The sequence below is a fragment of the Camelus dromedarius genome, chromosome 9 (genome assembly GCF_036321535.1).
Source record: "Camelus dromedarius isolate mCamDro1 chromosome 9, mCamDro1.pat, whole genome shotgun sequence".
Lineage (NCBI taxonomy): Eukaryota > Metazoa > Chordata > Mammalia > Artiodactyla > Camelidae > Camelus > Camelus dromedarius.
This window is the reverse complement of record NC_087444.1, coordinates 1,313,534-1,457,712: the sequence shown is the minus strand read 5'-3', so window position 1 is coordinate 1,457,712 and position 144,179 is coordinate 1,313,534. Positions and strand designations below refer to the sequence as shown.

Sequence of the window (144,179 nt, the reverse complement as noted above, 5' to 3'; positions counted from 1 at the left end):
GAGTGAGGAGAGAGGGCAGGAGGCAGACGGGGAGGAGGAGAACTTAACAACAATGAATTCCATGTTTGTTACTGTTCTGTATGGGGAGTAGGACTTAAACTTAAGTTCTGTGTTGTGTTCCTGATGTTTGCAACAAACACTGAGGCAGAATAATGTGGTGGTTAATCGCTTGGATTCTGGAGCCAGAAGGACTGGGCTCCAGTGAACCCTGGCTCTGTGCGTGTTAGCTGTGCGACTTCGGTCAAGTTGCTAACCCCCCCGAACCGCAGCTTCCCCGTTGTCACCGTGCTGCTGTCGCTCTTAAAACAACCACACGCTGTAAAGCCTTTTCTACCACTTTGTTTGCCATCACATAACTAAGTTTTAGAAAGCAAACGAACGACCAAGGACGATGCATTAGCTGCCATCACAGAGGTGGCAACAAAGCGCTGCGGGAGAACTGGAGGGGAGCACCTCCCCGTGAGACAGCTTCGAAGTCTGAGGCACAGCCCCCAAGACGGGCCTCGTCGGCTCCAAGCGCCCAAGTCACCCTCAGGTCCTACAGTTCATTAGAATGCCTCGGCGCTCACACAGCTGCTATTCTCATGGTTAGCGTTTAATCACAGGGAAAGGCTATGGATAAAATCCACCAGGAGAAGAGACACACAGGGCAGAGCCAGCGGGGGTTTCAGAGGTGAAGCCTCCATTGCCCACTCCCCATGGAATGAGGGTGCGTTACTCACCCAGCATCAGGGTGACAACACACATGGACTGCTGCCACCCAGGGGAGCTCACCTGAGCTTCAGGGCCCAGAGCTTTCACTGGAGCTTCACTACACAGGCACGATTGATTGGCTGATTGATTGATTGCCATGTGGGTGAACTCCGTCTCCAGCTCCAATGACACTGCGTGATCCAAAACCCTGACCCCAGGTCACGAGGTTGTGCCCCTAAGTCTCATGTTTCTTGTGTGGCCTGTCCCTCCCTAAGACTGTTAGATGTGGCCAGCCGCACCCTGAAGCCTGCTGTGGCCAGCCCTTGCCCTGAACAAACACAGCCCTGTGACAGAGACTGAGGGCAAAGGCCAGACTTTCTCTTTGTATAAAACCAAATTCCTTAGTACACAGGGTCTAACCCAGATTTGGGGATCACCTAGGGTGTATGTTAGACCTGAGATAAATTGAAGCCTTATTGAAGTCTATGCAAGAATCTGGCAAAATCCACATTGGATTGATTTGTTACTATTATTATTTATATATATAAAATCATATTCTTACATATTTAAATATTAATGGCAATAATTTTTACTCCTAGGCTTTTGTGTTATCCTGGCAACCTCTTCTTTTTTCCTGTTACCTCCTTATGAATATTTCATGTTTTCCTAAGCTTGGAAGGTTTTTAAGGGTTGTAAGAAAAATTGAAGGTTAAAAACACATACATTTTACTTGGAAGAAAGTAAAAGAATGGCCAAAATCAGGTTCAAAAGTGTCCCTTTTTTGAGTAACCTATGCCTTAGTCTATATTGCTGTAGATAGTTGAGTTGTCCAAGTTTGGCTTTGGTATATGCTTAATTTTACCTGATTTTTACAAGATAGTCACTTAGCAAAAGAAGTTTCCAGATAATTCTTCCTTTCAGCAGTCATTGGCGAGAAAAGACGATCAAATCCTTGAACTGTTTACTTAGATGAACAGAAATACCCTTTTCTGAAACAATGGATATGCACGATTTAGCCATTAAGGGTGAGGGCAGAGTGAAACCCTCTCGGTAGCAGCTGAAATCCGAGGAAATCTTCCGAGGAAATTAAACACTTGATCAAGAAGAGGAGCGGGTTATTGGTGAGAGCGGAGGTTAAGCAGCAGGGCTGTCTGAGAAGAGGCCTCAATACAAGAAGCAGTTATTACTATCCTCTCAGGGATCTGCTTGTCCTCAGGACGTAGCTCTGGGGGAGATGCCATAGTTCCATTTTCTTTTTGTTAAGATAGAAAAAATGTGAAGAAACCTTCACCTTTGAAAAATGTGAAGAAAACTTCAACATTTTGAAAAAAGTCAGAACCCAGAGGGAAGAACGTGGAAGTGTGCTTCCGGGATGATCTAAGGAAAGCCGCACCCAAACCAGGGTCTAAGGCGTTAAAAGTACACTTCCATCAGAGCTAGTTCTGTAAACTGAAGGACAGAAACAAACCAAAAGCAAGATAGTAGTGGTTCACGCATCTCGCACGAAGCTAACCAAGCACTTTTATCTTGAGCGCTTTGGCTCATAAGAAGACACAACTCCCTAAAATGAGTCAGTTACTCAGATCCTCTTTTGGTAGCAACCCACCACATGGCCCTGAAGACAAGGAACCGCCTTCCCAGGCCGCACTGGTTCTCTGCTGGAAAGAACGAGAACGCAGTCAAAACGGCACCATCAGCATCACCAATGACCACCGCCACCAGCACGACCACCAAGACTGAGTGCCGGCGAGGTGCGGGCAGTGCACCGTGCACTTTCCATGGTTATCACTTTAATTCTCATAAAAGCACTGAAGGGCAAAGTATTATTACCCCCACTTTATAGAAAAACCAGGCAGGTCAGAGAATTCACAGAATTGGTAAGCCACAGAGTTAGATTAAAATCCAGGTCTGTGGGCCTCTAAAAAAAAAAATCAAGAGAGACAGACAGAGACAGGGAAAGAGAGGGCAAGAGAGAGCAAGACTGCTTACACAAGGGGGAAGCGTCTCAAGCTCCAGTGCAGCCTTGCTGTCACAATCATGACATCGTGAAAGCGGCTCTTTTGCTCCTTTCCTGTTCGCCCATTTCTGTCCCCCTCTCACCTTAAAAGAATCTGACTACAGGAATGAGATCACCAAGGAGCTGAGGCTAACTTTTGCTCTCCTAAATGCACACCAGGCCTTGCCTAACCTGTTGATTCTTTTCCTAGATACAAAGAAGTAAGAATGAAGAATTAAGCAGCCAACGAACGATTAGCTCTCTACCCTCAACAGCCCCTTTGCGATCCTGCAGGCAGATCACGGGACAAGATGCCGTCTGAAGAGTCCGCCGGTCTGCAAGCAGGGGAGACCTCCTGCCATGATGATTCACTGAGATTCTTCCCCTCATTTTTCCCTTTAAAAACTGTATGACTGAGCAGAATCTTTGGAGTTGGTCGGTGGACAGGAGTCTGCCACCTCCCCAGGTTGCCTGCTTTTCCAATTAAAGCACCTTTCCTTTGTATTCACACTTGCCTCTCAAATTATTGGCTCTAGAGTGGCCAGCAGCTGCACCTCAGTTTGGTGAGAACTGGTGTATTACCTCTCCCTAAACCATTTGTTTTGTCTTGTGTTTTAAGTATGCCTGTGAGTGTAGTTCCTTATGGCTTGAGTAAAATTATGGATAAAGAAAAAATAAATAACTAAAATGAAATGAGTTTGCAGCTCTAATTTGAGTCACAATAAAGACTGAAAAACACTGAGCTTGATTAAAGGAAAGAGCAAAATAAATGTCTGCAAGCTGATGTTTGGGCATTCAAGTGAGCTTACTTTTAGGACATTAATCACACCCTTCCCAGGCATGGGAGAAGCAGAGGAAATTCTAAATTTTTTTTAAATAGGAGGCTTCTGTTACCTTAGGGCATGCCAATAAAGTCATTTGTTGTGACAAAAGAGGTACGTGAACGTGCACGGCAGACGATCTGGGCATAGCCGCTTACTCAGTAAGCATCTGCTGGATTTAAATCCAAATCAGCCTTGAAAGTAAAGAAGTTTTTTTGTTCGTGTTAGCATTTCATGTTGTGGCCCCTCCGAACAGCAACCGCTTCCTGCTGATTTGGGCTTGGTCTCTTGAAGATCAGTGGAAACACATGTTATAGAAGTTTCTTCCGTGGGTTTTGCGCCAGGAGAGGCAGCTCAAGTGGTAAGAAATGTGCTGGGATGGCTTGAGGAGCCTGAGTTCTCCGCTGGAATTAGCCACGAAACCTTAGGCAGATCCCTGCAGTTCTCTGGGCCTCAGTTTCCTGGCAAACTTGTGACGCCAGTACCTCCCTGTCAACAGAGCTGGCCAAGGGGGGAATATTAGACAGCATACAGCTAACAGGCTCGCTCATATTAAGCGCTGAAATGATGGAATTTCTTTTCTTTCTGGGGAGGGATTACATCATGCCAGACCTCGGGTCACCAGTACCCAAAGGGAGTCTGGAATGCACAGCGACACATCCAGCATGGAGTGGTTAAAGCAGCAAGTTCTGACTCAAAGGCAGAAAGGTGGCGTGTAGGTTTCATTGTCCTTTACTCAGGCGGGCAGAGCCATCTTCTCCCTGTTTCTGCCAAGCTGCCAAATTTCTGTTTTCAAATATATTGAACTGTGCATAGTGGGGGGAAATCATTTATTTACTTATTTAAATTGAAGTGTGGCTGACTTACAGTGTTGTGTTCGTCCCTGGTGCACAGCATAGTGTGCTTCAGTCATACGTGCACGTGTTCTCTTTCATATTCTTTTTCACTATAGGTTATTATAAGATATTGAATGTAGTTCCCTGTCTATACATTAAGGCTTTATTTATTTTATATATAGTAGTTTGTATCTGCTATTCACAAACTCCCAATTTATCCCTCTCCCCAGCTTCCCCCTTTGGTAACCTTAAGTTTGTTTGTTGTCTGTAAATCTCCTGTTTGTAAATAAGATCATTTATATCTTTTATTTTTAGATTCCACATATAAGTGATATCATATGATTTTATCTTTCTCTGTCTGACTTATTTCACTTAATATGATAATCTCTAGGTCCGTCCATGTTGCTGCAAATGGCATTATTTCATTTTTATGGCTGAGTAGTATTCCATTATATATATATATATATATATATATATATATATAGTTTATACACCAAATTTCTTTATCCAATCATCTGTCAGTAGACATTTAGATTGCTTCCAGGTCTTGGCTATTGTATTTTTCCTTTTTGGGGGGGGAGTGGTGGGGAGTAATTAGGTTTATTTATTTTTTAATGGAGGAACAAGGATTGAACTCAGGACTTCGTGCGTATTAGGCACGTACTCTAACACTGAGCTACACCCTCTCCCTGGCTATTGTAAATAGTGCTTCTGTGAACACTGGGGTGCATATATCCTTTTGAATTAGAGTTTTCTCCAGATATGTGCCCAGGAATGCGATAACTGGATCATATGGTAAGCCTATTTTTAATTTTTAAAGAAATCTCCATATTGTTTAAAATAGTGGATGCACCAAATTACAATCCCACCAACAGTGTAGGAGGGCTCCCTTTTCTCCACACCCTCTCCAGCATTTATTGTTTGTGGACTTTGTAATGATGGCCATTCTGACTGGTGTGAGGTGATACCTCATTGTAGTTTTGATTTACAAAAAAATCATTTTTTGATTTGGATTTATGTGTGCATGTGATATGATGTTGGTGAAGAGGTGAAGACAGCTACTGAAAGCATGTGCTTTTAAAAAGCATTCTGGACCCATTGCTGACTATTTACATATATTCTTGTGTTCATTCATTCACACTTTACCATTTGCTCTAAAAATAATTTTTTTTAATGTTTTACTGCTGGCAGTTGAATTTCTTCTTTTCCCAGCACTGGTATTAGCTTCTTTAACCTTTTCTAACTGATTGCTCCAAATTAGTTAACTATTACCCATTACAGAGTACCTTGTGTATATTTGTTTAATGCACATTATGATTGTACCCTTTTGGTCCATTAGTACCCGTCCGGCCCATAGAAACCCAGATTTGGCACAAATACTCGTAACACATGGCCCCTGGAAAATACCTGGCCTGGAGCGCTAAGCCAACATGGGATTAATCTGATGTAATTCAATCTCTTGGAAACATTGTTTAATATAATTGCCTTAACATTATATTACTGATTGGTTAATTTGGACAGAAATGATTTTTTTGGACAAGTGTAAACTAGAATCTGGTGTTGATTTTGCAAAAGAGATTAGGTTATTCATTTCATTTTAATGGCCTTCTAAAACTCCAGTTCAATTGTTGGTGAAACACAGGACTTCCCAGTAAGTTGACACGCAGGCCTAATGAGTGTTTCGGGGGAATTATTATTAATGGCATAGACCTGAGAAACAACCCTCATTTTAAAAAGCATGTATCATGTGATATTTATTTTCTTGGACCATGCATTTCCTGTCGTTGTACTTCCCCTCTAGGGTGCATGTCCTCTAGAATAAATGGAACATTCATGACTGATAAATATGTTAAGACACCTACACACTAGAGCAAGGTCCAGCCTGGGTCTCCAAACTCTACCTGGAAGGCGGCTTAGCACACACCCGTGAAACCAGTCATCCCAGTCAGTCATAGACCCAGTGGTCTGCATGCACCAGGATGCAGGGCAAGAGCAGGAAGACATGTTCATACCTTTAGCAAACAGGAGACATGAGCTTTGACAAGGCTGACACCCGGCCATTCAGCATACCAGATCCCACCACCTTTATGCCTTGTGCATGTTTCTAATCAGAGCAGGAGCAAGTGACTCATAGTTCATGTGTTTGCCAGAGTGAGAGCGAGAGAGCAGAGCAGTCCAGGAGAAGAGACCAGCACTCGTGTGTGTGTGTGTGTGTGTGTGTGCGTGTGTGTGTGTGTGTGTGTGTGTGTGTATGTGTCTAAACAGGGCAAGGTTACCAAACATAAAGTCAAGTTCAAGACATTAAAAAGAAACTATTACCGGCTTCTGTCAGTATCATTTTAAAAAGAAAGACATGGGAGAAGAAAGAATGCTAAGCACTCATTCTGAGTCCTATTGTATGTTTATAGTTCATCTCATCAAATTATCATGACTGCTTAGGAAGTACCTATCATTATCTTACTTTTGGAGAGAAGAAAACTGAGGTTCAGAGAGGTCCAATGACTTGCCCAAGACCCGCCAGCTGTGAGTAGCAGGGCTGGGATTTTAACCTAGGCCTGGCCTGGTTGTTTTTTTTTTTTAATTGAGATGTTATTGACATACAATTTTGTGAGTTCAAGGTGTACAACATGTTGATTTGACACATTGCTATAATACAATATGAGTACCATTGTAGTGTAGTGTTAGCCAAGACCGCTATCATGTCACAAAACTGTCATTTCTCTTATTTTGGTGAAAGAAATTTAAGATTAGTCTCTTAGCAGTTTTGAAGTGCGTAACACAGCACTGTTGACTGTAGTCAGTGTGCTGCACATTAGCTCTCCAGGCTTACTCAGCTACAGGCTGCAAGTCCATACCCTCGAGCGGCATCTCCTCATTTTCCCTGCCCACCGCTCTGGCCCCTAGGAATCAGCATCGTCGCTCTGATTCGGAGTTTGGCTTTGTTAGATTCCATGTGAAGTGAGATCATGTAGACCTGTCTTTCTCAGTCTGATTTATCCACTTAGTATGATGGCCTTAAGGTCTGTCCACATTGGTGTAAGTGGCAGAATTTCCTTCTTTCCTGTGGCTGAATAATATCCCATTGTGTGTGTGTGTGTGTATGTGTGTGTGTGTGTGTGTATATATATATATATATATATATATCTTCCTTACACATTCATCCATTGATGGACACTTGGATTGTTTCCATATCTTGGCAATTGTGAGGAATGCTGCAATAAGTGTGAGAATACAGATGTCTTTTCAACATCCCATTTTCATTTCCTTTGGATATGTTCCCCAAAGTGGGATTGCTAGATAACATGGCAGGCAGGATTTTTGCAAACAGGGAGATGTTGACAATACAGCTACTCTCTGAAATACTTTCTCTGAAAAGAGTGAAAATGCTGCCTGCTGAGGTATCTCACACCAAACATGATTCTGAATTACACTCAGTCATGATTATAGAAGCCAAGCTGACGCCATTAATGTCTTAGCTCTTTTTTGAAAAGTGACTTTCCAATACCAGAAAAGTGTACTGAACAGAATTGAAGTGAAATTATTCCTGTACCCTATGCAAAGAAAGATTTTTGTTTAAGTTTATTTAGTAAACTATTTGATAGAAGAAACTTAGGTACAGCATTTGTTCCTATGGTATAATTTTGGAACTAAAAAGAGCGTCCATCCTCACAAGTAGCTCCCTGCCAACATATAACAGGACACAGCGCAGGGAAAACGGAGCAGCCAGACCCCTAGCTGGGTTTGCCTCTGTAGAGGTGACTTTCTTCTGACGCCAAGCCGGAGGCCCGGGGTTCCCGCCCCGGGCCCACCTCACTCCCCTGCTCTCCCCCTGCAGGGCCCTGCCCCCACCCCGTGGCACCCTGCTCCGTCAGACACGTGTGAGCTGTTCACAGCGCAGTGAGAGCAAGCCCAGGGCCCCCGAAACAGACACAGACTGGGTAACCACTGCAGCCCCGAATCATTCGCCCTTTGAGTCCTGTCCCACCTGGCACCCCTTCGCCTTCCCCGAGCCTCAGGCTTTTTCCAACCATTTCCAGCCTTCTTTCCAGGAGAACTCAGGTTCCTCCTGCCAGGCCCAGGGCAGTCTCTGGCCCCAGGGAAAGCAACCTTGTCGTTTATACCTCAGCTCCCTCCCGTAGGCCATTTCTACCTGCTTTCCTACAGCCAGAGGTACCCTGCAGCTGGTTCATGCTGTCTTAAGAGAAGTGACTGTAAACTTCAGGAAATTTGCAAGCCAGGTACGGTTTTTATTAAAATTAAATTGTGTATGCTTACAATTAATAAAATTATATAAAAACAGAGGTAATAAATAATCAAAGCTCATCACTTCCTAATTAATTTCGCTACATGCTACTATTTTCCATGTAGTTAAGGTCATTTCCGTCTACGCATCTGTGTGGTGGGAACGCCATGTCCCAGCCTGCCACCGGGCGTCCTTTTCAGGCCTGAGCTCGGTGACGTCGCCTTGCACGGTGGGAGTATTCACACCACTGCTACAGATCAGGCTTCCTCCTATTGTACCCCCTAAAAGCAGCTGTGAAGTGTTTACCAGCACGCTGCTGTGCAGCACAACGGGAAGACCCAGCTCTTTGCCCTGCAGGGTCTGCGCTTCACTATCAGGGTGAACGCTGAGGCGTTAGTTTCAGCAGGGCCCTCAGCACGGCTCTACCACCTCATCACGGTTCTCTGGCCAGTTTCCTCCTCCATGCTCCAACCTTTTCTTTCTCTTACTTTCTTCACTTCCCTCCAACATCTGACCCTCCCCCTCCTTCCTCCTTCCTCTCAGAAGACGACTTAAACTCCTACTTCACAGAGAAAACACAAGCCATGCAAGACGCGCTTCCTGAACTTCCTGGCTCCAAGGCTGCGAGTGAACCTGCGTCTGCCCCTGCCTTTCCTGTTGCAGTAAAACAGGTGTCCCTCCTCCTAAGCCTCACCCTTCCACCGGAGCCAGACTCCTGCCTCTTCAGGGGCTTGCCTTTCTCCGTCAGCCTGTCTTCTGTGTCTCATTCTGTCCATTCTCTGTTGTCTCCACTCCATCCAGTATTTCAGCTCCTCCGGTCGAGTCCCATCTAAACAAACACTCTCAATTTCATGTCCTTTTATAGCTACTGCCTCACCTTCGCAGCCAGGCGTGACTCGTCTAGTCTGCTTCCTTTTCTCCCTCCTCAACTTCTCGCAAAGTGGTTTCCCTCCCAGTTCCATGGAAACGCTTTTGCTAAGGCCACCACTGCCCTTCACGTTATTAAGTCAAATGGGACCTTCTCAGCCTTTATTTCGCTGGATTCCTCTGTAACATTTGCACAGATTTGACCCTCTGCAGCATTTTGATCCCTCCCTGAAATTCCTTCTCCCCTTGGCCACTGGGATGTCGCCGTTCGCTGCTTTCCCTTGCACTTCTGTAACCACTGCTTCTCGATCTTTGCATTTTGCTTCCCTCTTTCTTTGGGGGTAAGGGGAAAAGTCTAGAAAGCTGAATTTTCTTGACAAAAGCTGGCACTGACTTTTCTATTTGCATCCTTACTGTGATTACCACCGGCAGCAAAGCAACCACCAGCCCTTGCAGACACAACTTGACAGGAGGAGGAGGGGGAAAAATTATAAAGTGTGTCTGTATTATTAGAAAGTAGTGGAAGCGAGGATGGAAACCAACATTTATTGACATTTATTGTTAAATGTCAGGCATTAAGTTAGACATATTCACATATGTTATTCTACTTAATCTTCATGGTTACCCTGTAAGATTGTTATTATCAACCCCATTTTACAGATGATGAAACTGTTTAAACAACCCACAACCACTGGGCTAGTAAGTAGCAGAGGTGGAATTTAAACCTGCTTCTTCTGATTCCCAAGACAGTGCCCTTTCCAGAGATAGCATACCTGATCTGATCTGCAATTAGTTTATACTGATTCTATGAAAAACAGTTGCACGTTTTTTAAGTGTGCTAACTTTGAGGAGAAATGTCCTGTAAGTTGTTTGGAAGCAATGTGTAGGTGGCATGACTTGAAGGCTTCCAGGCAAGACTTCCTAGCATGGCAAAAACTCACAGAGGACTTCACAGACAGGTCATGGTTCTCAGCCCTACTGGCTGAGAAACTCTCTTCTTGCCAGGGCACCCAGAGACCAAAAGTGTCTAGGGGACGGACTCAGGTCACTCAAAAGACTGATATATAAAGCAGAATGCAAATTTATATAAATATCAAAATTCTGGTATTCACACACTAATATATTCCAGGCTTATGGAATTATCTCTATGAAAACCAATTTTTAATCGGCAGACAGTTGAGCAAGAAATTGAGCAAGAACTCAGAGCTGGGTAAGTTATATTGATTATCCTTCTTGCTGGAGCAATTGAACAACTATCTTGCTAACAGACGGGAGGGTGAGAAAACAAATGTCAGGTACCCTTTACCCTGGTTTAGGCTGGAGACCACCTGGCAAGTTCCCACTCTATGAGCCTCCAGGTTGACCATCCACCCCCCTTATACCTACAGGGTGTAATAGTTTCGTACCACTCAGGTGATATAAATTTGGGCTGAAAAACAGCGCAAATGCTGGCTTGTGGCTACAAGTCCTCTTAGAAGAGTCCTCTTCTCCCCAGCCGCTCAGAACTGGGGTGATTTTCCCTTATTTTCTCTAGTGGCGAGGGTTGGGGGAGTTGCTTCTGGGTTGTCCTACTGTGGAGTGTAACCCCTTTGAGTCCCAGATTTAATGGGGGAAGGTTTCCCATTAGACCCCCTAGCTTGAGTGTCCCATAGGTCAAAACGATAAACACTGCCCCTCAGTATGTCCCCTTTGACCAAATACCCCCAGAGTAAATGTAGCTTTGGTTCTCGGCAACAGTCAGGATTCCTACCTTCCCTTACATTTTTGCCTGCTGATTTCTTACCTAATGGTTAGATGCTTTTAAGAAGATATTTTAAAACATATTTTATTTAGCATTTTCAGTTGTTTTTAGCAGGAGGATTAGCTCAAATAACCTGCCCTCATATTACTAATACCAACATATAACAAGTATTCAGTTAAAGGTCACTATTACCTTGTCCAGATGGGCTAGGAAGATCTACCAAGATTTGCTCAGTCAAACCTCAGTGCCGCAGCCTGGAACTCGCTCAGCAGTGCTTCTGAAAGTGTTCTCTTGCATTATCTGCATCTTTTCCCAGAAAAACAGATTCTGGACCCCATCCTAGGCTTACTGATTAGAATATGGAAGATCAAATCAGATCTGCATTTTTATAAGCTCTGTAGGTAATTCTTATGTGCACCGAAGTTTAGAACAATTAAACTAAGGCATGGTTCCAAATTAGATCTCATACATTCTCAGAAATGTCTCTTTCCCTAAAGCCTTCTCACCTGGAATATGCATTAGCAAAAAAAAGCACTCATTTGTAAGAGAGGGAGATTATTTCTCAGCACATCTTTTCATTTTCTTTATATTTATGATACATATTCATAACAGATTCTCAGTAGCATACTTAAATTACCATAGGGAGTGTATAAAACTTTAAAAATCCTAAGGAGGCTGGATAGCATAGCCTTCATAAAAATCTGGAAGCTGGAAATCCAATTATCAGCTGAATGGGAGAATTTAGTGCACCAGCTATAATGTAAATCACAACTCTAGTATTCCTAATCGGCATAGACCCTTTGTGGCTGCAACAAAATAAACTAAAAACAAAAATAACACAAAACAAAAGGCACTTTCTTGATACATGAAATCATTGTATAGTCTATGGATTATATTTTTCTATAATACGGTTTTCCTTTGTTTATCTAATGCCACAAATACAACCTTAATTTCTATATTTGAAGTCTTATCACAAAATTTATATTCATATAACCTCTGATTCCAGTGGAATTCCAACTTTGGAAAGAATTTTAAAAAATTGTAATTTATTATAATCTAAAATTATCCTTATTAGCACATACTTTTTTTCCTTTTAATATTTGGAAATTCATATGGATAGATATGTGATAAAATAGCATAGAAATACTACTGGTTTAAGTTTTGGGAAGCAGTATATGGGTGTTCACTGTAATATTCTTTCAACTTTGTTTTATGTTTGGAAGTTTCCATGACCAAATTTTTTTAAAGTTCATAAAATATTTATTTGTGTTCTTTTTTCAAATTGTAGTCAGTTTACCATGTTGTGTCAATTTCTGGTGTACAGCATAATGTTTCAGTCATACATATACAAACATATATTCCTTTTCATATTCTTTTTCATTATAGGTGACTACGAAATATTGAATATAGTTCCCTGTGCTGTACAGGAGAAACTTGCTGTTTGTCTAGTTTATATATAGTAGTTAGCACCTGCAAATCTCGAACTCACAATTTATCCCTCTCCACCCCTTTTCTCCCCAGTAACCATAAGCTTGTTTTCTATGTCTGTGAGTCTGTTTCTGTTTTGTAAATAAGTTCATTTGTGTCTTTTTTTTTTAGATTCCACGCATGAGTGATTTCATATGGTATTTTTCTTTCTCTTTCTGACTTACTTCACTTAGAATGACAATCTCCAGGTCCATCCATGTTGCTGCAAATGGCATTATTTTATTACTTTTCATGGCTGAGTATTGTATAAATATACCACAACTTCTGGATCCAGTCATCTGTTGATAAACATTTGGGTTGTTTCCATGTCTTGGCTATTGTAAATAGTGCTGCTTTGAACATTGATACATATGTATCTTTTAGAATTTGAGTTCCTTTTGGATATATGCCCAGGAGTGGGATTGCTGGATCATACGGTAACTCTATTTTAATCTCTCAAGAAATCTTCATACCGTTTTCCATAATGTGTGAACCAAACTACATTTCCACCAACAGTGTGGGAGAGTTCCCTGTTCTCCACACCATCTCCAGCATTTATCACTTGTGGACTTTTTAACAGTGTCCCCTCTGACTGGTGTGAGGCGATACCTCATTGTAGTTTTGATTTGCATTTCTCTGATAATTAGTGATATGGAGCACTGTTTCATGTGCCTGTTGGTCATTTGTATGTCTCCACTGGAGAACTGCTTGTTTAGGCACGACCAAATTTTTATGATCAAAGGCTCACAGCCACATATGGCCAGTTGCTGCGTACTGCTCAGCAGCAGCTCTACCTGTGCCCTGCAGATCCATGCTGCTCCCTTGCCCTAGGCATCATTCCCCTCTCTTGTTCACCTGACCCAAATCTACACTTTCTTAAAGACTCAACTCAAAGATGAGGACTTTCCTGACATCCCCACCCGACCAAGGTCTGGCCTGGCCGCGTTCTGCTCTGCACCGTGTACGTCCCACAGCTGTCGCTCTTCTTACTTCGGGTTGAGGTGGTGAGTTTACATGGCTGAGGTCCCCACATAACTGTAAGCTTCCAAGGGCAGGGGCTGTGTCATTTCACTCCTGTGTTCCCGAGGCTCAGGCTAGGTCTCAGCTCAACTCCGATCTCCTCTGAGAGGCTCTCCCTTCCTGTCCCAGACGAGGTGAGTGGCCCACTATACATCCTCATGACTTTCTGTACTTCTCTCTTATTTTTTTCTTCTTTTTTCCCTTGCTCTAGCTATTTTGAGTGTATATCTATTATTTGCAATGGAAATATTCTTTATCAACACAAAGTAGAATCTTTAGTGATGCACCCTATTCTGATATTGGAACAGGGACAATGGTTGTGGATTTGTGCTTCAAAAGGTAGAAATCTCTTGTAGATAGGATCTTAGCTTTAATGAAAAACGAATCCATATTTGAAGGGTTTTTTTTTTTTTTTTTGAGGGTAAAACTATTTTATAAAGAATTTCTAGGTAAAATTGCAGGGGATAAAGTAAGGATCTCAATTTATAGGAAATTTTTATTTGCTATTTTTTTTAATCTTCTGATGCCATATTTTTCAGTCTGAACAAATTATCTATAGGTTATGCTATTAAAACAATCCATTAGTCTATGGCTAAGTGGGCTTTTGTTTTCCTTTGCTCTTAAAAAAATGAGTTTAGATTTGAAACCATCTGAATTTTGTTGCTCTTTGTCTAGAGATTGCTTCAAAGTTTAGCTGTCAGTGGGAAAGCTTTCTCTAATTCTTATCTCTTCATTTTGAATTTCATGAAAGATAATTTTTTGAAAATTTTTTTCCTTTCTGCTTTGAACACTAATTAGGCACAAAGGACAAATGAATTACTCCCTCAGGTATTAACCTTTACACTTGTAATTTATTATGAAAAAAAAAAGTAAGTTTCCCTGTCTGGAAAACAAAGTGGGATTTCAGGTTTGTCCCATGAAGTTTTATGGGACATAAAAAAAGTGACAGCACATGAAACTTGAGGTTTTAAATTTTCTTTATTTTTGCTATTTTTTCAAAGGCTTGTATAATGTAGCAATCCTTCTATATATTTGAAAGAACAATCTAAATCTACTGATTGTTTACTATTTTTGACTTATAAAAATGGCAATGTTGTCCAACCTGTTTCCTTATTTAATCACATATAATTTTGGTCTGTTGAGAAGTATTTCCATCGTTCTGTTTGTTTTATCTGTTCTTGGACACTTTCTATCTGGTGAAATGTTCGTGGCTAACAAATGTAGTTTTTGCTCACAGAGGCAAAGTGAACAGATATTTCTGTTTCTCTTTCACATTATAAAATGATTTTTTTTTAATGTAAGCCATATGTGCCTGTGTAGATTAAATTTTAAGAGATTACTTCTGCTTTAAAACCTTTCTTTCTTAAACAGTTCTCCTATTTTTGCTTCCCTTTCTATGCTTGAATGAGGGACATCTGGTTCTGTTTTCAGTGTTCTTTTGTTACACGATGAAGCGGAATATCAAAGTTCTCCTCCTTCAATAAGGAGAGAACACTCTAGTTTTGTTTTTTATTTCCTTTTATTTATTTTCATTGGTTTAAGAATTACAAATATTCTACATAAAGGTTGAACTTCTCCCTGAAAAAATTCAAACAATAGGAGGTGCCAAATGAAAGCCCCTCTTTCAACTACCTTTTTCCTACTGCCTGGAGGGGTAACCACTGAAAGTAGTTGGTGTGAATCCTTCCAGACTTTTCTCTATGCAGGTACATACATGTTCAAATGTGAACATAAGTATGCGTATATCATTAGAAATGGGATCATACTGAAGAGATTATCAACTTGATTTTTAGCCCATTAATAAATAATGAATACGTTGCCAGGTTAGTACCGCCTTTGTTGACTACGATTGTATGAATGTGGCATAATTTATTCAACCACTCCCCACTGATGGAGATTTTAGATAACTTCCAATATTTTGCTACGACAGCAAATGCTGCAATGAACATTGAGACACATCTCTCTATTCTTTCTGTAGCATTGATTCCAAGAGACGGATTTAACTGAGTCAACAGACTGTACATTTAAACCTACCAAAGGTGCTGCCAAATTGCTCTCCAAGGAGGAAATTATACCTGCTTACACTGCTTCCAACAATGTATGAAAATACTCTTTTCCCTCTGCTCTTGCTTTTATTAGAAATTATCAAACTTTAACATTTTACTAACCTGACTGGTACAAATTAATACCTCGTAATTTTTCTGTGTTATTTTCTTAATCACTAGTGCGATTAAGCATTTTTAAAGTATATTTGTTGATCAGTTGTATTTTTTCCTCTATAAATTGCCTGTTCATACCCTGTAATAGTCATCTATCGCTGCATAACAAATGATCACAAATTTAATGGCTGAAACAATACACATTTATCATCTCACAGTTTCTGTGGGTCAGGGTCTGGCACAGCTTAGCTGAGCCCTCTGCTTCAGGTCTCTCATGGGACTGTGGTTTCATCTGAAGGTTTAACTCAGGAAGGATCCAATTCCAAGCTCCTGTGGTTGTTGGCAGAATTCAGTTCCTTGGGGGCTGTTGGACTGAGGGCCTCGGTTCCTTGCTGACTGTTGGCCAGAAGCCACTCTCAGTGCCTTGCCATGTGGGCCTCTCCAACAGGCAGCCCGATTCATCAGTGTGCAACCTGAGAGGCAATAGACAGCTAGCAAGACAGAAGTCACAATCTTACATAACCTAATCACAGAAGTGACATCCCATCACCACTGCTGCATTTTACTGGTTAGAAGAAAGTCACGATCCTGGCTTCAGGTAAGAGATTACACAAGGGTTGTGAATATCAGGAGACAGGAATCACTGCAGACCATTTTAGAGTTTCCCCACCACATATCCTTTGCCCATTTCTCAGTTGGGCTGTTTGTCTTTTAGTTATTGATTTGCCAAAGCTCTTTATATACTATAGATATAACTGTGAGGCATTGGTGGTGGTGAGGTGGTTGTGGGGTGTGTGTGTTTGCACAGAGAGAGAGAGAATAGCTCCTCCCATGCCAAGCTACTTAATTTTTATTTAGTTAACTCTTGTCAATCTTTACCTTTATAGGTTCTGAATTTGCTTCTTCTTTAAAAAGGTCATTCCATCCCCATACTTTTTAAAAATTGTATTTTCTTATAATACTTTTTAGTTTTATAAAATCTGTTTAGATATGTAAGTCAAATGGAACTGATTTTTGTACGATACGTAAATGAAAATCTACCTTTGCCAAAAGAATGATCAATTTATCTAGCACCAATCACCAAACAGTTCATTTATTTGATTTTTAAGAATTAAGTGCTTTTTAAAGGTTTGTATTATATATGCCTAATTTATTCATGTAATAGGAAGATATACTAACAGTTTCTGAATTAAAGCTATCCTCTAGGATTAGTACTAAGTACTTTCAACCATTTAACTTTTTTTTTCAACCGTTTAATATTTTGGAAAGATAAAGGATTATCCTGTCTCTGATGTTACAACTATGAACCCAGGGTAGGTTACTCCCCTTTTCTTCTACTTCCGCACAGCTCCTCATATGCCTCAAAAATGTTTTGTTTGTTAAAGGTATTCATGCATCCATTAATGAATGAGTGAATGTCATTTCACTTCCTTGGACCACCAGTCTGTCATCTATAAAATGAAGAAATCAGGGCAGATTAATTCATCCATCTATTCAAAAACATTTTTATGTGCCCACTAAATGATCTGTAGTTCTCTTCAGAGAGACAAAACACAATGGAAAAAAATACCTAGTGCAAGTATTATATTTGTTTATCTCTCTCTCTTTCTATCCATTTATCTATCTCCTTTCTGTGTATAAAATTTCTTTTGTGCCTATAAATGTTAGTTACCAGTGGGCTATTAATAAATACCCTTCAGGGGGGAGGGTATAGCTCAGTGGTCGAGTGCATGCTTAGCATGCACGAGGTCCTGGGTTCAATCCCCAGTACCGCCATTTTTTCAAAAATCCCCTTCAATTTGAATAAATTGAATTGGTTGAATAATTAAATATACAGAAATATTTTAATCCTAATAAGTTCAGTATTAGTAGCATTATGATAGTTGATTTTTTAAAATATGTCCATTTATATTCGAGGAAGTTTTACAGATTTATGAATGCAGTTGGGTTAGCTTTTTATCTCTTTCCTTTTTTTTACGGCAAACTCTTTTCATGGTTTCTTTGTAATCGAAGCTGATAATGTGAATGTAAGAGATACAAAGTGTTTATATTTGTTGTGTCTCATTTCTTTCTTTCTCATTCTGCATTCTGTAACTGGAGCTCCAGAGTGTTACATTTTGTTTTCTGCAGGCTACTGCTTGCTCTTTTTCTTCAGTTTACTCCACCTTAGTGCGAATGTATTTTGCTTCCTCAAATAGAAAAATATTAAGGAAAAAATGTTGTTCACTCCATATAAGGAAGGTTTCCTGCTGTTGCTGTTTCACATATTAAAGCTGCTTTATTCAACCAGCATTTTTCAATATATTAACAGACAACAGTAATTCTTAAAATCTTCCAGTATTTTTACTGTATTTACAACTTACTCATGTTGGAATAGATATTTGAGTGACATGCTTTAATTTATATAAACTGGTTTGGATAAGTACACGCATTTCAAGATAATTTATCAATAAAATGCAGCAAGAAAAGTCTTAAGATAAACAATGATCTCTAAAAAAAATCAATATTTTCAGCTGTTACTCTTCGTGTATTGAAAATGCTATCATAAACAATTCTTCCAGAATTTTCTAATGACTTTTCAATACTAAAACTATTCAGTATTTGAGTACTTATTTTGATAAGATTGTATATTTAGTATTGATGACGACGGATGACCTAAATGACCCTCTTTTTACAAGTATCTTAAACAAGTGGAAAAGGAACACAGCTGAGAATGGTTCTGACCCGTTGACCTCCACAGCCCAGTCACCACACTCGCTGCGTCTCTTTGTTCGTAGTAAACCACCAGCGTCAGCGCCATTGCGAGCAGCTCGGAGTGCTTCCCTGAGAGCAGCCCGCGCCGCCAATGACACACTCACCTTCACCTGTAACTAGTAGCCACAGGAGAAATATATTCTCCTGTAAGAGTATATGGTCCTGACCCCCGCCCCCCCCCAAAAAAAACTATTTGAGGAAAGAGGGAAAGTGTTGTTGACATTTTTCTGTTAATAAAAATAGCGCCCATAGGTACCTACATAGATGGGGAGCTACAACATGTTCAAAAACCGAGAGACTAAGTATTGCTGGGACAGCAGCTCTCCCCAGACTGATCTGTAGATGCAATGCAACCTTTAACAAAATCTCAGGAGGCTCTTTTTTTCAGTAGACATTGAGGCTGGTCCTAAAATTTACGTGAAAATGCAAAGAAACTAGAATAGACAAAACAATTTTGAAAAAAGGAACCATGTTGGAGGAATTTTGCACCTTATTTCAGATGATACTGTAAGGCTCTAGTCATCAAAACAGTATGATTTTGGCAAAAGGATGGACATGCAAATCAATACAATAAAATAGAAAATCCAGAATTAGATAAAAAGTTACTTGATTTTTTTGACAAAGGTACTGAGCTAATCAGCAGGAAAGAAAATTTTTTAAAATAATGGTGCTAGTATAATTGGACATCTTTATGCAAACAAAACAAAACCTTGGTTATTATCTCACTCATACACAAAAATTAACTCAAAATATCTCAGTCTATAATATATAATAGACTTAAACATAAGAACTAAAGTTACGGAACTTTTAGAAGAAAACATGGGAAACCATTTTTGTAACCTTGGGTAAGCAAAGATAGATTTCTTAGAAATGACATAAAAAGCACAAACAATAAAAATTTTAAACTGATAAAGTTAATTTTATCAAAATTAAAAAAAATTGTTCTTTTAAGGACATTACTTAAATAATAAAAAGACAAGCCATAGCCTGCGAGAAATTATTTGTAAGACATATTTCATAAAAGAGTTGTATCCAGGATACATAAAGAACTCTTACAACTCAACAACAAAGACAACTCAATAAAAGACATGGGCAAAAGATTTCAATAATCACTCCACTTAAGAAGATATACAGATTATATAAGTACATGAAAAGTTCCCCGGCATTATTAGTCATTAGGTAAGTGAAAATTAAAATCACAGTGATATACTACTACACATTCACTAGAATGGCTAAAATCTAAGATGACAATACCAAGCGTTGACAGGGATTTGAAAAAACTGGACCCTTCACACATTGTTATAGCTGCTTTAGAACAATTCAGCAGTTTCTTTAAAGTTACCAGATAAACCAGAAAATTCACTCCTATGTATTTATCCCAAAGAAATGAGGATATATGTCCTCACAAAAGTCTTTTCATAATAGCCTTATTCATAATAGTCAAAACTGAGAATTACCTATTGGTCCATCAACTTGTAATGTAATATACACATTATAACATCAAATGTAATATATAAACAAACTGCTATATCCATACAATAGATAAACTGAAAACTCAACAACAAAGAGGAACAAATTATATATGTAACTACATAGACGAATCTCACAAATATATAATAAATGAAAGAAGCCGTACACAAAAGACTGTTTATTGTACGATACCATGTATATGAAAATTCAGAAAGGGCAAAACTGTGTAGAAAGTAGATTAATCATTTTCTGGGGCTGAGAGTGGGAAAGGAAGTTGATACAAATGGGTGCAATGGAACTTTTTGTAGTGAGGAAAGTGTTCTAAAACCTGGCTTCAGTGATGTTTGTGAAATTATATAAATTTAGTAAAACCCATCTACTTGTACACTTAACATGGGTAAACTTTATGCAAATTTTACCTCCATAAGGCTGTTAAAAAATAAAGCGCAGTTAAAAGTAACAAACTGTGAGAAAATATTTACACATTGAATATTTATTCAATTAACAGAAGATTAATACTACAAAATATAAAAACTCCTTTAAAATAATAGCAAAAAATAACTAGAATATTTGAAAATTAGATCTAAAGGGTAAAAAAAAAATCACTCTCATACTACTATGAACATGTTACCACATTTCCTTCCAGACTTTTTAAGTGAATACTTTAACATAGTTGAAATTATAATTTTGTGATCCAGATATATTTTTGGGAAGTCTGAAGATTCTTTTGAATTATTTGATGAGGATGAGTAGTTTCATAGAATCAGTAATTATGATGCTGAAAGAGAGGAGTTCTGGCTAATAATAATGTGTAAGAAAACACATTTCATCAGTGTGGAATGAAGTGAGTAACAGATACATTTCTTCTCACCACCACTCCTCTCTCTTTGTGACTGTACTCAGTGCTTAACCTAAGAAATATTACCAGGCCTCTCTTCCTCTGGTCCATTTATCAGTTATTAGAGAAGAAGGAAGTCAAAGGATATTGAATCACTATTTTTTTCCAGAAATTGTGCTGATGGATATAGCTGAGGATTCAGCAATGATGGAGAAATGATAGCCTTTCAAAGTCTAACTGGTTGGAAGCAACCTAAGTGTCTATCATAGATGAATGAATTAAGAAAATGTGGGGTGTGTGTGTGTGTGTATACACACACACATATTTATATGTGTATGTATATCAGAATACTAGTGAGTCATAAAAAATAAAATTTTACCATGTGCAACAACATGGATGGACTTGGACGGTATTATGCTATGTGAAATAAGAGAGAGAAAGACAAATACTGTATAATATCACTTCTATGTAAAATGTAAAAAATACAACAAACTAATGAACATAACAGAAAAGAAACAGACTCACAGATACAGAGAACAAACTAGTGGTTACCAGTGGGGAGAGGGAAGGAGGGAGGGCCAATACAGGGGTGGAGGAGGTACAAACTATTAGATATAAAATAAGCTACAAGGTTATACTGTACAGCACAGGGAATATAGCCAATATTTTATAATAACCATAAATGGAATATAACTGTCAAAAATTCTTTTTAAAAAAGAATATGAAAACGAATATATGTATGTTCCTATATGACTGAAGCATTGTGCTGTACACCAGAAATTGACACAACATTGTAATAAAAGTATATTAAAAGTATATTAGTATATACTTCAATAAAAGTATATTAAAATAAATAAGTAAATAAATTTTCTAGAATAGCACACAAAAAGTGTCATCACTATATTGCACACCTGTAACTTATATAATATTGCATACCAATTATACTTCAATTAAAAAAAGTGTCTGGAGGGGAAGCCAGACATTATACAAATAATTATAAATAATTATTACAAGAGGTGAGGCTAAATCAGAATCCTGTGTTTATTAGTCAGGGCCCAAAGTGCAAACCCTCCCTTGGCCTTATGTCTTCTCTGCACCATTTTCCTCACAATGCTGTGTATTTTCTTGTCCCTCACTCAGCCCTTCCCTCATTGACCATCTTCTGAACCCTTCTTCGCTGACCTCTGGATCTACTCTAGTATCAACAAACTGGTCTACATTCTCACTCGTCCTCCTCAAACTGGCTGTTTAGTATCGTAGTTCATTAAAGCTCAGGTCTAGTTCCCTTCCCTTCTCGGCCTCCCTCCCCAGGGGAGTTTGTCCGTGCCCATGATGGTGACCTATACGCTGACAGCTCCCAAACTTCTGTCTCAAGCCCAGGCTTGTACCCTTGAGCCCCAGGTCTGTACTTACACCTGCCAACTTGGTATTTCCACATCCCGTCTTAAAGTTATCTCAAACTCAGTATGTCCCAGTTCTGACTTTGTGAGTTCTGACAGTTCCATCTGAAAGAAAGGAAAACAAAAGGAGGGAAGGAAAAGAAAGGCACCATAACCCAATGCTTGTTGCTGTTGTATGAGCTGGAAATCATTGTCTCCTCCCTCCTCAACCTCCATCTGAGCTCTGAATAAATTAAGAAGTAAATTACGAGTGAGGAAGCTAGAGGTCATTGTGTCAGCCCTTCTACTGATGAAGCAGCTTCGCGAGGACTTACCTAGCCTGCCCCTCGTAGCACCAGCCCACGAGAGTCCTCTCCTTACAAGGACAGGCTCTTCAGCAGAGACTTCCTGCAGACCAAGAGCACATGTTCCCTGCGGGCAGGCCAGTCTTAAAGAGAAGGCAGGAGAGGCTGAAACTTGCAAGCCCAGTTTCTTTCCCAAACTCATCTGTCATGTGAGAGAAGTATGAGATGAAGCAAGAAGCCAGGAAGTTTTAACGAAGATACCTCGTCATAGAAACCAGAAGAGCAGGGAAGCAGCACCGTACAGCACGGTCCCACAGCCTGTTGAGTTCACGTCCAAGACGTCTCTGACAGCATGCCTTCTCTCCATGCCTGCTCCCACCTCTCTGGTTCAAGCCAACAGCGTCTCTCGCCTGCACCTCTGCAGTAGCCTTCCTACCACTTTAACTACTGGAAACATCCATTCTCACTTATTTCCTACCTGCCCTCCACACACCACTCCCAATGATTTTCACAGTGCAAATCTGATCATATTTTTCTTCCCACCTGGTCTACCTTCCCCCTTATCCAAGGCTCTTGGACCTAGAGGGAGGGCTTGTGAAGGTTCCAGTGAGGAAGTGGTCTTTAAGTGAGACCTTAGGAACGACCAAGTACAGTTAGTGAACAGGAGAGCAAAGCATTCCAGGCAGAGGGACAGCACGTGGGACAACGCAGGAGGTAAGCACAGCCTGGACAGAGGGTCCTGGGAAAGGGAGTTGTGGAATGACTGGAGCTCAGAGTGTGGAAGGCAGACAGCTTGGTAAAGAGTTTAGAGTCTTTCCTAAGGGCAATGGGAAGGCTTTGAAGGGTTTTAAACAAGGTAGTGCCCTGGGTAGATTTGCATCTTCTGGCTGCCGTGTGGAGACCGGATTAAGTGGAAAAGCAGTAAACTAAGTGTGGGGGACAATATGAAAGTCAAGGTGGACGATGGTGGTGGCAGTGAGGATGGTGAAACAAGCAGGCATGAGACAGCCACCTCTAAGGGGCAGAAGGGACAGACTTGATGACGTGAGGGTTGAGGGAGAGGGTGCAGTGAGGAGTGACAGCACTTGAGAGGCTGGCGGTGCACCTACCAGGAGAGGGAACACGGGAAGGGGGACAAGCTAGTCTCGGACATTCTAATTTTGAAGCATTCTTGAGATAACCAAGTGAAGACAGTCAGTAAATAATTGGAAATATGAGTCAGTTGGCAATAGGAGGAGTTTGCTAAGGAAGATCTGACATGGATATAAATATTTGGGAGCCATCACTTAGTAATTTAAACCCCTAGGAAATTATTGGTACTGGATGAGATGCTTATGGAGAGCAAACGGAGTGAGAAAAGCATCTCAGACAATCTTGAGGAACTCTAGCATGCAGTGCTTAAGGGAAAAGACCCCACAAAGGAGACTGAAGTGGACCTACCGGACAGGCTATGGAAAAATCAGGACAGTGCGGTGCCACAAAAGTCAAGAGAATACAGTGTTTTTAGAGTGAAGTGACCTCTTATATGAACTATGATTTCTACCACCTGCGTCTCAGTTTCTAGGAAGAAACGGATCCAAAACATTTTCATGCACTGAGCCTTCTTTTCCCATCTTCTAGGAGTGTTCTCCTCCTTTTTCTGTTTTGGGAAGAAGGAAAAAAGGGATTTGTTTCTTTTTACCTTTTCTCTGTCACTGTCTCTGAGGGACCTGTCACAATTTACTAGTCAGTTGCTTCCATGACTGTTTTCCCCGCTGCAGCACGACCAGAACCACACCTGGCACACGGTGGGAGTTCGGGAAATGTTAGCTGAGTGAATGAGTGAGTGAGTCCGTCAGTGAATGTAGCATCAGGAACGTCTGTCGCCTGTTGAGTGTTTCCTGTTTCTGGGCACCTGTGCTGGTGCTTGCTTTGTAACAACTCCACTAAGACATAAAAATTCTGTGAAGGTGTGTGATGACCCCATCTTGTGCAAGAGGAAACTGAGGCTAAGAGAGAAAAGTAGCTTCTCCGGAGTCACACAGCAGGGCTGCAATTCACAAACAGGTTGCCTGATTCCAAAGTCCATGCTTTTAACTGCCATCTTTCCCGAGAGAAGTAAACATTCTACAGACATCTGTGGGAGAGACATTTTGGAACTGGCAGCTTTCCCAGCTCATCTCAAATTGCAGCACAGAAGCAGCAGCCTGCTCTCACCCCAAGAGTGTTTTGCTCCCGCTGAGTTGCCCTCTCCACCTGCAAAGCAGTAAGCTTTTCCTTCACTCCCGCACCTACGTCTGCGTGCTCGAGGAAATTCTGGCTTCCTGAGCAGGAGTCCTCTCCTGGGATCAATGCCCTAATTCTATTTTTCCCTTCCTTTCAATTCTTAGCCCACTCGATCCGTAGGAGTACCTAAGAATCCTCGGCTTCAAGTGCCCAGACTGGTTTCCTACGTACCAACTCACAGCGCCGAGCTATAGTCAACATACTGGAGGGTGAGCCTCATGAGGGCAGGGACCTTGTCAGTCTTGCTCACAGAGTCATGCCTGGTACCATGAACAAGGGTGATGCCCAGCATCCAGCAGGCGCGTGATAGATAAAAGCTGACTGTCTGACGGTGGGGCAGCCCCGGACGTGGCTGACTATTGCAGCAAGATAGACATGCTGTGCTCTGGCTCTTTACAGAGAGTAAAGGCATCAACTCATGGATGCCAAGTACCTATCAAAAGCTCAGCTGAGAAAAACCGTTTTCATGAAGGATAGCCTGAAGGCTCTGCTGCTCAGTCCTTCGAGACACAAAAGGAGTGAGTGAGGGCAGACAGAGTAAGTTGTCTTTGGGGGGAGGGGAAATTCTTCATAAGTCACCATAGATAATTCACAAAGCCAACTGTCTTGAGAATGATTTAGAGATATTTATATATTCTCTGATTATTTATCTAAATAAAAATACTGAGAGCGCATTTATAGTAGTAAGTGCTAAGTGTTCCCTATCTCAGCAGTTAGGGCTCCAAAAGGCTGGGGGAAACTATGGATTCCAGCACCACACTTCTTCCTTGAGGGGAAGGGGCTTGATCAAATTACAGTGAACGCATGGGTTTTCTCTTATTTTCAGTTACCATTTCAGCAATTTCCCCTGGCAAGATGCTTGTAGGCAAAATGTTCCTAGCTGGCTTGATGTGAGCCTTACACTTAGTCACGGACAGTGATCGTCCTGGAACTGATTCCTTGTCATGGATGGTTGCACGGAGAGCCTGCGCTGACCTGTGATTTAGGGAAATATCTGGCACGTGATTCCTTTTCCTTAAAAAGATGAATTACCGCCCAGAGGGACAGAGACATTAACACTTCATCTCGTAAGGGGTCTTGCAGGCAGAGCCCCCATTTCCATTTTGGTACTTAGGAAAATTTCATTGTCACAAGAAGGCTCCCCTTGGGGGCTATTACAAGGCCATTTTGTTTTTCTGCACAATTCAAAAATTGTTGCTTTTTCTGTCCTAGTGCTTCTTTGCAACATTTTTTTCTTGTTAGTCAGGTTGGCTATCACTGCTCTTTTCCAAAGCTTGCTGCCAAATTCATCAATTTCTATTCCCAACCCTTAGGGATTTGATTTTCCCCTTTTCACTAAAAGAAACATCCCTTATGCATCTGTGCATATTTTTTATTTTAAATTTTTGGATCACTACAGTAGAGCAAATATATCTTTTTTATACCTTCCCCCCTCTTTTTATTACCATTTAGCTGTCCTTCTGGTAGTGCCCTCGCAGACTGAATATTGACAGTCAGCTAATGACACCGTGCACTGGCTGCTGGCCCCAAACGGCAATCTCATACGGAATTCTTTACACAGCTCAAAACAGACCTGCAAAGATAGGAAAAGACTCTTGCTTTTCTACCTCCTCTCACAGCAAACGTAATATGATTTCTAACTCAACATTCTATATATATAAATACACACTCGTGTGTATTTAACTCTTTTGCCTGTGGTATCTCTCTTTTAAGGGGATAAAGAAATAATTTAATGTCACTTCCATTTGATGCAGTAGTGTCACATTATTTAATATGTAAAGATTTCTTAAGAAATCTGTTATCTAAACTGAGTGACACAGCAGTTTAGCATTGCTCTTTCGTGGAAGGTCATTGTGAAGGCTGATTGAGTTTCAAGGGAAGGGAATACCTAAAGCTCTCACTGGCAGTGTACTGGACGGCTGTGCACGTTTCCTTTCGTCCTTGGGTCTCTCGTTACAGATCCTAGGAATTCAGTGCTGGCCGCGTACTTTTCCCTGCTCACAATACACACCAGAAAGGAGGAACGTGACGTGGGTCCAGGTTGAAAATGGAACGTGTGATGGAGCCACCTTGACGACGGCAAATATCTGTATGAGTCCCAGGGGTGACCTACACTTGGGAAGTATCTGGTGCCCTGATGTCTGCAAGGGATCAGGGTGGAGCTTGGGAGAGCAAGCTGCTCGTTGAGGCACGGAAGCCTGAACGCAGGGACCATGTGCATTTAGGTTAGTGTATATTCAGTGCCGTTAGCACCTCTTATCTGAGTCGAAGGCGCTCAGTAGATATTTATTGGATGAATGGATGAATAAATGAAAAAAGTCTTGTCGTGTCTGGTGAAATGGTGAAGCAGCTGGCACAGACATCTGAGTGCTCAAAAGGTTAAAGAAGCTTCTGGAAGACAGGACATGTTCAGAGAAGTGAGAAGCCTGTTCCTTCACTTGTACGGCCAACGTGCGCTAGAGAAAATCACACGATGATACAGCATCTGTGGCGTCACGGCAGATACTCGGCTCCAACATGAAGAGAGAGCCCACTGCCCCCTGAACGCAAGGGTCTGGGCTGACCCGCTCTCCACAGCCGTTGTCGCCAAGTTGCTCCACTGTCCTCAAGCCTTCTGCCTACCTCCTTCAGGCCACTCTGTGCAGAAAGGCTTGCTGCCAGCTTTGCAGAAGACACGGACAGCATCTAAGCAAAACAAATAATCTCATCTGCCTGACACCCACGGAGAACTACGTCAAATAGGAGTGTTCTCTCTCCTCGTCCAAGTCGACTCTCAGCTCCCTCCTATTCCACCCCTTCAGGGAGCTCTCTCCTTCCATTCTCTCTCTCTTTTAAAATTTTTGAAAAGAGTTTTATTGAAGCTCTCTTATTGAAACAATAAACTGTACATATTCAAAGTGTAAACTTTTACATACACCCACACCTCTGAAGCCATTGGCACAATCAGGACAGCGACACACCCACGACCACCAAACACACCCTCACACCCGTCTGTGACCCCCGACCCGCTCCTGTCTCTTCCCCCGCGTCCGCAATGGGCAGCCGCCGACCTGCTTTTTGGCCACTGCAGATTAACTGGCATTTTGTAGAGTTTCATGTAAAGAGAATCACACAATGAGTATTCCTTTTGGGGGCTGGCTTTGTCCATTCAGCTACTGATGGAAGAGTGGGTTGTTCCCAGTTTGGGGCCATTATAAATAAAGCTGTTACGAACAGCCTTGTGTAAGACTTCGTGTGGATATGCGTTTCTTTCATCTCGGGTAAACACCCCGAAGTGAAAGGGAGATATCATATTCACTGTGTGAAGTATGTGCTTAACATTTTAAAGAAACTGCCGAGCATTTTTCCAAGGTGGTTGTGCCGTGTTGTATTCCCATGCACAGCGTGGCAGAGCTCCAGCTGCTACACAACCTGGCCGACGCGTGGCCTGGGCGGTCTGCTTACTCCTGGCTGTTCTCACAGATGTGCAGCGATGTCGCACGTGGGTTTAACTCACATCTCCCCGATGGCTTATGAACGTTTTCCTGCGCTTACTTGACATCAGTGTATCTTCTTTGGTGAAGTAACTGTTAATTACTTTGTTCATTTTTACTGGGTTATTTGTTTACTTACTGAGTTTTGAGAATTCTTTATATACTGTGGATATAAGTCCTTTGTCATTTATGTGATTTGCAAGTAATTTCTGTGCGTTGTCTCTTAACAGAGTCTTTTGAAGAGTAAAAATTCTTAATTCTGATGAAGTCCATTTTATCAACTTTTTCTTTTTGAATCATGCTTTTGGTGTTATATTTCAGAAAACTTTGCCTAACTCTAGTTCACAAAGACTTTCTCCTAAAAGTTTTTCAGTTTATGTTTTATATTATGTCTATGACTCATTTCAAGTTAATTTTTATATATGGATCAAACTTTTGATTTTTTGCAGATGAATAATCAATTTTTCCAGTATCATTTACTGAAAAAACTACTCTTTCTTCACTGAATTGCCTTTTCACCTTTGCCAAAAATTAGCTAACCATGCGTGTGTGGGGCTGTACCTGGACCTGCTATTCTCTTCCCCTGACCTGTTTGTCTATCACAGCGCCACCGCGTCCTGAGAACTATTTTCCATGCCAGTCATGTCACAGGCCACTTGCCAGCCTACACATTGGCTTTCTTTGGGCCAGGTTCCCGTGCACGATGCAGTCAGCTGCAGCTGAGTATTAGAGGGAGCAGGCCGGCAAAGTGCAAAGCAGGGCTGCGTAGGACCGCCTCTCCGCGGGGGCTGAGAGCAGGGCAGTCTTCTTCAACATGTGCCATGCTTACGCAGGCATCAGGCTCTGTCCTGAAAACAGTCTGCTCTCTCTGCATCCAGTTTTACTCTCTTTAATAAATGTCTCACACTGTAGATCTTTCTACAATGCAAACCTGATCAGATCATTTCTTTTGGTCTTTAGGATGAAGTCTAAGTTCTTATCCTTTGAAGCAACTTCTGCTTCCCTTTCCAGTTTCAATTCTTACCACGCCCCATTCTCCACTCGTGTGCTATACTCTTGCCATGTGAATTACTTGCAGTTCCCCAAACATGCCACACTCTCTCCGTCTTAGGCTTTTTTCATGTTTCCATGTTGCTCCCTCTGCAGAGAACACTCTCCCTCTACTCTTTCCCCACAGGTAGCTTTTGTAAGTTTTTTAGCTCTCAGCTTTGATAGAATGTCAATTCAGTTCAATAAATATTTAGTAAGCAACTAATATGAGTTAAGAACTGAACTATGAGTAAGGAATATGATATGAACATCTATCATGCCCTCATGTAGTATATAGTCTAAAGGAGGAGGTAGACATTGAGCAAATAATTATAATTAAATCCAAATCTAGAATAATGTAGAAAATAACATATAGTAAATCATATTCCCTGATAATGCAAAACCAAGTATAATAACTCTGGCCATTAACCCCGTCTTCTGCCCAGTTTGCATTTTCAAATGCGGGGGGCTAGAGTTCTGAACGTGGGCTGGGGAGAGGCAAGGTGGAGTGGAGCAACTGAGACTCTGCATTCCCAGTGTCCTTCCAACCCAACCTGCCTGGGTCAGGCAGATGAAATGGCTGCCAAGTAACTGGAGCCACTGGTGTGATCCCTAACTTCCCAGCTAGTCACAGGACTTAGAATAATTCCTGGTATATTTCAGTTGGAAAAGTCAAACACCAGCAGAGAGCTCCAAGTTCTGGCAGAGACCTGGACAGCTTCTGATCACACAGCCAGACCCCTGGCACTCTGGCCATCAAACTACGCAGACCTACTCCAGTCATGTCATTAACCTCGTAATAGTACGACTTTGTATTTTACGAAATTGATTTCTGGGCCCCACTTGTTCAGCCATGGTGGGTTTAGTGTGCACGTCAGACTAGTATAACAGAGGGAAAGCACAGAGTGCGGTGTGAGTGTGGGGTAAGGGGCAGGGGAAGCCTCTCCGAGGGGTGTTTACCGCAACGTGAGGGCTGAGTAGGAGGTAGCCCCGGTGAAGGGGTAGGAAGAGGGCTCTGCTCAGAGAGCGCCTTCTCCAGGAAGCCTTCCTTGATCTTCCAGAATAGCTTGAATTCCCCTCCTTAGTGTTTCCAAGGCCCTGCTGGGTGCCTGTGCTTATCACACGTCTCACAATATCTGTTTCTCTTTCCATCTCCCTCCATTAGACTGTAAGCTCCTTGAGCGCAGGGGCTGAGTCCTTAGGACCCAGTAACCTATCAGTGCCCTAGAGAAAGACCGTCTCTGGGCAAAGGAACTGAAAAAAAGTGACTCTGCAGAGGAATTAGACATAGGCTGATGCAGGCCCATGGGTGCAAGGATTGCGTCCCAAGAAAAGGCAGTTTTGTGGGAAGAAAATGGCATCCTTTCCTGAAGGACAGTGCAGCCCTGCACTGAGGGGTGTGATCTGGTGAGTGCAGGACGGCTGGATCTTAGCCTCTCTGCCGCTGACTGGCTGAGAGTCTGTGCAGGGCACAACTCCACAGCTGTACACAGCGACCATGGACTCTTCACCAGTCTCTGCAGTGCCTAGTTAAGGGCCTCACACACAATGGGTAAATATTTTTTAAATAGTCCATAAAAATAAAAGCTTAGATCAGGGCCCCCAGGGCCGCCTTCAGACCACATGTGTCCTAGACTATCGGCTATGACTATGCAGGTGCCTGGAAAAACCGGTGGAGCCATGTGAGAGGCAGCCACTTCCTCCAGTGGCCACTGAAGACGGTTTGCCATTTCAGAGGGATAATGATGTAGCTGGTAGGACCTGTTCCTGAGTATGCATGAGAATCTTTCAAGGAACTCTGCAGGGGTTTTAAGGGTCCTGCAGGAAAACGTGGTGACAAAGCCCCGTGAAGGTCACTTCTGGGTTACTTTAGGAGGAAAGAAAGCACTTTTGTATGGACCATCCTCCGATGTTCTGTATCCCTTGGGAACTTAGTTCAATTATAACAGCCTGATCAGAGTATGAACTGCAGAGACTAAACATCGATGTTGTTTCTGAACTTAGACAGTAAGTTATGATATACTGGGGCAACAACTAAATTTATGAAAGTCAATTTACCAAAACAGAGTTAGGGGAGTTTCTGAAAATGTCAAGCAGTTATTCTAAGATCTCACTCATTGAAAACTGTACCATTATTTTAGGTACCCCAAGCAAGAAAAAAATGCCAGTTACAAACTATGATTTTTAAAACACATCTTGATTTCAGAGATGTTACAATAATTTTTTAAATAGTATTACAGAATTGATGAAATATAGATTATAAAGTGCTTCATATTTTTGTGCTTTTAATATATTGCTATACATCTTTAAGGAAAATGCAAGTTGCCTCTCTGTGAGAGCAAACAAACGGTTCAGGTCCCCTTGACAGGGACATCTTCATGGCAGAGTGCAGTTCGCTATCAAAGTTTCATGACACCATCTGCTAAGATCATTTTCAGATACTTCCATGCTCGTTGAACAAGTGATTTGGTGTTTCTCACACCCTTCTCTACAGGGGAGGGGATATGCTGACCAATCTGCCTGAGTATTTCATTATGCTCGCATCACAACCTCCACTGTAAATTAATATATTACCATGTAATTTATACGTTATTCTTTTATACACTTCATGCACATGAGCTTGATTGATTCTGGTCTGATTCTGAACCTGCAAAGTTAAGAGCCAGATTCCAGAGGAAATAACTCCACAGCATTATCACCATGTAAGCACTAGTTGAACAATAAACTGACCTCTTTCTTTGTCAACTTTAAAATACAAATAACGCTTTGAGCATGTGACTTTTGATCTATTTGACCATAAACTATTTGAGAGCTGAGTGTGTTCTATTTACCTTCACATCTTCCACGGGGTCCAGTATCGTGCTTGGAACATTGTAAGTACCACATGAATATCAGAAGAGAGGATGGCTCTACATTTCAGTGTATCTTTCAGGTGTGCCTGGAGACAACAGCTCTCCTATGCTGAGGGTGAGGTATGGAAACCAGGAAGGAATCAGAATGAGAATTTGTAAAAGAAAATTCAACTGTCCTGGAACAAAAAGAGAAATGGGTAAGAAAAAGAATGATGGCATTATCGTGTTATATTTTTAGACCTGTATTTCTATTTTGAACTAAAAGTTCCCTAGATCTATTTTTTTAAAGGTTGCAAGCCCCATTCTTTTCCTTCTTACAATGTATTTGTAAAATTTAAGTCAATAATACATGACAGAGATTTTAATGTTCACTTTGAAGACATTTAATTTTATTTCCAGTTAAACTAAAGATATCAAAGTCCAGTTTCTAATTATTGCCATGTAGTTAGTTCAAGGAACACATTTGTACAATTAGATCTCCCAATTATCAATCACAGAGGAAATCAATACATACAATTCAGTAGTTTGGCTTACTATTTTATGTTCATTTTCTTCAGTAAAACACATGGGATGGCTGAAATTACAGACGCCCTTTTTCCTTGGATGGATCTCAACCAAATATTTCTGGAACATCTGAAATCTTTCACTCTAGAAAAAATAAACAATAAGAGCATTTCTCAAGTTTAATATGTGTGGAAGTTTGATGAAGGCCGAGTGAGGGCTAGTTAGTTGCCAAGAATCCTTAAGCAGTGGCATCAGCCTATAGCCTCGGTTTAGTCCCTCAGCCTTGGTCTTGTCAGGTTTTTTCCATATTTGGGCTATTTCCCCTTCTTTCCTTTTCAGCTTTTCCTGAACACACTGTAGTGGGCTGAGCCACTCCACTAACCTTGATCTTACCAAGGTCACTAATGATTTTGTACACCCAGCGGACTCCACTTACTTGCATAACCTCTCTGCTGCATTTACTCAGGATGTGCAGAGACCCTGCTTTGTGCTCACCAGTCCCATTTCCTTTTCCTCCAGGGTCTGCAGCCCAACTACATCTCCCAGCCTCTGCCTGCAGTTAAGTGGGGCCATGTGACCAGATGCTGACTACTGGAAAGTGAGAAGTGATGTGTGCCACTCCTGGGCTTGGCCACTTCAACTTAGTGCATTTTCTCTCTTTCCAGGGGATCCAATGGCAGACTCTAGGGCCTTAGGGGATGGCAAAATCATATGATGGAAGGACCAAGGCTTCCCCTCCTTTTCCCACTGACTGCAGTAGAGTGTGATGTGAATAAGAAATGAAACTTTACTGTGTTAAGCCACTGAGATTTGAGGTTATTTTTTACAGCAGGAAGCTGTTACCAATACCTGTGGCTTCTGTGATGCTACACTCTTGCCTGAATCTCTTCATATCACTCTGTTCCTTCATTTCTCATTTTCTTGGACTGCTCTACGCATTCCTTAAATATTTTTATCTGAGTTTTCACAGCCCAATGTTTTCTTTCTCTATGTATATTCTGTGAACAAGCTCACATAACTCTCATGGTCCACTTCTGATACGCTGATGAGTTGAAATAATAAATGTGTCCCTTAATATTAGATATAATTTTTACTAAATATGTGTATATTAAACTTATTGTGTACCATGTTTTACAAAGTTTTGTTTTAACTTGATTCTGAAATCATTGTTATCTCCTCATATTCCCCATTCTTTGGTAAATTGAGAATTTATTATATCCTTTTGTCCAGTTCTTTCATTGGACTGTAAAAGGTCCTCATCCATTCAACTACTATTTATTGAATACGTGCGAGGAACTGTTCCCTTTTTTGCTGACAGTGCCTCGTACAGTGCCTTGCATGGAGTAAGCAACTGGTGAATGTTGGTTGCATTGAACAAAATTATTTCTTGCATACTTGCTATGTGAAAGTCTCTGTGCTGGGTTAGTGTGACACAAAAGTAAATATAAGGCTTGATTTCTGTTTACTTCTTCATCTTTCTCTGTGCAAAATATCCTCCTACCTCCACCCCAACTAACAAGCATGTTATGATAGTTGCAGTTCCACAAAGGAGACTGCCTTACACTTTCGGTACCCAGAGGTGGGTCCAGAACTAATGAGGCCCTGAGATAAATCCAAACTTTGACTTGACTTTATTTCTAGGCTAATAGATGAATCAGTGTTTTATTTTTTCTTTTTTCCTGCAATTTAGAAGTATTAGAATGTGGAGAATTAACTGTTTTTACTCAATATGAAATTGCATTTTCTTTTTGATTAGGTCATTTGAAACCACAGCTTACTTTGTACATTTTATTGGGGGTTCCCATTCACTGGAATAACTAATAGATTCATATATTGTGCTAATATTGTCAAGTTTTAACATGTTAACGATAGCCAGTCCTGCTTTTCCTTTCTTTCTTTTCTGTTTTTAAAAATCCTTTACCAGCTATGTTTATCAGAGCACTATTTGATTACAGTGAGTAGATGTGCTCTGTGAATTTCCTCCCAGGGTCGAATTGTTTTCCACATCTTGATTTTCATTCTCAACTGCAATTTCCTTTTAATGTCTTTAAATATTTTAGCTTTGAGCCACATTCCTGGTCCTTAAATTTTTCCAGTTGTGTATTTTTCTTTTCTTTTTGTATTACCTTATTCAAGCTATCTGCCCTTATCTACTTTTCTCCCACTCATGGGAAGTTTCCTGACATCTATTTTGCTTATAAAGAATTTCATCAGCCAATACTACTTTTACTATTACAATTGTTACTACTACTTATACTACTACTACTATTTCTAGAGTGTTACCATTTAGTTGCTTAATTCTAATATGAACAGTTGCATTAGTGAGACAAGTTCCTGATCATGGTTGAGCTCTGAGTGGTTCTGTTTGCTGGTAGCATGATCTGATGCACATCAGTCAGTCCAAGGTATACATTCACAACAGAGTTCTTGTTGTTGGTAACTGCTTTTGTAGTGACATAATGTTGTAAGAATTTCCATAGTACATAGTAATTTTATTTATTGTAAGTCCAATGGTAAACTTAGAATGTCCAATTTCAATGGATTTTGCAGATGAAATAATCCAAAGCCCCCCACCATTGGCTGAAAATATATACATTTTTATTGCTCACCCATTTGTATAAATGAAGACGAAAACTTTGTATTTTGAAAGACTCCAAAGAGCTGTGTGACGTTGAGAAAGTTACCTAATCTCTCTTTGCCTCATTAGGTTGTAATGAAACTGAACGAGTCAGAACAATGCTTGGTCCATAGCAAGCACTCGGAAGTGTTAGCCATTATTATTACCTAATGCAGCAAGTACAAACACCTGTCTTCTGGAATCTATGTTTGCTGATAATGATGATGAGGTCCCCATCCTATAGGAAAGGGAATGTTTCTCATGTTTGTCAAATAACTGCAATTATAGTGTATTCCTCTGAACGCCAGTAACATCTTGAGGGTTTGGGAAAGCACAGTTTTTGATAGCTGTTACTAATGAAAAGATTTGTTTAATGAGAAAACAGATTCAGAACAGCCAAAGAATTTATTAAGGTGGGACTAGTAGATTTCTGGTTCATGTCAGACATGTTAGCAACTTCTTGTTTGCTCATCTTGAAAGGGAAGAGAATAGCTCCTACTCAGTGTTTCCCAAAGTGTGGTCGATGGAACTCTGCCGTGCATACTTGTTTCAAAACTTTCCCAGAACTTTCTCAGGACCTACTAATTCTCTGAAGGGTTAACCAGTATCTCAGGTGCTTTAATGCGGAGGGAGAAGCATCCTCAGAGCCAAGCTGGACCAAACCCAGGGCCCTTTTAGGGCAGGCTGTGCTGTCCGGGGAGATGCTTCAGTGGATGCTGTGTCCCCACGAAGCATCTCCCGACAACTGGCCGCCTTAAGGCCCACACGCCCTCCTCTGCCGCCGCTCTGCAGCGGTGGCTGGCAGCCTCGAGCCCCTCGGCTGTCCCCCTCCGCGGCGGGAACGGGGAAGGGGCCGGGGCTCGCGCGTGGCCGCGGACGCCCGACGCGGGCCTGCTCCACCTTAACGGGCCTGGGCCTGCCGGAGCGCTCGGGCCCCGCAGAGTTTGGGCACCACCATATTTGGAGCGTGCCTACTTCGGGGCGGGAACCGCCTCGAGAGTGATTAGGTCAGCGCTGGGGGAGGTGACCTTGCGGGGTCTGTGGCACCCGAGAAAGGTGGAGCGCTGCGCCTGCCGCCCCCGTCGGCGTGGCCCCCCGGCCGCCCCGGCAGCTCGAGGCCGCCCGGGAGCTCGGCGCCGGCCGCCCCCGCGGCCCGCGGCCCGGTCGGAGGCGGGAAAGCCGCGCGCCTGCGCCGTGGGAACCGGGGCCGGCGGCGAGAAGCGGGGAGCGGAGGGGGCCGCCGGGCCGGGCGGCGTACAGAGCGGCGTGTGACGCGGGGACGCCGCGCGCGCCCGGCGTCGCCCCGGTTTGACGCACGCGGCACCAAACTGTGAGTTTCAGGGCTTATTTGGTCGGATTCGCCGGGGCCCGCGTGGCTTCCGGGCCCCGGGGCGGCGGCGGCGGCGGCGGCGGCGGCGGGGCTGGGGGTGGCGGAGGGACGCGGGGGGCCCCGGCCGCCGGCGCTCGGCGCGGGGAGCTCCGCCCTGGGCTGGGTCCCGACCATCCGAAAGGACGCGTTTTGCCGCACAGGCTAAGATGGCGGCGGCGGCCGAGGAGGCGGAGTTGGTGCTGCACAAGGAGCCCGGGCCCCGGGTTCGGGGCGGCGGCGGCCGCGGCGGCCGCGGGGGGCGGCCGAGCCTGAGGTGAGCGGCGGCCGCCGCCGCGGGGCGGGACTCGGCGGAGGCGGGGGGAGGGCTTCTCCTCGGCGGCGTCGGAGGGTCCGGGAGCGGACACAAAGGGGCTGAGCCGGGCGCTAGACTTGGGGGTTTTGTTTAGTCACATGAAGCCGAGCAGCCAGTGAGCAGGAGGGGGAAGGGGCCGAGAGCGGGCGGCCCGGGGAGCCCGGCGGCCGCCATTGCGACGCCCGGAGTAACGGGCGGCCCCGCCGTCCGGGCCGCTCGGCCTCGGCCGGGAGCCGCGGCTCTGGCGTTAAGCGTACACACCCCTCCCCTAACGTGGGGCCGGGACCGCAGAGCCCTCGCCGCCCCCGGTGCCGCGAGCCCTTTTGCCGCTAGGTGCCTGGGAAGTAGCAGCAAGAGGTAAACCGCTCAGAGTGCTTGGGTTGCCAGGGGCTTGGTGGGCGTCCAGCTAAAGCTTTTTGCTTCTCCAGGTCTGATTCCCTGGCCTTTGTGTCCCTGGGAGCTTAATCTCTGCCAGAGGAAAGCAGGTGTGCTCCACTTCTCCCGTGAACCTGAAGATGAGTTGTCCCAGACCCTTCTCAGTGATTGGAAACTTAGGTGGTGGAGCTAACGGTTTCTTGTTACGAGACTTCACAGACGACTCTCGTGTTGGGATCCATCCATGGTTTAGCAACATTAGTGGAAAACTTTTCTTGAACTGTTGAAGTAATATTGACAAATTTAGTTGCGATGAAACATTTTGTGTTTAGACTTCAAATTTTGTGTGGTCATTGAGAAGTGCTCAACGAGGAGATAAACACGATTGAGGGCCCGAATGATGGTCCTGTTTTGTGTACAAGTTAATGATTTCAACAGAAATAAGCCAAACACCATCCATCCATTCTGGCCGGTCCTAACTAATGCCAGGCTTGTTGCATCTGGATGATAGATTAGATTTGCCTTAATAGTATATTGCCTCTCTGTTGTAGTTTAGTTACTTCTTTGGTCCCACAAGAAAAAGAGCGTTTCAAAAAATAGACAACTCAAGTTACTCAAAGAGAGGAAACCTGCTGTTTGCCTTCAGTGCCATGTGTAAGTATCCAGGGAACTCGATGGCAGCAATATTGCATTGATAGGTTTGGTAAGAAAAGATCAGTTTTTATAAAGAAGTTACAATTTACACAGTTTAATAGGTGAAACATGAAAGCTCGACTAGTTTAATACAGTGATATGTACACTGCTCTTAAAATCATGGTAGTGTAAGTTTTAGAATTTCTAACATAATTTAAAGTTACACTGCACTTATGTCTCCATCATACTTTGTGTATTTGTAATACTTGAAGTACAAAATTTGGAAACAACTAATGTTTTATTTTGGGCAGGCTACATTAACAAATTACATTGCTTATTTGAAGAGATGTTTAAACACATTAGATAACTAATTTTAGATCTCTGTTCAAATTGAAATTTGAACTTTTCAACATTGCTTAAAACTTTCATTTTCCTTGTTTTTTCCCCCAGATTTCTATGTCCCCCCTTCTTAGCTTTTCCCCTTCTAAGCGAGAACAATCTTGTGTTAATGAATAGGAAATATATTATCAGCAAAATGATTATTGAATCATATAGTTTTAGCATAGAAGGAATCTTAGAGAACTATTTTCACCCTTTATTTTACAATATATTGAGGACCAGAGATGATTGTTAATTGCATAATGGAGAATTGTGTCTCATCTTGTACCTCATTGGTCCTTTCATTAGTCACATTGCTCGGATAAGGAGGTGACTGTATGCAACTAATAATGGTTATAAAACAAAACAAGGGGATGTGTTTGAGAATACTTGTTAATTAGATATTAACAAGAAATTCTGTGACAATAATTAAAAACTTATTTAACTTAACATGGTGACTTAGTTTTTAGAGTGACTTCCAGTGAAACAAACTCAAATACAAAATATAGACATTTGAGATAATTTCAAAGCAATGTTGCTTTTGAGTTTTCAGGTTTTCAAAAAGCAATCTTGATCCATACATTAAAAAAAAAAAAACAGGTAGCTTGATAAACTTCTTGGGAAGTTTGAAGTAATTGCCATTACTACCAGTTATTAAATAAGAAATGAAATAGATGCTCAAAACAGTGGTGCTAATGCCTTTCATTTTGTAACAGTGTTTTAGTTGGGTAGATGGATGTGCCACTCTGCCCCTTGTTAGAAACAGCTTGTTCAGACTAGATAGTACTACTGCTGAGCAGTAGACATGTAAGATCTGTTAGGGAATTCAACAGGTAGGAAAATCAACGGGATCGCACAGTTATCTTTAACTTCTTTTGATACCACATTTTACAAAAACAGGTAAATTGTCTGGAGGTTTTACAGCTTCTGTGGGTCATTTAAAGTGCATCTAAATTATTGATTTTTCTCGGAAAGTTGATATATTTCATAATTCTCAACACTATGTAGGTGAGTGGATTTAATTATACTTTAGTCTTGTGATAATAAGGATTATTCCCAGATTATTTGTAATTATAAAATGAGTCTGTCACCTGCAAACCTTAAACTTTTTGCAGCTTTAATTTGTCACCCAAGTTATAAAAGAGGGCAAGTTTTGTTTTGGCTGAATTGAGACTATATTGGGTAACAGGAGGGGAAAAGGAAGACTCCAGGACAGTCACTTGAAGTGGTGGGATTACCTGCAGTTTAAAAAATGTATAGAAACTGGTTGTCAGAGAAGGCAAGTTCATTTTTCATCCCAAATACGTTGTTAGTGTTTACGGTTACTTACTTAGACTCTTCTCAGAATGTGATTCTAAAGGAAAACAGGGCATCTTACTCTTGTGGGAATGCTTTTCTCATGGCTGCTTTTCAGGCAGATCTTAAGGCAGCTGTAGCTTGCACTGAATGCAGAAATTGCAATGCTGACTTATCTAGCCCTAATTTTATAGAATATTAGTTTTAGCAGTTCTTTTTTAAAAAGTGGTTTCAAATCTTTTTACATGGATAGTCCTATAAAATAAAGCATGAGAATGAAGGATGAATATTATAATATTCTGGATAGTCACATGAGCTCGGATTTTTTTTTTCATTTATTTGATATCGTTAACCCCTCTGGTAGAGAGGATGTCTGCTTTGTAGATGGAGAGTCTGTAAATACTAAACAGAGTTCTGTAGTGCTGACTGAAGGAGTTCTGGAAGTAATGTCTTCTAATTCTGGCTTATTAGGAGGGGATAGCTGCTTTTAAAAGTGCAAACCATCCACCCCACTGAATTGTAAAAGAACTGCTTCTAATCAAGCCGATTCTAGTGCTAGCGCACCCTGCTGGTTGGCTGCAGTTATTTCTCCTCTTCCTCCTCGCAAGAACAAACATAAAGGTCAGCTGAGACCTAGAAGGTAGGACACCAAATTCAATTTGTGTTCTTTCTTCGGGAGAGGGAGTCTCCATGAAAAAGGTGTTTTCTCATATCTAGAGCCTCAGTTGCTGTACTGTTTAATTATTTCTTAGATCTGCCAAAGTTAAACTGTGAAATTGCTGTCCTCTTTGAGTTTACTGGGGACTCATGAGATTAGGAGGAGTTAGGACGTTTTTGTTCCTTTCAATTCAAGATACAATATCTTTGACAATTGAGAGGTGTTAGCAGGAAAAACAAGAAGTTCTATGGGATAACTTTCCAGGAGGAGAAGAGCCAAGGATTTCAGGAGGAAGAGGAGGAGGAGCACGCTAGTGCAGTGGCAGCAGCAGTGCATACTTCTCTTGGGTGAGGGAAAGTGAGACTATTAAGATTAGTGTTTCTAAGAGATTTCTCTTGGGTTCTCCCTCTCCTAATCTTTGCCCTGCCTCTTCTGTCTGCAAGATGTGGCCTTCCCATTTCATTTGAGATTCTTGGAACTGTGACTTTGTAAGTAACTATGTGAAAAGTATAGATGAGTGATTTGTTCTTGAAATTTAATTCTGTTAGTCTAAACTGTGGTACAGGTGACTTTGGTTCAAGTGATAAACACAAGATTTTAGGTCTTAAGATTTTTAGTATGTATCTCATTCATTGAAGTTGAAAATACAGCTTTATTTATTTTGTTTTTTAGTTGAAATATAGTTGATGTACAATGTTAGTTTCACGTGTACAACTTAGTGATCAACATTTAAATACATTATGAGATGATCACCATAAGCCTAGTAACCATCTGACCCCATTACAAAGTTGTTATAATATTATTGGCATATTTCTTATGCTGTATATTATATTAAATTCCCATGGTTTACTTATTTTTAAAACTGGAAGTTTGTACCTCTTAATTCCCCTCAGCTATTTTGCCCATACTCCTCCCCACCCCCAACCACCCTGTTTGTTCTCTGTATCTGTGGGAAAATACAGCTTTTAAAAGACTTTGTACAAAGTCTGGAAACTAATATGTTGTGAGCCAAAATAATTTAAAATAAAAAAACACCGAATAAAGTGTTGGGATTAAAGTATAATTTATAAAGCGTATGTACCTGTATTATATCAGTAATTTACCTAATTTTTATAAATGATGAATATTCTAATCCTTTCTTCCATGGTATTTATCTTTTTACTTGAAAGCATAATGCATATCTTTTTCATCAGTTTCTAGAGGAAGATGTTAGACATGACTAGAACTTTCAAAACACCAGTTACTGAGAAGGGAGGTGATTCCTGTTAATTGTTGAATGGTTTGTGAAGATGGATGAAAAACTTGTAAGAGTTGGAATTAATTGCCTGTTGCTTACTGTTGATTTACTGATATTATACACACACAAATACACATGTAGATGTGTTTATATACACACACAAACACGTGTGTATATATACATACACACAAAATCATACTTGAATTTGTAATTTTAAATATGTATATATGGAGGCAGGATGGGAGAATAAGGTTTAAACAGTGTAAGCCTTGATGTAAGACTGGTGGGGCTAAAATCTAGCTGTGTAAGCACTAGGCAAGTAGGTCTAACAGTCATACCATCTTCATAGAGGTTTAAGGTTTACATTACTTAATTCAGCTAGTAAAGTCCTTAGCGTTCTGATACGCAATGAATGCTGAATAAATGTTAGCTGTTAGAATAATAATAAAGTTCTTATCACCATTGCTCACTTGTGTTTTCTCCAGTAACTTCAAATTTTCACCTGTGAGTGATCTGAAGTTGTGTACTTTTTGTAATGTTCCGTATTTAGGCCTGTGTCTGCAGAGGAAGTCAGAGACAGGCACCAAAGTGTGCCATCTCTAGTTCTAGCAGCAAAAGCTATAACCAGGTCAATGTTTCAGGAGCACATTTCCTTTTATGACTGTCAGCTGATGAATAAATAAATGCACTTGGAAATGAGTGCGTTTTAGTGAAGTTATTTCCTGACCAGTGTGTTGGTTTGCTTTGTTACAATATCCTCAATTTCTTCACTTCCATTTAAGTTTTTGGCCCAGAGGATGGTGGTGACCATTAGTGGAAAGAAGAGGGTGAGTGGCTCTGTGTATTCGTGTGTAATGTACACAGAGGCCTGGATGAGAGTGAGGCGTGGCTTCAGCAGAAGCTAGATCGAGGAGGAGAATGTTGTCTTTCCATTGCTTAGTCCGAGTCACGGGGATTTCCTCAAGCAGCATTTCCTTTCGCTGCTTTCCTTTCCACACTTTCTTTGTTTTATATGTGTCTGTGATGTATAGTCTTAACCTTTACCACTTGAGTCTTTTTGGTACCACCTACCTCCCCCACCACAGACACAAATTTTAAACTTGTAAAAAAAATTGTTAAAGGCAGCTAGTGAAAGCACTTGTAAGTTCACATGAGGAGGGGTGTGAGTATGAAACATTAGAAGTTTAATATTTGTTTAAGAAATATTTTCAACGGAAAATGAAGGCAGGGTTGTCACCCATAATCTTGTCACCATTATATAATCATTAGTAATAAAGGAAAGGGAGTGAGACTGACATTAATTAAGCATCTACTGTGTGTTCCTCACACTAATGCTGTGTTGTATATATTCCCATTTTATATGCAGGGAAACTAAGACTTGGGTCACATGGATAGTAAACAGCAGAAGAGCCAAGTGTGAACCGAGGCGTATCTTGATTCTACAGAGGAGACCTTTCTGTTCTGCCTTCCTATCTTTTCTATGTCTATCATTTTATCCTATTATGAAGTTTGTAAGTTTTATCTCCTACTTATAAAACTTAGCATTATAAAAGCATTTTTCAGCTCACCCTTATTTCAAGTGGTGTCTTATTGCCCACATTGTTTATTCATACCACCATATAAAGGTTCTTTGTCTTGGCTACTGGACATTGGCACAGTGATATTGGTCAGAATGGAAGCTGCTTTTTTTCTTTACTGAGTGACTAAGATGAAAAATAATCTAGTTTAATTAGAACTAATACTCTCTGGGATTAGAAGGTCTACAGCTTTAGTAATGCTGTCTGTCCTTTCTGGTGAGACATTTAACTCAAAATGGATACATGTAAAATGGAGGTGAAATTTTCAGTTTATAGCCGTATGAAAACAACTTAAAATATTTTTACATTTTGAAATGTCTTAAGCTTCCTTGTTAAAAATCTTTAAAAAGTGACATTAAATAGTTACTTAAATCCTGTTTAGTTACTGTTAGTAATTCATAATGCAATAATCTTTAATTTATAAAAGAAGAAAAACTTAGCATTGAATTCTTACCTTCTCATTGGGTGGATAACACATATTAAAAGCTAATTTGTGGGGCATTTATAAATAGATTGTATAGATTAGCACTGCCCAGTAGAAATATAAGCCACAATGTGATTTGAATTTTTCTGTAGCCACATTAAAAAATAAAAAGAAAATAAGTTAAAATTAATATTATCAATGCATTTTGTTTAACCCAATATATCAAAAATATTACCATTTCAGCATGTACACATGATTGCAGTGCTTTACATTCTTTCTTTTTATTTTCACACCAAATCATCAAAATCCAGAGTGTGTTAATGTACTTAAAGCATATCTCAGTTTGGACTAGCCAGACTAGTGCTCAGCAGTCACACATGGTTATCACATTTGACAGTGCAGATATAGGTCGTAAGTATGAAGGATCAAGCAGAAACTGAACAGAGTCTTACAGGATAGTTGAGGAAAGATAAGCTGGGGGAGAACATTGTCATAAAGAAGGGTGGGAATTAAGATGGGAGACACTAGAAACCAGGTAGTAGAGTGCCCTGAATCCAGTGTGGGGGTGTGGGGTGTGTGTGTGTTGGGTAGATGTTGGAGGGTGCCTCGTCCATGCCTTGTACATGAGCACTTGATGAATACTGAATTAATCTTCAGGTGAATTAATATGAGACAATATGAAAAATGCTGTTAGAATACTAACAGCTTTGTGGGTCTTCTAAGGGGAAAGAGTTGCATTTAGGGAATATTGAAGTTCTGTGATGAGAAATGGAGAATGATGAAAAAGGGTGAAAATTGAGTTTTAGATTTTACCATTATTGGTGACTTATTTCTAAATGTTTTATTTATATATATTTTGCATTAAGTGAAGTGCACAAATCTTATGAGTACAACTCAGTGAAATTCTCCAAATAAATACATGCAGATAACTTCTATCCAGATCAAGATGCTTAACATTTTCTGTACTGAAAAATGTGTCTTGTGCCCCTTCCTATTAATTCCCCTTCACAGAAGTAACCACTATTCTAGCCTCCGTCATTATAAATGTTTTACTTACTTTTGAACTTGCTTATGGCACACTTGTCCTTTCTAAGGGTAGCGAGAGCTGACGCCTGCATCTTTTTCTTGTCTGTCCTTGTTCGGCATTGTCGGGTGAGTATGGCGGTCAATCAGGTGATACGTAGTGGGTGCTAGGGCCCTTCTGTTTTTCTGCAGTGTGATGTATACCGACATCAGAGGGATGTTTCTTGCTTCCATTGATAGTAACCCTTTAGAGGCTAGTTCTAGGCCTAGAAAACTTGTTTAGAATGTAGAGATTTGAATTGCTTCCATAGGTAACGTAGTTGTCTTGCTTTCATTGCAGTGTCCTCCAGGCGTATAGCCAAGAAGTAGGCCGAGGAGATCTTGAATTGCCTCCTTATATAGCGGCCTTTTGGGACCGCTTTAACAGTAGCTTCTAGGCGTTGTGTAAGTTAGCTTTCAGGCATTTCAGGTTCCTTAATAAGGTATTTGAGTGTTTCTGATTGTGATTGTAGGGGTAGGCGTAAATTTGTGTACTTTTGTTTACAGATATGTATCCACTCTCAACCAGAAAGATGTTGACATTTATTTATGTGTAAAGAATGAGAATTCTACCTTAAGGACAGTTGCACAAAAGTTTAAATGGTTAAAATCCATGAAGGACACTTTGTAAACATATCTGCAATGGAACTATTGATCGTGACTTTTACATGTAGTGCTGGAATTATATTTTTCCAAATGGGATTAATGGTTACAGCATTGTTTTTCATAAATATTGAGTACTAGAAGCCTTGTTCTAGTATAACGATTTGTGCTTTTGGGAGAAAGCTATCATTTCTGAAATATGTATTATAATAAAAGTTCTGAAAAGTATATAACGAAAATATGTATCTTCACATTCTAATATGCTTAGTTTTGAGGAATAATATGTTTTGTAAATTGTGCGTAAGTAGACATGAAAATACATTCTCATTAACGTTTGATTATGAATGTTTTTGAGCTTATGAATGAAAAAATTATATAAAGTCTTGTTTTTTGGAATTTGTATTGTTTGCTTAATATCCTCTTGCTCCAAGAATTTTAATTGTTGTCTTGAAGAAATAAAACCTCATCTGTGAACTTTTATTATGTAGGTTTTGTATTTGTGTAGTATAGAAGGCCAATGCAAAATTGGTTAGACATTGAAAAACTATGTTTATTATCTATAAAATATTAAGACTACATAGTAGTTTTTTTGGGCTAGATTTAGAAAATTACACAAACAAAACAATTAGAATGTTACTAATTATAACTTTAAGACCTGACTTCTATGTGTAGGAAAAAAGTATTTAAGGATATGTTTTTTTTATGTTGTTTTGAAAAAAGAATGAATATTTGAATTTGATTTGGGGAGATTTAATTTTTTTGTATTCAGAAAAAACCTTGTAAGTGTGGTTGTATTTCTCCCAACCTTTGCTTGTTTTAATTGGGTTAATTATTATACAAAATTCATTTAGTACGACATGAGGGGGTAAGAATGCAGATATACAGAGTGAATGATATGGTTCCTGCTCTGAAGAGGTCATTATCTAAGACACAACTTAAAGAGTGGCTTAATAATGAAATATTTGAATTACTGATCTGACACAAAATCGTATGAACAGTGTGTATTAAGACTGGAAAAGCTTTCTGGCAAAAATAATTTTTCATGTAGATTTTGAAGAAGTGGTAGAAGGGAGCATCAGCTAGGGGGGAAGTTGAGTTAAAGCACGGAGATGGGAGCTGCGGCCTGCAGGCGTTTTCCTCTTTCAAAGCAGAGTCTGTTTTAAATGAATGGGATGAAAAATAAAGTTTATAAGGTTGTGGCCTGAGCTGGAGGAATCTAAAGAAGTTTGGATTAGAAATTAGAAATAAAGGAGTTCTACTGAAGGCCGTTGAACAGAAGAAGTACATGAGGGAAAATGAGTAAGATCAGCAGCTAGGTTCAACGTGACTGGAGAAGAGACTGAAGTGAGGAAGGCCAGGTAGAGGTCATCATCTTGGTAAATGGGGCGGGGGGGTATACTGAGAATAAGAACGGGTAGTTTTAGACCAAAGCAGGTAAAATATGTTGCTCCTAAGTTTGTAGTGTAAGGTAAAAATAAGAAGGGAACAATTTTATTATCTTTCAGTATTGAAAATAAACTTGGAGATAGTTTACCAAATAAGTTATTAATACTAATTGAGGTTACATCTCCGTTATATGTAAAAAAATTGATTTGAAAACTTAGTAAAATCCAGGAAAGTTATGCTTTAGTGGTATTTTCTGAATTGCTAGTACTTTCAACTAAAAAAAAATCTGAGATGGATATTAAGAAGGGCTTGTATTACTGAATTTTGAGTTATAATAGTACCTTTAGGTCATGGCCTGAGAGACATTCTAATTGGTATCGGAGTTGGTGGGAAAGAAGATAATAAAGATTAATAATCTGGACTACCAATAAAAACTAGATACTTGTTTTAAAATTTAGGAAGTGTTTGGAGCACACGGCTTTTATTGGGGGATCCCTAAAATACAGTCCTCTCTGGGCAGCAGTTGTGCTTGATACTCAATATATAGCATGCTTGTCTTCACTGGAGTTTTTAAAGAGTTCTTGAGTGTATACTGTTTTCTTACAATGAGTACAATGCTTAGAATTAGAAAAATATGAAAAATTATAAAAGGAATGTAATTTAAAATATATTTTCCTGCCTTTTTTAGAATTAGTAATTAGAACAGAGTTTAGGAGTTAATAGGGTCTTGGAGTTTTAAGATGGTGTGTTAGTCTTACTATAACGAGTTTACATGTTAACCATTCTCACAGCTAACATGGGCTTAACTTCAGTTAGTAAAGAAGTTAGTGAGGTTTCTGGCACCATGGTGAAATAGGTGCATTAGACTATATCCAAGTTACCTGTTGAGGCATATCAGCCAAAGCAAGAGAAAATAGATTGTCCTCTACTGTCACAGGGAAAGAGATTCATCAACATCTCTGAAATCTGGGGTCTCTGGATAGAGAATATGGGTGAGAAGGGGTAACAGCAGAGCTATCTTCTGTTCACTGATTAATGGTTAAACCAGTGGTTTGGGGAATAGGAAGTTTGCCCCGAAGCCCTGCCCAGAATCTCTTTCCTAAATAGTTCCCAATTTTTTGTGGCACAGACTTACTGGAAATAGACCCATCCTCACCTGTGTTTGCTGCTATGGGTCTGTGCATTCTGAAAAGCAATGAAAAATCACTACATAAACGAAAGGTAGCAGTTTAAAGCGGATGGAAACTAGGAAACCAAATTGACTTCCATATGTATCGGTCCTACTGAAATGGCTCAGACAGGAAGGAGGTGGAGGAGACAGATACACCCTTCCGTGGCTGTGGTGGAACCAGAAGCCTTACGCTATGGCAGTGAGTGTCTTAGTGGTTGCACTGCCATTAACAGAGATGCAAATGGCATCCTGAGTAGATGTCCTTCAGTGTGATTCTACTTGCCTGGTCATCTCCTGGTTCATCTTATTTTCCAAGCCTCAATCACTAACTTTCCTGTTAAGTTTGATTACCCAGTAACCTTCTAACGGCTTTTTCTTAATTTAATTGAAATTGGTTTCTTTCCTACTCTCCTCCCCTTTACAAATTGAATTTAAAATTATCGTTATGAGGTTTTATAAGAGTTTTTGCTAAGTAAAGATGACACAATGTTGAAAATAAGGAGTGGCAAAAATAATATTAAAACTTGCAAGTTCAATTCATATCAAGCAAAGGATAAAACCTTTCTAGGCCAAAACCTTTGAATGAAAAAAAGAGAAAGTTTTAATTAATAAAAAGTTTGGAACCTTGAACAATACTAGGCTTGAAGTTTTGTATGATAAACTCAGATAACATTGAAACATGTGAAGTCAAGTTTCTCTGGAGAAATTGGTAAAATCAGTATTTTCAGGAGGCTTTATCTCTCAGAATTTAATAGATCAAACAAACAAAAATTAAGACTATAAAGATTTGAATAGCAAAATGCTTTAATAGGTGTATGTCAAATTTTGTTCCCAGTAAAGAAATACACATTTTTTCCAAATTCCTGTGAAATTTAAAAAAAAATTGTCTCTTAGGCTTCAAGGAGAATTTGAAATTTTAGATAAGAGAAATTGTGTAAGGCAGTACTTTTTGACCACAGTATAGGAAAACGACGTTAAAGCTGAAATGATTGTAACCACTTGGACAGTTGAAACTCTGTCCTATTAGAACTTGAGCCTAAATTTCATACAGTTTAAAAATGAACAACAGTGAAGATGTGACACTTCAAAACTGATAAGGTGAATATCCTTTTAAATATGGTGGATTAAATAACCACTTACTTTGTTTGCCATCAAACCCCTGTTAGAATTATTATATGTTTATATATTTAAGCATAAAATGTCAAGGACAAAGAAAACTGGAAAATTGATCACAGAAGTAAAACTTTGAAAGCTGGAAAGCAACAAGTGGTAACTGACTTTGCAGACCTGGGAAAACTCAGCTTTCCACTTCTAGTGTGGAAAGCCTAGAATTGGTCTAGAATTCTGCTGTAGAACGCTGGGGCGCTTCAGGAATTAGTGGCTGCAGGTATCCTGAAAGAATTGTCTGCGAGGTTAATAACAAGTAGACAGCACTCATGGTCCAAGAAGGGGTTTCGTAACCTTTGTCCAAGTTTCTTGTCTGGCATTCAAGGGGAGACTGTTCTGTACTTGAACAGTAGGCAGGCTCAGGTTAAGGGCGTCATACCCAAAAACAAAATTGAGTAGAAATTTACATGTTGGGAATCACCCCTAGTCTCTCTTCCTCCTCCGAGTTCTAAGAATACTGGGTCTCAGACTTCTACCCCTAGAGTGAGATTGGAAGGTTCCTCCTGCTGTAACAAACTGATGATCAGGAACAAAGACCAGCAGACAATAACAGATGGGAAGCCACCAGAGAAATCATCAGACTGACCATCTCACACTGGTAACTACCCATGAACACACAATTTCTGGGCAACTTCGAAGTGTTTCATTTTAAAATAAGAGATTAAGGATCATGAAACATTTTAGGATAACCACAATAAGAAAGAGAAGAAGGAAATAGAAACGATTCAAGAAGAAAACTTCTTTTATAAGTTATTGATATCTTTGTAAGTAAGGGGATAATTTTATCTTTGAAACAAGAAAGGATACCATAAAAAGCAGTCCTCAGAAAACAAACATGAGCTCTTAGACATTGAGAATATGAAATACTTAACAGACGAGTTAGAAATTTAGGATATTAAATTTCTAGTAGAAGGTTATGAGATAAAATTGAGAAAATCTTCCACAAAGCAGGACAAAAGAATGTCAAGTAGGAGAAAAGAAAAGTAAAGAATCACACTTGGCAAATTTGACATGTGAAAAATCAGAATTACAGAATGGGAAACAAAAGGGAGGCAATTATTTAAGAATAATTGAATAAAAAACTTGAATTTCCACATGGAGAGGACTCAGCATGCACAGCTTAGTGGCTGGGGAAAAAAAAAAAGAACCACGTTAAAGTACATCATGATGGAATTTCAGACGTCAGAAATAAATGGAAGATCCCAAAAGCTTTTGGTTCTGGAGCACGTAAAAGAGATTAGGAACAATAACATTGGAAAATAATCGATAATGAATTAATGCCTCGGAATCCTGAAGGAAAAATTTTTCCAAGCTTCTAGTTCTGTATTTTCCCAAACTGTTAAATGTAGGCTAAAAATGTGAAACATGAGGTTGTTAGAATATTTACTTCAAATGCATTGTATCTCAGGAAGTTACTGGAGGCCATGAACTCTATCAGAATGATTGGATAAATCAAAAAGAGGAGGGAACCAGGAAATTCGATTTAGTACAAGGGGATGTAAGGAAGGTGGCTGTGCAGCGGGTCTGAAGAGAAATCAGTTCATCAGGAGGAACAAAGGAATCTAGGTGGTATGTCTTTTGAAACACGATACGGAAAGGATTTTTGTGACTTTGTTCATAAGGGATACTTACCTGTAGTTTTCTTTTCCTGTGTTTGAGAAGGGTTGGCGTAAATTCTTCAAATGCCTGGTTGAAAGGTAGATTCCACCAGAGAGGCCATCTGGTCCTGGCCTTCCTTGTGGGAAGTTTTTTCATTACTTCCTCAATCTCTTGTCACAGGTCTATTCCAGATTTCCTGTGTCTTCTCGAATCAGTTCTGGATAGTTTTTTTCCCTAAGAATTTGTCTTTTTCAGCTAGATTATTTAATTTGTTGCTGTACAATTGTTTTTAATGTACACTTATAATCCTCTTTTTTTTTTAATTATAAAGCCAGTAGTCATGATACCTTTTTCATTCATGATTATAATACAGAAATACCTTGAGATACTGCAGGTTTGGTTCCTGACAACCACAATAAAGTGAATCAAATGAATTTTTTGGTTTCCCAGTGCATATAAGAGTTAAATTTATGCTGTACTGAAGTCCATTAATTGTGTAACAGTGTTATGTCTTAAAAAATAATGTACATACTTTAATTAAAAATACTTAATTATTAAAAAATGCCAACTATCATCTGAACCTTCAGCAGGTTGTAATCTTTTTGCTGGTAGAGGGTCTTGCCTTGAATTTGACGGCCGCTAGTTTATTAGGGTGGTTGGTTGCTGAAGGTTGGAGTGGCAGTGGCATTTTCTTAAGACAGCAGTGAAATTTGCCACATCAGTTGTGACTTCTCCTTTCACTTCAACACTTTGAGGCTATGGTAGGATTATTAACTGGCCTAATTTGAATGTTGTTGCATTTCAGGGAGTAGGAAGACCTGATGAGAGGGAGGGAGTTGGGGGAATAGTCAGTGGACTCAGAACACACAATGTTTATTAAGTTCACCATCCTATATGGGCGTGGTTTTTGGTGGTGCCCCAAAACAATTACAGTAGTAACATCAAAGATAACTGATGACAGGTCACCATAACAAGTACAATGATAATGAAGAAGTTTGAAATATTGTAAGAATTACCAAAATGTGGCACAGAAACACGAAGTGAGCAAATGCTGCTGGAAAAATGGTGCTGATTGACTTGCTTGGTGCAGAGTTGCTACAGACCTTCAATTTGTTAAGAAAAACACAGTATCTGTGATGCTCAATGAAACAAGGGATGCATGTAATTTCTTTCTTTTTTCAGACAGCTCCTAGCTGAAGGTTTGTCAATTTTGTTGATATTTTCAAAGAATCATTTTGGTTTCATTGATCTTTCTTTCTTTCTTTCTTTCTTTCTTTCTTTCTTTCTTTCTTTCTTTCTTTCTTTCTTTCTTTCTTTCTTTTTAAAATTCTGTTTCACTTCTGCTGTAATCTTTATTATTTCCTTCCTTCTGGCTGCTTTGGGTTTAATTTGCTCTTTTTCTGGTTTCTTAAGATTGATGGTTAGGTTATTGATTTGATAGCTCTTTCAATGTAGGCATACATAGTTATAATTTTCCCTTTAAACTCTTCTTTCACTTCATCCCATCAGTTTTAGTGTGTTGTGTTTTTGTTCTCAACATATTTTAAAATTCCCCGTGTGATTTCTTCTTTGAGGTATTGAATAGGAGTTTTTACTTTATTTCCACATATTTGTTAATTTTCCAAATTTTTCTTTTGTTACTAATTTCTAGTTTCGTGGTTGGAGAACATACTTTATATGATTGATTCCTTTAAAATTTATTGAGGCTTGTTTTATGGCCTAACATATGGTCTGTACTGGAGAATGTTCCATGTGCACTGGAGAACGCTCCATGCGCACTGGAGAAGAAAGTGTGTCCTGCTCTTGTTGAGTGTTCTGTGGATGTCTGTTAGGTCAGATTAGTTTATAGTGTTCAGATCTTTTATTTCCTTGTGAGTCTTCTGTCTGGCTCTATCCATTATTGAAAAAGTGAGGCATAGAAGCCTCCAACTATTTTTGTTTGTTTCTCCTTTCAGTTTTGTAAGTATGTGCTTCATCTACCTTGAGGCTTCGTTAGGGTGTATATGTTCATAATTTATACATTATTTTTGGTGGATTGAGGCTTTTATTATTATAAAACAGCCTCCTTATTCTCTAGGAATGATTTTTTGGTTCCTTAATGTCTTATAAGGATATAGCCAGTCCAGCTGTCTTTTAGTTATTGTTAGCACTGTATATCTTTGTCTATCCTTTTCCTTTAAATTTTTTTGCATCTAAAAAGTGTCTGAATTTAAAGTATGTCTCTTTTAAGCAGCATATAGTTGGATTGTGATTTTTTACCCATTCTGGCAAATCTCTGATTTTGATTGAAATGCCCCGTTAATTTGCACTTAATGTAATTGCTGATAAGGTAGAATTTATGTATTTGATTTTGCTGTTTGTTTCCTGTATGTCTTAATATTTATTCTGTTGTTCCTTTATTCTTTGATTATTGCTTCCCTTTGTGCTAAACAGCTTATTTTCTACTACCATTTAAATTCCTTTTTTTCACTATATATATGTATATTTCATTTTCCAGTGGTGCTGTGGGCATTACAATTAGTAACTTTGTTTCAGTTTGCTTCAGGTTAATATCAACTTAATTTCAAAAAAAAAAAAAAAAATTTTTTTTTTGCTCCTATATACCTCTAATCCTTCCTCTTCATTTGTGTTATTATATTCATGCAAATTATGTCTTTCTGTCTTTTAAATCTGATAGGAGAAAAAAGTCACAAATTTTAAAATTACACTGTCTTTTATGTATACACCAAGTTACCCTTACCGTGCTTTTTATTTTGTCAGGTATATTTGCATTGCTGTCGACCATCCTTTCATTTCAGCTTGAGGGACACCCTTTAGTATTTCTTGAATAGCAGATATGCTTGCAACCAGTTCTCTCCATTTTTGTTTCTCTGTTAAACGTCTTAATTTCTCTTTCATTTTTGAAAAGTAGTTGCTGAATTCTTGGTTGACAATCTTAATTTTTCGGTACTTCCAATATGTCTTCCCATTGTTTTCTGGCCTTTGTGGCTTCTGATGTGAAATCAGCTGTTAATTTTATTGAGGATCTCTGTATGATGCGTTGCTTATCTCTTGGCTTCTTTCAGAATTCTCTTGTTTTTGGACAGATTGATTATATTGTATCTAGGTGTGGGTCTCTTTGAGTTTGTCCTATTTGTGATTCCTTGAGCTTTTGGGTGTTTAATGTTTTTCATCAAATATGGGGTAATTATGATTCATTATTTATTCAGATATTCTTTTTGTCCCTTTTTCTCCTTTCTTCTGGGACTCCCATTGTGTGTTGGTATTCTTAATGATATCCCTCAGCTATATTAGACTTTTTTTTATTTTTTACTTTTTTTTTTTCTTTCTGCTTCTTAGAGTACATTAATCTTAACTGGCATATCTTCAGATTCACTGATTCTTTCTTCTGTCTGCTCACACTGCTGCTGAAACCTTGTAGTGAATTTTTCATTTTCATTATTGTACTTTTAAACTCCAGAATTTTTTTGTTCTTTTTCATGATTTCTGTCTTCTTACTGATATTTTATGCTTGTGTGACATGCATCTCATACTGTCCTTTAGTTCTTTGGACGTGGATTTCCTTTAGTTCTTAGAACATATTTAGTATAACTGATTTATAACTTTGTTTACTAAGTCCAATGTCTGAGTTTCCTCAGAGGCAATTTCTTTTGACTGCCTCTTTTTTTTTGTTTTTGAGCCATACTTTCATTTTTTAATGTCTTGTCTTTTTTTGTTGAAAACTACATTTTAAATAATGTAGCAGCTCTGATGACTAGATATTCTCACCTCCCCAGAACTACTTGTTGTTACTGTTTGTTGTTTTTTGTTTATTGGTTTTTCAGAACTAATCCTGTAAAATATGTATTCTTTGTCATGTGTGGCCACTGAAGTCTCTCTACTCAGTTAGCTTAGTGGTCAGCCAATAATTGCACAGTGATTTCTTAAATACCTGCAACCATTAAGTCTCCAAGTCTTTGTTGAGAGGCTGTGTGTGTGTGTGTGTTTTGGAGCACACCTTCAGTACTCAGCCAGGAAATTTGTAACTTTGCCTTTCGCTTCGTTCCCTGTTGTGCAGAGATTCCAGTTTAGCCAGAAGTGAGTGCTTAAGGGCCTTCTCAGGCCTTTCCCGGCATGTGCACAACCCAGGGCATGTGCCCTTCTCTAGGCATGCATTTGACTATTTAGAGTCTCAGGAATATATTGGAGCTTTTCTAAGCCTCAGGTTTTCTTTTTAAGCTTTTTGGTTAGCGTGTTTGTCTCAACTGTTTTCCACGGCCTCAGTCAGTTGTAACAGGATACAATTACTTCCAGTTGTTTCTTGAAAAAGGCCCTTGGGGAAGAGGCTTTTTTTTGCTCTTAGGTCAAATTTAAGATAGCTTTGGGAGTGAATTCTTCCAGGAAACCACCAGATATGTCAAATACTGACAATCCTCTGTGTAGTGAAGGAGGTGTCACCCTCTTCTGCCCGCCTCCTGTAACTGCCAGCCTGCTGGTTTTCACCAGACTTGTGGACTGTTGGCTTTCAAATCTACTATGGAGTTAGGGTTGGGGGATGGGAATAGGGCAAAATAAATGCCACAAAGTTTGCTGGTCTCATCAGGATTCAGCCATCTTTCCTGGATAAACTCTCCAGATTCTTGCAAGCGTTTGGTTAATATCTAGAGTTTGAAACATGTTGACTTTGCTTTTGTCAGTGTCCTTGTTGCCTTTATGGAGATGATTTTCAAATGTCCTTATTTTGATATTTTTGCTGATGTTTTACTGTTGAGTTTTCAAAGTTCTTTCATATTTTGTATATGAGTCTTTTGTCAGGTATGTAGTTGGCACATGTTTTCTCCAAGTCCGTCACTTGCTTTTTAATCCTCTTCACAGGAGCTTTTACAGAGTAACAGATTTTCATTTTGATGAAGTCCAATTTATCAAATTTTTCCTTTTAAGGATCATGCTTTTGTTATTTCTAAGAATGCTTTATCTTTAGATCCTGATTTTTCTTTCTGTCTTCTGCAAGGTTACTAGTATTACATTTTACATGGAAAACTATAATCCACTTTGAATTAACATTGGTGTAGTGTGAGATTTAAGTCAGTGTTTTTTTTCCCCTCTGCGTATATCTAGTTGCTCCAGCACCATGTGTTGAAGAGACTTTTTTCTCCATTGAATTAGTTTTACACTTTGTCAAAAAGTCAATTAGCAATCCTCATGTGGGGCTCTAGTATAATTTTGGAAGGTTACAGAGGGATAAAAGAGGATAAGTCATTTTCTTATAATAGAAGTCATCAGATCCAAAATGAAAAATGAAATAACTATTGTTTAGAAATGGTGGGGAGGGGGAGACTTCAGTAGTGCTATTGATTTTTAAAATATGTACTTTTATAACTTTAATAAAAATATAAACAAGAGAATACTATAGGATAATGCTGGTGCCTTACTTGGGGGAAAGTTTATATTTTTAGTTTTGAAACATTTTTAGTGTGGAAAAAATACTCAGAATGGTGAATGGAAAAAATGTACAACTTAAGTACTCAAAAGTGATACCTGTTAACCACCTTTGTGTTCAAAATGAAAACATTGCTAGATCCTCCACTCTGCTTCTTCCCCGTCAAATCTCTCCTTCGTTAGGAGACTACCATCCTACCTTTTCTGGTAGTCTCTTTTTTGCTTTATATTTTTACTATTAAAAACACATGTTTGATATTTTTTCTGTTAATGAAATTTTTATAAATGGATCCTGGCTTTTCCAGCATTCTTTCTGAGATCTATTTCTATTATTACATATAACTGTAGTTCATTCATTTTTGTTGCTGTGCGGTATATGAATATCCCACAGTTTATTCATTGTAATTTTGATGGAAATTTGAGTTTTCATCTTCAGGCTTTTACAAATAATGCTGTGCATTTACGTGTACGTGTCTCCTAGTGCGCACATGCACGCATTTATACTTAGTAACTACCTAGCAGTTTAATAGCTTGATTTTAGAGTGTTTATGTTCAGTTTTAGAAGGTATTCAAAAATGTCTCTCCCAAAGTGTTTGTAACTGTTTGTATTCATCAACAGAGTTCCTTTTGCACTTCATCTTCACCAGCACTTTGTATTGTTAATATTTAATTTTAGTCATACTAGAGGGCGTATAGTGGTATTTCACAGTGGTTTTATATTCTATTTCCCTGATTCTAGATTTGATTGAGTACCTTTTAATATGTTTATTGACCAGATTTTGTCAATATTTTGTGTGTATCTGAAAAAAGAATGTATTTTGTAGCTTTTTGTGTGCAGTATTTATATGTGTCTGTTAAGTCGGTTTTGTTAATCATGTTTTTCAAAACTTCTGCATCCCCACCAGCTTAATTTCTGCATGCTGGTTCAATTAGAGAGATACGTTAGAATCTTCTGTTGTTGTGGATTTGTCTTTCTTGTGTGCTGTCCATTTTTCATTTATGTATGGTTCCATGTTTCTGATGAGTTGAACCTTTCATGATTGTTGTTTCTTGTTATTTTTGGTAATGCTTTTTGCTTTGAAGTCTGCCTTTATTGTTAGTAAGTAGCTACACAAGCTGTCTTACAGCTAGAGTTTGTGTGGTTTATATTCTCCCCCAGCCTTTTATTTAAAGTTTTTGTGCCTTTATGTTTTAGAACAACTGTTTTGTGTATACCCCGTATCATAGTTTTCACTTTCAGCCCCGTCTAACACTCTTAGTCTTTTATAACATAAAATGCATTTAGGTTTTATAATATTACTGGCTATTGATCTTATTGTGTGCTTTCTATTTATTCTGACTGTGTATTCTTTTTCTCACTTTTCTTGCCATCTTTTGGATTAACTATTTGTATTACTTTTCCCCTTCCCCCATTTTTTTTTTTTAAACTCTGTTGGTTTTGTCTGATGGCCACAAGTCTAATTTTTGTTTTACTGAATATATATTTTTTCGTTTTTGAAGAATAGTATCACTGGATATAGAAGATGTTCCAGTATCCATTTTTTTCTGGTGGTAATTCAGCCATACTTGTATTGTCATTTCTCATATATAACAGTCATTTTTCTCTGGCTACCCTTAAAGTTTTTTCTTTGGCCTTTAATAGCTTGGCTATGATATATATATAGAAGTGGTTCTTCGTGCTGATCCTGCTTGGATTTCTTGAGATTCTTGGGTCTGTAAGTTAGTGTTTTCTACCAAATTTGAGACGTTTTCGTCCATTATTTCTTCAACAAAGACTATTTTGTACCTTCTTTCACTCTTCTCTCCTCTCACATCTTGGACATTTGTGTGAGCTGGGTTACATCTATTTTCTACTGCCTGATACTGTCCTAGTGCTCTCTCAGACTCTTTATTTTTCTTTAGTCATTTACTTTTTGTTCTTTGGATTGGCCAGTTTTATTGCCCTAATAACTTCAAGCTTATCAGTCCTTTCTTCTGTCATCTCTAATCACCTCCTTTTGGTGAATTTTTATTTTATTTATTTATCAGCTTGTTCTTTTTTATAGTTTCTGTCAACTTCAAATGTATTTTCTTTTAATTCTTGTAACATACTTAAAATAGCTGCTTTGAATTCTTTATATGCTAACTCCTACATTCAAGGTACCCAGAATTAATGTGTTAACATCCCTTTTTTCCCTGAGTGTGGATCACAGTTTCCTGTTTCTTTGCATAGTATGTGGTTTTTGCTTGAAAACTGGTCATTATGAACACCTTTTAGTGACTGGATCTGTTAATGTTACCCTGAGAATTCTTGGGTTAAGTTTATAGTTAGATTTTGAAGCTTCCCTTGTGGTTTTCTTGCCTCTAGAAATCCTACTGATTTCCATCTGTTTTCTTCTGCTAGGCTTGAATTCTATCCTCTCTGACACTTCAACCCTGTAGGACCTCAGCTTCTGGTTGCCCAAACTGCACAGTTTAATGTACTCTCTTGAAAAAGCATCAGACTGCCAAGAAAGCACTGTTGTTCGAGTGTAGCTTTCTCTCTGGCCTCTGTCAACTTTTTCCCCTCAACTCTTTCATTTCTTCTCTGTGCATACGTGGTTTATCAGTCATCTGGTGGTTTGGGTAAAGTGTATACTCTGAATTTTTGGAGGGGATGGTATAGCTCGGTGGTAGAGTGCACGTGTGCATGCATGAGGTCCTGGGTTCAATCCCCGGTACCTCCATTAAGGTAAGTAAGTAAAAAAGAATAATAAACCTAATTACCCCCCCCCCCCAAAAAAACCAAAAACAAACACAAACAAGCAAGTTTATATTCAGAACTTTTGTTACATTCCTTTTTTGGTTCTCTCACTGCCATGCTATCTTCATGTAAACTTTCCAGCTGCTTCTGCATGCCTAAATTCTGAGCCCTATGGTGATGCTGTCTTTCTCTAGAGCTAATTTTCGTTTGCTTCTGCCACACCTGGGGTCTTCAGCAGTCTGGGATTACCTTAATTAAATTATAGCGATTGAAAAGTTTTCTTTTTTTGGCCACCTAAATGTCTTCAGGTAGGGCTGCAATTTATGCAAGTACTTTTTTTTTTTTTTTTGACAGAACTAATAAAAGTTCACTAGAGATTAATACTTTAAAGATATCAACTGAAATAGTGGTCAGCTTTTAGTATGGTTCTCACGGTTCTAAATCTTGCATTCTCTGCTTGATCCGCCTGGCTCTACAGTGATGTCAGAAATAATTATCGGTTTCTCAGCTGCCTCATCTGGATTGGCCAACATCCTCAGGTGCTGGGATTATATCTGTAGGTCTCCATCATGTCTTAGATGTTGGCCCAGTCGGTCTTTGCTGTTGTGTTAGCTTTTTGATGCCTTCAAATAGGTGGTTTTTAATATTTTGCAGAGTTTAAGTAGGCTTCGATGAGTGGGTTGGTAAGTATTACCTATTCTGCTCTTACTGCGGTTATCTTAGACAAGTTTGAATCAGTGGATACATGTGATGGCATTAGGATAATACCTCTGTCTCTTGGCTTTGATTTTCTTCCGTGGTGGCTTCACTCTGAAATACATTATCTCCGAGAGGCGGCCAGGATGGTCGCTGGCTGTTGTGATCTGTGTCATTTTCATCACTGTTATTTCCACTGACAAGTGTACTTCTACCCATAGTCCTTGCGAACATCCTGAGGCTTCCAGGTTTCCCAGTCTAGGCTCCATGCCCATCCGCAGTCAAGTTGCAATGGCCAGGAGCACAGGGTGCTCCTCAGCCTGGGTGTCACTTATTCATCCCTCGGTCCAGGGGCCTGGGATTGGTGCCACTTTAATTGTTCAGTAAAAGTGTTTCATTAAAGGAAAATGCTGTTAACGTAAATAGAAAAAATGTTAGGCAAGGTAGCAGATTGCTCTAAAACAGTTTTCATAAAAATATGGCAAATCCTGAAAAACTTCATTGTATTGTTGAACCTAGCAAAGCTATCTAGCAACGAAATTTCATGAGAAATTGTAGTTGACTGGTAACATTACTTGCTAAATGATTTTGCTGAGACTTTATATCTCTGAGATTGACAAACTGTGACACATGTTTTCTAGAGTCACTGTTAATAAAGGAGACTTCTATGTCTTTTTCCCCCTTGTCTTCAAAGTTGAGACCTAGATCAACTGTTAATCTAAAATAACTCCTTCTACGGATGAGAATACTGTGGTATCTTTAAGATAGAGGTGCTGTATCAGTTAGTTATTGCTGTGTAATAAATTACTCTAAACTTAGTGTAAAACATTTATGCTAGAACGTGTCTGTGAGTCAGGCAGTATTTCTGGTTCTGGCTGGGCTCATTCGTAAGCCTGCATTCAGCAGCAGGTCAGGAAGGTGGCTCTGCTGCTCGTGGCTGAGTTCTGCCGGGCGGCCTGGAGTGGGACATCTGGGTGGTCCTTTTGTCCTCCAGCAGATTAGAGTGGGCTTGCTCTCATGGTAGTGGCAGGAGTCCCTGAGAGCAGAACCATATATGATCTCTTGAAGCTGAGCTCGGAACTGGCAGACTGTTGACATCTGCTGTGTTCTATTGATCTTCCTTATAAGGTCAAGCCCAGAGTTAAAGGCTGGGGAAAGACTCTGCCTCCTGATAGGAGAAACTGCAGAGCCTCACTGCTAAGTGTGTGAGAGTAATGAGGTGGTGCAGAATTAGTGTTATTGCAGATGGACTTTTTGATTTGTGCTGTACAATTAATTTTTGATGTTATTTTGTTCAAGGTTGAGCCCCATTATGTTTCAGTAGGAATTATCTAAAAACAGAAATTGTGACAAGTGTAAGTCACAAATTAAATACACTGATCCATCCAGTAGTCCAGATGACTTGTTACACTTGTTTCATGGGATGTGTCTGATGAGACGTTTAGAGGCATTGTTTATGCATTTGGTTACCAGTCATAGGAATATTGTAGTGCCAGTTGTAGTACCAGCCGCAGGTGTTGATAGATGATTAATTTGTACCTTTACTCTTTTGAGTGTAAATGACAATTTTTTTTGATGTGTCTTTTATTATCGTACTAACATTCTTAACTTGAGATTTAACTATTTTTTCTCTGCTTATTATTCTTTGCATATTGTGATTTTTAAAAACAGATTTATTGAAGTACAATTGACATATAATAAATCACACATGTTTAAAGTGTGCATTTTTAACAGATTTGATATGTGTATACCTCCATGAAATCATTACAAGATAATAAACATATCCTTCACCCTCAAAAGTTTCCTTGTGCCCCTTTGCAATCCTTTTCTATGTATTACTCCTCCCCTGATGCCCAGGCAGTAACTGATCTGCTTTCTGTCATTTATAGAATCATTTGAACTTTCTAGAATTTTATGTAGATGAAACCATGCAGTGTGAAATCTTTGTCTGCATTTTTTTTTCACTCAGCATGAGTGTTTTCAGATTCACCTGTGTTGCATGTATCAATAGCTCAGTTGTGCTTATTGCACTGTAGAGATACTATTTAAGGATTCATATGTTGTTAGACATTTTTTTCCCCTTGGCTTTTGGTTATTTCACATAAAGATGATCATTTGTATGTCAGCCTTTGTGTGATCATATGCTTTCATTTCTTTGGGTAAATACCTAGGAGTGGAATGACGGGATCATGTAGTAGGTGTATGTTTGACATTTTAAGAAATGCTGAAACTGTTTTACAAAGTGATTGTACCATTTTATCTTCCTCTATGAGTGTATGAGAGTTTCAGTTACATGTTCACCAACACTTGGTATGGCCAGTCTTACTAATTGTAGCCGTTCTTGTAGTTGTGTGGGATAACTCATTGTGGTTTTAATTTGCACTTCCCTAATGACAAATGATACTATTTTCATTTACTTACTTGTCATTTGTGTATCTTTGGTGAAGTGCTGCTTAAAATCTTGTGCCCATTTTATAATTGGGTTGTTTTGTTGTAATTGAGGTTTTAAAAATAAAGCCATTGGGATGTAATTGACATGTAGTGAAATACACATATTTAAAGTGTACACTATGATAGGTTTTGAGATATGTATACACTCAGGAAGCTGTCACCACGAACAAGATCATGAATATATTTATTACCCCCGGTAGTTTCCTTGTACCAGTTTGTAATTCTTCCCTCCTGAGCTTCATTCTCCTTTGGGGTCTGTCTTTCAAACAGTAGTTAGTCTAGCCAGTGCTGTAGCCAGTGCTGCCTGAATTAAGAGGTTTTACACTCTTTCTGAAGGAAACAGGCATTACTTCTGGCTTTGTGTGAGATGAGGGCAAGAATCCCTCTTGTCTTCTGGGGTGGCTCTTTCCCTGGTCTTGGGCAGTTTCCGCACAGGCTTGCTCTGATCATTGCGCTGCTGGGTGCTTACAGGTGCTCTGGCTCTGTGCAGTCGTCTTCTCTCCAGGGTTCTGCCCTGCGGTCTGCAGCTGTCATGGCTTCATTGGACTTACAGCTCAGTCTCCTCACTTCAGGGAGATCATCAGACTCTACTTGGGTACCTCTTCCCCAGGTGGAGGGCTGTACTTTGTTTAGGTGGCAAGTTGGGATTGTTGGAAAGCTCACCTTATTTGGTTGTCTTTTAGGGTTCACCATCAGTGACTGCCTGATATCTGAAAATTATCATTTCATACGTATTTTCTGGTTTCTTAGGCTTTTCAGGTGGAGGGCAAATTCAATTCTTGTTGTTCCATTTTGGCCCTTGTATGTATTTTTTCTTGATATTTCTTTATTTTTTAAAGTTGTAAATACCTAACATTAAATACACAGTCTTAACCATCTTCAGCTGTACAGTTCAGTAGTGTTAAGGGTATTTGCATTGTGCAACAGGTCTCTAGAACTTTTTACTTTGCAAAACTGAAACTCTGTGCTATTAAACACTAATTTCAGCTCCCCCTGCCCCGATCCTTAACCCCTGGCAGTCACCTTTCTACTCTCTTTTTCTGTTATTTTGATTGTTAGATACTTTATATGAGTAGAATCATACAATATTTGTCATTTTGTAATTGGCTTATTTCACTTAGCATAATGTCCTCAAGTTCAGCCATGATGTAGCATGTAACAGGACTTCCTTCTTTTTTAAAAGCTACAAAATGCTCCGTTTTGTGTGTATGCCACATTTCCTTTATCCAGTTACCTGTTGATGAACATTCAGGTTGCTTTTGGCTACTATGAATAATACTGCAAGGAACATGGGTCTATAAATATCTCTTTGAGATCCTACTTTGAATTATTTTGGACATATACACAACTGAGATTACTGGATCATATGGTAATTTTATTTTTAATTTCTTGAGGAACTGCCATACTATTTTCATAATTGCACCATTTTATATTGTCACCTATGCTGCACAAGAGTTCTAGTTGATTGTATCCTTTCCAGCACTTGTTACTTTCTGTCCTTTTGATAGTGACCATTCTGTTGGGGTGTGAAATGATATTCCTTGTGGTTTTGATTTGAGTTTTTCTTATGATTAGCGATGTTAAGCATCTTTTCATATTCTTGCTGAACATTGGTATATCTTTTTTGGATACTTCGTCTATTCACATCTTTTGTCCATTTCTAAATTGGGTTATTTATTTTTGTTTTTTGTTGTTGAGTTGTAAATGTTATATATATATATTTTGGATAATTATCAGATACATGATTTGAAAAAATTTTCTCCCATTTTGTAGATTACCTTTTCACTCTGTTGATTGATACAGAGGAGTTTTTAAATTTAAGGTAGTCCTGTTTGTCTATTTTTGCTTTTATTGTCTCTACGTTTGGTGTCATATCCAAGAAATCAATGCCAAACTTAATGTCATGAAGCTTTTTGCCTGATTTCTTCTCAGGGTTTTACGTAGTTGTAGCTCTCATGTTTAGGTTTCCTATTTATTTTGAGTTAATTTTGTAATGTGATGTTAGGTAAAGATCCAACTTAATTCTTTTGTATGTTTTGATCCAGTTTTCCTAGCACTTGTTGAAGAGACTGTCCTTTACGCATTGTGTAGTCTTGGCACCCTTGTCGAAAATCATTTGACCACATGTGCATAGGTTTATTTCTGGCTCTCTCTTCTGTTCCATTGATTTATATGTCTGGCTTTATGTTGGTACTAAACTGACTTTCTTACTGTTGTTTTATAATATGTTTTGACATGAGGAAGTGTGAGGCATCTTTTTCTTTTATCAAGATTGTTTTGGCTATTCAGCATCCCTTGAGATTCCATATGAATTTGAGGATGGTTTTTTCCAACTTCTGCAAAAAATACCACTGGAATTTTAATAGGCATTGCATTGCATCTGTAAATTGCTTTGAGTAGTATGGACATTTTAACAATATCAAGTCTTCCAGTTTGTGCACATGGGATGTCTTTTTATTTATTTTTCCTTCTTTAATTTCTTTGATTTCTAGTTTTCCATGTAGAAATCTTTTGCCACCTTGGTTTATTCCTAAATTTTTATTCTTTTTGATACTATTGTAAATGGGATTGTTTTCATAATTTTGTTTTCCATGTTGTTCATTATTAGTATGTAGAAACAACTGACTTTTGGTGTGTTGGCTTCATATCCTGCAGTTTAGCTGAAACCATTTATTAGTTTTAACTTTTTTAGGAATCTTTGGGATTTTCTACTTGTAAGATCATGTTATCAGCAAACAGGTAATATTACTTCTTCTTTTCCAATTTGTGTGCCTTTTATTTCTTCTTCCTGTCTAATTGCACTGGCTCGTACTTCCAGTACTGTGTTGAGTAGAAGTAGCAAGTGTGAGCATCCTTATCTTTTTGCTATTAGAGGAAACGCTTTCAGTCTTTCACTACTGAGTGTGGTATTAACTATGAGCTTTTCTCATATTGTTTTTATTTTGTTGAAGTGATTTCCTTCTATTTCTAGTTTATTGAATGTTTATCATGAAATGGTGTTGAATTTTGTGAAATGCTTTTTCTCCATCAATTGAGTGATCATGTAGTTTCTGTTCTTTCATATGCTAATATGATGTATTACATTAATTGATTTTTATTTGTCAAACCATCCTTGCATTTCAGGAATAAATCCAACTTGGTCATGGTGAGTATAATTCTTTTGATGTGCTAATGACTCTAGTTTGCTAGTATTTTGTTGAAGATGTTTGCTAATACTCATTAGGGAGATTTGTCTGTAGTTTTCTTGTTGTGTCTTTGACTTTGGTTTCAGGGGAATGCTGATCTCATAAAATGAATTTGCCCGTGTTCTTTTATCTTCAGTTTTTTAGAAGAGTTTGAAGAGGATTCTTTAAATATTTAGCAGGATTATCCAGTGAAGCCATCTGGTTCTTTTCTTTGTTGAGAGGGTTTTGATCACTGTTTCAGTGTCCTTACCTAGTTACATGTTTGCTCAGATTTTTTTAGTACTTCATGATTCAGTCTTAGGTTGTGTGTTTCTAGGAGTTTATCCATTTCTTCTAGGTTATCCAATTTGTTGGCAGATAGTTGTTCATAGTAATCTCTTATAATCTTTTGGCATTCATTATAATGTCCCTTCTTTCATTTGTTATTTTTTTGGCGGTTTCTTGAATTTTCTTAGTCTAGCTAAGGATTTGTCAATTTTGTTGATCTTTTCAAAAAACCAACACTTGGTTTTATTGATTTTTTTCCTATTATTTTTTCTGTTCTTTATTTTATCTCTGCTTTATTCTTTATTATTTCCTTCCTTGTGCTAACTTTTGGTTTGGTTCTTATTTTGCTGGTTCCTTCAGGTATAAACTTCAGTTGTTAAGGTCTTTTTTAATATAAGCATGTAAACTTCCTTCTTAGTACTGCTGTCACTGTATCCCATTAGTTTTGGTATGTTGTGTTTTCATATTTATTTGTCTCCTAATATTTTCTAAATTCCCTTGTGATTTCTTCTTTGACCCATTTGTTGTTTGAGTGAGTTGTTTAATTTCCTTATATTTGTGAGTTTTTCTGTTTTACTTTTGCTGTTGATTTCTAGTTTCAGTCCATTGTGATCAGAGAATAGTTTGTGTAATTTCAGCCTTAAATTTATTAAGACTTGTTATGTGGCCTACTTCGTATGAATTTTTGATGTGTTATCTGCACTTTGGGGTTTAATTCTGAAGCCTTTTCTAGTTAGTCAGTTTCATTTTCTAAAATATGTTCATGTCTCTTCAATATACTTAAAATACTTGAAAAATGGAAATAGTACTTTTTAGAAATTTTTAGATTTATAGAAAATTTGAGCAGAATAGTACAAAGAGTTCCATACTCCCCCCCCCCCCCCCCCCCCCCCCGTGCACACTCTGTGTTCTCTGCTACTCACATCTTAACATCAGCCTGGTACAGGTGGTACGATTAGCGAACCAGTACTGTCACAGTGCTTTTAACTAAAGATCCTAGTTTATTCAGATTTCCTTAGTTTTTACCAGATGTTCTTGTTCTCTCCCAGGACCCCATTGAGGACACTGCTGTACACTTAGTTGTCATCCCTCCGTAGGCCCCTCAAGTCTGTGTTTTGATGACCTTGACGGTGTTGAAGAGTACTGGTTAGGTGGCATTGGAGGATCTTTCTCTGTTGAAGTTTGTCTGATGTTTTTCTCATGATTAGACTGGGATTATGAGTGTTGGGGAGGATATATTTGACACTTTAGTTTGCAGTTTTCTCTTATAATGTACCTTTTGCGGTAAAACCAGCTGTGTCAGTTTAAGGGTTTTTGTCTTTTCTGTATCCCCCTCCCATTACTCACCTAAACAATATCCTAATTATATTATACTTTTTAGGTATGAATTGAAAAACTTTCTATCAAATTTTCTTATAAAATCCCCCTTTAAAAAAGCGTGTTTAAAATGGCCTGGTTTGTCTCTTTGGGGAATAGATACAATTAAAAGTGAGATTTTTTTCCAGACTTTGAAATATAATTATGAGCAGAGCAAGATAAAAAATTAAATAGGTGAAGTCAAAGTTTTATGTGTGTAATATTTGTATATGCTTTTATTTATAGTGATAAACTATGCATATAATGAAATTTAACACTTTAAAACGTTTTAAAATGTTCAGTGGCATTAAGTATGTCGACGTTGTTGTGCAAACATGTATATCCTTTTGTATAGTCTGCTAGAGCTGCTATAATAAAAAAATGCACCGACTTAGGTGTCTTAAACAGTAGAGATCTATATAGTTCTGGAGGCTAGAAATCTAAGATTTGGAAGTTAGGTTTAGCTTCCCCTGAGGCCTCTCTCCTTGCAGATGGCGATCTTCTTACCGTGTCCTCACGTGACCTTCCCTCTGTGCCTGCATCCCTGGTGTCTGTTTCTCTTCTTGCAAGGACACCAGTCATACTGGATTAGGACCCCACACCTGTGACCCCATTTAATCTTAACTCGCCTCCTTATAGGCCCCACCTGCAAACAGAGTTACACTGGAAGTCAGGGCTTCAGCATATGAACTGTATGGGGACACAGCTCAGTCCTTAATATCCTTTATGTAGTGCTTCTAACTTCTCTCCTAGAGAACCTGCCATTATCAGTATGTTAGTTTCCTAGGCTGCTGTAATGAATTATTACAAAACTAGGTTGCTTAAAACAACAGAAACTTTCATTCTCTCACAGTTTTGGAAGCCAGAAGCCTGAAATCAGTATCACGAGGCAGAAGTCAAGGTGTCAGCAGTGCTGCTCTGTCTTCAGAGGCTCCAGAGAAGAACCTGTTCCTTGCCTTGTCCTGGTTCTGGCAGCTGCTCATACTCCTGGTGTGGCTGCAGTTTTCAAGGCCAGTGTCTTCAAATCTCTTCCTGCTCTGTATTCACCTCCTCTGCATGTGGTCAGAATTCTCCATGTCTCCTGTATAAGGATTTCTCCTTTCTCCTTTATAAGAGTACATGTGATTATATTTAGGCCCCCGCCAGATAGTCTAGGACAGTCTCTCCATCTCAAAATCTTTACCTTAATCCCCTCTGCAGAGACACTCCCCCCTCCCCCCATGTAAAGTTCACAGGTTCGAGGGATTCGGGTGTGGATTCTGGCAGGGCCGTCTTCAGCCTCTCACCCGAGCAGCTCACGGCAGACTTCCGTGGTCTCACTGTGATTTATAGTTCAGTCTGTAATAGGGCTCAGTATCCAGTTCTGGGTGGGAGAAGGTGGTGGCAGAATATTCTCATGTCTCCTAGACATTAGAAAACCCACGTCTGTGGCTCTCAGTGAGTGGTTCCAGGAGTAGCAGCAGCACCTTAAGAACTTACCAGAAATGCAGGTTATCAAGCTGCAGTCCTAGACCCGCCGACTCGGAGCTCTGAGGGTCAGGGCCTAGTCTTCTGTGCGTAGCGAGCCCCCTGGGTGACTGAGGCACATGAGGCTGGAGAACCACATTCTAGATTACTGGCATTGCTAATGCTAAAACCACACCACCTTTCCAGTGTTTTTCTGCTTAATTCTATAACTTAAATTAGTCTAGGATTTATCATCCACAAACTTTGTTTTCTGTAGGGTTACAGACATTTAGTAGCAAAGTCTTGGTACTGATAATCAGTGGAATTAATTCATTTACTCAGTAAAAGATTGCACTGGGCCGATGTTTGCCAGTTGTATTTTTACTTAGGTGGAGCCATTTTATAAAGTAATGTGATCCAGAAGTGACATGAATGTTTTTCTCAAGTCCTTTAAAATGTGATTCAAGCTCATTAGCCTGACTTCTGCTTACTTCTCTTCTATATCCACGTGTGCATTTGGGGATGCAACGCAAAATTTCTAATCTTCCGTTCCACCTACGTTGTTAGGCCTTTACCGTGTGCTCTCCTGTAACAGTGCTGAAGCGAGAGAAGTGAATTCTTCTCCTCAGTGTTTCCACACTGTAGCTCGGAAGGCACCCAAGTTAACAACTGGTGAAGAGCTGTCACTAGTTGCTGTACATAGCTGAAGAAATTACAGAAGGATCTGCCAGGGTGACTGAGCTAAATATTGAAAAACTAGTAGAGAGGTGTTAGCCAAATTATGGAGCGAGAGAGAGTAGATACAGCTAACCCTGTGAAAAGGCGTGGCAGCTGCGGGAGCTGAGGGGTTGAGCAGAGCAGAAACACCGTGAGCGTGAGGGTGAGGACTGGGGGTGGGCAGACGAGGCTGAGATGACGGAGGGCTGCTGAAGGACTTGAACGATAGAGGTGACGTCTTCAGGGTAGCCACTGCAGAGTGGTTACTTACATGCTTTTGGGAAGGATGAATTTGAAGTGATAGCAAGTCTGGAAATAGACCAGTTATAGTAATGTAGGTGAAAATTGTAATAGGTATGATGTTGCCATTTTTCGAGAATAAAAATTCAGAAGAGTAATAGGCTGGTTTGAGGAAGAGGCAGAAGGTGATGTGTCGAATTTAGGGTAGGATATACTGGGTTTCAGAATTTGTGGAATGTGATAAAATTAGTGGTAGCTTGATTTTTGACCAGTAAATTTTCAGTCAAGTTTTGGGGTAGAGGTCACATTAGACTAGATTGAAGATTGAATGGAGGAAGCAGGAGAGTATCAATATTCACTGTTCTCTAGAATAATCTTCCCAGGTGTTTAGTAAGAACTTAATCCATGTTGGCCATTGCTTTAGCTACTGTTATAAACTTGTATGCCATCTCATGCTGTTTTTTTTCTTCAGCCTTTTGGTGTATTTTTTGATATGTATGTAATAATATTAGATAAACGCTGATCTAGATAGAAGTGTATGTTTTATTAACATACTGATTTTAATTATTGCTATTGCCATACTATTAAAATTAATGAAAATTTATTAAAATTAATGAACTAGAAAGTTTGTTCTCACTTGAATAGAATTATTGTTCCTCAAAAAAATGGAACTTAACAATAATTTCCTGAAGGTTGAAATTATCATATTTTAGTTGAATGCTTTTTAAAATAGATATTACATCAAGAAAATAATTTAATTTACAGTTTTTAACTTAAAAGAATAGTATATCATAAATGTATTTATTCATACCTGATGCAAAAAACTAAATGATTGTTTTTACATGTATTCTTTCAGGTTTGATTTAATTTCGAATGAGATTGTTCTTGCAGCGAGATGTTAATAAGACAAAATCTAGGTAAGTAGAAGATGACTTTGTTAAATATTACATATCAAAGTAGGAATAATACAAAAAATTATGTTTGAAAAGTGTGCCTTCAAGTCCAAAATCAATCATTAACATGCATTGAAATACAAAGAACTGACTTTTTGATCCCCTTGGTCCAATTGATTTGGTGAAAGTAAAAATACAGCTATCAAAGTGTGGAACTAAATTCTTGGTTTTCCTTCTTACACGTTGCAATTAACTTAAGTATGCAGTTTCTAGCAGCTGTTAAACACGTTAGAAAATCAAGTTGGTGTTTGGTTTAGCCACTCGGAAGCCAGTTCAGTGAGAGGTTTGCTAGGTTGATTCAGTGCTCCCTTCCTAGTGGATTGTAGTACCTGGTAGCCTTTGCTTTTGTGAATTTTACTTTATTATTTTCATTAACAAAGCATTTCCACAAATGTTTAAAATTGCCAAATTGTGACTTCTTTATGTTAATATAATGTTCAGGATTGTAAATGATTGTTTTAATTTTTTTTGTATCTCTACTGAATTACTTCTCCAATTTAGCATTCTGATTCGTTTTAATGTTTTTAAACTACTGACCTTTAGAAAATTGAATTATGATCATGTACTTTTGGTCTGTTATGTGAAAGGATGCTTTTTAATAATATAAACTGTTGAAATATAAAAAGATAAATTTACTGTCTATTGGTAAGTGAACATGGCTTCAGGATATAAGTAGATTAAGAAGAATAGTTTGATTAAATTGTAGTTAATTTGAGTCTTTCTGTAACGTAGATGTTTCAACTGTCAAAAACTTGCTGAGCTCAGTGTTTTTAAAAAAAGCGCCCAGGATGAGAAGTGCTGTAGTTGTGTGATGTGCAATTAAATAGTATATTCTCAGTAAGTGGTTTAGGCATCGTTTAAAGAAAAGTTTTCCTTTTATTGCTGTTATGTGGTGATGATCACAGCGGTAGTTTGGAGAACGCGGATTGTGTTAGGTGCTTCTCCTGCCTCGCTACTTTATAGTGTCTCCCACGAGGTAGGTGCTGCTGTCTGTAACATTTTTATTTTTTTGGTTAATAGTGAGCTATTTCTTTTTCTTTAGAAAGTTTACTTTCACAGCCTTTATTACAAGGAACACTTACCTATGTGTCTTTCTGAAGAGGTGAAGAATCCAGACTTTTTGTACGTAAAGTCTTCTAGTGATTTTGCTTGCTAGTTGAATATGCAATGTCTATTAGAATGTTTATTCTGATTTCCTGTAAGTTAAATATTGCTCATGGGAAGAAACTGGTTTAACTTACTCTGATTTTACTCTGCCACAATGATATATACATTTTTCTTTTTTTGGCTAAGGTATAATTTACATTTTTATTAAGTGAAAACTTACGTATAGTAAAATTTATAAAGCTGAATGAGTTTTTACATATATGTTCATATGTATAACCACCATGTAATTCAAGATGTAGAACACTGTTACTGTCTAGAAGGTTCCTCTTGCTTTTTCATTCCTAATCCAATAGACTTTCCCCTAAGGTAAGCATCTTTCTGAATTCTGTCAGCGTAGATTAGTTTTGCCTGTTCTTGAACTTTATATACACAGAATTATGTAATATAATATGTACTCTTTTGTATCTGGCTTTTTTTCATTCAACATACTGCTTTTCAGTTTCCTCCATGTTTTTATTATCAGTGGTTCATTATTTTTTATTGCTGAGTAATATTCCATTATATGAATATAATATAGACTTTTTATGTTTTCTCTATGATTTTATTTATCATATTCTCCAAGTCTCTGATCTCACTTGCCAACTTTCTGCACTGCTTTCCTTCCTCTAGTCATCTCCTTCATTGTCTCTTACCACCTGCACAATAAGGCATAAACTCATAACCTGGCATCTGATGATCTCACTGCAGCTATTCCAGAATACCTAGAATTAGCTCAGTAAGCTAGGTATGGTGTTCATATTCTTAGTTTTAGTTCTGTGTGTATTTTGTCACTCTTCCTCAACCCCTTGCCTCCCCAGCTGCCAGTGTCCTCTCTCCTGGTTGTCAGCTTATCTCCTGAAATAGTCCTTCTCAAGTATCATTTTGTCCTTTGAGCAAGACCTGGCCATACTGCAGTAGTCTGTCTTTTCCCTTAGGCTGTGAGCTCCTTGAAGGTGGATAACATCCGTGTCTTCCTTATCTTAGTGGTGCAGGGCCAGAAGACTGTGTGTGCTTAGTGGTTGTTAAACACAGCACAACCAACAAAGCTCTCTCTCTGACAAATAGGGGTTCAGAATACCGGCTGGAAGGGATGAAGGTATTGGCACTTCAGTTGCTGTTGGACGGTGGGAAAGAGCCAGGGAAGGCTGTCCAGTGGTAGCAGTATAGGCATTTTAGAAAGAGAAGTGAATTATCCTCCAACTCAAATTTCATTCCAGTTGGAATACAGTGGCTAGTAAAGCAATGTTCTCGGTCCGTACCTTAAGGAAGATCGAGTGTCAGTGTTGATTTTGATTACTCTTTCTAAATGAAGGCATTAATCCATGTTATGGAAATTGGAGTGTTCGCTACTAATAGTATTCTCTTTGTGAGTCTGTACTAGTTATTTCTTAATTTAAAGATTTTAAAAAATGTGTTAGACTAATACAAAGTAGAATGTTATGAAGATTGGTCAGATCTCTTAAGAGGTGAAGAAAACTTTTTCTCATTTTCCTAAGGGTAAAAATTGATGAAGTGGAGGAAGAAATTGAATCATAGTCTGAAATTGTGGTAACATTCTCGATTCCTATAGCTTAGGAAGCTGGCTGTTTGCTGAGAAGTATTTTTAAAGATTTTGTTTTATCGTTATAGATATGTAATTTATATAAATAATATATTTTCTTAAGAAATGAAACTAAAAAAAATGGTAAAGCATTTTGCACTAGTTTTCTTCTTCCTGGTTTGACATTCGGCTAGTTGAGTTGGCTGCCGTAGTCACCAGGGGGATTTTTATGCCGGAAGCTTTACTGCCTTCTAGCAAATCCAGAGCAAGGAGAGGTTCTTCCCCACTGGGATCAATTTATTACTTTTCCTCTCTGCCACTTCTACCATAAAGGTTGAACACAGAGTTGGGCATTGACCTCATCTCATGCTGTTCCCTCCATCTCCCTGCAAAGATTTTCTTGGACACAGGTTCTTATTGAGTGTAGGACCTCGATTATTTCTTTTCCTTCATCCTGGATGTGAAGTGTATTGAGTTTTTTTGTTCATAAAATTTGAATATTCAGAGAAATTTAACCTTGAGGTTGCTTGACTTATGTGTCTCTAAGAACTTTCAGACCAGTTTTCTCTTCTCGGAGGCTGATGGTTATACGTCAGTTTCAGACTCTTCCTCTTCAGTTTGAACTCAGTATTTGACCAGCCAGCTGCTACTGAGCTTTTTCATTTTGCAGAATTCCTGAATCCAAGGGTTTGAAGTTATTTATGAATGTCTTATATTAACTTAATTTCCTTAATTTCCAAATTAACCTTTCTGTGCTTCTGTTTCTTTAGTAGCACTGTGGCTGTGCTGTCCTTTGCTGTACTGTAAAAAAGAAAACTTTTTAATTAATGAAATTATCTGTGTCTCACTCTAGATGAGATTGCACCATGTACATTCAACCTTTTCCAAATCTATTGCTGAGTACATTCAGTGTTTTCAGACCTTTATTTTTTATGTGAAAGTCACACATGCTTGTGAGCAAATGGTACGGAAATATTCAAAATAAGAAGTAAAACTCCCTTCTCTTGCTCACCACTGTACTCCCCGTAAGTTACCAAAGTATCTGCATTGTTCTCTGTTTACCAATGTAGCTTGGACTTTTCTTGGTATTTGCACTACATGTAATATAACTGTTTTCTTATTGATAGACACTAGGATAAACCTCACTTTTTTTGCTTATATGAGCAATGCTGCAGTAAATATTCTTAACTATATCGTTGTGATTGTGTGAGAGCGTCTTTAGGATAATTTGTAGCAGTGGATTGCTGGGTCAATGGAGACGGGCACTTTAATTTCTGACATATATTGCAAATGAGATCATACTACTTAATATTCTTTTTAGCAGTTTTTGAGCATATCTATTTTCCCATACCCTGTATTAACCAATATTTTAACCTTTGCCAGTCTAATCAGTGAAAAGTGGTATTTATTTGTGCATTTCTTTGTGAGTTTCTCAAAGGCTTGAAGTGTCACTTTTATCATAACTTAATTCCATTGAGAACAAATAATTTGTGAAAGTTTTTTCCTTTTTGTTAAATTCATTAATTAACATACCTTCATGTTTTATGTACTGTATTCAGTTACTTAATATTGAATAATCAGAATGCTTGTCCTCTTTGCCCCCTTCATAAAGCTGTTTATTTAGGGTAAATATTTTCTTATGATGAATTTCTTTATAGTTGCTGCAAACTAATTAACATCATCTGTGAAAAGAAAATAAAAGCCATTACTAAATATTAGGTTACTTAAGTCTAGATTGATAGCATGCTGCCAAAATCTGTTCTCTTGCAACTCAAGCATTTGAAAACTTTCCTTGTTTGTTATTTTTACTGCCCTTAGCATGTATGATAGGCTGTAATTTTAGCCTCATTTCCAGCTTTAAAGTCAATGAACTCTTTTTTTCAAATTCTTTAATTCTAGAAACTACTAAATTTAAGGCCAGAGAAAGAGTTGAGAAAATCCTTAACATTTTTATGATGATTTTCTCAGTTATTTTTAAGGATTAAGATATCGCCTTCTTTTAGGCTTATGATTTATTTTTTGCATATTTGCCAGTGTGGTGCCTTTACTCCTGGATGTGTTTGTATCTCTTAATGTACATCTTTTGAAACTTGTCCTTGTTGTCACTGTGTTGTTTCACGTATTTAAAGGGTTAAGTAGGCTGCATTGGTCTTCCTTGAAGCTGACCTGTCAATCTATTTTTCCAAAGAAAGTTTCATCAAAGCTTGTAATTACTGTAAAAGTTTCTACCCAAATCTGAAGTGGTTTTCAACTTAGCAGTTAAAGGCTAAGAGGCAAATGTCATTCAAATATGTAAACAGTGAATCATAAAACTGCCCCATCAAACCAAACAATTTTGCAAATTGCTATAGTTTAGCCCTCTGTAGTAGGTCTAAACTATAAATAAATAATGGTGCTAAATAAAACAAGGCAATTCAGTAAGCCTTTATTGAAACCTAATGTTCTAGGCACTATGCTGTATGTTGAGTATGCATTGGCAGTTAGAATCTCAGTGCTATATAATTAATTATAAGTCATGAACAGAATACTATCTGATATGTGTAGTGGGACTAAGAAAGGAATTTTGAAAGAAGATAATGAGAAAGGCTTCACAGAAGAAGGGTGACATTTGAGTCGTGCTCTGAAGGAAAGAAGAGAATTCTGATGGTAGGATGACCCTGGGAAGGAATGGACAGAGAGGATGTAAAGACCTTACTTTAATTTCCAGAGATTGTTTGTAAAACAGTCTCATTTGGTTGGATGTCCGTGTTGTCAGAGGTGCTGGCACCTTCTTAGCTGTGCTCCAGTTTACAGTTTACTACGGCCTGAAATTCACTGCTTGAATTCTTCCTTGTTTGACTTTTTCAAACTTTTCTACCAAGCCTGATTTTGATCCCAAATAGAGACAGATTATACTGTGAATGGCTTTATACTGATGATTAATTTAAATCATAATATTGCATGTTAAGGGTATGAGGTTCGTAATAAAAAAAATGGCTTGAGGTCAGGGAGGTGATTGCAGAGGCAGAATTAGAACCTCGGCCTTCTGACCTCTGATCTGCTGTTCTTTTGAGATGAGTGTTAAAGCAGACATTTGAAATCTTTCAGGGTCTTCTAGCTAGGCTGAGGACTGTGGGCCTACCTGCCACATGATGGTGTTCAGTAAGCATTTGTTTCGTGTTTTGTTGCTCTAGTCATTGTTTTGTAATTGGTGTTTGTAGTTAAATTGGTTGGAACTCATACTTGATACCAGGTAATAGTCTGAGGAGGAAAGATGACTAAATATGTAATTATAATCAAATGTGATTAATGTTGTGATAGTCTGTTCTGGGTTACAAGGACCATGTCTGTTTTATTTATTAGTATATAAGCACTTAGGACAGTACTTTACTCATAGCAGGCATTTAATAAAGGTTTATTGAATGACTGGAAATATGAAAATGCCTCCCAGAGGAAGTGACACTTAAACTAAAACTTGGAGGAACTGTTGGTGACTTAATCTAGATAAAAAGTTGGGGAAAGACGGTTGTTAGCAGAGGAAATGGCATGTGGAAAGGATGAGGGGTAAGAGAAAGGGAAGACTGGTGGAACGGGAAGAAATGTGGTGTGCCTGAGTGTAGAGTTGACGTGGGGTGAGGGTGGGAGGGGAGGCTAGTGCCAAGAGATGAGAAACGGTAGGCTTGAGCTACTTTATTGAGGGTGTAAATCACTTTAAAGAATTTGGATTAACAGAGTGATGAGACACCATTGAAGGAGTTTACGTGTGAGGAAGTGATGTGATCACATCTGGGTTTTAGAAATGTGGAGAATTAAAATGGAGACAACAGATTGGTGGAGAAGCTAGACTGGATTCAAGAAGACCGGTTAGCAGGGGGAGGTTGCTGGTCTGACTTTAGAGTAATGGTAATGGAAAAGATGTAGTTGGATTTGAGAGAGATTTAGACAACAAAATAGATCAGCTTTGTGGTTAATTGTAATGGGACTGGTGGTAGGAGAGTAAGGAGGGCGCTGAGGATGAAATATCCGTGTTTCTGATCTGGGCAGTGGTACGGTGCTCACAGATAGAAGCTGTAGGGAAGAAGCAGGTTTATAGAGAGCAAGAGCTCGATTCTAGCTGTACTGAGCTTGAAGTGGCTCCAGACACCTGAGTGGAAATGTCAGGTGGCGCTTGGGTACCTGTAAGAGACCTGGAGCTTAAAGAGAACAGAGAGTCATCAGCATTAACTCTTCATAGTATTTTACAGGTTTATTTTTTGTTGTGGTATCTCTCTATAGGATATTACAAAGTATCTTTATATATTAAAGATTATTGAAAAAGTACTTGCTTCATACAGATTTTTGGGCTACTGTTTTTTATTAGAGATTCTGGTCTCTGCTTATTCCTAGTTAAGCAAGATTTAATACTATTAATGAACAATTAATCATAGTTGATGGCACCAGTCTTACCACAGATACTTGAATAGCTAAAGATGTGTTAATAGCTAAGATTTCAATGTGTTTAAATCTTGAGTTTCCAGTAATAGTGTCTAATACATACTAGCTATATGTGAACTCTGATAATATTTTATAATGTAGATATTTTCCTCCCTGAGTATAGGTTAAAATGGTCATGAAGTCTTTAGGTTAATTGTGATTCAGAAAATCATTAGGATAGAAGGTATGAAAGGTCCTATGAAAAAGGACCTTGCCTACTTTGTTCACCTTTGTATACTCACCATCTGGAGCGGTTCTTGGCACAGAGGTACTCAATAAACATTTGTTGAGTAATAGTCAGTATTTATATATAATGTTTAATATCTAATCAAATTTTATTTTTAGCCAAATGACAGGAGTGGCAGACAAGTTAGTTCTTCCAACTTAAAAGATTGTACTTTTATTTGAGTAATATAATATTTTCCCTCCTTAATTTACCCTGTAACCATTCATATTTATACTGCCTTCCTTCTGTATACTTCACTTCCAACAAACATGTTTCACTTTCTGATCAGAAATATTTTTAATGACATTGAAACATGTCTCCTACTGAAAACGTAATCAGTTTGGACATTTTCATTTATGTCTCCTCACATCACCGTGTTTAAACTGAATTGGTTACCTTTATATCAAAACTCGTTCTTGCCAGTGCCCCATTCTCTTGTCGTTGAGACCAAAATCCGTCTGAATATTTACATCGCTTACGGATGTGGTCAGTTACTAGGTCTTTTTGCTTTTACTTTGTCAGTATAGCGTGTATTTATCTTTTCTTTTAGTTCCTGTTGCTGTTTTGCTTACCCTCTCTATTGTATTCATCTGTGAATGTGTCTTTGCTCACTTCATTTGTGTAAGATCATTTGACTCAGTTTTTAAGAAGTTCCCCTAACTATATTATTTGTTCAGAAAAAAACACCATTTAACAGCTCCTTAAGGATAAATTTTAATTCTTAGATCTTACATCCATGAGCTTTCAAACCCACAATCCCATCAAGTTTAATAGTTTTATCACCTACTATTTTTTAAATAAGCATTTTATTGTAGCTTAATTGATTATCACTGTTCTTAGAAAGTTCTGACACTTCCAGAGTTAACTCGTATCACCACTCTAATCCTCAGTTCATCTATGCACTTGAAATTTGATTCATCCGAGAAGGTTCAGCTTAACTCTTGCCTCTGTCTTGAGGTGACGTAGTCCATAAACGGTCACTTTCTCTGTGTATCTGAAGTGGTTCCTAGGTGAACCACCTATTGATTCAGCGACTTGCAAGCATGACAAATAATAAGTGAGATACTAAATGACATCTCCTGCGGCACCCTCTGCGGCTGACAGGCTCTCACGTGTTTTGGCTGACTGAAACTATGACAACCTTACGTTTATTTCTTAAACAAAAGTGTACATGGTGTTTACTGTCTCTACACTTGATAAGCAAGCAGATATTTTTTGTCTGATTGGTTAAAAGCAAAACCATGATTAGGCCAGATTTCTTTTATTTAACATTTGCATGTGCTTACCATATGCCAGGCATTTTTATAAATTCTTTATAAAATACTAACTCAATCCTCAGTTTTCAGAAAAGGAAATGGAGGAACAATGAGTTCAATTGACTTACTTGTGGAAGGGCTGGAAGGGCTGGAAAGGCTGGGAATTGAATCAGGTAGCCTCGCTTTGGAGTCTGTGCTCTTAAAGGCTGTCACGCTGCCTCATAAGAGCTGTGGAACAATTTTGCTGTGAAGAGGAGAAACCACGCACAAAAAGCAATAATCAAATATAAGGTGTGACCTCATTTAGACTCTCACCCGTTTCTCCTCCACCCTCAGGTTATTTTGGAGCAATAATGCAGTATTGGTTCCCACCCTGCCTCCATTGGTAATTAGAAAAAAATAATACTGATGCACTTTCACACTTAAAGAAGTTCCTAGTAGTGTGAAGGACTCCTGCACTCAGACCCAGATTCACCAGGTAACAGTTTACCACATTTGCTGTGCCTTTGTACGTGCTTATTTATTGTCACGAGACTAATTTGCAGGCATCATGTCCATTTCTCTGTAAATATTTCAGTGTCTGTTTCCTAAAAATAGGGACTTTGTCTTATAAAACCATACACTTATCAAAGTCAGGAAATACAGCGTTGATACAGTGTTACTGTCTGTCCGACTCATACGTAGCTCATGTTAAAACTTTACCAGTTGTTTCATTAATGTCCTTATTGCCATCTTCTATTTTTCTTTAATGATCTTGGCATTTTTGAAGAGAATACACTTTTAAAATTAACTTCTAATTTTGATACAATTATAGTTTCACGTGGAGTTATAAGGAGTAACACAGAGATCCCTTGTACCTTTACCTAATGGTAACATCTTGCAAAAACTGCAGTACAATGTCATACCCAAGGTACTGATACTCATACAGTCAAAGTTACGGCGCGGTTCCCTCACAAGAACCCTTACGGGGATGGCTTTTCATAACCAGCTTCCTTCCCTCCTCCAATCCCTAGTCCCTTGTAATCCCTGTTTGCCATTTTTATAATTTTGTCATTTCAAGAATGACATAATTTCAACAATGTATAAATGGAATCATACAGGATGTAATCTTTTGATATTCACTTTTTTTCAATCAGCACGATTCCCTCAAGATTCCTACAAGTTACTGTGTGTATCAAGTTACTGTGTGTATCGACTAGTTCATCCCTTTTCACTGCTAGGTTATTTCCACGATTTCAGTGTAGCACATTTATTCACCTGTTGAAGGACATCTGGGTTAATTCCAGTTTGAGGCTACTATAAATAAGGCTAAGATGGACATTTGTGTACAGGTTTGTATGTAAACATCAGTTTTCGTTTCTCTAGAATAAATGCCCAGGAGTGCAGTTGCTAGATTGCATGCTGGTTGCATGTTTAGTTTTATCAAAAACAGCCAAATTGTTTTCCAGCAATGTATGAGTGATCTAGTTTCCCCACGTCCTTGCCAACATTTGGTGGTGTCACTTTTGTTTCCACTAGCCTGTTTTAAAGGTGTGTAGTGGTGCCTCAGTGTGCTTTTAATTTGCGTTTTCCTGATAGCTAATGGTGCTCAACCTCTTTTCCTGAGCTCATTTGCATTTTTATATCCTCTTAGGCAAAATTTCCATTCATGTTGCCCATTTTCTAACTGAGTTTTTTTGTTTTTTAACTATTGAGTTCTGAGAGTTATATATTTCCGCCTACTAGTTCTTTGTCAGATACGGGGTTTGTAAATACTGTATCCCAGTCTGTAGCTGGTGTTTTTATCTTCTTAACATGGTCTTTTGCAGAGCAAAAGTTTTAAATTTTAAGAGGTCTGTCAATTTTTCCTTTTTGAATTGTACATTTGGTGTGAAGTCTAAGAACTCTTTACCCTAGATCCCACAGGTGTTTTTTGTTTTGTTTTTTAAAAGTTTTGTTGTTTCGCATTTTACATTTGAATTCATAGTGATCCATTCTAAATTAATTTTTTATAAATTACTAAGACTTAATCCTAGGTTCTTTTTTTTGCCTCTGAGTGTCTAGTTGCTCCAGCACCATTTTATTGTACAGATTGTCTTTCCTCTGTTAAATTGCTTTTAGATCTTTTCGAAAATCAGTTGGGCATATTTGTGTGGCTCTATTTCTGGATTCTCAGTTCTGTTCCTTTGTTCTGTATAGTAGGCCTTAATTTAGGGTAGAATGATTCATCCCACTTTATTCTTCAAGATTGTTTTAGCTATTCTAAGGCCTATCTATGTCTTTCCTTACAAAGTTTAAAATAAGCTTATGTGTGTCTGTCAGATTCTCTCCTGAAATTTGGTGGAATTTGGGTCAAACCTGCAGACAGATTGGGAAGAAGGGAATCTTTACTGTGTTGAATCTCCAGCCTCCCGTTTGTTTAGGTCTTTGATCGCTTTCATCAGCATTTGTAGTTTCAGCATACAGATATTTTATGTGTTTTGTTAAGTTTATATCTAAGTATTTTACTTTGTTTGGATTGATTGTAAGTGGTATTGTGATTTTAATTTCAGATTCTGTATGTTCATTGTTAGTATATAAAAATGCAATTGCTTTTTTTTCTTTGAGGTAAAATTCACCTAAAATAAATTAATTTTAAAGTATACAATTCAGTGGCCTTTTAGTAGATTTGCAATATTGTGCAACCATGACCCCTAACTAATTCCAGACCATTTCATCACTCCCAAGGAGGAGACGCTGTACCTGCTGAGAAGTCACTGTTGATTCCTCCCTCCTTCCAACCCCTGGCAACCATGAGTCTGCTTTCCATCTCTATGATTTTACCTATTCTATTTATTCAGATAAATAGAATAAATAAGATCATACAATACGTAACCTTTTGTGTCTTGCTTCTTTCACATAATGTTTTGAGGTGCATGCACTTCGGAGCATATGAGTACCTCATTTCTGTTTGCACCTGAATGATGCTCTGCTGCATGACTACGCTGGTTTCCTCGTCTGTTCGTCTGTGGTGGGACGTGTGGGTTGCTTACACCTTCAGGCCACTGTACTTAGTGCTGCTGGACACGTTTGTGGACCTTTGACTCTCTGTTTTTAATTCTTTGTTACGTACCTCTGGGAGTGGGATTAATGGGTCATGCAATAATTTTAACTTTTTGAGGAATAACCGGACTGTTTTCTTTGATGACTGCACCATTTTATATTCCCACCAGGAGCGTACAAAGATTCCTATTACTCTGTATCTTTGCTGACACTCACTATTTTCATTTTTTGGATTATAGACATCCTAGTGGGTATGAAGTGGTATCTTATTATGATTTTCATTTGCATTTCTTTAATGACTAATGATGCTGATCATCTTTTCACGTGCTTCTTGGCCATTTATAACTTGTCTTTGGAGAAATACCTATTCAAGTCCTTTACCCATTTTAAAAATTGCATTGTTCATCTTTTTGTTGTTGAGCTGTAGGAGTTCTTTATATGTGTTCTACAGACAAGACCCTTATCAGAGAAATAGTTTGCAAGTATTTTCTCCCATTCTATAGATTGTCTTTTCATTTTCTTAATGTCCTTTGATGCATAAAAGTTGTCGATTTTGATGAAGTTCAATTTATTATGTTTTCTTTTGTTGCTTTTGTCATATCTAGGAATCATTGTGAAATCCAAGGTCATGAAGACCTATTTCTATGTTTCCTTCTAAGATTTTGTCATTTTAGCTCATATATTGAGGCCTTTGATCTATTTTGAATTAATTTGTGTAGATGATGTGAGGTAGGAATCCAACTTTATTCCGTTGGATGTGGGCATCCGGTTACTCCAGCATCACTTGTTGATGAGACAGTTCTTTTCCCAGTTGGTGAGCCCTGTTGAAAGTCAGGCAGGTGCTTTCGGTTCTGCTCCGTTGGTGTCTCCTTGTGTCCGTGTGGTGTCTGTTGTCGTAGCTGTGGAGCGAGTTTGGTTTGGGAGGCTGTGTCCTCCAACTTTGCTTTTCTTTTTCAAGACGATTGTGTGCCTGTTTGGGATCCCTCGCCCTGTCATGTGGACTTGAGGATCAGCATTCCTGTTCTGACAAACACACCGTTGGGACGGCGACAGGGATTGCACTGACCCTGTAGGTGGCTTTTAGGGGGTGGCATTGCCGTCTTAGAAATGTGGAGTCTCCAGACCATGACAGGGATTCAAAGAAAGGAAAAGTCTTTGGGCTATGTATAGTGACTAGCACTCTGAATCCTTAATTATGAAACTTTGTAGCGGTAACGGGAAAATTACTTGGCTCAAGAACATGGACAAAGCAAGGTGGTTTTCTACAGAAATGTGACAACTTATTTATAGTGCTTACTTTGGGGCCAGAATTATCTCATGCCTGATCAGAAGCAAACAGGAAAATTTAAAGACAGGCAAATAATCTCCATCCCCATTTTTTTTTCTTGTATCTACAAAGATGTTTTTTATTTTATTTTTTATTTTTTTAATTTTTTAAACTTTTTTTAATAATTTATAATCATTTTACAATGTGTGTCAAATTCCAGTGTAGCGCACAATTTTTCAATTATACATGAACATATATATATTCATTGTCACATTCCTTTCTCTGTGAGCTACTTTTAAGATCTTGTATATATTTCCCTGTGCCGTACAGTATAATCTTGTTTATCTGTTCTACAATTTTGAAATCCCAGTCTATCCCTTCCCACCCCCCACCCCCATCCCCATTTTTTAAAGGTAATTCCTGAACAGAGAATTGGCACTTTATAGGTACTTGGCTGTAGCAGCTCCCTGTGAGTATATTTAAGGTATTTTGCATTTCTAATTTGTAGTAGGGAAAGATGATAAAGAATGAGATTTCCATATCCTTTTATGTAAAACAGAATTCTATAGCTTGATATTTTAATCTTTGTAAAAGTCATTAGTCAAAAGCACACCTATCATCAGATTTAATTAAAATTAAACTTTGTAATTGCATAGGATACAGGGTATCTTTTCATTTATTTTACTCTTCTTTAATTTCCTAAAGGAAACTGTTTTGTTTTTTTTTTTAGTTTTTTAGTATTAATTTGGTTCTTTATTCAAATTTTTCTTAACTATTTTTTCCTTTTTGAAGCTATTGTAAATGGAATTTTTTTTTTATTTTAGGAATATTTAATTTGTAAGTATGTACTTCTAAGTCAATTAAATAGAGCTCTTTTATACATTTAATTTTGATATTTTTTAACAGTAGAGACATCTCATATCTATAAAGTGCACAGACATATGAACAAACAAAACTAGAGATTTCATAGCTTCACTTCAAAACTTAGTTATGAATTAGGTATTACAATATAAATTTACTGCTTATAACAGTTGGAATAAATTGAATTCACTTGCTCAAATCACTAAGACTTACTATTTATGGAAAGGAATTTCAAGATATGTATTTGTCCTTGACAAAGTCTGAAGGACCCATCAGAGTTCTGAGCTTAGAATTGTTTTTTAAATTTCATTTTCAGGTTTTTCACTGCAGCTAATTTTTCTGTATTCATACTGTGTGCTGCTGCAGTTGTGCTGGTCTTGTTTATTAGCTCTAATAGATTTTTTTGAGTATGGATTTTTTAGGGTTCTCTTTAAATTAGATCATGTCAGCTGCAAGTAGAGATGGCTTTCTCCTTTTTTTCTAATCTGAATGCCTTCTATTTCTTTTGCTTGCATTTTGTGCTCTAACTGCAGTCTGTTACACAATGTTGACTAGAAGTGGGGAGAACAAACATCCTTCTCTTGTTCCTGATCTTAGTGGGAAGGCTTTCGGTCTTTTGCTATCAAGTATGACGTTGGCTGTGGAGTTTTCATAGGTATCTGTTATCAGGCTGAGGAACTTCCCTTCTATTCATACTTTATTGAAGGTTTTTGTAATGAAAGGGTGTAGAATTTTTGTCAGATGCTTTTTCTGTATTTATTGATAGATGCTCAATTGGTTTGTGCTCTTCATTCTGTTAATGTGGGGTGTTACACTGGTTAATTTTTAAATTTTCTTATATTGAGCTACCATTCAACGCCTGAGGCAAATCCCAGGTGGTCATGATACATAATCACTGTCGTAGGTTATGGATTTGTTTGCTTTATTTTGTTTAGGATCTTTGCGTCTCTATTACCAGGGAATACTGGTCTCTAGTTCTCCTTCCTCGTGATGCATTGACGTCAGTGTAATGTTGGCCTTATAGAGCATGTTGGGAAATGTTCCCTCATGTTTTAGGTGGAATTTGAGAGAGAGTCATCAGTAACCCCACTTTAAATGCCGGTGGGGAGCTCACTAGTGAAACCGTCTGGCCTGGGGCTTTTCCTTTCTGGGAGATTTTTGATTACTGACTCAATCTCTTTACTTACAGGTCTTTTCAGATTTCTCCTTGAGTCATTTTCGGTAGTTATGTGCTTCTAGGTTATTAGTTTAACTTTCAGGTTTTCTACATAAGGTCATGTTGTCTGTGAACAGAGATAATTTTTTTCCTTTCCAATTTGAATTTTTTTTTCCCCCAAAGATTTTTTTTTTATTGAAGTATAGTCAGTTTACAGTGTTGTATAGTTTCTGGTGTACAGCATAATGTTTCAGTTATGCATGAACATACATATATTCATGCTCATATTCTTTTTCACCACAAGTTACTACAAGGTATTGAATATAGTTCCCTGTGCTGTACAGTATGAACTTGTTGTTTATCTACTTTGTATTTAGTTAGTACCTGCAAATCTTGAACTCTCAATTTATCCCTTCCCACCTCCTCCCCTGCCCCTGATAGCCATAAGTTTGTTTTCTATGTCTGTGAGTCTGTTTCTGTTTTGTAAATAAGTTAGTTGTTTGTTTAGGTTCCACATTAAAGTGATATCATATGGTATTTTACTTTCTCTGACGTAATTCACTTAGAATGACAGTCTCCAGGTCCATCCATGTTGCTGCAACTGGCATTATTTTATTCTTTTTTTAATAGCTGAGTAGTATTCCATTGTACCTTTTTATCCAGTTGTCTGTTGATGGACATTTAGGTTGTTTCCATGCCTTGGCTATTGTAAAAAGTGCTGCTATGAACATTGGGGTGCATGTATCTTTTTGAATTAAGGTTCCCTCTGGATATATGCCCAGAAGTGGGATTGCTGGATCGTGTAAGTCTGTTTTTAAGTCTTTTGAGGAATCTCTGTACTGTTTTCCATAATGGCTGCACCAAACTACATTCCCACTGATGGAGTGGGAAGGTTCCCTTTTCTCCACACCCTCTCCAGCATTTGTTGTTTGTGAATGTCTTTTATTTCTTCACCTTGCTTAATTCCGCTTGCTGAGACTTCCAGTCCTTTGTGGAATAGGAGTAGCAAAAGTGGACGGCTTTGTCTTGTTCCTGATCTTAGAGAGGGAGCTTTGTCTTTCACCGTTTAGTACGGTATTTGCTGTTTGCTGTTCATAAGTGAACTTTATTATTTCCTCCTGTGTGGTTTTACATTTTGTCTGATGTTTTTCTCTGTCGGTTGAGGTGGTAACGTTTTTGTCCATTCTGTTAATGTAGTATATTACATTGCTTGATTTTCGTATGTTGAAAATGTTCCATCCTTGTGTTTCAGGAACAAATCCCACTTAGTCATGGTGTAATAATCCTTCTAATGTGCAATGGAAGTCAGTTTGCTAGTGTTTTGTTGAGAATTTTTGCGTCAGTTTTCATGAGGGATATATGAGATGATACCTCATTGTAGTTTTGATTTGCATTTCTGTAATAATTAACAATGCTGAGCATCTTTTCATATGCCTTCATGTGCCTATCAGCCATATGTATGTCTTCTTTGGAGAAATGTCCTTTTAAGTCTTCTGCCCATTTTTTTGACTGGGTTGTTTTGTTTTTTTATTATTCAGTTGTATGAGCTGTCTGTATATTTTGGAAATTAAGCCCTCAGCTGTCACATTGTTTTGTTATGCATCATTTTGACTTCCCTCTAATTTCCTTTTATGTGTATTTTTCAGTTAAATTCTTGTATTTACATTGGCAATTATAATTAAATCATAAATTTATAATAATCTAGTTTGAATTAATACAAACTTTGTTTCAGTAGTATAAGAACTGTTCCCATACAGATCCATTGGTCCTCTGTTTTGTTGTTACTGTCCCAAGTTACATCTTTATACTATAATATCAGCTTTTATATTTACCTATGTAGTTGCCTTTCTTTATTCTTTCTTTTTATGGTTTTGAGTTACCATATGGTATCCTTCCATTGCAGTTTGAAGGACTCCCTTTAACATTTGTAGGGCAAGTCTCCTAGTGATGAACTTTCTAGCTTTTGTTTATCTGGGACTGTCTTAATTCCTCTTTCATTTTTGAAGTATAATTTTGCTGGGTATAGAATTATTGGTTGACAGGTGTTTTCTTTTACCACGTTATAATTATCATGTCAGTGCTTTCATGTCTCCATGGTTTCTGATGAGAAATTGCCTTTTAATTTTAATAAGGACTTGTATACAACCCTTTACTTCTCTGTTGCTACTTTTGTTATTCATCCTTTGTCTTTGGGTTTTGACAATTTTATATTAACGTGACTAGTCTAGATCTCTTTGCATTTATCCTTCTTGGAGTTTGTTGAGTTTTGATTGATTAGATTCATGCCTTTTCAGATTTTGGATGTTTATGGCCATTAATTTTTGAAATTTTTTTTCTCTTTTTCTGTTCTACTTCTTGGTCTCTAATTCTCAGTGTATTGGTCCATAGGTCTATTAACCCCGTGCTTTTCTCTTTATTCTTTATTCTACTTCTCAGACTGCATAATTTCAGTTGACCTACTTTCATATTCACTGATTGTTTCTTCTGCTTGCTTAAATATATTTTTGAAGCCCACTAGTGAATTTTTCAATTTAATTACTGTTCAGCCCCAGAATTTCTGTTTGGTTCCTTTTAATAAACCTTTGTTTGATTTATTTCTATCTCTTCATTGATAGTCTTTATATAGAGACCTGTTCTCCCGGTTCTTCTACTTCTCTCACCATGGTTTCTTTTATCGCTCTGAGCACATTTATAACTGTCAGTTTAAAGGCTTTGTCTAGTAAGTCCCATGTCTGTTCTTCTTCAGGGACAATTTCTATTGATTTTTTTCTCCTATGGATAAGATGTACCTTGTGTTTTGCATGCCTTGTAATTTATTTTGAAAACTGGATCTTTTAAATATTATAATGTGGTAGCTCTAGAAATCAGGTTCTTTCCTCTCCTCAGGGTTGCTTGTAGTTACTTGACCTGTAGTTGTGGGTTTTCTAAACTTTTAAAATTGTATTTTGTCATGTGTCTCTGAAGTCTCTGTTCCTTTAGTTTGTGGTCACCTACTGGTTTGTCAGAAATTTCCTTAAAATGCCTGTATCCAAAAAATAAGGGAAAAAAGAAAATAAAAAATTTAAGGAAAAAAACCTTTTCAGGCATTGCAAATTGACTTTATTTTCAGGCACTCCTCCAATTCTTAGCCAGATGTTTTACAACTCTGCCTTAGCCTTCACTTCTTACTTGCACTAGGGCTCAGAGATTAGCCAGAGGTGGAATCTTAGGGTTTTTTCAGGTCTTTTCTGAACATACATCCTGCCCTGGGCACTGGCATGGATTTCTAGATGCCCCACAAGCTTTTCAGGTGTAGTATTACAGTGATACCAAACCAGAGATAGCATCTCCAAAAAACAGAACTATATATAGACTCATATTTCTGATGAAAGTAGATATAAAAATTCTCAACAAAAATATTAGCAAATTGAATCAAGTGTATAAAAAGTTATACATCACAACTGGGATTTATTTCAGATACGTGAAGTTAATTGAACAATTGAAAGAAAAAAAAGAACAGTATAATCTGTCACATCAGTAGGCCAAAGAGAATGACAGGAGATCTTACCACAGACCATACAAACATCATGAGGACAACTTCACACATACAAACTTAACAGTTTGATGAAATGGCTTGATATCTTGGAAAGCACAGCCAACCACACAACTCACTTAATGTGAAATTAACCTTTAATAGCTCAGTGACTATTTAGAATTGTAAAACTCCCGCAAAAGGCCAGCATGGTTTCACTGGAGAATTCCAAATTAGAAAACCTTTTTAAATGACTTTTTAAAAATTGACATCAATTCCATGTAATCTTTTCCAGAAAATAGAAGAGGAGGGAACAAATTTCAGTCTGAAGCTGGTGTTACATTGATATACTTAAAGCACTCCTTGCGCTGTTTATAGGGTCTGTGGTGATATCCCCTGTTTCATTGTTAAATTGGTAAGTTTTATCTTTTTTAATCTTTGTCAGTTTTGCTGGGAGTTTGTTTGATTGATTTTTTCATTGTAACTGGCTTTTGTTTCAGTGGTTTTTCTGTTTTCAGTTTCATTTATTTCTGCTTATATTTATTACTTCCTCTTTTTTGCTTGCTTTGGGTTTGTTTTGTTATTCTTTTTCTATTATTGATATGAAACATTTCTCTTTTTGAATGTAACGTTTCATGCTATAGATTTAAATTTCCTTGTCTGCATTGCTTTAGCTGCATCTCTCATATTTTGATAAGTTGTATTTTTATTTTAATTGAGTTTTTTCATTTTCTTTGAGTATTTTTGAGCCATGGATTATTTAGAAGTACGTTGTTTACTTTTCAATTGATAGAGATTTTCCTGTTATTTTTCTATTGCTGATGTCTGGTTTGATTCTGCTATGGTTGGAGAACACATTGTATATGTTTACTGTTCTTTTACATTTGTTCAGATTTGTTTTTTGCTGAAGGTGTTGTCTATTTTCACGAGTGTTTCATGGACACTTGAAAAGATCCGTATTCCTGTGTTGCTAGATGGAGTGTTTTAAGTGTATCAGTAAGATCTTATTGGTTGGTTGTGTGTGGATTTTTTAATTCTTGCTGATTTTCTTTCTAGTCGTTTTATCAGTTGCTGAGAGGCGTCTTTTAAAGTCTCCAACAACAATTGTAGATTTGTCTATTTCTTCTTTCCGCTGTACCAGTTTCTGTTCAGAGTGCTTTGAGGTCCTGTTGGGCATATACGCATGTGGCATCGTTCTGTCTTCCTGATGGGTTGGTCCTTTTACCAGTATTTAATGTCCCTCTTGATCGCTAGTAATTTTCTTTGTTCCCATTTCTGTTTTACCAGGTATTAATGTAACCACATTTGCTTCTTTTTTAAATTAATGGTTGCAGGGCTTATCTTTTTCCATTCTTTTGTTTTCACCCTATTTATGTCATTGAATTTGAAGTGAGTTTCTTGTGAGCTGCATATAAGAGGGTTGTATTTTTTTACCCACTCTGTCATTTCCTTTCTTTTGACTGATATATTATTTACATTTAAGGTAATTTTTTATGTTTCCTCTAGTTGTTGTTCCTCTTTCTCTTTTCTTGCCTTCTTATGGGTTACTTGAACAGTTTTTTAAGGATTCCATTATGATTTACTTATAGTGTTTTTTTGACCATATCTCTAATTTTCATAGTGGTTCTTCTGTCTGTGTAAATATAGGTATGTGACTTATTAACAGTCCACTGATGTCAACACTTTACCAGTTGGAGTGAAGTCTAGAAACCTCACTTCCATTTAACTTCCCCTTCCCTTCCTGACCTGTCTGGAGTATCAGATGGTATAATTTTTGTTTTAATCACCCAAGATAATTTATAAAATTTATAGTGAAAAGCATAGTCTGTCTTATGTATCCATATTTCTGTTCTTTTTATTGTTTTTTCTTCCCTTATACTCCAAGATTTTTTTCTTTTATTATTTATTTTGTTTGAAGAACTTCTTTTAGACATTCTTTAAGGGTAGGTCTGCTAATGACAATTTTTTTAGTTTAGGTTTTCTTTGAGAATATTTTTATTTCCTCTTCTTTCCTGCAGGCTTGTGTCACTGGATATAGGATTTGTGATTGATAGTTCTTTTCCTTTAGCACCTGAAAAATATTGTATCAATTCTTTCTAATTTCAGATGAAGAATCTGTTATTTATATTGGTTTTGCTAACATATACTCTGTCTTTCCATGGGTTGTCTTTTGATTCTAATTGTGTCCTTTGAGTCACAGTTTTAAAATTTGATATAGTCCCATTTTTCTATCTACCTATCTATCCATCTATCTACCTACCTGTCTGTCTGTCTGTCTGTCTGTCTGTCTGTCTGTCTGTCTATCTATCTATCTATCTATCTATCTATCTTTCTTTCTACCTACCTACCTACCTATCTACCTATCTATCTATTTTTTTTTGCCTGTGCTTAGGTGTCACATCCAAGGAATCATTGCCAAATCTGATATCATGAGGCTTTGCCCCTATGTTTTTTTCTGAGAGTTCTATACTTTTCATTCACATTTAGGACTTTTATCTGTTTTAAGTCAGTTTTTGCATACAGTGTGTCTTAGTCCATTTGTGCTGGCCTAACAAGATACCACAGATTGGGTAGTTTATAAACAAGATAAATTTATTTCTCATAATTCTGAGGCTGGGAGTCCAAGACCAGGGTGCCAGCACAGTTGCCCTCTTATGGGTCATAGACCTTTCGTTGTGTTCTCACATGGCAGAAGGGGCAAGGGAGTGCTCTAGAACTTCTTTTATAAGGTTATTCAATTCATTCCTGATGGCTCTGCCCTTGTGATGTAATCACACTCCCAAAGCCCTACCTCAAAGTGACAGCATCAGGATTTCCATGTATGAATTTTGGAGGGAGAGCATCAGCACTCAGACCATGGCGTGGTGTAAGGTGAACGTCCAGCTTCAGTCTTCTGTATGTGTTTATCCAGCCTTCCTAGCACTGTTTGCTGAAAAGGCTGCTATCTGTTCACTATTGAGTGGTCTTGGCATCCTTGTCGAAAATTATTTGACCCTGTATGTGAAGAGTAGGCTCTCTTTTGTATTCCATTAATTTGTATGTCTGTCTGTATGCCAGTACCAAACTGTTTTGATTAACGTGGCTTTGTAGTAAGTTTTGAAATCAGAAAGTGTGAGACCTGCAGCTCTGTTCTTCTTTATCAAGATTGTTGTTGGCTCTTTGGGATCCCTTGAGATTGCATGTGAACTTCAGGGTGAACTTTTCTGTGTCTGCAGAAAACCCCATTGGGATTCTGATAAGGATTGTATTAAAACTGCTTTGAGTGGTATTGGCATTTTAATAATAACGTCTCCCAACCCATGAACGCCGAACGTCTTTCCACTCGTTTCTGTTGTCTTTACTTTCTTTTGGCAATATTTGTAGTTTTCATCATATAAATCTTTAGCTTCCTTGGTTAAATTTATTCCTAAATATTGTACTCTTTTTGATGCCATTTTAAGTGGGTTGTCTTAATTTTTGGGGGGGGTGGTCATTGTTGGATGGAAATGTGGCTAATTTTTACATGTTGATTTTTTTCTATCATTTTTATTTTATTTTCCAGTTTTATTGAAGTATAACTGACATACATCACTGTATAAGTTTAGGTGTACAACATAGTGGTTGTAAAATGCGCTTAAAGTGATTACTGCAATAAGCTTTATTAGCATCTGTCATCTCCTATAGATACACTATAGGAAGGAAAAAGAAAAAGCAAAGAAAGAGAAAAAAGTGTTTTCCTTATGATGAGATTTACTTAACAACTTTTCATACATACTACACAGTAGTAGCGTTAACTGTGATCATGCTGTACATTACGTCCTTGGTACTTACTTACCTTACAGCGGGAAGTTTGTACCTGGACCACCTTCCCTCAGTTCCCCCTTCGTTCCACCCCCTGCCTCTGGTAACTGCAAATCTGATCTCTTTTTCTATGAGTTTGGATTTTGTTTTGTTTTGCTTTGCATTGTTTAGATTCCGCATGTAAGTGAGACTGTACAGTATTTGTCTTTTTCTGACTTATTTTATATAGAATTCATTGTGCACAGAATGATAGCTAGGGAGAGTCTACCCAGAAACATGCGGTGTGTCTGGATAAAACAGCTGAAGGTAATAAAAAGAACGTTTGCTTTGTTTAATTTCCAAAATTGACTGATTGCATGATTTCTTGTTCACTTGTAGTTAGCCTGCTTTGTCTGTGTCCCTTCTTACATATTCAAGCACCTTCTAGTGGCTCAAAAACACCACGTGTACAACAGAAGACATGGTGCCTGTTCTCTTGGAACTTCAGTTCACTGGGAGAGATATGTTAATCAATTATTATATCAGCTGGATATTTGAAAGACATTAGTGCTCTGAAAACAACAGTTCTTCTAAAGCATATGACAAAAGAAGTTGACACAGAGTGTTCGAGAAAGCTTCCCAGAGTAAGTGATGTTTGAGCTTTAACTAAATTTATGTGATAGAGGGCTGGGGAGAAGAGAGCAGAGGATTCTAGACCAAAGAAACTGCATCTGCAGAGGTCCTGTGGGAGGAAGAATATGTTGAGGAGTTTGAGAGGGCCAGTGTGGCTGAGTCCCTGGGAGCCACTAGGAGGAAGGTGTATGATCAGAAAGGAAAGGTAGGCAGGGCCGAGCAATGGTAAAGACTTGGGATTATGTCCTGAGAGAGAGGAAATAGCTATGCAGTCTTTCAGGTAGCAGTAAGTACCGTGAAGAAAAATAAAACCAGAAAGGAGGGTAAAGAGTGACTAGGAGTGCTGGTTTATGCAGGATGGTCTAAGAAGAACTGAGCAGGGGTTAACTAGAACTGGAAGAACCGATCTGCACGTATATTTGGAGGAAGAACTCCAGGCAGAGACTGCTAATACAAAGTATGTGGGACCTGGTCCAGGGCTGGCTAGGAGGCCGGTGTAGCTGAGGTGCAATGAGAAGAGCGAGAGGGTAAGGAGGTGAGCTTTAGGACTGAGTGCATTATCGTTGGGTTGGACGTGAACTGTACAGCACTCACCACCTTGATATTTTATATGCATAGCTTCATACTGAATTTAGTCATTTCTTTTGCTGGTAATCGTTCATGAAATTAAGATAGTATCACTTGAGTTCAGAACCCAATTCCAGTGTGTGAAGAGGAGGGTCCCCCCCCCAACCAGGCATGTATCCGAATATCGATTGGTGCCCTACAGTCCACCTCAGTCCTGACACTGTCTACCCAGAGGTAGCGTCAGACCCCACAGTAAGGGGTCGGCCCCGCAAGACTGCTCTTCCCAATACACACGCACACTTCAGACACCAGTTGCGAGCCCAGGTTGTCATCTGTGCTTCTAACACGTGGGCTACAGATTGGAGGTTTTCCAGAGCCCGTCCTTGGACTTCAGCCACCAATTGCAAGTCTAAATTTTTATCTGTGCCTCTGGCCACCTGGCTCTAAATCAGAGCTCCCCATGACCCCCACCCCTACCCCTTAGGATCAATTTATTTGCTTGAGTGGCTCACAGAACTTCAGGAAGCCCATTTATTCACTAGATTACCAGTTTATTATAAAAGGTTGTAAGTCAGGAATAGCCAGATGGAAGAGATGCACAGGGCAAGGTGTGTGGGAAGCCGGCACAGAGCTTCTACGCCCTCTTCAGTTGGGCCCCTCTCCCAGGACTTGCACATGTTCTCCAGCTCAGAAGCTCTCCAGACCTCATCCTTTTGGGTTTTTATGAAGGCTTCGTTGCATAAGCATGGTTGATTAACTCATTGACCATTGATGATTGATCCAACCTTCAGCTCCTCTCCCTTCCCTAAGAGGTGGGGTAGATTGCGGGTAGGACTGAAAGTTCCAGTCCTCTAATCACAAGTTTGACTCCTCCAGCAACCAGTCCCCATCCTTAGGTGCTTTCCAGAAGTCTCTATTATCATAACAAAAGATGCCTTTATAGCTCTCATCACTTAGGGAATTCCAAAGTTTTTAGGAGCTCTGTGCCAGAAACGGAAAGACCAAATGCATGTTTCTTACTATAAGTCAAAGTATCACAAGTACTCTATAATTTAACAACTTTTACGAGCTATTTTTGTCTTCATTTTAAATAAGAAAATAGTCTTATCTAAAGTATAGAAATAAGAAGGGTGGTGGTCCTGCTTGAATCTCCTACCCATTATACCAACCCCAGATTAGCTGTTGAAGTCCTCTCCCCAATACCTAAAAGTGGACCCTGTTTGGAGATGAGGTTTTTACTGAAGTAATCAAGTTAAAGGTAGAGCATTGGGGTGAGTCCTAATGCAGTTGTGGCCGGCGTCCTTATCAAAGGGGGAGTGTGGACGCAGAGACAGGTAGAGAGAGAAGGCAGTTAGGAACAGCGTAGGGGGTGTGTACCAAGCAGAGAGGGGCCTGGGGCGGACCCTCTCCTCGCCGCCCTCAGAGGGGCCAGTCCTACAGACGCCGTGGTTTGGGGGTTCCAGCCTCCAGATCTGTGAGACAGTGAAGTTCTGTTCAAGTCCCCCAGCCTGGAAAACGTCGTTACAGGGCTCCTGGCAGACTAGCGCAGGCGTTGTCTGAAAGGAGGAGGTTCTCCTTTTCTCTTTCCTGCTCCCCTCACTCTCCCTGCACTGAGCAGGAGCAGCAGATTGTTATAAAAGCTTCAGGTCTTTCTCTATGTGTGTTTCATTCATTTCTGTAGCAACTTAAGTCTCTAAAGAAAAAACGGAATTAAAAAATAAGCAATAAAAAGGCTGTAGCACTATATTTATAGTTCCTTATTTCTATGAAAAATTTAACTTTGAAACTGTAAGACTATCGTAGTAACACAAACTTTTAAAAAAAAGATTGACCTACTTTGTTTCGTTTTTAAACCTTTATACCAAGATATTTCTACAATCTTATTTACTAAAATTTATTGTAAGATTGATTTTTCCATTCCAGTATTATATTCCAGCATAACCTTTTCTATTGTTTCAGAGTGGTAGTTTGGAAAAAAGAATTTGCTGCCACTTGGTGGCACTACTTGGCTTAAAAATGAAATCAGATTGCTGTTAACTGAACGCTGTTCCACATAAATGTTTAAAATCAGAGGGGATCTCTTTGATATTAAGCAGCTTAATATTATAAATGTTTGATTATTTTGTAAGTAAAATAATAATTGGTGTTGTAAAATTGCATTTTATTAAAATGGCATATGGAATATAAAAACATAAACAAAGCCTTAGTTTGGTGAGGAGGGAAGTGTATAATTTTTGATGGAAGGCTCCTTTAGTTTCAGCATTATTTACATTAAGCCTTAAACCTCTATGTGTCTAGATGTCAGGAAAATATATTTTTAATGTTAGAAACAAACATCTTTAACTTTCCTTTAATATTAATATTTTCTAAGCTGTATTTTTTTGTCTTTATAAAGCTACGAAATGGGATTTTTTTTCCTGAGTGGTCAAAATAAATGAAACATAAGGGAAAACAGACATTTTAAATATATTGATGTCTTCCTGCAACATCCTAAAAACTCTGGCAGTCCCTTTTAAATGTACATTATTTGTTTTACTTTATTAGGTAAAGGATCCTGAAGTGTAAGATGTGGAAAGTAACGATGTCCCTAGACATGATTTTTACTCCTAAATAATTGATTTATAATACCATAATAGCTAAAGTATTTTTGTAATTACCCTTCTCTAGTTTGCATATGCAGCATGTAAAAGATAATGCTCCATGTCTTTTTAAAAATTGAAATATAACACATATAGGAACCTGTACGAAGTCTATGGCTCAGTGAGTCATCACAGACTAAATACTGCGTGACCACCGCAGATCAAGAAATGGAGTACTGCCCGCAGCTGGAAACCCCTGTGGTTCCTTTCCCAGCCTCTCTCCCTTTCCTGTTTCCGACAGTGACCACTACCTGGCTTCAAAGAATATAGCTTTTTTTTTTTTTTTTAAAAAAAAACCTGTTTTCAGACTTTTATATAAGTAAAAATTATGTAGTAGTATTATTTTGTCTCTTATTTTACTTAGCATTGTGTCTGGGAGATCCGTGTGTGTTATCAGGTACGGCTGCAGCTTGCTTGTGTTATTTCTTCACTGTCTTTTTACTGTTGGACACTTGGATTCAGTAATGCTGCCATAAACATTCTTGTAACTGTTCCTTGGGGTACGTGTGCAATATTCATGTGGGGTATACACCAGAAGTAGAATAGCTGGGTCATTGGTGTATATATGTTCAAATTTAGTAGATCGTGCAAGAATTGTTTTCCTGTCCCATCAGCAGAATAGGAGGGTTCCTGTAGGTCTGTGTTGTCACCAGCACTTGGTATTAATAGCCTTTTTACTTGTGGCCCTTCTGGAGGATGCATTTCCTTGATTCCAAATGGGATTGGGTGCTTTTTCATAAACTTACTGGCTGTTTGGATGTCCTCTTTTTTATTATTATTACTACTGATCTTTCTGTATTACCGATTTATAGGAGTTACACATTTTATGGATATGAGCCCTTTTCTTCCTATTGGAGTTTCTGTTCTTTTCCTTCTGTTTTTAGGAATTTTTATGTATTCTAGGTACAAGACCTTTGTTAGTTACATTTGCTAGAAAAACAAACTGGCTTTGTCTTGATTTTCACCCTCTTAATGTTGCGTTTTGTTGAAAGGAAGGTCTTCGTTGCAATGTAGTTCGATTTATCATTGTTGTCCTTTATAGTCAGTGCTTCGTCTATTCTGTCTAAGAAGCCTCTCTGCTCCAGGGACGTGCAGATATTAAGTCTTCTTCTAGAGCAGCTGTTCTCAGCGTGAGGCAGCGCCCCCGCCCTCACCCCGCACCCCGCACCTTCTGCCCCTGGGTGGGACACCGGGCAGTGCTTGGAGACACCGCTGGGTCTCACAGCCGGGCAGGTACAGCGCTCTTGGCACGTAGCGGGTCGGCTAGGGGTGCTGCCGAACGTTCTCCAGTGCGCAGGATGCTAAGCGCCCTGCAGTGCGCCGAACAGTTGGCTCCCTTGCAGTCTGCAGGGCCGCCCGTCCTGAGGCTCAGGCACTGTCCGGCGGGCTCTGCCTTCCAGCTTTCTACCTGGACTGACTTGCCTTGTTTTGTGTGTTGTTCATGGTCTATTTAGATTCACCTGCTACCTAGACCTTACTCTGGATATTATGTGACCTACAGAGACCACCTTTTCTTTTTTTCTTATGGAGGTGCACTTCACGCAGCACCATTAGTTGAGAAGATTGCTTCCCTAGTGCTCTGCAGTGTCACCTTTGCCGTAAATCAGATGACCATATATGCATGTCTGTTTCTGGGCTTTGTTTTTTTCTGTTGGCCTGCTTTGTCTACCCTTGCACCAGAACCATGCTGTTTTCATTTATGTGGCATTATAACAAGTCTTTATGTTTAATAAGGCAAGTTTTCCTACATTGTTCTTCTGAACTCTTTTCAGTTCCATATAAATTTTTACTATCACATTGTCAGTTTTACAAAAATTGAATTGAGAAAAAGTTGACATCTTTATATTATTAAATCTTCCAATCTATGAATATCATATCCTTTCATTTATTTAGGTCAGTGAGTCTCAAGCTCTGTGTTCTCAAGATCAATTTAGAGTCTGAAAAAGAACTTTTCTTATTTGGTTATATCAGTATTTTAAACCTTGGCACAATTGACATTTGGGGCCAGATAATTTTTTGTTTGGGGAAACAAGAATATCCCACTAAGTGTTAACATAAATACATAATTTTGTGGAAAATATACTTTCCAAAACAAAATTTAGCAAGAACAGTAGTATCACATTTTTGCAAATCTCTTTCATGTCAAGCTTAATGGGAGATAGCTGGATTCACATAGCTGCTTCTTGCTTTAGTCTGTTGTGACATCGCAAATCGTACAGACTCTGGAAAACACCATCGTACACCTGTGAGAGAATGAGAGCGAGAAAGGCAAATAAGGTCTTGTTATGAAAACAGTTTTGATTTTGAGAATTCCTTGATAGGATCTCAGGGCCCCTCAGGGATCCGTAGATCACGGTTTCGGGAACTGCTGCCCTGGAGACTGTGACACACATCCTTGACCTGTAAGAGTCTGATTAAGGTGTTTAATATCTTTCCAGAAAATGCAAGGAACCTAAAACACCTTAATTCCATTAGTCACCTGCCCCTTACTCCTTGCTCAGTTTATTTGCCATGATACTCAACTATTTTTAATTGCATAGATGTTTTAATCCCCATGAGACATCATCATTGCTTTATGTCAGTATTTTAGATTTACCTGTTGCATTTTTCTCACTTTTTATCTCTTTCTGCATCTTCTCTTTTCTATCTGCAAACATTTCCTTTTTTTGAAGAACACCCTTTAGTGTATCTTGCGGTGTAGATTTGTGCCGAGAAATTCTCTCTGTTTGTGTTGTCTGGTCGTGTTCTGTATTTCACCCTCACTTTTGGATGTTAGTGTTTCACTGGTGAGAATTCTGGGTTGGCTGTTCCTCTCTTTTAACTAGGCTGTGACCCCTTTGTGTTCTGGCTTCTCTTGTTTCTGCTGAGAAGTTAGTTGCTAGTCTTGTCGATATCTTCCAGCCAAGAAAACCAGCAAGAACACCTATAGCTGAACACGTTTTTAACTTGTGGCAGTGAAGGGTTTTTCACACTCTAGGGAATACCTTTTTTAAGAGGGTGTTAGAACCTGTTATGGGACCTTGGTTGGGTAATTTTGGAGAGGATCTAAAAAATGGAAGTTTGCTCTGAATTAGATGTTGTCAGAACATGGGCCCATTTATGACTGCCATCTTTTTTAAATTGAGGTGAAATTTATATAATATACAATTCATTTTAAGTGTACAACTCAGTGGTATTTAGTATACTCACGATGTTACACAACCACCAACTAACTCTCTCATCTCAAAGGTGTTTCAACACCCTGTACCGTCAAGTAATCATTTCCTATTCCCCCTTTCCACTATTACCTGGTACCCTTGACCTTCTCTCTTTATAAATTGCCTGTTCTCACCATTCCATATGAAAGGGGTCGTACAGTACGTGACCTTTGTTTGTCTGGCTTCTTTCACGTAGCATATTTTCAAGGTTCGCTCGTGTTGGTGGCGTGTACATGTAGCACATACTCCTTCTGGGGGGGCTGTTATGAGTGGTGATGTCACAGACACGTACAAGTCTCCGTGTGCACGCGAGTTTCCGTTTCACCTGGATATATATCTGGGAGTGGAAGAGCTGAGTCGTGTGGTAATTCTGTGTTGCCTTTTTAAGAACGCCAAACTGTCTTCCTTTTACGTTTTCACTAGCAATATATAAGGGTGTCTGTTTCTCTACGTTCTCATCAACACTTGCTATTTTCCAGGTTTTTTTTTTTAAATAAAGCTATTCTAACAGGTATGAAGTGGTATCTTACTGTGGTTCCCGTTTGCATTTTCTCAACGACCAAGATGGTGGACATGTTTTCATGGCCTTGTCAGCCATTTGTATTTCTTCATTTGAGAAATGTCTATTCAATCCTTTCCCCTTTTTAAAAAATTGGATTTTTTATTTTTTGTTCAGTTAATATATTCTTGATATTAAATCCTTATCAGATATATCTTGATAATGTTTTTTGCCCAAAAGTTTTTTACTTTGTTTTTTCAAGTTTTTTATTTTGATGAAGTTCAAATTACCTGTTTTTTCATTTGTTCGTCATGCTCTTGGTATCAAATTTAAGAATCCATTGCCAAGTCCAAATCATAAGGATTCATCCCTAAGCCTTATCCTAAGAGCGTGGTGGTTTTAGTTCTGATACTTACTCTATTGATCCATTTTGATTTAATTTCTGTGCTTGATATGAGCCACGGTTTCGTCTTCATTCTTTTACATATGATTGTCCAGTCTCCCTAACACCATTTGTTGAAAAGACTGTTCTTCCCCTCATTGAATGGTCTTTGCACCATTGTTTTAAATCAGTTGGCCATAAATGTCTGGGTTTATTTCTGGATTCTCAGATCTATTCCATTGCTCTGTACGTCTGCCCTCATTCCAGCACCACACTGATTACTGTAGCTTTGTAGTAAGGTTTTAAATCATTGTGAGTCCCCCTACTTTATTTCGTTTTCAGTGTTGTTTTTGTTCTCTAGGCCCCTTGTGGTTCCATATGATTTTGAGGATCAGCTTATCTATTTCTATTTAAAAAGGCTATTAGAATTTTGACGGGGATCGCACTGAGTCTGTGGACCACTTTGGGAAATACTGCTGTCTTCGCAGTATTTTGCCTTCTAATCCGTGAGCGTGGGCTGTCTGTCCATTTATTTAGGCTTTAATGTCCTTCAGCAACGCTTTGTAATTGTTCAGTGCACAGGTCTTTCACTTCCTTGGCTGCATTTATTCCTGGGTATTTTGAATGCTTTTGTAAATGCTGGCAGAGAGTAACACAACTGATTGACATATGTTGATCTTATACCTGCGAATGTGCTGAATTTATTTATTGTATTAGCGCTAGTAAACTCTTTGTGTGGAGTCTGTGGGCGTTTCTGTACAGAAATGCCTCGTTTTACCGTGCTTACAGGCACTGCGTGTTTTTTCAGGTTGAAGGCTGGTGACAACCCTGTGCGGAGCAAGTCTTTTGGCATCAGTTTTCCAGTGACATTTGCTCCCTTGATGTCTCTGTGTTACATTTTGGTAATTCCTAGAATATTTCAAACTTTTTCATTATTCAGTTTGTTGTAAATATAAAGCTTTAATGGATGAGGAGTTGCTTCTTATGGATGAGCAAAATGTTTTGAGATGGAATCTACTCCTGGTGAAGATGCTATGAAGATTCTTGAAATGACAACAAAAGATGTAGAATATTACATAAACTTGGTTGATAAATCAGCAGCAGGGTTTGAGAGGGTTGACTCTAGTTTCAAAAGAAGTTCTACTGTGGGTTAAATGCTATCAAAAAGCATTGTATGCTATAGAGAAATTGTTCGTGAAAGGAAGAGTCAACCTGTGTGGCAAATTTTATTGGTTGTCTTATTTTAAGAAATTGCCACAGCCATCCCAGACTTCAGCAACTACCACTCTGATCAGTCATCAGCCATCCCATCCAGGCAAGACCCTCCACCAGCAAGAAGATTACAACTTGCTGAAGGCTCCGATGATGATTAGTGTTTTTTTAGCAATAAAGTATTTTAATTAAGGTATGTACATTTTTTAGACATACAATACATACAATACGTTAAACAATGTACTTTTTTTTTAGAAATAACTGTTGTATACTACAGTTGACTCTTGAAAAACCAGAGGGTTGTTGGGGTGCCGACTTTCTGCAGTCGAAAATCCAAGTATAACTTAGAGTCAGCCCTCTGTATTTGAGGTTCCTCATCCACAGATTCAACAGCTTCGGATCGTGCAGTACTGTGGTGTGCACTGTGTGGACCTGTGCAGTTCAAACCCCTGTTGCTCAAGGGCCAACTGCACGGTGTAATCATAGCTTTTCTATTCACTGGGAAACCAAACATTTTGCCTTGTCTCTCTCTATTGCAGTATTTTTTTTGCAGTTGTCTGAAACTGAACCCACAGTATCTCCGGGGTGTGCCTGCATATAGAATCGTGCCGTCTGCAAATAAGTAGTTTCACTTTTTTCTTTCCAGCTGGATGCCTTCTGTTTATTTTACTTGCATAACTGCTGTGCTTGGAACTTTCCGTACAATGTTAAACAGCAGTGGTAAAAGCAGGCAGCCTTGGATTAGGGGGAAGTTTTGTCTTTTACTATTGGTGAGTATGATGTTAGCCGTGGGCGCTTCATGGATGCCTTGTATCACGTTAAGGAAATTCCTTCTAATCCTGAGTGCTTTAAATCGTGAAACAGTGCTGGATCTTGTCAAGTTTCTGCATCTGTTGAGATTACTGTGTAGTTTTTCCCCTTTGTCCTATTGATATGATGTATTACATTGATTGCTTTTCTTAAATTGAACCATCTTGATAAATGTTATGGAGAAAAAAAGGGTAAACTGGTGTGTGTTTGAGAATGTCAGCAATGGGGAGAAGGTGAGTGAGTTTTGGATGTAATTTTAACCAGCGTCATCCGGGTAGGCATTACTCAAAAGAAAGTAGTTGAGCAAAAGCAAATGAGATGAGGGGGTTTGCCTTGAGAGTTCCTGGGAGAGACAGCATTCCAGCTCAGGGATAGTCAGTGCTAGGGCTTCATGTGGGAAAGAATGTGTTCAAGGAATAGCTGGAACTGGGTGACTGAGTTGAGGAGAGGAGAAAGAAATGAGTTCAAAGAGTTACTGAGAAGGACCTTTGTAGGACTTTTTATAGGGTATCATAAGGATGTCTTTTTTTTTTGAGGGAAAGACAGGGGGCCATTGAAAGGTTTTGAGAAAATTTCTCCCTCTTAGGTTTTAAAATGATAACTCTGGTTGCAGTGCTGAGAATATATGGTACGTGGGCAAGAGTAGATACACGGAGACCAGATGAGGAAGCTGTTGAAATAATACAGGGAGAGACAGTAGTGGGCCTGGGTATGGCAGGAGTGAGAGGCAAGTGCCTTCTAGATGTCATCTGAAGACGATGGCAGTAGGATTTCCTGATGGTTTGGTTTGGATATGAAGCGTGAATAAAAGAGGACAAGGAAGATAAGAAAAAGGAGTAGAAGGTTACACCAGACTATTGCATTGCTCACTGAAGAGGGAGAGAGTGGGAAGGGTGGAGGAGATTGCAACAAGTGCATTTGCTTATGTAAGTTTTTCCCCATTAATTTGATTTTTTAAAACCTTAGTTTAATGGCCCTACTGATGATGAATTGTGTATTCTTGTTCCTTTGCAGATAGGCTTGCTTTGTTTTGTTTTCTGGAATTAAGTAGAATTCTTCCTTTCATTCTTAGAGTTCTGAAAATTCCTCAAGAGCCATGTCTTTTTCTTCATCCTGCTGCGCAGCCTTGGAGCCCTGTGAGTCTGACAATTGCCATGCTTCTTGAGCTCTGAAATTTTTTTCTGTTGTGTCCTCTTCCTTGTTCCCCTGGTTTCCTCTTCTCTGATTATACTTGCTAAAATGTGTGAGTCTAGACTTAACGTCTCTTACTTCCTCTTACTTTTTTTGTGCTCTTCCCGCTCCCTAGTGAAAGGATCTTCCTACTGCAAGATTTTACTTCAGTTCCCCAGCTGTGTTTGCTCTGCTCCTCTCGTCTATTGAGAGTTGCTTTTGTTTGGTTATTTTTTTAGTAATTTTTCATTTCAGAGTTCTTTGTTAGCCTTCTGCTCAAAGCATATTGTGCTTTATTTGAAACACAACAGCTTCCAGGATCTGAGGATATGAAGTACGTTTACTCCTTGTACTCTTGTAGTGATTAACCTTGTAATTTAAGCAGACGTTTAAGTGTGTGTTTCAGTCACAGTGAATACTAGTGAGTATTCTCAGCCTCATTGCTGTAAAGGCCCACTCAGCAGGCTGTGTTTAGCCATTTTCAGGTCCCTTCCCACACTCAGCCTTTGGGTGGGAAGGTTTCCTGAAGGGGGAGGGCAGTGGTAACGTCGTGCACTGCACCCTCAGCCTGAGTGCTATGTCGTTTGTCTCCGCACAGGACTGCGTAGGCAACGTAATTTGAACCCCGAGCTTTGAAGTTACTGCTCCACTGACGTCGCACTTAGTCTCAACGGGAAGTCTGATGCTGTTCTGATTCCCATTCTTTTGTATGAAGCCTGTTTTTAGTTTTTGTTTTATTTGAGATTGTCATCTCCCTTCTTCCCAGAGCCCTTGTCTCTGGCTTTTCTGGTTTATGGTTCTATTTGCCCTGGCATGTCTCTCTCTTCTAGTCCGTCCGTTTTCATCTCATTGGCATCGTGTAAGAGAGGAAAGATAAATTCATGTCCTTGATAGAGCCTAAGGAATCAGAAACTCTTGGATCCTGAGTGGCCATGCTGTTTTCCTTGGAACACCGGGGTACTGAATGTGGCTTCCCTGAAGCCCTGCTCTGTCCCCGCAGGAGAGGTACCGCTCTCGTCCCAGCACCTCTTAAGAGACGTGTCCCCCCAGGGCTCTTTAGCATCTGCTCACTCCCCTTGTTTATTACACCCTGGGGGTGGTGTGACGTCCCAGACGCTCCTTCCAGGATACATTTCTGCTTGTGCGGGTCTCCTTCACCACTAAGAGCAGTGCACAGATCCAGTGTCGTCGTTGGATAAATGAGGCAAGGGTCATGGGGAAAACGCTGAGTGAGCGCTTGCTGAACATCAGGCCCTTTGCCCCATGTTTTACGTACATTGTCTTAATCCTCACAATCTCATAAGTAGTTTTTACTCTTATTTTGTTGATGAAGCAACTTGAAGGGAAGTGGAGTATCTGCACTAAGCTGGAAGCTGTGGAGCTGATTCTCAAACCCAGGCATGTCTGCTTCTGAGAGTGAGTTTTTGACACTGCACTATAAAATTTAGCTAAAGCCCTCTCTTTCCTGCGAGGACTTTCTTGCCGCGGTCTTCTGTAGGACCTTCCGCTCCTTCTGAGCTGGAGTGTGTAGCCCACACTGTTCACTGGGGACGGGATGCGTTGCTCACTGACAGCAGGCTTTGTACGTGCGCATCCTGTGTGGCCTTCCTCAGACCGCGGTACAATTTGTTTTAAAGCTACCAGCAATACTCGGGTTTAAATATGCATTAGTCATCGTTCATAGAACGGGGGTGTACTATTGATAACATTTTGGTTTTATTGGCTGGATAGGTTGGAAGTCATGCATTTTCTGTCTCCCGTGGTTCAGAATTGCTGCTCTTGCCCCTACCATCAGTCTCTTCATATTGAGTAAACCTGAAGGAAATTCTTTTAAATCACAGTTGTTTGAAAAGAGCTCTACATTTAATTATTAAATAAGTACTTGCATTTTCTGAATATAATGTAGTGTTTTCTATAACATTTTGATGAAATTTTTAAATTAAATTCACAGTTATAAATGGTTTTATAATTAAAACTTCAGAATTGAACATGTAATGTGTAAAATTTATTAGCAGGTCAAATGTAAAATCAGAAGAAAAGCAGTGGCTGGTTTATAATTTGCCATCGAAAAAATATGTTTTTTTTTAAGACAGTGATATGAGAGAGGTGCATACTTTGTTTTAAGGAAAGCAAATTTCTTCATACATTCTTCAAATATATTCTTCAAAATATATTTGAATTTTGTAATTGTTAATGTCAGTAAGAGAGTTCATGTTTAATAAAAATACTACTTTATAGAAAGTAAAACTTCTAGTTCTGTTTCATTTTTCTAGTTCTCAGTGAAGGTGTCACTTTCCGATCTAAATGTACATAAATTTTGAATTTACTTACCACAGTTTAAATGTGTATAATATATATGAGAGTTTAAATACCTATTATAGAAGTACATTTTTTTTTTATGATCTGAACCCCTCCTTCAGTAAAATTAAATTGTAATCCCGGCAAATAACGTTCATGTTTACTTCCCATTAGACTATAAGCAATTTTGTGTTTCCTAAATATGGTTAATATGTGATTAGCAGATGAATTAATGGAACTTTTATAATAAGAGTTTTACTTTAACCATTAAAATCTACAAAAGTTTTTTTTAATACATACAATTGACTGTGTGAAGCTTTGAATTTGAAAGAGTTGGCAAAATTGTTTGAGTATTACAAGGAAACTAGCATAACATTTCTTAAGTTCCAGGCAGTATATCAAGGCACAAATTATCTCTTTGACTGTTGTAAGGAATTCTTTCAAAGCCACACTTGTTTGCATTTGCAGTCCTGCCCCTGACTTTCATGTGGTTACTGTAATGGAGCTTGATCCTGTGGAATCATTCATGGTTGGGGCAGAAGTTTCATCAGCAGCACCTAGAACACTCTTACTTTTTGAGTTGTTGAATAAATTCCCAGCTTCTCCTGAGTAACCAGTAGGCAAGTCAACATCTGACATTGATGGTGCTAATTCTGTACTTCAAGGTTTTCTTCCTCACATTTCCTTATCTCTTGCTGATTGTTGTCAAGTGCATAGGCACAGTGATTTTTTAATGCTGAAATTCTCTTTGCCCTTAAGAATTATTTCTTCTCTGAAGCAGTTCATTCCATATGCATATATAATATTTATCTTACCACTTTGGGTATTTTTTTGTTATCTCTATTTTCACTTCTAATATAATTACATGTTTCATCTTCCTAGGACTTCTAACATGCTTATTTTGCACTTATTAAACATGGTGGGTTAATGAAATATCTTAAGAACCAAGAGCAAAGTCATAGACTGAAGAACCCCAAAAGACCCAAAGTAAAGTAAAAATTTGTGGCAGTTTAAAACTCTGTTGGTAGAGGGCACAGTTGACACACTGCCTCTGCAGTGTGCAATTGACACATTTTGGACTTGTGTTAATTTATACTAATGTCAGAAATTTGATTGGTTTGTAAGTCATCTGAAGGAATTTATCACGCATTTAAATTTTTTAAAAAGACGTGAATTGTTCTTGTTGGAACCGTGTACATGTTTGTCATTTACCCTATCAAAATTGAGATGATCATTTGTCTTGTTCTGACTGTGTGAAAGCACAACACAGCAGTCACTCCATGTTGCATATGACGTAGGGCTCTCCTTTGGTTGCATCTGCAGTTCATTGCTTTGCCTCTTCCAGTTGGAAAATTCTTCACTAGGAAATTAGCCTTTGATTAGTGAATGTCCATTTGCTTTTCTGCTATTGTTGCTTCTCATTATTAAATAATTTTGCCAGGTTGTTAAAGTTATGCCTTTGTAGGCCACCTTCTTTTTTCCTCTTTGCCTTACCTGCTGCTTGGGTTTACCATACAGCAGCTTCTTGAGATGTGTCAAACTCTGTTTAGTACTTAACATACTTTGCAATAAGAATCACTTTGTATTATTAGGTATTTATGATCTAGTACCTAACTGTTTGTAACGTCTATTAAGTAATGAGGATGATACATGGCATCGGGAACACAGCTATTCAACAAGTTCAGTGTAATTTGGACACAGCTACTAAAATCATACCTGGATCATTAGTGTTTCATGGCAGTGCCACATGCTGCCGGCTAGAAAGCAATACGTGCCCAGTGTTGTTTTTTTTTTTTTTCTACTCATTATGTATGTATTTTCTAGATATCAGTCTCAGTGACAGTTTTATCTTTGGTGTTGCCAGTAGGAAAAAGACCTCTTTGTACATAGAGTTTTTGTGTTGCAAACCGCTCTATGGCCTCAGTGTGGTAAGTCATTTAGTGCTGTATTTCATTGCTCAAGAATCGGGTTATCAACATATTACAAGTTAACTAAAGGATTATTTCCGGTAGTTTTGAATTTAGGGAATATTTTTAAAGTTCAATAGTATCAATTTAACTTCTGTTTTTAGCTCAGTATTTCAAATAATGTCAAATGTTAGTAATACACTAACCAAACTTTAAGCGTATTATATAGTACGTATGAGAAAGGACCCTAGAAATCATCTTATCTCATCTCCAGTGCGACATTCCCTCCCGCAGTGTCCCTGACCAGCAGTCCAGCCTGCCGAGCCGCTCAGCTCACTCTTGTGTAAGACAACCTTGTGCGATGCTGAATGGTTCCTGTTTCTAGTTTTTCTTAACCTTGAGGTGAAATCCACATCTGTATGATTCAGACACATTGATTAGACATTTGAAGATTGTTCATTCTATTGGCTAATTGTTAGGCTAAACATAACAGGTTTTCTCTTCATTTCATTTTGTGATGTGCTGGATACCCTTCTGAACGTTCAGCATTTCGTTTAGTGTTTTTTCTCAGTGCGCTGTCTCGGCGTCAGGGCGCTGCCTGGATGACTTGGTTATACGTGGTGTGCTCTGTCCTCACTTGCATTGTGCGCTGGGGGGACTTAGGTACATGTGTTGTGTACAGTGTATATATAGACTTAAATACTGAAGTAATTTTAGATGTAGTATTTCAGTTAATTAAGATTTGTTTTGCAATTAGAATGACAATTGTGAATGATTTTCTCTTCTTGACCCAACCTCATATATGACTAACTGAAGTTGTCATGTGTTCTCAAGGATAATTTAAATGAACATGGGGTTTGTGAAAATCTGACAGATCCTAACTATAACTCTGCTAGTGGGCAACATTATAATTTATTTATAGCTATGTAATATAGTTATTAATGAACTAATGCATAATGAGGGCAAATTGTACTATATTTTTGTGTGAAATTATACTACATGACAAAGGTTGGCATTATGTAATAAGTACCCACAAAATATTAACCTACTTGCAATAAATACAATTAATAATGTACATAAAAGAATGAAATTAAGCTAATTTTCTATGAAAAAAAGAATTATTCATGAACCGAAAGTGGACAGCATAGATTTGATGACAGGAAGGTTGTATCTAATCTGAATTACTGAGTGACCCAGGAAGCTTGCTCAGAGGGATTACAGAATAATTATGTTAATATGCAATTATCACCTCATTTCTTCTGTAGTAACCCCAAGATGTAGTGTAGTGAGGGTGTTATAGCAAGTGCTGATAGTTTGCAAAAATACTGATGTTTGAGATTTCTGAGACAATAAGTCTAGCTTGAGGCACATACGTGATGATCTGCCATCTTGAAGACAGATCTGACCTCTGCACTTTTTTTAGTGCTCACGGGATATAACTGCAGGCAGTCATAGCTGTGGAGCTCATTATGATCTTCTAGAAACTGAAATATGTTTTATGTAGATTTAAAACTCCATTTGCAGCTTTTTGCGAAGTGTGTGAATGTTTTTAAAGGACATCTAAAAAATCAGTTAAAGGAAAAATTTTATGGTTATATGATTCATGGAGGAGGACATAGTAATAGTGTTTAAATATTTAGTGAAAAGATCCTAACTGATGCAGCAATTTCATTGAAATTTAGAGAGGCCAAACAATATAACATTAGTTTGTTTATTTTATTTTTTTAAACTTAATGAATACTGTCTACTTTCATATATGTCCCCTACTTTGTTATATTAACATAGACTGGTATTAATGACTGTTTCATGTGTTTTGCTATATAAAGACAGTTGAAAAAACTATCTGAGACAGTGTGAAATTAGCTTATAGGTCAAATGTTTTCATGCCTGGATGCCACACAGGCATCTGTGAACAGAAGGAGATAATTTTTGGTGTCAAAATTCTGGATCCATTATTCAGTGCAACGGATTTTGGTGATCCATTGTTCTATGTTGTATCCCAGTGCAGGAGCGGTGAGTCTTGAATACTGTTAAGAAAAAATGTATCTTGAACATTTTTCATTTAAAATATCTTCTGAAAATTAAACCAGAAAATTTTTCCTTTCTTGCTAAAATACCAGCTTACTGGTTCAAGTTCTTATAGCATATTTTTTTAACTGATACAGTAGATTTTTAATATTAATGTGCTAATAAGAAATTTTTTCTGAAAAAAATTAACTTCTCTATTTATGATTAGAGATAATCAAATTGGAAGCAAGTAAGGCATTTTTCATTATGTAGGTGCAAAGAACTTCAATTGTTAAAGACCTAATTTTATATTTTAACAGTATTTGATTTGATCTTTCATTTTTCTTCTTAGTACATGTGTTTTGTATATTAAAAAAATCTGTTATACACATATATTCTTTCTTATGTTTTGGGGCAAAATACTTTAATATCTTCAAAATTTCAACTCACGGTAGGCTCTTATAAAGCCATTCTGGTAATATGGATGCAATCTCCAAGCCGACGTGATGTTCCCATAGTTTGTCACCCTGCTGTTCAGGGAGTACCAATGAAGTTGCTTTAAATGGAAAGCGTCTGTTCCATCTCTGAACCTCTAACACCAGAACAGATGGGTGGAACATGGAACATGGAAGGTTTTACCTCTGAGGTGGTAACAGTGAAGCCACTCATTAACACTGAATTTACCACTTCGTTAGCAACGCTGCTTCCTGTTGAGAAAAGCTAATATAGGCTTTCAGATTGACTGAGCATATATTTGTCTACCTCAGTGATTATAAAAAAGAGGAATAGGAAGTAAATGTCTTTCAGGCTAGTTTTAAAAAAAATTCTATCATCCACTTCAGATTTGTGAGATTGTTCCTATCTGGGCATTTTACTTTTTCTAGCTAACGTAATGGAAATGCCAAGAATGGGTGATGGTATAGCACTGAGCTTTGCTTTCCATCTCACTGACATTTGCACACGCTTTCCTAGCTCACGTTTATGTGCTGCCCCTTTTTAACTGGTGTGTATGTGATGCAGAGACCCCTGCTGGGTGCTGCATTAGCACCATTTTGGAGTGATATCATTGAATATGATCTTATTTGAAGTCTGTTTTTATTACCGTGGAAATTTGCCAATCTCACAGCAGAACTCTAAGACCTCGTACGAGGGGCAGAAAAAATGATTATTGGTATAAACAATAATGCCAAAGAAAGATATTTGTAATATTTATTGTATTAAAGAACACATCTTGAGGAGAGAGTATGGTCATATTTATAGGCGCTGCTGTAAGTTGTGAAATAAGAAGAAAGCAATTAGAAACAATTCTTTTATTCTTGAACTAGATTTAACGTTTTACAAAGCATGTAATTGGTCCCATAAAAGATATTGGAAATAATGAACTTTATTGAAAATGTTTTAATTTGTAGATAGCAATTGTAAGTTCCTGCTCTCCTACGTTAGTATTACTCATTGTACAAATTAAAAATACTATAAAAGAAAAATGGAAGACTTTATTCTTTATCTGAGAACAGGAACCTAGTCTGAATTCCTGCTACTAGACAGTGCCTGGCACACAGTAAGCAGTCAGTAAATATTTGGAGAACAAACTGTACTTAATACTATGTGCAAGAAAAAGAAATAAGGAACTTTATGCCAGTACGTCAGATAATTAAATACCTGGGGTTGCCAAATAGCGGTTCTTTGAATTGTACTTGAGGGTTGTTGGGTATTTTGAAGGCCTTGCTACAACTGCTGAGTCCAGAAGTCAGAACTGTGATGGAATTTGCATTACTTGAATGGACTGTCCACATTTCATAGAAAGAAAAGTGTTTTTCTTCTTATACTTTAGGAACTTTTAATTTTGTAATTGTGCTTTTATTCATTCACTGTGTTAGTCCTTTATTCAACAAAAATTGCTGAGTGTCTATGCCAAAGCATTGTACTAGGTTCTAGAGACAGGAAGGCGACTGTGTCCCTGCCCTCAAAGAGCTTACATTCTTCCAAGAAGATAGGTAGTTCCTGTGTAGTGTGGCCATTTTCAAGAGCAGAGCAAGGGCAGGGCACAAAGAAGCTCTTCCTATTAGAGGCGGTAATTACAGCCATGGTGCGTATGTCCTCCAAGTTTTCAGAAACCTCCTTTGAAAATACTCTGCTGTCTTCTCGTAATGGTTAAATATGTTACCACATTGCCTAGAAAAATACAATGTGTATTTTATATGAGGTAAAGTAAAAGCTTAACATATTTTTGATGTTTCGGAGTAAAAATTTTTAGATCATTGCAGTAGACTGTCAGGTCATAGATGAGGTAACTGCCTGTAGGGAGTGCCTGGAACTGGGGGACTTGGGTTATGAAAGTTTGAAGAAACAAAACTTCATTAATTTTAACTTTACTAATTTAGAATGAAGGATAATTTGCATAAGGAGTGAATAAAACCCGGTGAGTAAAAAACATCTTTTAAATTAGTAGAAATTTTAGGAGAATGAAACACTAAGAGCAAAGCAGTCTTATTTTAAATAAGAAATACCGTTTCACACGTCGCCCACTGATGTTGCTAGCACGCGTGTACATTCAAGTAAGCGGCTTTCCCGGCAGTGTTCTGGTACCTTCCTCTGAGAAGGGACTTATTATACATGATAGAACTTTTACTTTCTACAGTGTTTAACAGCTTACATTATTCTCTAGTATAGAATGTCCCTAATAAATCTACTTAAGTGAGATAATTTTTTATCAGCAATCTGTGTATGAGATTTTAAAATTTTTTTCAGTCTGTAGCATACTCATTTATATTATGTGCCTGTGTGTTTGTGTTTATGCTGCTTTTCCCTAGACATTTTGTATATGTGTAGTGTTGGATTGCTGTTGCCTAGCAAAAGGAAAAATTAACCTCTGCAACACTTTTGAAGTCTTTTGACTTTCTGAAGTGTTTTTCGTTCTTGAAAAATTATTAGGATCTTAATATAAAGAGTAGAATTAAGCTAATAAAAATGTGTACTTTCAACTCTCCATTCTTTCTAATAATATTTTCTCATTCATGCAAAACTAAATTTTTTTTTCCATTTTCTAGACTAAATGTGTTAAATGGGCTTGCCAACAATATGGATGATTTGAAGATAAACACCGATATTTCTGGTGCTAAAGAAGAACTCCTAAATGACAACAGTTTTATCTCAGACAAAGAGAGTGGAGTTCATAAACCAAAAGATTGTCAAATACCATTTCAGAAAAACAATACATTCACTCTGCCTGAAGAACTGTCAGAGGACAAATCTGAAAAAGCCTTAAGTGGAGGCCAGTCTGCCCTGTTTGTACACGCTGGTGCTCCCACTGTCTCTAGTGAAGACTTTCTCTTGCCTAAAGGAGCTGCTGTTAATGGACCAGTTTCACACTCCTCGTCTAAGACTTCCAATATGAATAAAGGCAGTGTTTCATTAACCACTGGACAGCCTGTGGATCAGCCAACAACGGAATCTTGTTCAGCTTTGAAGGTGGCAGCGGATCTTCAGCTGTCCACACCACAGAAGGCAAATCAACACCAAGTTTTATTTTTGTTATCAGATGTAGCACATGCTAAGAATCCAGCCCATTCCATTAAAAAACTACCTACCTCTGCTTCAGTTGGTTGTGACATTCAGAATTCAGTAGGGAGTAGTATAAAGTCAGGCAGCACTTTAATAAACCAAGTGGAGGTGGACGAGGATAGTGACGATGTGTTGGTGAAAGATGACTGTGTCAGTGCATTAACAGGAACTTGCTCAGGTACAGATGAGTTTAGGTCAGAAAATGATGCCAACTGGGATCCCCAAAAAGAGTTCATTCAGTTTCTTATGACTAATGAAGATACAGTAGACAAAGCTCCAGCTCACTCTAAAGTAGGTCTAGAAAAAAAGAGAAAACGAAAAATGGATGTAAGCAAGATAACTCGTTACGCTGAGGATCGCTTTAGTGACTCCAGTTGTGCGCCCAATAAATCAGAAATGCTAGAAGCAGACTTTATGGAGCAGAATGAAGGAGTGCAAGCAGCAGGCTCACAGGAATGCGCATTATCAGAAGTGAAGCCTGAATCAACTGAGGAAGACTTGGAGTCTGTGGGTGCTTTTCAGCATCTCATTTATAACCCAGATACGTGTGGAGAAGACAGCTCCCCTGTTCACACTAGCACTTTCCTTGCAAATACCTTGAAAAAGAAATGTGAAGAAAGTGATTCCGAGTCACCTGCTGCCTTCAGCACTGAAGAGCCGTCGTTCTACCCCTGTACGAAGTGCAATGTGAATTTCAGGGAGAAGAAGCACCTCCACAGGCACATGATGTATCACTTAGATGGCAACAGTCACTTTCGCCATCTCAACGTCCCAAGGCCATACGCTTGTCGAGAGTGTGGACGGACGTTTCGGGATCGTAACTCACTGCTAAAGCATATGATTATTCACCAAGAAAGAAGACAGAAATTAATGGAGGAAATTCGTGAGTTGAAAGAACTTCAGGATGAAGGGAGAAGTGCACGGCTGCAGTGCCCTCAGTGTGTGTTTGGTACCAACTGCCCTAAAACGTTTGTGCAGCATGCTAAGACTCATGAAAAAGACAAAAGGTACTACTGCTGTGAGGAGTGCAACTTCATGGCCGTGACAGAAAATGAGTTGGAATGCCATCGAGGAATTGCCCACGGGGCAGTGGTAAAATGCCCTATCGTCAGTTCTGACGTGGCGCAGAGAAAAACGCAAAAAAAGACTTTCATGAAAGATCCTGTTACTGGATCATCCAAAAAGTCAGCTACTTACATATGTAAGATGTGTCCTTTCACTGCTTCAGCCAGGAGTATTTTAAAAAAACACACGGAGTACTTGCATTCGTCATCATGTGTTGACTCATTTGGCAGCCCTCTGGGACTTGATAAAAGAAAAAGTGACATCCTCGAAGAACCTATAGATATCGACAGTCCTAAACCATTAGCTAAACAACAGTCAGCAACATTTCCAAAGAACTCTGCTTTAAAACAAGATGTGAAGCGAACATTTGGATCATCCCCACAATCCAGTAATTTTTCAAAATTCCATAAGCGGCCACACAGGATACAGAAGGCTCGAAAGAGCATCGCTCAGCCAGGGGTCGGTGTGGGCGCTCAGAGAAACTCTCCCCCCGAGGCTGTTACGGCTAAAAGCAGCGCTGACCAAAAACCCAAGTATTTCCATCCAGCAGCAAAAGACAAATCTAATGCCAAGGCAAACAGCAACTATTTATACAGACATAAATATGAGAACTACAGGATGATCAAAAAATCAGGTGAATCATATCCTCTACATTTCAAAAAAGAAGCTACTTCATTGAATTCTCTGCATCTGTTTTCATCATCAAGTAATTCTCACAACAATAGTTTTATTTCAGACCCTCACAACTCTGACACCAAAAGGCCAGAAAGCTTCAAAGACCACAGGCGTGTAGCTGTAAAGAGAGTAGTTAAGGAATCCAAGAAGGAAAGTTCTGTTGGAGGAGAAGACTTGGACAGCTATCCAGATTTCTTGCATAAAATGACCGTTGTTGTTTTGCAGAAACTCAATTCTGCTGAAAAGAAAGATAGCTACGAAACAGAAGACGAAAGTTCCTGGGACAACGTTGAGCTGGGCGACTACGCTACCCAGACTGTGGAGGATGACTCCTACAGTGGCATTAATCAGGAGCATGTGAACCTGTTCCCGCTGTTTAAAAGCAAGGTGGAAGGCCGAGAGCCTGGAGAAAGTACTGCCCTTAGTTATGATCAGAACGATGGCTTTTATTTTGAATATTACGAAGATGCTGGAACTAATAGCTTTCTGCATGAGATACATGATCCTCAGCATTTAGAAAATGCAGAAACTTCATTGTCAAAACACAGTTCTGTTTTTCATTGGACTGATCTGTCTCTTGAGAAGAAATCATGTCCTTACTGCCCAGCAACATTTGAAACAGGTGTTGGGCTGTCAAATCATGTCCGGGGACATCTCCACAGAGCAGGGCTGAGCTACGAAGCCCGCCATGTTGTTTCACCTGAACAAATAGCCACAAGTGACAAAATGCAGCATTTCAAAAGAACTGGGACAGGAACACCTGTTAAGCGAGTTAGAAAAGGTAAGTTTTCATGTGGATCATTCGGGCTAATATGTCTGTGTTTGAATTCAAAGGACTTGAAGGTTTTGCTCACATTTGGTCTTTGTTAGAATCACATAATTTTATATTTTAGAGTTGATTTGTTTTAAGGTGACCAGTTTATAAAAAATTCTGATAATACTCTTAAAAACTTCTTTTTAGCTATAGAGAAGTCCGAAGCCACCTCTGAACACACTTGTCAGCTCTGTGGTGGTTGGTTTGATACTAAAATCGGATTATCAAATCATGTTAGAGGCCACCTAAAAAGACTGGGAAAGACCAAATGGGATGCTCACAAGTCTCCAATCTGTGTTCTAAATGAGATGATGCAAAATGAAGAAAAATACGAGAAGATCTTGAAGGCACTGAACAGTCGTCGTATTATTCCTAGACCATTTGTAGCTCAAAAATTCGCATCAAGTGATGACTTTCTGTCTCAAAGTGTTATACCTCTTGAAACATACCGTAATGGCCTAAAGACTGAAGCTTTATCAGTGTCTGCATCAGAGGAAGAAGGGCTGAGTTTCTTAAATGAATACGATGAAACAAAACCAGAACTGCCCAGTGGAAGAAAGAGTCAGTCTCTTACACTGATAGAACTGCTTAAAAATAAAAGGATGGGAGAAGAGCGGAATTCTTCTGTTTCTCCTCAAAAGATCCATAATCAAACTGCAAGAAAGAGATTTGTTCAGAAATGTGTTCTTCCATTAAATGAAGACAGTCCACTGATGTACCAACCACAGAAAATGGACTTCGCTATGCACTCAGGTAAGAGGACGTTTGTGACCATTGGATGTAATTTACACACAATTTAATCACGCTTCCTGTAGTGGGATATGTGTAGAAAATACTTTCTCAGGACCTTTTTCATTTAAGCTGCTTTTTTTGCAGAGCAGAGGTTGGTTATAGTGTTATTTCTGTATAAATCATCAACTGATGTTCCTCAGCACGGAGTTCTCTGTGCCTCGTCTCTTGGTCTCAATGTAAGGTGAGAACTAAAGCAAAAACAAACTGGGGAAAAATAAATAAATAAAGCTGACCTGTAAAGATAAAATGTGCTGTGGCCGGGGGCTGGTTCTTTGGATGGGAGGTTGCATTGTTCAGAAGCAGTGTTACTGACAAGGATGCCATATTTTTTGCCATGCTCCAAAGTGATGCTGTTTGCAAGATTTTAGTTGTTGGTTTTCCTACTGCTTAGGTGAAACGAAACACTCTTTAAACTGAATGGATTGGTATCTATTGTGTGTTGTGATTAACCCAAAGAAACTTCTCCCAGTCCAGTTTCTCATTGTATCGTGGTACAGTTTGGTTTTGGAGAACTGTTGTGAGTACAAAACATTGGTTTGGGCTTTGAGATTTTACTGTGGTGTTCTGATGGGACAGAACAGATGGTTTAGCTTAGTGGTTGTGCACCAGTGGTTTTTCTTTTCAAAGAAATATTTTGTATGTATTGGCAAATGATGCGGCAGGTAAAGTCGCCAAGCTTTGTTTGGTGTTCCGAAGTCTGGTTTATAATTTTAGACTAGAAAAAGGTTGTGTCTTTGTAGGTTTCTTTTGGAAGTTAAGAATGTTGAAGATAAATTTAGATGGTCTCATAATTTTAGGCCTTGGTTGAATGTGTCTAAGGTAAAAGGCACTGGTCAGTGGATTAATAATGAGTAAAATCACTGTAATGTAGCTTTGCTTACTTTGGGCGGACATTGGGATATCCCACATATTTGTAATGCAGTTTTGATTTGAGGAAAGATTACCTTGTACTGTCAGTGGTCTGAAAAACAGTTTATCTTGTATCGGCTTCTGGTTAATAGGGCTCTTTCTCTTTTACGAAGAAAGTCTTTCAAGGTGACTTTTTAACATTTTTCAGAGGGACATACAAGGAAGGTATGTTAGCTGTGTTGGCCGAGGTACCCTTCGGAGAGGGAAAGCATATTTGTGGCTACCACAGTAATGCCGAAGAAACCAACTGAAACGTGTTGGGGGCGTGAGGGTTTTCTGAGAAGTTAGGAGTTTATTGTTTCAACTTGTTTTCTTTACCGTGATGACTAAGATGTCAGCTTGTTGATCATTTGTTTAGCACAAAGATTTTAGCAAAAAACTTCGAATCATTAACTTTCATTATTGATTGCGCACTCAGAGTAATGAACATAAAATGCCCTGAATAAAATGTTGTGTCTAACAGCTGTTCAGTGGTGTGTTTTACCACCTTTTCTCCCAGCCTTCATCAGAAAGCCTAATTTAGTATTGAGCCTTTTACGGTTTTGTGGGTAAAACACTTTCATTACCACTTTGTCAACTAGACTTTTTAATTTTTTTTATTGGTAATGTTGTAAACTTTGAAACTTCTCAACGGAACTGTGCTATTCAAATCACAGGATTGTATTTTAGGTTTAGGAAATGATCTGCGTAACACAGAAATCTGCAAGAAAGTGACAATAGGTGTTAAATCCAGAGGAGCTCGGAGGTTCAAGACATTCTGCTTCTCCCTTTCCAAAGAGCATGGGTTGGCTCTAAACACTAACTCCGAACTACTAATCGTTAACTTAATTCCCCCTCCTTATCTTAAGCTAACTCAATGAACGTTTTTTAAACCATCTTTATTGTGGTGCTTTTCTTCACGCTTTTAGCTAAGAAAATTTCCCTTTCTGAAGTGAGAACTGGATTATAGTTTTCTTTTGAACGATAGGTGTGCCTGTGACGCTTAGAACATGTGTGCATTGCAATACGACGTTTACAAGTGCTGTTAGCCTGTCCAACCACTTACGCGCTTATGCACGAAAGAAGAGTGCTGGACTTTTGACTGGTACAGGTATGTTTGAACAGATAACACAGCAAGTCTGTTTGATACAATATACTTTTTTTTCACACCAGACTGGTGCTAGTTCAGATGATATTTATGGCTTTCTTTTGTAAGCAGCAGTTGAGTTGGAAAACACACTAAATTTCAGCAACTTGTAAACTGTTGGATATAATTTTAAGCAAGTTACTCGTTTTCATTTGGCTCTTATTGACCTGATTTGGGGGAAAAGGTAACCCAATAGAGATGTGGAGCTTTTGAGTCTACTTTATTCCAGTTGATTTTTAAATTATACTGTTCTTGATTTTTAAATTTATTTTTGTTAGTAGATTCTAGTAAGACACCTCTCTTCAGTGAAAAAGATGGTAGTTCTAGCTTGGGAAAATGCTTTATTAGAAAAGGAAATTATATAGAAAACCAAGCAAACTAATGTCTTCATTAGTCTATGGATCAACTCTTTGAGGGGGCAGACCTTAAAAGTGGCTCATGATGACAACTGAATAGATTTTTCTTTCAATGCCCCTGAACTATATTTAAGATGAATGAATACAGCCGTGCATGTAAGTGTTAGCATGCACATCTCTGTGTTGGTTTTGGTTGGTCAGCCCAGCCTGGCAGATGCCTCTTCGTGCTGCTAGCTTGCGGGAGTTGTATTCGCTCACTCGTACGTGATACTGCTTCTTACAGCCTCCAGAATGCCTCGCTCTTTTCATTTGTAGCCTTTCAAGCTGCCCTGCTTTAGCAAATCCCATTCCTCTCACATCTTAAAATGTTCTCTTTTCTAAGTAAATCTACATTAATCCTTTTGCCTAAAATTCTCCTTCGAGTCTTCGTTTCTCTTGCTCTTTTAGGTGGCTGCCTTCTGCTTTCTTCCAGTTGCTGTTCACCAGCGGTTTTGCTCCTCCTCGTGTCTTCCTGCAGCTCACATCCCGTATGTTCTTGCCACCAGAGGAACACTTGTCTTCGCACTGGTGCCTTTCTTTCTTCTGCTTCTTTGCTTTATCCTGTAACTTAATATATAAATGACCAGGGGTGACTGCTGACCATTTTTATTAAAAAGCGGGAAATAGAGTGAGTTTTACTTTGCTGGATTAGTCCTTCTACTGTGACATTTTAGTCTTTAGGATGTTACTCCTCCTGTCATCAGTCTTGGGGGGTGATTGCAGACATCAGAGGCAGGGAGGCCGTGAAAAAAAAGAGCCTGTAGAAACAGGACATCCTCATTTTCGTTACCATAGCCACCAACTTGTATCGAGTACTTCTGTGTGTCAGGCACTGTGCTTTTCAGCTTACAAGTGTAACATTTAATTTTCACACCACCAGTTGAGTTGTTGGTACTAGGATTCTCTCCGTTTTACAAGAGACTAGAGCCTAGAGAACTTAAGCAAGGTTTCCAGACTAAAGCAGTTAATAATAGCAGAATTGAAGTTCAGATCAACGCTGTCTTGCCCATAGGGCTTTCCTTTTAATCTGTATTATCTACCACATACAAAATGAAGGCAGTTGGAAATCTGAAGGTGAAGTTGGGTTCACGGTGGGGAGTGTTCTGGGGAAGTCTGACTAGAGGGGGCAGGGACCCAGGAAGTGCTTAGGCCTGGACTCAGTTTCAGAGGAGTTTAGAAAACGTTCCATTCCGACTGTTGAGGCACGTAAAGTAAACATCCAGCAATGCCTTCACCTCATCTGAAAGTCCTTCAGAACATAGGACTGATGGCTTATGGATACCTGGCAGTGACCTTCCAGTGACCCAGGGCGCGTTCTCATGGACACTTTATCATCTAAAAAGTTCCATCATTTGAGAAAAACACAGCACGAGAAGGGATACATTTTTATGGGCATCAGAAGAAAGGGATACTATGTTTAAAATATTATTAAACAGTTAACCAAAGTGCCAAAGGTGTCAGAAAATACGCAGTGTGTTTTCTCTGCCCTTCTCTCTGCCCTAGGGCAGAGTGAGGGGAAATGAAGCACTGAAGAGTCTGGGGCGGTGTTTTCTGCAGCCTCTTACCGCTTTTAAGAAACATAAAAACTCATGCTCCCGTGGGTATTCTGAAACTTTTCCCTGAGTTTTCAGCTCTTCTTGACCAGTATCTGTGCTGCTTATTCATGCCAGTAAGAACGGTTCTTAGAATCAGCTTTATAAATGTTTTTTGTTTTCCAAGTGGAGAGTTCCGTATTGTATTTATAAAGTCCGCGTGCCCACTCTCTTCATCCCTGTCAGTTTAGTATGAACTGGTACAAAGCAGTGGTCCCAACCTGTTGTCCTGGAGGGTCCACTGGGTCATTATGACGGACTCATCAATTCATACGAGTAAAAGGCTTTATTGTTCCAGAATATGTAGATGCTATTTTGATGAAATACAAAAAATTTTTTTTAATTTCCCTTAATCCAAGTATAGCACAAAACTGAAGCAATGCAAAGGGAGAGTAGGCGAACTGAAGTCTCCACAGCAGCGTCTGGTGTCTGTCCTCCTAGTTCAGGCAAACTCGGTTCATACGAACATTTAATTATGTGGCCTACTCGGGAGGAAAAACCTTAGGTACCCCTGGAGGAAGTGACAGAGGCCTGCTTGGTTACCTATGATGGAATAAACTCCCAGGCCGCCTTAGATGCCCCCAGCTCCTGATCTCTTCTCTGCGAGCTGGTGGCTTTTTGAGGGAGAGAAACACTCTAACCAGCCTGAGCAGAGTGAAAAGGATGCCCCTCCGTTTCCCAAATGTGCACGTACTGGTGACTTGGCTGCTTCCGATGTAGTGGGCAGACGGAGGTCTTTGCAGGAGTTTTTGGCCCTTCGGAGGCTTTTGCGGAAGCTCGGGCCCATCCCGGAAGCATGCACTTACTCGTCTGCAGGTGGAAGTGCTTCTGTGTGTGGGCTTTACACACCCCTTGAAGGTCATGTATGGCCCCTTCCTCTGGTGGGAAACTAAGAAAGAGGAAATGTCAAATAAAAGCGAAGTGGGAAGAACACAGAACTGGGACTCAGGAGCCCTAAGAAATCCTTTTTTTTTTTTTTTTTTAAGAGAAGATACTTAAAATGCCAAACTGTGTAACATAAAGCTAATTTTTATGGTAACAAATATAAGTCCTAATTTAAGTAGAAGGAAATAATGAAGATAGTAGGAAAGCTTTGGAATTAAAGACGTGGAAGAGGTAACTATACTCGGGACAAACTTAAATTGTCGAAAAAGAATAAACCTCGCATATTTGAATTTTGCCCAGAGTTGACCGGTTTATCATCCATTGGGCCAGTTCAGATAAATTGTTTAATAACTTTCATGTGCCTTCAGTCGTGGACAAGCAGTTACGAAGCTGCTGTGCTTTTCTGAAGGATTTTTGTCTGAAGAGACTAGGTCCAAAGGGCTTACTTTATACCCCACGTTGTAAATTCAAGACATACTTCAGAATCAGGAATTTGTCCCAGTCAGCGTAGACTGCACTACTGGTGGACTTCTTTTTCCGGTTTTGTTCTTTTTAGATTAATGTTTTACAGGCTCATACAGGTTTTTCCCCCTTGGTTGATTATTTGTACAGTTTAATTAGAACATTATTAATTTTCATTAAAAATCAGAAATTTCATATAATTCATTTTAAATGCTTTTGGATTTTTTATTTTAACTATTGACTTTTTGTGTTTAGTAATGTTTGAATTAAACGGCATCCTTTTTATACTGGCAGCATGAAGAGCATCAAGGTGCTAACAGAGTGACTGCCTCTTTCCCTCTCACAAGTGTCCTGGATTGCACAATAAATTATAGGATCACCCTAGTTATTACAATTTTTTAAATATTTAAAATTATTTAAGGCAAAGTATATTCTATCAACTTATCTGCAATCAGGAACAAAAAAAATTGCTTTTGTTATTGTTTTTGTTAGTGAAGATACTGGAGATTGAACCTCAAGACCTTGTGTGTGCTAAGCATTCGCTCTACCACTGAGCTACGCCCCCACGCTCCCCCGAAAATATTTTGAGGTCAAAGTAACAGTGAATTTTTAATAGGTAAAGAAAGGGAAATAATTGAAGTCCAAGTAGGGAGAATGTTGTGAAAGGAAATATATCAGTAAGATGAGTGCGTGTTTGCACAATGCTGTTCTATGATAGCATAGCAATCTGTAACCTCCTAAAAAGAAGAAAAAATAACAGTGGTATTCAGCATTTTTATTGGAACTTCATTTTACGTCTTGACCTCATGTACAAATTCATATTCATACGTATACACACTCACTTGTTCACTCGTTCACCCACCTGAATTAAGTGCGATGCATTCTAATATTTTCTATTTTATTCTTTTTCATTAAAAATTGATACTGGTCATGATCCAGTAAATTGATTTACTACCCACTGAGAGGTCACTGTCCACAAACTGGAAACACTCCTCTTAAGTGACTCTTTGTTTTAGAAACTGGTAGTGAGTAGAATCAACAGTAGTAATATTTTAGAAATTATAACTCTTCTGTGGCAGCAAGTGAACTTTCTTTACTCACTGTATTCAGATGTTTATCTGTGGACCATATATTTTAATCAAATGCTCACCTTGGATATTTAAACTAAATTGGGACTTTCTAGCTGCTTAAAATCGATGCAGGAAAAATGTTTTTACGTATGGAAACACATTGGGTGTTGCTTCATCTCAGTGTCTTCAGAACACTTCCATGCTGACAGTTTGGAAGTAAAGCATTCTACAACAGATCCACCATTATAATTAAAGAGTGACTTTTCCAACGAGAAAAAAATAACTAAAAATTGGTGCTAGATCTTTTAGTCAATACCACTAATGCAATAAATCCACATTCATTTTTTTTTTTTTTAGCAAAGTCATTTCTTTTATTTCTCATGCCGGTTCCTTTTCAGCGGAACGGTAGACGGCACGTTGCCTAATAGGCTCTTTGCCTGCTTCCGGTCCTGCCAGCGGCGGCACTGGCCACAGAGGCCTGCGGCAGTAAGTGCTGAGGAGCACCAGGGGCGGAGTGGGTGTGAGCCGCTAGGAAAGTCATTCTGTCATTGTAGAAAATGCGGAAGGAACGCTGTCTGCTGAGGGAAAGGGAAAAACAGGACTGAGAAAGCTTTTCAAGATGTATTAAATTATTTGTCTTTTCATGAGTATCTTCTGTGGTGTCTTTTTAAATATTACTGTATTGCATCTTCAAGAAACTACATGCTTTTCTAGTGATTCATTCAGCCTAAAAGAGTACAAGGCAATTTTGATTTTCTACTATAATTAAACTCTAGAGGAACAAACCAGCTTCTAATTAAACCAAATACCTGGACAATTTCTCCAGGCGAGGCTGTACGTGGGATATGTAAGAGGTGTGAACCATGCCCCGATGTCGGAGACCTTAGGAAAGCGTTGCTCACAACACATGTAAAATTGTCAGAATTAGCGAACTCTGCGGGACAGTATGCAGATAAGTGGTGTATGGACTGTATGTGCTGGGGGTTCAAGCTGTTGGCTTAGCCCAGGCCCCAGTTTGAGGGGAGCTGGGAATTAAGTTGGGTTTCTTTTTCCCCGCTGCCTTTGCTGTCTGTCTCATTGTCAAGTAGAGCCTCGAAAGAAAGAGAAAAAAGATCATGCTGATACGTTTCTTGTCATTATGTTTAAAATGAGAGAGAAAAATAAAGCAGTAGTCAAAGGGGATTTCCACGCAGTCAAGGTTTAGTTACTAACAGCTGTGCCAGGCTGTGCTATCCCAGAGGCCGCGAAAGCCCGCATGCAGCTGCGCGGGCCTAGTCGTGGTGACCAGGTGGGTAAGCACAGGTGTACTGTCACAGAAGGCTTGCGAGCTTGCCGCTGGGCCCTGAAAATGCAGGAAGAGATGAAGTGGGACATTTCAGCTGGAGACCAACATGGTGTGGCACTAAAGGAACAGAATCTGGAGTTTACGAAGGGTTGGGAGAACCAGTTACAGTTGTTTGGGGAGATGATAATGTCAGAAGAGCGGAGTTGATGTTTCAGATGCTTGCTAGGAAGTTTAAGAAGTCACTGAAGAATTTCAGATGCTTGCTAAGAAGTTTAAGAAGTCACTGAAGAATTTTTAAGGATAAAAAAATGACATGTTCAAACTTGTATTTTAAACAGCTATTCCTGATACACTGCAAGATGGGCTTCTGTAGTTTCTCAGTCTCTGTGGTGCTGCTATTTTTGTTCTTGTTCATATGGTGCTGTTCTTCATTAAGAGTATGTATCCGTTTGTATTTATCTGGATGGTAATGAATTGTTCAAGTTGAGTAAATTTTCTAGGTAATGGAAAACTAGTGTCAAAGTTGATTTTTATCCTAACCATTTTGATGGTAGTGTTTCTAAATGTTATTCTTATTTTTGCCTTGTGAAACAGTAGATTGAATAGAATCTAATCATTTGAGTATTTAGAGTCACCCTCATGGATGCTAATTGTTTAATCATGCCAGCAAAAACTGGGCTGTTTGCCCACAATACTGATTGGCTGATTTATTCACTAACTTAACAAGCATTTTTTTCAGCTTATAGGTGGTTTATGCATTATGCTAAGTACTACGGAGATAAATTGGATCTTACAATATTGTAAAAGCACACAGATGCATAACTGTAATACAGAACCAATTTTAAGTGCTGAGTTGTAAGTGTATGTGAAGAACTGTGCAAGTTTAGAGGAGGAGGAAGGTACCTTCAGCCAGACCAGAACCCAGCAAGGCTTTTGGAAGTAGCATCTAACTACTATATATAAAATAGATAAACAAGTTTATACTGTATAGCACAGGGAACTATATTCAATATCCTCTAGTAAGTTACCTATAATGAAAAAGAATATGAAAAGGAATATATATATTATATGTATGACTGAACTGTTATGCTGGGCACCAGCAATTGACACAACATTGTAAACTGACTGCACTTCAGTGGTAAAAACACTGCTACTAAAGTACTAGGAGACTGGAGGTAAGGGGCTAGAGTTAGGTAGCGGACGTAGAATGCTGGAGTGCTGACCCATGATGCTAGAATTAATTTGTAGTGAGGAGACAGTGAAGTTTTCCTTTTTAAGAATTTGAGTAAAGCTTTTAAAACTGCCTTTTAAATAGAAGTTAAAGGATTTGGTGGAGAGGTGCAGAAATCATAGTCATGTTAGGAGTCCGGAACCAGGACAGTGACAACAGGAATGCAAAGGACGGATAACAGACGTGCACATAACACTGTGGGAGTAACGTGAGCAGAACTTGGCAGGTTAATTGGAGGTAGAACAAGAGAAAGAGGTGGAGGTGGCTCAAGGTTTTAACCTTGTTACTGGGAGGATGGTTGTACCAGCACAGTTCATGAATCTGCTGCCGTGGTGTCCGGTGAGAGAAGAGCAGGCCCGTCCCTCCTCTGGATGTCACCCGTCTAGCGGCACGTGATTGCCTGGCGGGGCACGACTCGCAGCAGGCGACCGCGCCCGTCAGGCAGGCGGCACGCTGTTAGGAGCGCAGAGCCGCAAAGTTTCACGCTGTTGTAGGGTGAAGTGCTTCCATGACATAGCGCCTGCTTTTGCTGGTGACTGGTTATGAAAGTTAGGAATTCTCTTTGGTTGATCTTTTTTGACCAATATCTTGTTTTTCATAAACATGTTAACTAGTCTCCTAGCATTCCTGTTAGTTCTGTTACTTACTAATTTTCAGTTTTGCTTGTTTTGCTTTTTCTTAACAATTAACTTAACCTGGATTTTTATATATTTGGATTTTTTTTAACTTGTCTAATATCTTTATATTCTCAACCGTAGTGTTGCGTTTGCTATGATTTCTTTTCTAACATGAATCTCTTGAATGCTGTCTATAATCTGGATTAAGATTTAGTAAATTTTGTGATAACAAGTTCTGTTACTGGCCAGACCTAAACTGTAGGTAATCTGCTTTAAGTGAGTTTATGGAAATACTAAAATAATACACAGATTTTTCTCTTGTGGAGGTTAGGGCAAGAGAATGGCTTGCTGGAGACTGTTGTTTCCAGCACTCTCCTCACTTAGGTAAGAAGTGGAAAAGTAGGACTTAATTATCTCTTTATTGTGTCTAGAGGAATAAGGTTAATTCTTGTTATCCCATGTTTAACATACATGTTTAATTGTGGCCTTAGCTGGAAGTTAGCTAAACCAGAAACAATATGTTTGATTATAGCTCGGATTTTGTTTGGAATATACAAAGCACTTCAAAATTGTAAAAAGCTGAAACAGATCTACTGGGATCATGGGTTTGTGACATTTATAATTATAGTGAGCCCTGTCTGATTTAAATTGAACATGATTATGTTACAGATAACTGAACAAATTTTAAAGTTGTTTTCTTAAAATTTTGTACACGAACAATCATTTAGTTAATCCCACGAAATGTGAAATGATAATTTGGAATACACTTTTAGAGGGCAGGGAATGTGATTGTACTCAGGTGATTCTAAACAAAAGTTGTTTAGAGCAGATTTGCCATTCTGTACTGTAATGTTTGTTCCAATTTGAAGACTTTGTCTTAGAAAAGTGGTTGATAGTAAGTGCCTCCTGTGCTTGCTAAGTAAAGCAGCCCACAAGTCCAGCCTGCCTCGAGAACTTGTAAATGTTTCTCTTGCCTGTTACACAGATAGTGGAGCACTTGCCGTCCCGGTAGTTCTTACCTGAATAGCAACGGCTGGTAGTGGGGCACGGGGAGCTTTTAGCTTCTGGCAAGCTAGAAAAGCTAGTCGCTTCAGCTTCTCTGTTTATAAAGATGTGCAGTAAAGTTTCATGTTTATGTTTAGCTTTCCCTTCACATTAAAAATACTTGCTCAGAGTATTCTTTTCCTAATCATCCCCTGAGCTTTGAAAAAGCAGAGGCCTCCCGAGTAGGCCCAGATTTAGATAAAAAGCTGCCTTTGCTTTAACTCTTTCGTGAACCAAACTGCCCGTCTCATCAAGACTAACATTGTTAAGCCATAAACTTCATCCTTAAAGCAAAAGAAATTTGCTTTTCAGATGTTTTGTATTTCGTCCTCTTCCAGGTAAAATGTTAAATCATACAATATCTAATTAACTTTGCCATGATTGCTCTGTGGTTCTGGGTTAGTTATTATCTTTAGTTATTGAGAATGGAAACTCTAAAAACGGATGAAAGTAACATAGGGCACTAAAAAATCCAATTTTAGAGTGAAAGTATCAAGGGAAAATGATGGTGAAAACATACTTCTAGGTTGCTGATCGTGCGTGTGTTCAGTTCCTGTTGGAAGGGTAACATTGCTTTCGTAACAATAAACTACTTAAGCTGCTCTATCTGTGCAGCTGGGGAGTGATGACTGGCTTGGTTATGCAGTGCAGAGAGTTGGTGCTGGGAGTCAGGACCTCCTTTCCATTTTTAATGGGCTGTAGAGAGAGGGATTTAACAAATTTTCTCTTAATAGCTTTTTTAAAAATGGGCTAAGAGGTCAAGAGGGGGAACTGAGGGCAGCCTTTCTCGCTTAGAGTAGTTGTTACTCAGGACCAGAACTGGCTGCATAATTTACAGGGTCCAGTGCAAAATGAGAACATAGTGCCTTGTATTCAAAAATTAAGAACTTCAAGACTGCGGCAGCAGCGCATCAAACCAAGTGTGGGACGCTGTGCAGCCACGCAGGTCACACACCCTGAAGTCGGCCTTGTAGGCACTTTCTGCAAAGAGAAAAGTGTACACTGAAGGAAAAAGAATTTAGCTTCTCAACAGTGGTTTCCCCTACCCCACATCGCTGGTTTATACAAGCTAACGTGTTTCTCTTCACCCTCTTAGTTGGAGTTAAGGGAAAGAGAATGCTATTTGCACAGTCTTTTGTATGCTTGGGGCTTACGAACCTTGGAGGATTAATGGTAGACATCTAGAATTGTGTCTGTCCATCTCACACTCGTGTGCCCCTTGGCACATACGCGCCCTCTTCCCACCGCGCCACTGCGGTTACGCAATAGCCCTCCGTCGCCGGCTTGTGAAGGCTGGTGGGAATGGGGACTCGCCTGTTGGTGGCGTTTTTATTCCTGCTGCTTTCCTGAATGAGCCGACAGCTACTCTGCCACCTGCCTTGTGCCAGTTGGCTGGATGCAGGAGGGGTGTTCTTCCCTCTAGCAGGGCTGTACCGCGCCTCTTACCGCGGATGTACATAGCCTGGCCAGTGTGCCTAGAGGTGCCAACAGCTAGGAGCAGAACAGAGGAGACGGGGCTTTGGGCTAAGTGGGCAGGGAAGGATGGTTGCAAATGACAGTATTTCGGTGGTGACTGTTTTCAGTTGTGATGCTAGTCCCCCTTCTTTTAACCACAGAGGCTTCAGATGTTTTTCAGAAATAAATCTTCATTCTTTGAGGTCACGTGTGTAGTGAATTCAAAAGAAAATGAAATTCTTCGGAACAAATGTCGTATATAGTGGGCAGAAAGGTAGATGTGGCAAAAGGAGTTATTTAATAATGTCAGAGCCCAAAGTAAATTATTTCTCTTCTGTGTGGAAGACTTAATAATGTCTCAGAAAACAGACTTGAGTTTGAGTCTGTTGTGTTACGTGTTGATTTGCTTTTCTCTGACCCAGTTTACTTCTTCAGTCACATACGGCGTTGCTGTCTTCACTGCCCTTGTTCTTGCTGCGTTTTGCAGCCTGGCAGTGTGGTGTTCTTTCTGAAGGCTCATAGGTCTATTGTGTGTCTCTCTCATTCCTACTTGATCAAAACATCTGTTTTACTAAAGGTATATTAAAAAAAAAATTTATATGACCTTACAGCTCAATTCAGTATGTTCTTCTTGTAAGTAAAATATTGCTATCAGCAGCAATTTGGATCCTTTATAAATCAGATACGACGGAGTTTTGTGTGTGTGTGTGAGTGTGAGTGTTTTTAACAGTCTTCTGGTTAAAAGTGATCACTTTAAACACACTCTGCCACCCTAAGTAGGAACCTTAGGAAGGTAGGAGGAACTGAGCTTATTCCTTTCCAAAGAAGCAGTTATGCTCAAGAAGAAAATTAAGAATTTCTAAAACTAATCTAGTATTTTTTTAATAAATTTCAAATATAGAAACAATGTTAGATTGAAAATACTTTGGAAGGGAAAAAAGGTGGGTGTGTGTTTTGTTTTCTGACAGTAATATATAAGTGCAAATAAAATCCTATTATAAAGAAAGGCTTTGTATAAGGTTATCTATTTGGCAGATTATTCATATAAACAACTTCATTAAACCTTGGGCTATTTATCACAAATACTGATGAGTTCCATTATACTAAAACTGACTGTTAGTGATGTTGTTTTTAATACTCTGATGATTTCTGGTATAGTCCACAACAAAATTGCTTTTCCTTTTTAGATATAGTCTGTTAAATGAGAACATCTGTACAGTAGACATATTTGCACATCTTTTTCATTTAGTAGAACATTTTGTGTAAATCATCTTTTTCATGTAGATTACCATATAGATATCCCCTTTGTGTGCATATTAATAATATGTTAAACGTTCTTTTTTTTTTTTTTATAGATTTTTCTAAAATGTTTGGGCAGTATTGCGGGGGTGGTGGTTGGATGTTGATGTTAGAAAAACTATTCCTGCATTCATATTTTACTTTCTCAAGTAATAAGTGACATTTCAGGGGATAAGAAATTTTAAAGTGATAATGGAGATACTAAGACACCGAGGTGTTTAGGTGTGATTACCAGAGGCCCCTGATTTTTAGTGTCTTTACTTAATGGACAGGTTTCCGAGGAGAACCGTACGTGTGGTTCTCTAAACTTACTTGGAACTCTGGGTCCTGCAGATTCTCAGTCACCTGCTGACAGAGTTGTCCTACTTTCCAATGTCCTAATACCTTCAAAGACCAATTACTACAAGAACTACGGCATTCTCATTTAAAATTTAGACCCGATCATCCATCCGAATAACAGCCTAAACCTGAGTTTCTAGCTTGTATACTATCAAAAGTCAGAAAAATTCTTTTTTCCCTCTGTTGAGGTCAAAAACATTTCTACACCAAGTAAACATTTCCAGCTCCATTTTTAAAGTATCACAGCATCCAGATGTAACTAAATAAACGCTTTGTAACTGATAAAACATTCTTTTGCTTACTTCCCCGTCACCCTCTGCCCTTCTCCCTCAGTTGGCTTTACATACCTAACATTAGCATTCTGAACAAATTTTTAAAGGATTGTTATAATGTATTTTATTTCCATCCTACAGTAATTTATTTACGTTTTAAAAGGAATTTGAATATAGTGTGGCAATTTTGACAACAAGCAAGCTTATCAAAGTAAGATTCTACCTGTAATCTCATGATATACCAAATGTGGTTGCTCAGTTCCAGTAACAGAGCCAGGGACTGTGTGTGGTTTACAGACAGGGAAAGAGAAACGGACGTCTAGTAGCACTTAGGCCTTTGAGTTCCCTGAGTTCTTTACTCTACTGTGTGAGTTGCTTTAAAATTCACTCAAATTCAAACTGCTCACCAGAGCAACCAGGAAAACGAAGGTGCTCATTACAGAGTACATGTTACCTCATTCTTCCTGCTGGTTGTAAGAGCCTAGTTTCTACACGTAAGTTAGACTGGCAAGTGGAGAATTTAAGTGTGACTACTAGCAACATACTCATCTAAACAAATTAACGCGGAAGTGTTCCGCAGGAGCTGTAGTGTGTCGTTCGTGGTGGTGGAATGAATTTCCACTCACATCCTGTGTAAATGTCAAAGGTTACATTGCTGGGTTTTTCTTTATTTTTCACTCCAGGAGGATTTGTTAAGTTCCTACTATGTGCCAGGCTCTTAAATGAAATAACTAATGAGAACTTTGTAAGATTTTTCTATTCCAGATTTTGATTGTTTAGCTTTGAAATAGCCGTTCTTTAATACTTGACTTCCTGTTGTTCTTAACTTATTAGGTTCTTCTTCTGAGGATAAGCTTGAGAAAGACTTTGTGAGACCTAGATTTTAGTTTTGAAGAGACAGGTAACAGGAAGCAAAAAACAGTGGCTTGAATGAGATTTAGGCTTCTTGTGGTTTTTAATTTTCTATATGACATTTCTGTTAGCTTTGCCACTTGACTATTGTAAGGAACTATGTTTACTGGTTTTTTAATAGTAGCATCTATTCTTTTGGAATCTGGACTTTGAACAACTCATTTCACACAATCATTGAATAGTCAGTTCCTACTCTCTCTTACCTAGAATTTTCCCAGGGGATTTCATGTGACAGGTTAACAGAAGAAAAGCCATTTGGATAACTCTTCTGTTACATTTGTTTCCCTCCCCCTTGGAACTCTAGAGAGAAATTCTTACCATCTCTTCCTGCTAGTTGACCAGCAGCACCCTGGAGTACTATCATCCCTTTGTCCAAAGGAATGGTATAGTTGTATTCAAAGGACAAAATGTTATGTCCTGTCTATTCCTACCTATAAAATTTTTTTTTCTTTATTAAATCAGATTTTCTGTAATAAGTGATTGAAGGGAAAAGTCAAGTAACAGAAGAATTTGAAGAACAGTTAGCATTACAATTTTGATCAAACATAAAAATATTTTCCCCCTTTTAATCATGTTTTTAAAATAAACTATAGGGAAAAATGTAAAATGAAAAAAGTAAAGAATAGTTAGCATTTAAATTCTGGTCCATTTATAAACCTATCTGAGATAATCTGGATTTATACTTGTTTTCTAGTAAAGTAGAACATAAACTTGTATATACACTACAGGTTGAGTTAAAAAATGAAAGTTGAGCTTTCTTTGCTCTTTCAAATGTAGGGCCACATAATTTTAAGAACTATTTATTGTTACAGAGTTCAGAGTGAATTGCTATAAAGTTGATTCTTTATTGAACTTTTTATTACTTTGTTGATGTTCCTTTACTAAATTTTCAAAGCATGTAAGATCTGATTAATGGAGTAGTAATCAAATGCAAACTTAATGATCTTACATTGAGGTTATAGTTTTCCTGGAAATAAGGAAGATTTAACCATTTGTTAAAATATTGTATATATGATCATAAGAGAAAAGATTACCGTTGCTGTAGTAATTGACCAATTTAGTAATTTCAAGTTATTCAGTTACTCTTTCTCAGCTCTAGTTTGGTACCATGTAGCAGTATATGAAAAAGCAGTAGAAGAAGAGCATATGCTGACAATGTTACTGCTCTTAGAGGACCAGCTACGAGTTAGTGCATGCTTCAGAGACTGCAAATGGATGCAGACTTTTTCTAACTTGATGTGGATGGTCTGAACCTCCCTAGAAATATACATGTGTATGTATATCTTAAATATACGTAAGAATATGTAAAGGAAATATTAAGTCTTTTTCTTCCCTTTTTCAGCCTTAGATTGTAAGCAGAAGAAATCAAGGTCAAGATCCGGAAGCAAGAAGAAAATGCTGTCATTACCTCATGGTGCTGACGAGGTTTACATTCTCCGATGCAGGTACGTGCCGATATTGCCAAATCTGCTCAGTTTCTTCATATTTTGCTTTGAGACATCCTAGCTGTTTTATTTGGGATTTTTAATTTGTGGCAGAAGGTGCGCTCTCAGCAATCAAGTTATAAACAAATTCTTGGAGAAGGGCTTAAAATCTTACATGGTTCATAATATGCTGTACGTCAACAACTAATAAATCAAATTTTTATATTAGCTAAGTGCCTCTATGATACTGTGATTTATAAAAATGACTTTTTTGTTGTTTTATTTATATGCTTTGTTAGGTTTAATTTGGTGTTTTTTTTAACTGTCTTGAGTTCCTGCGTATCGGGAACGTATTTTCTCCCCACTGATAGTTCTGAGCAGAGCTGTGCAGACTCCCTCGCACCTCCTCCTGCGCTCACCCTCATGTGGTGGAAGGAGTTCTGAGCAGGAGAGGGGTCTTAACAAAAAGAATAGTGCATTTTGGAATTAGAGTTGTTTTATGTATATTAAGATGTATAGGTGTTAAGACCTTTTAATTAATTTTAACCTAATAATAATGTTCCCATCTCTGCAGATATTACTGGAGGTATTACGAATTGGCAGTTTTGATATTGTATTAAATGATTTTGATTTTATAGGTATTTAGAAACTCACCAAGTACTGTCTCCAATACAAAGTTGACTCCTTAGGCTTATGGATTTTATGTGAGTTGAGTTTAAAATAAAGGGAATTGGTCATGTTAAGAGAACTGTTATCAACTTCTTCTATAGGTTTTGTGGCCTAGTCTTTCGTGGACCATTGTCTGTTCAGGAAGACTGGATTAAGCACTTACAACGACACATTGTAAACGCTAATCTTCCACGGACTGGAGCTGGCATGGTGGAGGTCACGTCACTACTCAAAAAGCCTGCCTCCATTACAGAAACTTCATTTTCTCTTCTAATGGCAGAAGCAGCTTCATAGAACAAGGAAACCTTTTAAATAGCAAATTTGAATTGGATGTACATTTGAAATTCTTTGTCTTTTTTTTTAAAGCCACGTTAAATTATCCGTTTATAAATACTAAAGCAGGAAAACGGGGAAAAGTGAATCACAGTGACATCGGAGCAAACTGAGTACTTCAAACAGTAAGTAGTCTATATATTTTATATAGGGTGGAAGATACGTTTTTAAGGTTTACTAAGTTTCGTCAGTTAACTGTTCACTCAACGCAAGATCAGTACGTGTAAGCAGTCATTGATAAACTGTTGCACATGGATACTTAAGGACAAATTTATTGGAAAATTATGTTTTCTGCAGTGTTACCAGAATCAAGGTTCTGTTTATTCCCCACAAGACTTGCAGTGAAAAATAAGATATTATATTTTGTTTGTATATATTTAGTGTTTTGTATAATACCAGGAACCGCTAACTAAATTTACTCAACTTAGGGCATTAAATATCATGTACTTCATAGTTTGAGACTGTTCACTCAGATAGGGCAGAGTACTATTCTATCTAGATGTGTAAGTGTTTTTTTAAAATCACACGGAATGGTTTTTTTTATACTAAAAAGTGGAGGGAGATTTGTTTAAACAAGTATTTCTAAAAGAAATATGTACATAGTCCTGGAAATTATTTGTGGAAAGGAAATACTCTTTGCTCCAGTTGCATTTCTCAGACGATAAAGCGGTGCATCCATGCTACCTCCTACTTTGTCAGCAAAGATGCTGTTTCCCCTTGACATTTTTGTATCACAATAGATTTAAAAAATCTAATGTTCTTTATTGCAAGACATCCTTTTGTTAACAGATTTGTTTCTTTCTAATGTTTTACCTGAAATCTGACATGCTTACAGGACAGGTTTGCCGCTTCCTTTATTTAACATTGTAGAAATGTAATTAATAAACAGTGCTCACTACACAGTTTAGCATAGGCTTCCTCATTTATATTCTCTTCCAAATTTGATCAGTTAGCAGAATTTAATCCACCAATTGAAATATTTCTACATATGATGAGAATGTTTACAATTTAAATTTTAGAACTTGTTTTGGATGTGATTATATGTACGAAAATTGTGTAACACTATGCTCATTGCTAAGAACGACATAATGGAATTACTGAAATAAATGTGCTGTGAGGAATGGAAAATATGGTGCAGATGTCTTGGTCATGATAAATTGTGATTCTTCTTTTAAACTTTCCAGAAACAAATGAGTTATTTTAATCTGAAATCAGATTCCTTTACAAATAACAGTTTTTGTATGCAAGCACCATTTTATTTTATTTCATGTAGTATGGCTAATACTATAGTTGAAACAAGGATATGCATTGATACTTTTCTTCGTATGTAAATAAAGTTAAAGCAGTTAAAATAAGGAGTATTTTGGTAGAGCATATACATACCTCACTGCCAGTGAAATTGCTTTCCGATGGTCTATCTCCTTGCCAGAAAAATCTCTAAATAAAAAAGGACTTAAAGAAAATGACAATGTCTATAGTGTGGAGCATCTTTTATTTTTATCACTGGTGGAAACAGTCCACTTGAGGTTGTATTTCATTTGATTTGTGTTGTTTACACTTAGCAGGTTACTTTATTCACATACCTTGTTCGTGAAATTAGGAAATTGGACCAGATGGCTCATTCCCAACCAAGAATATCCTGATCCCTGGGGTACTAGGCAAGGGAAAGGCACTTACGAGTTAGTTTCATTTTTCCAAAGGCCGAACAGAACTGTGTATTTCTCTGTAAGGATGAGTCTAACTAAAACATCAAATTTCTTTACTTTTTGACTGAAAATGTACCAAGTGTGTGTATACTAGTAGTCTCTTACTGAGCAAGTTTTGTTGATACAGTCTGTACACAAATAGAATATTTATTTTAAATTGGAAGTCATACTACTGCATAGCAGGTTGAGTTCAGAAATTAAAATAACTAAATACAGCATTTCTGGCGAGAGGACCAGCGATCACAGATGCTCTGTGCACTTCTCTCGCTCTGTGCCTTCACTAAGCCGGCTGCCACGATGCGGGAGCGCGAGCAGGCGGGGCGTTCGAGCACAGGCCTCACACACACGCCGAGGTGACACTTCTTACATTAGAAACAGTATTTCTCTTTCTAGATATAAAAAGAATGAAATCATCAAAGTACAGTAATTCAAGTTAGAGACAGAAAGCTAGAGGAATTCCTGAAAAGTAAATTAAACAGAGAACATGTTTCATAATAAAGATATTTGAGTTGCAAAATTTTTTGAATTCTTCTGGGGGGCGAAGTTTGTCTTTTATTTAGCAACTAGAAAGTTCATGATATATTTTCTTTTGGCTTCCACTGGAAGAAAATTATAAGATATTTTTATATGATTAGATTTTCATGTCAAAACATAGGCTAATTCAGTATTGTTGATTTTTCTTTTTTTCAAATCTTGTTAAAAGTATTGATTTATTTAATAGCATCAAGACAAAAAAGTTAACTTCTCCAAAAGTAGTATTTTCCCCTGTGCTTCTTTAGAACTTGGTAGAACCATGGCATAGCTAGTATCTCTGTTTTGGATTTCACATACTTAATTATGGGTTAGGGAGGTGATAGTTTTCCAGTACTAATTTAATTAGACAAACTTTTTAAAAGGACATACATGTAACCTCTCAGGGACTGTACAGTTAAAACATACTGGTCCAGCATGGGGAGAGTAGAGCTCAGTGGTAGAGCGTGTGCTTAGCATGCACGAGGTCCTGGGTTCCATCCCCAGTACTTGCATTAAAATAATTTAATAAATAAAAACCTAACTCCCCCCCCAAATAAAGAAATGTGATTGAAAAAAAAAATACTGATCCAAAATATGAGCTTTGATTTTTTTTTCTTCACTAAGAAATTATAGTATTAAAATGTTTATCTAAATAAAAAATAGCTGTAATGCGTTGGAAAACGAAGTGTAATATATGCTCATTTTAGAAATATTAAGAAAATGAGAAAGTGAAGAATGGGGGAATCACTTGTATAATCACTCAAAGACATTTACTTTTAACAGCTTGTTACATTTCTTCCTATTATCTTACTGTTCCAATATAGTAATGAGTGTAATGTATGATAATATATCCCATTTTCCCATTTATTTTCAACTCAAGTGCTGCCCATCGTATAGACTAACCTTGACACACTGGATCTTGAGCACTTTCCATCACCAGCAGCCGGTTCTCTGATTCTCCAGACCAGCTGGGTGTCCAGCAGTTCAATTCAGTCCAGACATCAGCTACCTGGAATTAGCATCAGGCTCCATGGGTTGAAGGACTCAGCCCCACAAGACTGCCCACACTTCAGACGCCAGTCACAAGGATCAGGGCGCCCGTACTTGTGACCAGCTGGCGATAAACGAGGGGTCCTACAACCCCATCTTGGTTTCATAATTTGCTAGAATAGCTCACAGAACTCAGAAAAATACTTGACTTTACCAGTTTATTATAAAGAATGTTACTCAGTTACAACCAAATGCGAGAGGAGCACAGGGCAAGGTATGCCGGGAACAGGGTGGCTGGGGTCTCCATGCTCTTTCTGGGTGCACCATCCTCCCAGTACCTTGATATGTTCACCAGCCCAGAAGCTCATCCCTTAGGGTGTTGTTATGGGAGCTTGTTATGTAAGCATGACTGATTCAACAATTGGCCGTTGGTGATTAACTCAGCCTCCTGCTCCTTTCTCTTCGCTGGAGGTATAGGGGGCGGGTGGGGTGGAGGGAGGGACTGAAAGCACCAACCCTCTAGCCATGCCCTGGACTGTCTGGTGACGCACTCCTGTTCTGGAGCTCTCCACAGCTCCCCAGCCGCCAGTCATCTCAGTATACAGAAGGTACTCTCATCACTCTGGAGGCTTCGAGGGTTTTAGGAGATGTGTACCAGGAACCAGGGACAAAGGCCAAATATTTATTTTTTATTATATCACTCTGGATTTAAGACCTCTATGTGATGAAAACTAGTCAGCATTAGTGATGTTTCAAATCATGGACGATATTCAGCATTCACCTGGTATAGAAGGTAGCTGTCAAATTTAGTTCAATAATGAGAACTTTTGACACATCATCTAGTAAAACATACTCATATGTATTTTTATGATGTGTCTAAAATGACCTCAGCTCTGATTTTGTAATTGGCCGGTGGTGTAATAGCAAGTGTAAGTGTTCTTACTACACGTGGTAGTCTTTTCAAGAGCTCTTTGGCTACTTTATTTTTATTCCAAAAGTGTGTGTGTGTATCAGTACACATTAATCTGCGAGTTCCATAGCACTTGCCAGATTCTCAGATTGGGCTGTGACCCCCCACCAGAAAAAACATAAAGAACAACTACATTCAAAGTATTACGTGTTGCCGTATCAACTCTCAAGTGGTTTATGTTTTTTATTATAATTCTAGACAAATTCTGATTAAAACTTACCCCCAAAAATCTTCTGGCATAGGTCTTTTTGTTTGCTTTTATGTGGTAGCAAAAAGAGATACTGTGAATTGTTTTGCATCTTCTGAACAAGCTGGTAGAAAAAGATTATTACTTGTTTTTAAAAACTGGTATTTGATTTCTTAAAGATATAAACCCAAAGAGTTAGTTCTTTCTTAAGCTACTAAGGTCAACCTCTAGAATTTTATTTTTCTATTGATGAGTTTGGCAGATTTCAGCAGATACTTTAAGTAAGGAGCTTTTAGATAATGCTTATTCCCATTTACAACTTAAAACTTTAAAAGTACTTTAAACTTTATAAAGTCAATATATTGTTTCTGTTTTCAGAATCTCAGTACCATGACTTAAGACCTGAGGTACATAAATATCTCCTATAATAAGTTAAACTCTGAATAAATATGTAGAACCTTTGAAATCTCTTGACTATTTCAATACTTCATGTAACTTAGTAATATTTTTACTTAAAGATCACAAGTCAAAATTGATTACTCAACTGTACATTTTATACTGAATTTGGAAAGCTGAACTGTTGGTCTAAAAGGCCAGATTTTCTTAAATATTATAAATACTGCCAATTTTTTAAGTCTGCACAAACTGCCCGTTGCCAAATTAGCTTTTGAGATAAAGTGCATAGGCATGTCACCACTTAAAGAAACATTTTTATTACTATGAGAACAAGATGTGGAACACTGCCACCCCCAGGAGCCTCCCGTGTTCTCCACCCCAGCTGCGTTCGCTCCCTCTCATTACCATTATTTTGACTTTTCTAATAATCCTTTGCTGTTTTTTTTAATAATTTGATCTCCTATGAATGCATTTAATTTAGTTTTGCCACATGTATTTTTTTGTGACTTGTTGCTTTTGGTTACTGTTATCTTTGAATTTCATCTGTTTTTTGCTGCAGCTATAGTTTCATTGTTATTGTATATCATCATCTCTCTCTATGACACTATCTAATTATTCACCATAATTGTTGATAAACATTTGGGTTTTTATTTGGTTTTGTTTTTGGCTTTCGAGAGCCGTGAAGCTATGAACATTCTTGTCTGTCTCCATTTAAACATCCAAAAATTTCTCTACTCCAAGGAGTAGAATGTTTTGGCCATAGTGTATATGCTTCTTAGACGAGGCCAGGCTGTCTTCCGAGATGGCTGCACATTGCTGCTCCCGCATTGCCTTTGCAGGAGTTCTCGTTCTTTCGTGTCTTCACTAATGCTACTGTCAGGCTTTTAAATTTTTGCCATTAGGTGAGTGTTAATGGAATTTCATTGTGAATCTAATCTACATTTTCCTGATTACTGTGAGATTGATTATCCTTTCTTATGTTTGTTTGTTGGCCACATAGATTTCCTCTTTTGAGAAATACCTTGACGGATTGCCCATTTTTTTCTATTGGAGTATCTGTCTTGTTTCACATCACCTGTTAGGAATTCCGCTGATTCCTAGCTTATGTGTTGTAAGATACCTTCTAAATTGTCACTTTACATTTCCACTTGCTTTATAGTGACTGTTAAACAGTTCTTAATGTAATTAAATTCATCCTTTTGAATTCCTCCAGTGTACTTGTTTGTCTGAAGATGCCTGTATTCACTTAATTCTTGAAGGATAGTTTCACTGGGTGTGGAATTCTGTCTAGGTTGGCAGTTACTTTCCCCTGCATATTGAAGTTACTCTCCACCATCTTCTGGCTCCTCCTTGCAAGTTCAACTGCTCATAAATGAAGCTGTCCTGTATTTTCCGGCTGCTTTCAAGATACTTACCTTTATCTCTGGCTTTCTAAAGTTTTGTATGAAATGTCTTGATGGGAATGTCTTTTTTATTATTGCCAAGTTTGGGGTCTCTGCTGGGCTTCTGGAAGTTTCCGAGTCCTGTCTGTCAGCTCTTTTCTATTTTTTCTGCATCACTTTCTCCCTCCCTGTTCCTTTGGGATTCCAATTGTATGTACGTTAAACTCTTCTCATGGCGTCCTCTAGGTTTGTTACCTTCTCTTCTCTGTTCTCGGTTTCTCTGTCTCTTGGTGTTACATTCTGGATTTCTTTTGACCTATCTTACAGTTTCCTGATTTTTCTTGGTTAATATTAAATCTTACCCACTGAGGTCTTAATTCTGGTTGTGATAATTTTTCAGATCTAGAATTTCTGTTGGTTCTTTTCAGGTACGTTTCTTATTGTTTCTGGGGTCCTACTTGGCTTTTATTTCTTTGAATATGGTCTGCATAGTTACTTTTATATTCTGCCTCTGATAATTCCAGAATCTAAAATAATTGTGGATCTGAGTTTATTGATAGTTGGTTTTTCTGTTTCTTGTCCATGGTGTCTTGTTTTCTTGTGTGCCTGTATGTTTAACAATATGCTGAACATTACATTTGGAAACTATTATAGAACTCTGTTGAGGCCTAGGATAATAGTATCTCCCCCTGTACGATTTTCATTCACTTCTGTCAGGTGCCTAGGGGCGCTCCAGACTAGAACACCTTAATCCAAGTTCAGAGCTTGCATTTTCCTGGCCTACCCAGGTGACCCAAAGTCAGGTTATAAGACCTGTGTCATGGGAAGGCCCATATACCTCTGGTCCACCTTTTACCCTGTGAATGTAGTTCTGTTCTCCTAGCCCACGGAGGCCATCGCGTGTGTGACTTAGTTTCATGACTATCTCTTCCAGATAGAATGTATCCTCAGGACAAAGATAAAGGTTTCATCATTGGGTGGCCCTCTTACAGAGTTTAACTTGGTAATTCTTAACTAGCTCGTTACTTCTTTGATGCTTATACGATGTCTTTGTTTTTATTAATCCAGTTTTTTTAGTTCACCCCAGTGAGAATTTATCCAGATTATTTAGTCTCCCATTATCATAATCAAAACTCTATATAAATTTCTGAGAGCAGGGATTTTGTATGTTTTATTCACTTCTGTTTTCCTAGGAGCGTTCTGGTATATAGTATGCATCAAGTCAGTATTCACTGAAAGATTAAGTGAATAAGCTACTATTTTAAAGGAAATTTAAATTCTTTATGGACAACATTTCCCTTTTTTTCTTCTTAAGAATAAAATTTGGCTATTCGTAAGCATTTTTCTCTTCCAAATGTATTTTAGAATTTGTTTGTCAAATTCCACATGAACCCTGAGATTTTACTTAGAACTGCACTGAATTTAGAAAGTAATTTGCAGAAATGGGAAAATATGATTCTTCCTTTTTAAGAACATGGTATGTTTTTCCATTTATCTGCATCTTTTATGTCTTACAGGAAGTCTTAACATTTCTTTATAAAGAATTGGACATTTAAAATTTTACTTCTGTATATTTGTTTTTGTTGCTATTGTGAATAGCAGTTTTCTTATTGAATATTCCTGGTATCAAGAGAAACTTGGTTCTCTCTGTGGAAGTCTCATTCATACCTCCTCACATGGCTGAACTCTCTTATATATGTCTAGTATTTTCCAGTCAGTTCTCTTGAAATACTTAAGTAGCCAATCATAATATCTATTTCACTGAGGAATGTTTTCCTGTGTATCTGTTAGTGATCCTGGCCTTCAGTTTTCTTTTGCTCTGTCTGTCTGGACTTGGTATCCAGGTTGTGCTAGCCTCATACAATGAGCTGAGACGTTTGCATCTGCCTGTCCTCTGGAAGAGGTTTCGTAACATGGAGAACGTTGCTTTCCTAAAGGTTGTATAGTACTTGTTTGTTTTGACTGCTTTCACAGTCATAAGGTAGGTTTTTCCTGCTTTCAGCCAGTTTTAGTCATGCTTTCCTAAAGGAGTATTCATTTCTTTTAAATTTTCTAAAAATGTGGGATTTGTACATAGTATATTTTCTTACAGGTTATTTAATTTCCGTGTCTGTCATTGTTTATTCACGTTAACTGATGTTTACTTCTAGTTTATCTTTTTTCCTTAATTAAACTTCCTGAAGGTTTTATCTCTGTTTGTTAGTCTTTTCAGGAACTTGCTTCTTGATATTTTATTCATCAGTTCTGCTTTCCACAACTTCAGGCTTATTTTCAGTCTTTCTGGTTTTTTAATAAGAATGTGTAAGGCTACATGTTTTTCTTTGTGTATCAGTCCTGTGGATGTAGATACATAGAGCTGTCATCATTCTTGTTTGTTTATTCCCTTACATTTCAACTTTGATACCTTTGGGGAATTTCTGGAATTTTCCATGTGGTCTGAGATTTATAGTTACTTGTTGATAGTGTCTCATATGTTTGAAAACGGTGCATAATCTCTGGGTTTGGGGGCAGAAGTGTTGACATATCATAGTTTTTATGATGATTCAGCCTTTTAGGGTGGATGTTACAAGTCCTGGATCTTCATGTCTAACTGTTTCTTTTACGTTTTTCACCCCCTTGCCTTCTGCACTGTGCCCTGGGAGAATTCCTTGGCCCCGTCTTCCCACACACTAATCGACTCTAAAGCCAGTTCACTCTGCTCATCAGCCTGTCCGTTGAGTTGTGTAGGGGTTTGGTGTTTTGGTGTGTTTGTTTTTATACTCAAATACTTCTTATTTCTAAGATCTTTAATTCTTCTTGGTAAGGGCCTGTTTATCTCATGGATGTGATTTCCTCTTGGCTTTCTCAGGATATTAACTGTGTATGTTTTTAAGACTCCTCCTTACCCTATTCATTATTTTCTCGGGGATTAGTTCTGTTTGTCCAGCTTGATGCCCTTTCATGGTGTTGGTTTCCCTCAAATACTTGGTGATTCTTGCTTGTTTGCTCGTCTCATGTTTCAGATTTCCCGTTCGCCTTTCTGTAAGTGTTCTGTGCGTGCAGCCTGACTGCGGTGACTGCAGGGGACGTGTGCAGCCCGCACTGTCCGCTAGAGGCCTAGGCTTCCTTCCCCTTTTTTTGGTGTTGTGGAGAAATCCCCTGCCTCTGCCACGGCTGAACTAAAAGCAGCCTAACATCTGGAGTCCTCCCCACCTTCTCTGTCTTCCCATGTATGGTTTGGGTTAAGATTTCCTCCTTCAGTCGGGCTCCATTCACCCTGTGTTTTTGTCAAGTATCATGCATAATCAAAATATACTTCTTTCCCAACACCATTACTATAGACTTTTAAGTTTTTTCATTATGTCAGTTTTCAGGAATTAGAGGATCCTGCAATACACGTTTGTTCCGAACTTCAGGAGTAAATCCGTACATTACTGTTCGTGTATGACCTTCCTGTTTCCCCTAGATCCCTCCCCCGGTAGTTTCTTAGTCACTGGAACACTTTTCAGTATAATGCGGTCTATAAGAGAGAGTTACACAGAACAGCGCACGCACATTGATTGGACTGCTACGTTGCTCCCTAAACTGTTACGAAATCACGTTATAAGACCTAGCACTTCTTAAAAAGTGTTCTTTTTAGCTGCCTCGATTCTTTCCCTCTTTTTCTGCATATAACTTACAAGCCAGTCCTTCCAGAGCAGCAAAACAGTGCTTTCCGCCCGCTGCTGTCCCGGGATGTGTATTTCATGACGCCGCAGTAGGTAAGGGAAGTAGGTAAGGGGTGGAAGTATTTGATTTTTTTAGAAGTTAGTTTAAAACATGGTTAAAATGAGTAAAATTTTTATCCTGTGATTTATAGTTTGTATTCTGCTTTTTAATTTTTTATTTGGTTATTAGAAGGTGACATTTATTGTTACTAATTTTTCTTTGCTAAGTGACCAGGCTGCTAATTTATTTGAAACGTCTGTTGGTGCCATTTCAGAACCGAAACATTATTTACCAAAGGTGAAAATATTATGTGAACACGGTTTTTCAGGACCTCTGCTTTTATTTTATATAGTAAATTCCAAGCCCATTTAGAGGTACACAGATCATGGGGCACAGCTTCATGAGACCTCTTCTCACCCCGAAGGCCAATACGAAAAGGTCTTAAGGCCAGTCACTGGGTGGAAGAAACTGCTGTCTGTCGAGAGTAACCCAAACGTCCGCTTTCCGCCGCGGCCGCTCCCTCCCCCGACTCGCGGGCGCGCGCCGTGACCAGGCCTCGGCGACGTGGCTGCGAGTGG

At 38.5% G+C, this 144,179-nt stretch overlaps 1 protein-coding gene and 1 long non-coding RNA gene across 16 annotated transcripts; both read left to right on the top strand.

Moving 5' to 3' along the window:
* Positions 1–36,560: 36,560 nt before the first annotated feature.
* On the top strand, positions 36,561–135,239 carry ZNF644 (zinc finger protein 644). Of its 15 annotated transcripts, XM_064488695.1 has the most exons (10): positions 36,786–36,972; positions 67,526–67,682; positions 69,932–69,992; positions 78,985–79,126; positions 88,760–88,879; positions 92,623–92,867; positions 112,592–115,626; positions 115,807–116,412; positions 132,687–132,789; positions 133,539–135,239. In XM_064488695.1, exons 7-10 carry the CDS (start codon positions 112,623–112,625, stop codon positions 133,729–133,731), a joined length of 3,906 nt encoding a protein of 1,301 aa, XP_064344765.1. In that variant the 5' UTR covers positions 36,786–36,972; positions 67,526–67,682; positions 69,932–69,992; positions 78,985–79,126; positions 88,760–88,879; positions 92,623–92,867; positions 112,592–112,622; the 3' UTR covers positions 133,732–135,239. The 15 variants fall into 15 exon arrangements, with proteins under 15 accessions (XP_031313421.1, XP_031313422.1, XP_064344760.1 ...); XM_064488694.1 differs by lacking the exon at positions 78,985–79,126; XM_064488693.1 differs by lacking the exon at positions 92,623–92,867.
* LOC135321989 (uncharacterized) lies at positions 38,048–44,159 on the top strand. Its single transcript, XR_010382156.1, has 2 exons — positions 38,048–40,333; positions 42,955–44,159. It is a non-coding gene; the product is annotated as an uncharacterized LOC135321989 (long non-coding RNA).
* Positions 135,240–144,179: the final 8,940 nt, after the last annotated feature.

Excerpts from the sequence above, each read along its gene's own strand:
- ZNF644 (XM_064488687.1), top strand. The coding sequence starts at position 36,866 with ATGGCGGCGGCGGCCGAGGAGGCGGAGTTGGTGCTGCACAAGGAGCCC. Across the intron at positions 36,973-112,591 it reads GGGGGGCGGCCGAGCCTGAG|ACTAAATGTGTTAAATGGGC; the intron begins GTGAGCGGCGGC and ends TCCATTTTCTAG. Across the intron at positions 115,627-115,806 it reads TGTTAAGCGAGTTAGAAAAG|CTATAGAGAAGTCCGAAGCC; the intron begins GTAAGTTTTCAT and ends ACTTCTTTTTAG.